Source organism: Chenopodium album, chromosome 5, assembly GCF_948465745.1.
Source record: "Chenopodium album chromosome 5, dcCheAlbu1.1, whole genome shotgun sequence".
Classification (NCBI taxonomy): Eukaryota; Viridiplantae; Streptophyta; class Magnoliopsida; order Caryophyllales; family Amaranthaceae; genus Chenopodium; species Chenopodium album.
In genome coordinates, this window is record NC_137838.1 from 79,191,916 (window position 1) to 79,332,846 (window position 140,931).

Consider the following 140,931-nt stretch of genomic DNA (forward strand, 5'->3'; position numbering starts at 1 on the left):
TAGGTGCAACAAGGTAAGTTGTGTGATGATAGAATGAAAGTATGTTATGAGTGTGTTTTATTTACGTTTATGTACTTAGCATTGATGATTGTTTGTTTGTATGTTTGTTTGGCCTTATCTTTACTTTGGTCCCATGATGACCCATTTCTAATGGAGAGTAGTGGAGACAAGTAGAGAGAAGCTTTTCAGGTGATGAAACATATTCATGATGGGCGTGAGAGAAGAGCGAATCATGCTTAGTTTTCATAAGTTTATGATGTGGTTATTGCTTTAATTATTCTATTATTATGCTGTGAGAATAACGCAAAGGTTTTATGTTTGTTTGGTTTTAATAAGGGCCTACAATGGTTCCAAGTTATAGGTTGACTTTGGTTTGACTTTACTTTCATTTTGTTGACTTTTTTTAATGACTTGTTTTGAATGTTTTTAATGATAGTCTTCTGCTGTGTGTTTTTGATATTTGCCTTAACCGTTTTCACGGTGGTTGTAATGTCTTAGATTTTCCTATTTTGAGTTTTAAAAAGAGTAAAACAAGTATTTTAAAGGAAAGAAATTTATAGGGTGTTACATCACTCATTACCCCATATGTCACATGTCACCTCCCTTAATATTAATGTTTAAGTCTTTATGCATTGTACAACTTGCAAATTCACTTGCAAATTCAAGTAAGAAAATGAAGTGTTTCATTTCCACCATAATAAAATAAAGTTCAATTAATTAGTACACATTACATTAAACATATGAATTATAATAAAAATTGTCTTTTCATCTCATAGACTTTAAATATAATATAAACTATTATGTCATTTCATATTTAACAATATATCTTCATGTACTAGTATGTTTCATGCCAACTCATGAATGAAAACTTGCCTAATGTTCTTGTTTTTTTTATAGTAGTATTTAATTTGGATGTCAACCTAATGTTCTGATTTTTTTTTTATATTTAATTTGGATGTCAACCAAATAAAAAAAGAAAACCAGATACCGTATGTATGAATTCTGTCGATCATAGGAAAAATTGCATAACTACATACAGCTTAAATTACTTCAATCACTTAATACTAATTTGTTCCTTATAATTAAAACAGAACAAGGACGTATATATCTTATGTGTTCCACCAACAAATTAGACAATATGTACTGTATAGCACCCAACTGCTAAGTGCTAACAATAAGCTCAACTAGTATAGATGATAGATCAGTTACTAGTTGCATATAGATAGTTATACATAGGAAGTCCTGAGCATTCTAATACAATTGACAGAAACCAGTATTATTTAAGTAGTACCATACCAGAATCAATTGATTGAAGGCTAGTACGTTACTCAGATCATCGCATATTTGTGGGTCCATTCCCTGGCAATCTTGTTATAACGCTTCCTGTGATTCCAGTAGAGATCACACACTGAATTGCAAGAGTCTTTTTTATGATTTGGGTCTGGAAGAAAAGAGCATATTGACAGCAACAATTTCTCGATTGTCAGAGCTGGCGTCCATCTATTACTCAGTATGTCTACATGGATTGTTCCATCACTTCCTACATTCGGGTGGAATACCTACACAATTTATATTAACCCCGCTTCATTCTTGATGATTCTTCTAGCTACATACTAAGCTCAGGTATACATAACAAGCAGTTAATTACGAGCCAAGCTGGGAGTACGTACATGAACTAAATTTCTACAAATGATAAATGATAAAGATGAAGTTTAAAGCAACTTATCCTAAAAAGAGAATAGCAAAAATAAAGACTACATTATTACCTTAGTTCGGAACTTAATTTTGGGAGGTTTGAAGGGATAATCATGTGGAATACGGATAGTGAGGAAGAAGATGCCGCCATCAAATGGAGTATCAGAAGGGCCAACGATGATAGCTTGGAGACGGAAAGGATCATGAATATCAACTGGACCATAGCAGCAATGACTCACATTCTCATCAGTAGATGATTTGCATAACTCATTAAGCATCCTTTGCTTAGCCATGGATACCTTACCGTACTTTGTCCTTGACACCAAGGACTTGGAAGATGAGAGAAGTTGAGTTAGAAATGTCATCCCACCAATTGATATTGATTTCATGTCATGCATGCAATGCAAAATGACAACAATAATAATAATGTCAATCAAATATATGTGAAGGTGAGTGAGTTTATAATGTTAGATTGCTTTCAGGTTTACAGCAGACAAAGTTGTGGAGTCAGGGAGGGACCGCACTAATTTCAAAACAACTTTGCACTTCTTTGGACGCAACTCCTAATTTAAAGTGGGAACACAAGCAACTCTCTTGCCACCTAAACTTACCTTCATTCCCTAGCTTCTGTTTAAAGCTCCTTATCGGTTTTACTTATGTTAGTAAGCTATTTTTCCCAGGAAAACAGAGATTCATCCTTAGAACAACAAACGGTTGGCCACTCAAATCAAATTGCAGATCATTCTTAAATTTTGAGTGTAATGTTTTACAATCGGTTTTAGGAGTTGATGATGAAATTTTCCACCAAAAGGAGTAGGGTATACCTGCTATACTACCTCGGATTACTTTTATATTCAACTTTGGAGTATTATTTTTGAGATATAAAATATTCCAAAGTTGCTTATAAAAGTAATCGAAGGTAATATATAATTTGTCATCTTCACTTGTCCTACTAAACAAGCTACGTAGTTTACCTAAAACTCTATATAGTCCATAATCCATAATACTTGTTTCATACAACCGACCCTTTCCGCTTCAAGTAAAACTTTAAGTTTTAGAGAATAATTAGCTCAATGAATGTCAGCATTCATCATTCGTTACAATAACTTTACTTTGATTTTCAATCAGTTAATACAATCTTTGTCCTGTATCGGCTGTATGTAGAACCAAAGGACAATAGGCTTGTAACAGGTTTGTGAAAAAAAAAAAAAAAAAAAAAAAAAAAAACACTCTTAACTTGGAAAATTCATGATTTTTTGACTGATTAGCATGTACTCCAATCTTCTAAGCATAAAATAAAGCAGCAAAGGAAAAATGTTAAACTGGACTACAGGCTAAGACGTGTAATCAGTTCCTATGTGTAACCTTTCACTGCAAACTGCCTTCTTGAGATGCTTAATAGCCTAAATAAGCAAGATCAGTCTCACATTGATGTGCATCCCAATATTTGAGCATAAAGAATTTACAAATATCAGCACAAAGGGGGGAACCCGGAAGTTGGCCTTAACTATGTCACAGCAGGAGCAATAATGGAATTCTCTTGTTCAGCATTAGGTGATGATTCTTTCTTCGTCTCCCTATGAAATTGACTACCAGCACTCAAGCTCCCTTCACTTTCTTCACAACCTGCTTTCTCCTCTGCCTTAACTACTTGAAACACCCCTGCTGTTGCTGTTTCTGTTTCAGAAGTACCTGCATTGCCTGATTCAACAGTAGTACCACCTACTACTGGAATAGTTTCTGCATCAGAATAATCCTCATCCTCCTTCTCCATGATCTTGTCGTTGTCATCATCATCATCACCTTCATTTTCATCTTCATCTTCTTCTTCTACTGATTCTTCCTCCTCTTCTTCTTCATCAGTCTCACTCTTGCTAGAATCACTTTCTTTATCAGGTGATCCTTGGGTATCTCTTTCTGTCCCATCTTTCACATCCACTTCTTCCATCACCAAACCCAAATCAGGAAACCGCTGCTGTATTGGTATTGCACCACTTATCACCTGGTTTGTTCTTAGTCTCTCTTTATAATCTTCCATTTCTGTCCTGTATCTCTCTTTGTCCTTAATTGCTTTTTCTTGATACACCTGAGACACAATAATTCACCTGGTAAGAATATGGTTAAAACTTTAAAAATAATCTTTCACATGATACTAATGAACCAAAAAAAAAAAAAAAATCATTCAAATTTGCAATTCTTACAGCCTTTTCACTGTCCTTTAATTTGTTCCAGAGTTCACCAATCATCCTACTAATCTCCCGGTCCTTGCCTGGGTGAAGTGGCTTCAATCTGGCATGTTGCTCAGCAAAGAAGAAGTTGTAACCACTTCTATTGGGCTTAGGGTGAGTAGGATCTCTCTTCCTTATCTCAGAATTCTTCCTCCTCCTCCTCCTCCTCCTACGAGGAACACCTGATGTTGCAGGAATGTTATCAGTTTTGCCAGTTGGGATACAAGATGTTTGTGGCGCTTGATTAACTTTAGCTGGTGGAGTCTGGTAGAGAACTCCTTTTAGTTTATCCTTCCCAATTGTGACAGTAACTAGATACCCACTTTCAAACTTTCCATCTATCACTCCAATGATAGGATACCCCCCAGATGGTGCTGCTGATGAAAGAAAAATGAATGTTTAAATACTGCAATACATCATACCAGAACAAAGTTGGAAAACCTTTAAAGTTTGCTAACAATAGGATGGGATTCTTGGCTAGTGAACATGTAACCTTCATATTTCTTTTACAAAGCACACACCTATCTGTATTAGTAAATGAGGTTTGAGTATCTATAATATCAGACAGTTGCCAAAACATTTCCAATGGGTATCATCATCAAGGTTATTTGCATATAAGTGAAAATGGCCCATCTGTTGTGAGCTTTGTAAAAGCAATTTAGTTTCTTTCTGTTGTGAGCTTTGCATGCTTAGCTTATGTAAATATATAACTACTACTGTATCATATAAGTGGTTATTTTAAACACACATTTAATGAATGGTTTACTAACATCCTGAAAAAGCTTAATTTGTAAGATATTCTTTTCTGTCATCTTCAATTATCTAGTACAGATTATGTTATAATTTGCCTTTGAACTAATTGCTTTTGGTGATGTTCCAAAATTCAAGTATCAAACATTTAGTTAGCCCTCTAGCACATTAGTATTTATTTCTTCTAACATATACTACAAAAATGGTTTGCTAGACCATTTTCCTAAACAAACAAATACAGACAAAACCGATGAAGGACACATAGCCTGTTCCTCTTAGCAAGGAAAAGATAAGACCCAGCCAGATATACTAAGTAGGCATTTGTTTGTGTGAACCATATAAGTGATGAAAAGCACAAGTCAAACAATTGTCACTCTACATAGAATTGAAGCATACCTTGAGACACAGACTCTGTAGTGTTTATCTGGTTCTGATGTACATTTGCAGGCTGAGCTGCTGCTGCGGACATTTCAGACAGTCCATGGACAGCAGAAGGTGCAGGATTCAGACTCTGCAAGACACCTGTAAAAATAAAATCAGCACAGTAAAAGCTACAGACTAAATACAAAAGCAGGCATGAATATATAGAGTGATGAGGGCGGTACCAGGAGAATAATCGCGTGCATTGAAGTAGTAGATTCGCTCATAGTGTTGAAGCAATGAATAGTAGTATTTTCGAAGCACAAAAGAAGCATTTGTGGCTGTGGAAGGGAAATTGAAAGTGGCTGTAACATCTTTCCATCTTTTTTCTGAGAGTATCTGCAGACATGAACAAAATACAGATGGAGCATGAATTGGAAGAAGCTAGCAGGAAGTTAGATAAGAGGGGGAAGTATGACAGTGAAGGTAAAGTAGTAAACCTTTTCAATACCACCACGAGAAGTAACCTCGACAAAAAGCTTGTGAAGATCAAGATCACGGCCGCCAATGACGGGAATCCTGTAATAAGGTAAGCTAATGGGTATAAGGCTGAAAGCAATGCAATAATAAGAGGAGTACAGTAGAAGATGATGATGGTGGTGGTGGGATTACATGAATTTAGTGGCCATAGCTGCGTGAAGGCTCTCGAGAGTGGTCATAAAAAGTTGACGATTGGAAACAACATCCTCATACTTGGCAAGAGGGGCTGGATACTGGTTTCCTCCTTGATCAACCATTCTTCCTCAGACCAACTATCTATCTATATACAATATACTGCGCACAATCATTTATTACTATTTCTATCTGCCTTTTTTAGTAACATTCACAATAATATATATTCCATTTTTCATAACAATATATAATACCATTCACTTTGCTCTCCAATAAATCAATTTTTATTTAAGCTCCAAATTAATCAATACAAACCGTCAAAGCATACAAATGTATAGCTAGATAAACAAAAAACAATAGATTTAAACGAATAATAATTATTATCACTCCGTAACAGATTTTGCTATCATTTATTAAACAAATGCATTGAATGATGCCAACAGTAGCATGCCCAGATGAACGAAAACCAGAAATAGCAATCACATTAAAATAATAAAATTAAGAATAATGAGTACGACTAATTAATACTTACCCAACCAACTGTAGTCTGTAGAACAACAGGAGATACATAAACCAAACCAATTCCCAATTCTCAATTCAAATGACAACTTTTTTTTTTTTTTACTAAACCTTTTTTTTTTTTCACATACTACGTATATGTTTACTCGTATTTATTAGCATGAACCCTAAATTTATAGAATCTAATCTATGTATATCTTCACTTGTATGTTTATGAATTGGTAAATATCAAAATATAAATTTAAAATATACACTTTCCGTCAAAAGAAAAAATATATATATATATACACTGAAATTAAAATGACTCTGTTTGCTCAAGGGCACCCGTGTAATTTGCTATACATTCTGTTTGAATTAATCAACGCTTCATAATAACCCAAATACTCGTACTATTAGATTGGTTTGTTAAGATTAGAATATGCTAGATTCATTCATGTACCCATTACCACACGTTCATTTTTATAAATATTTATTATTTATGTTATGCATGAGATATTTCTTTTTTTTTTTTTTTTTTTTTTTTTATAGGAGCATGAGATATTTCTAAATTTGTTTCATTTTATTTTTTTTCAGTTATTGAATTAATTATGGATCGGATGATTATAACATACTTTCGTTTTCATTTTTGAAAAAAAAAAAAAAAAACACATTTTGATATCATCTCTCAAACCCAGTAGTAACAATTGTTTTTTCTTTCACATATCTCTAACTAACTCTACTATCTTATTGTATAATTTTTCAATACCCCAACTACCTCACTTTACTTCTTACAAAGTACTAGTATTATTCAAAGTATTATGTCAAAGTATAACACTATAAAAAAACAGAGAAAATATTATAAGATTTAGAATAATAATTTAAACTTTCTTATGAGTATAAGCTCAATATACAAGTATAAGGATAAAATCACTATTAGTGTAATTAGTTTTATGACTTTTATCCAATTCACCAAAAGTATTACAATTTTAACATTTATTAAATAATATTTGAAGATAGACTTAGACAAGTTTTAAAACAACGTGCCCAAAAGAATTGGGAAATCTTATAGGACAAAGGAAGTATTGATAAACAAGCTACAAATCATTTATCAGTTATCATCTAAATTACGTGGCATGAGTAAAATCAATTTGGAATGAAAGGGGTAAAATTTTACAAGAAGAAACCTTGTAATAGGACCCTCTTTCAATTTGATTGTTACGGAGTATAAGATAAGATAAAGATCTTTCCTCTCAATACTTTTTAATTAAAAATCATTCTTAATAAATCCATCATATAGATTTGACATTAAAATTATTATAGTCATGTTTGGTAGTAAGCTTATTGGGGGTATATTAGCTTATTTGACTAAGGGTCTGTTCATATTTACTTATTTTCAGTTCAGATCAGTTCAGTTCAGTTCAGCTCCAATCAGTTCAGCTCTAATCAGTTCAGTTCAGTTCAGTTTTATGCATTTTAATTTTTCAGTTCAGTTCAGTTCAGCTCAGTTCAGTAAATATGAACAGGCCCTAACTTTAGCTGATTGACTAGTCAAACAAGCTAATACAAGTGTTTGGTAGTAAGCTTATTGAAAGAGCTTATTCTACTAAATAAGCTCTTTTTGAAAAAGCTCATTTTAGGAGCTTTTTCAATTAGCTTATTCATTAATTATTGTGAAATGACACTTATAACCTCATTTAATTTAAAATCCTATCTAAACTACCTACCCCAAAATTAGCTTCATTTCATATACTCAATCACCTTTAAGCTATCAGCTATTTACCAAACACTTTTATATAATCAGTTAATACAATAAGTTAGTCAAATCAGTTTATAAAATCAGCTAGTCAAAATCAGCTAACTCAATCAGGTTCAGCTTTCAGCTTTCTCCCAAACAGGGTCTATAACTACTTTATTTTTAACATGTCCTACCTATTTCAGCGACTTAGCTCCTAATACATCCACAGCTGGCTTATGGTAAATCAGCAAGTTACCCAATAAGAGTTTTATCTTCATAATTGTCACAAACATGTTCAAATTTTTAATCAATAACATAATTAATTATTCATTTGTATATATAAAAAAAAAAAATATGCTGAAAGTGGATGATTTGAAATTATTCACTGAATAAAACATTTTACTACATGAAAACCTTTTATATACAAGTAAATAAATAAATATGATAAAAGTATATGAATACTGAATAATGAAACTTAAAACCTATTGCAAATTTGCAATATATGGAGTCATATAAACACTCTGGCACTCTGCTTAATAACCAAGTGGGAGAGCCAGCATCGAGTTGCTTGTGTCATTTGCAGGAAAATTTCAGACACCAAAGAGTGGGAATCCTAAAAATTCAGGGCTTAAATGTCTGAAAACAGCCCATACTTCTTCCATTACCAAAGAAGCAAAAGGAAGTTTTGGAAGAAAACCCAGATATTTGGGGATTTCTACTAAAAACATATATACACACAAGTGGAATACTATACACGTACAGATTTGCGTGTCAAGTAAATTATACTAAATACATTTAAAAGTGGGAAACTTGCAAACCCTCAGTGTTTTATTCGGAGTTATTCATGGCCCTGGACATGGGAAGACAAGATTAATCTAGATTCTTTCTCACAAGTGTTCAGTGAAACCCTAGGGCTAGTCAAGTGCTTTCCTGCTTCTTGAAACCATTTCATGTCATACAGAGTTCATAACAGCAGAAGCAAATTTTCACACCTGAAGCCTGATGCACATTTGTAAGTATTTGGACAACAGCTAGCTCCACACAGGGAAAATCTGTAGTCTGTGTGACTGTGTCCCCTAACTTGATTGACTCTGACCAACTCCAACAGAAACACCCCGAGAGCGCCTTTTCTTAGACGTGACCTGTAAACAGTCAACACATGAGTAGTCGATATGACAATTTTCTGCAGTAATAAAGAAAGATCAGCTCACAAAAGAACCATCAGCCACAATTAGCCAAAGAAGTAAGCCATGGACAAATTGTCATCACAATACTCCAGCTCTTGAGAGGAAAACAAATGGCAAATATAGTTGTAAGGAAATCCACTTTAAGACTCTACAGGTTGTGCAGCATGAGCTACATGAAGGGAAATTTCAAAACTGTGATAGCCAAAAACACAAACTATCTTAAAAAATTTAACAGCAACACATAATTATAAAAAGATTTCTGATGAAAATTCAAAAAATCCTCAACAAGGGATGCGTGAATTGTGACCATGCACATCAAATGGAACTTTTAAGGATCCAATCAAAGTTTTAATCAAAATTGATTTTGGTATAAGTTCCAAAATTCAAACAAACAAATTTTTGGGTTGAAAGGAAGTTTATGGAACAAGATTATAACACGCGTTGGATATTTTTTGGACCCAGTCTAAGGCTCTAAGCCAGTGGTGGATCTAGGATTTGGGGAATGGGGGTACGAAATTAAGTTTGATAATAAAAAAATAACAAAATAAATGTGGAGTGCATGTGTTAATTTTTTCCTAACTAATATTTGGGGTAATAAACCATTTCAATTTGCAAGGCTTATAATTAAGTACTAAATGTGTTCGTGGGTAGAAAAAAAAAAAAAAAAAAACTCCCTTCGTCCTTTTATTACATGCCTATTTCTCATTTTGCACGGAGATTAAGAAAGTTAAAGATTCCTTAAAACTAATAATTGGGATTATAAATATCCATGTGGAGTTATAGAGAGAGAGAGAGAGAGAGAGAGAGAGAGAGAGAGAGAAAGATAAAGTGGTTGGAAATTAGGAGAGATAAAGTATTGGAAATTAATGTTGAAGTACAAAAAAAAAAGAAAAAAAAAGAGTAATATTTTTAAAAAGTACAACCTATAAATTTTTAAAAAGTACAACCTATAAATGGAAACAGACACTTAATTTTGATGACCCAAAAAAGGAATACAGACGTGTAATAAAATGACAGAGGGAATACCTAAGAGACCAATTATTTGTGAAAAACTGCTCTCTTTGATTGAAAAGTACTAACTTAGCGTAGAAAAATTAAAATATAACCTAACACACCAGTGGCGATCCCTTTCGAATTCAGCACAAAAAGGCGGGTTGATTTGTTGCTTTAGCCACTTACATAACAATACCTAAGAGACCTAATATTAGAGACAAGCAGTCTCTTTTGTTATTTGATTGTACCTCTATACCCCCTAGATCCGCCACTAGCATGAGCCTTGAAATTTACCATGTGGCAAAGGTCTAAGTGCGGCTTCCACGAAGCTCGAGACGTGGGCAAGCATAATAAAGAAAACAATTGCAATGCCAAATTAGTGGCATTAGAAACTTTGTAGGATGAAAATATTATAGCTTGATTGTTGTATAGATTTTCTAATTTATTTGAGGTAAGGAGTGTTCCGTGAATCAATAGCCTTGGGTCGGGAGCTAGGAGTAGGGAACTAAGAAGAAGTGGGGCAAGACGCCTGGGCACGTCCTTGCACAGAAATCGAGGATTTAAAGGTACTTGGCAAGACACGTTCAACACACATCCAACCCATCACGTTCGTGCCTAAAGGAGGCACGTCATGCCTAGTAGTTTTTAATGGACGTGAGGCACGTCCTCGCCTAAAGGAGGCACGTGCCTTAGCAATTTTGGTCGATTTTGGTTACTACATCTGTGGGCTTTATTTTCCTTAAATAAAGTCTATCTATTCTAGTCTATGGGTTATTATTTTTAATAACTCTAGGTTATTTCCTAGCCACTATGATCATTAATTGATTGATTATCTAGTCTTTTGTGTATTTCTCATCTAGTTTTGAGAAAGATGACATTAGAAATCCAAGAGAAAATCAATATGTTCTAGTCTTAAATATGTTCTAAATCTGTAATATGTTTTCCCCAAGATCAACAAAACTATTACTCTTGCCTACCCGTGGACGTTACAACACATTGTTGGTGAACCACATATATCTCTGTATGTTTTTCTTGTTAATTTTACATTATATGTTTTTCTTGTTAATTTTACATTTAATATTTTTTCTTTCTAGCATCTGTTATAACAAATTGGTATCAAGAGCTTTGGTTCGGGCCTAGGGTTTAATTCTGGTGAGATATATGGTTGCTTTGAATGTGAAAATCGACAAGTTCACGGGGAGGAATAGTTTTTAGACAGTGGCAAATCAAGATGCGGACATTGTGGACATCGTTGACAAAAAAAAGTCCGGATAGAGGAGAAAGCACACTCGACAATCACGTTGTTGTTTCCACTGAGGTCATGGAGGAGGAAACAACATCAGGTCTGTGGTTAAAGGTGGATAGACTATACATGACGAAGTCATTAATCAACAAGTGATCTCCGAAGGTACATCACGATCGATTGAATACTATTATGTTAAAATTGTGTAATAGTAATGTTATGGTTAGGATGGTGCCTTAATTTTGTTAGTGTCTTTGTTAGTGTCATATGAGAATTTTGTGATATTATCGGTAAAGAGACAATGTCTCATATCTGCTCTCCATATTTAAGAGTTGCGTCATAAAGCGTGTACTAAAGGTACAAATTTTGGATAGCCAATGGAGGTAATGGTCAAGGGATTGGGGAATTCGGGAATTCGAGGTAAAAATCCAAGAAAACCGTCTTCAAGGGGTCCAAAATCAAGTGATGTCTGTAATTACTATAAGGAGAAGAGACATTGGAAATCTGAATAAAATTATGAGTCCGCAGATATTGCAGTTGGTGACACCAATTCAACAGATGACTATACCCTAATTATTGAACATGTGCATCACCCTGATGTGTGGGTTCTTGATTCAAAGGCGCTTATCACAAGTGTTCACGCAAGGAGTGGTTACGAACTACAAGCAGGTTAATGGTTGTGTTACTATGGCAAACAACGAAGAACAAAACAATTGGTATTGGGTCCATCAGAGGGGATGGTAAATTTGTATGTCATAACAATGTCGGGCATGTTCCACTGAGGCACAGATCATAAGGAATCTTATTTTGTCAAGTTTTCTAACGTAAAAGGGTTTAATTTTAAAGGTGGAGGTGGAGGGGTGTATGTCTACAAGGGTTCAAAAGTAGTAATGAAGGGTGTTAAACGGGAGACATAGTGTTAGTCTATGTTACTCGGACTCTTCGTTTTACCTCAAGTACCAGTGTCGGACCCTCGACACTCGGACATGGGTATGGCACTTGGACACTTCATTTTAGTTCAAAATCATAGAATTTTTTCACAAAATAGCCGAGTCGGATACTTGGACACATACCCGTGTCGGACATGGGTACCCGAGTCCGAGTAACATATGTGTTAGTTGCAAGGGTGCAATGAGCAGGCATATTGTGGGCAAGTGGAATAGCGGAACGATAACAACACCAGAGCACCACAACAACCACCAACATAACACTACTAAAGCTGCAGCAGCTAGCTTGTCTTATTAGCTTGCTCTTGGTACTTTTGCGTATGAACACAAAGTAGTAGTAAATGTAGTAATTAAAGCTTACGCCACATAGACTCGTATTGTAGTAGTTTAAATAGAAGAAAGTTAAGAAGGAGAACTCATTTAGAAGTATTGTATTGGAACCTTGGAAATCTAATGTCCAAAAGTCATTACTTGTTACTCAAGCCTTTGTCTAACTATCTTAATCAATTGTCTTCGACTGTTTGGCTAAGATTATCGTGTTTTTCGTGTGAGCACCACTAGTACTTTACAAAGGGTCTACGTTATCTAGTTCTAAGTCTGCTGTTGTCACATCATTTATTTGTGGTAGTGTTAGAGAAAGATCAGCCTACACTCACAGTCTGAAAGCACCGCACCAAAGACACGGTTGGGAAAACAAGGTGGCTTTTGCACTATTTGTTGGAGAGGTGGATATATCTAAATTGTCAAAGAGAGGTGTGCTCGTGCTAGGAAGAAGCATTGGCAATGTGTGTGTTTGAACCTAGTTCCGCAAAGTAAGTCCCAAGCGCGCTTGGACTTACAATTTATTTGAAGTTGTTTATTGTTCTTTGGGGCAAATCTGGTGCCAAGCGGATGCAAATCAAAGCAAGAAGAGTGTTTCGAAAAAGTTTCTGTTATCTGGTACATCAATTTAATTTTATTGTGAACGGATCCAAGTCAAGGTGAAGATTTGTAAGGAATGTGCCTTAAATCAATAGCCTTGAGTCGGGAGCTACGAGTTGGGAACTAGGAAGAAGTGGGGAAAGACACGTCCACACCTTGCCTCAACAAAGGAGTGCTGAAGATTGACTAGGCACATCCGTGCCCATACGAGTGTCTGTTCCTCTTCGAGGCTTCAAAGGTATTTGGCAAGGTACATCTGTGCCTCAACGGACTTCCGACCAAGCAAGTCCGTGCCCAAAAGAAGTTTTCGATTTTTGTTGATTTCCTCGACGTTTGGCTGATTTTGGTTACTTCGTTTATGGGCTTTATTTTCCTTAAATAAAGTCTATCTTTTCAAGACTATGGGTTATTTTCCCTAGGTTATTTCCTAGTCGCTAAAATCTAAGAGCCTTTTGTGTATTTCTCATATGTGAATTATAAGAGTGATAACATTAGAAATTTGTGAGACAATCATTACGTTATCTATGATTGGTCTCAAATCTGTTATGAATTTGTAATTTGTTTTCCCTAAGATCAATAAAGTTATTACTCTTGCTTGCCTGTGGACGTAGCCAACGCATTGTTGGTGAGCCACGTAAATTTATGTGTTTTTCTTGTTAATTAAACATTCGAATATACCCGTTCACGTATTTTTTGGTAAACCACATTCAATATAATTCTTAATAACATTCAATACTAGCTAAAACTTTTGATATGTTTAAAATCCTAGGATTATTTGATTTAGGGATTAGATAAACATCCTAGATTCCTAGTTATAATTGGTTAATTGAACTTTAACTATATGAAGGTTAAACCTAGGGCAGGCAAACAAGTTGGATTCAGGTTAACCTGTTTACATAAACGGGTAAACAACTGAACCAACCTGATTTAACCTTTTTTTTTTCAAAAATATGAATTTGACTTTTTATTGTTATTTTTTATTTTTTATACTTAACCTATTCTTTTGCTTAACCTTTTTAACTTCTATATAATTTGATTAATGCAATAACCTAATAATATTTAAACATAATTACATTTCCAAATAAAAACAATAATCTTAGTACCGCTCGTGCTTTCTTTTAATAAAAAAATAATTCTTCTTTGAATAATCTCATACTTCCTCAATTTCTTTTTAGTTGCTACACTTTCCTATTTTGGAAATTTAATTAGTTGCTACACTTTCCATTTTTGACATTCTTTTCTCTCAATCTCTCTCCTACCCACATGGGTCAATCTTATTTTTTTCTCTCTATCTTTCTCCTCTTAAAAAACTGCTCAAGAAACCGTGAAAATAAAAGTGTAGCAACTAAAAAAACGGAGGAAGTATAAAGAAAATCGAAGAAAATGAAAGAAGGAATTAATAAACAAATTAAAATTATTCACGGAATCACCCTACCCTTTAGCAATTATAAAGAGAGTGGAATTTAAAGAGTGAAGTACTTGATTCAGTGAGCTAACGAAGATTAAAGACTTTGAATCTACTGGGAAATTGAGAATCAACAATTAAAAAAATAAATAAATAAATAAATAAAAAATTAAAAAAAAAAAGATGACAATGGAAGGATTGAGAAGGATATTAACAACTTCGGTTTGCACGAGTATGTAACATTGGACACAAGGGAATTGAATACGAGGATCATGGTTGGCAAGTACAACTATATAGAAGAAAGACTGTTTCACGTAGCCTCAATCCTTAGGAATTGGGATTAAAGCCTCATCCTTGCCATTCATATAATCAAATCATTAGCAATGACAAATGTTTTTTGAGATTTCAAAAAAGGCATATTGACAAGAATCCCGTACGCTAGTTCATATGAAGGTTGTTTTGTAAATTTTTACAGCTTTCAGGACAAAGTTGATTTTCATTTTAAACTGTCAATCTTAACTAATAGAAGCACCAACTTTGCACTAACCCAATCACGAAATACACCTTAGCACAGCAAATTATCAATATTGCTTCCGTGACAATTAGGGGTGAGCAAAAATTTCGGGTACCCAGAATTGTAATCGGTTCCGGTGAACCGGTAGGTCCGGAACTAGAATTGGACCCAATGGTTCCAATTACGGGTAAAAAATTAAGGACCCGGTTACAACCAGTTCCAATTCTCAAACTTTTTGGAACTGGAACCGGTTGGTTACCGATTACCCAATATATGCTAAACTAAACAAATTTTGAATAACAAAAATATGTTGAATATATCTAGATAGTGAGATAAAAAAAAAGGAATTATTAAGACCTAACATGAATACAAATAGCTTAATGCATATATAAATATAAGTAGTAAATGCTTAAGATAAAAATAGAAAATAACTATTATAATTTGTATTATACTTTACAAACACAAACAAAATGGGTACCCGGAACTGGAACTTGGTGGTTCAATTCCAGTTCCTAAATTTCAAGACCTGGTTGAATCAACTCCAATTTCTAAATTTTAGGATCCGTTGAACCAATTCCATTTTCGGATCCGTATCCTAAAATTTTGACCGAGTACTCGGTTTGCACACCCCTAGTGACAATAGCTATCAACAAAAGGCCAAATTCATTTTAACAAACAATATTCTCTTTTGTTCTTTACACTTCCCCCATAAGTCCATTGCCTTTGTTCCACACACTTCTACCTTTTTTTTTGGCACCATTTGTGGCCTCACTCTTTCCTCTTTGTGCCTAATTGTTGACTATATAGTACCATGCTATTAAAAAAAAAAAAGGTCTTGTATGCCATTATAGACCAAAAAGGCTAACAAAATTTAGGGCAAATCACTTAACAAAATTCTTTAAAGGTTCTCTAATTCTGTTTCGTCATTATCAAATTTCTCACTCCAAACCTTTTCTTAACAATAGATAAACCATCCAAAGATTCATTGCAGGCTCAATATCAAATCATACTCCCTAGGGAATATTATGTAGTTCCTGCTTTCCTATTTTGGGTTTTTGAAAATCCAAAATATTGTTCATGCTTCAATTTTTAGATACTATGTAAATACCACTATACTTTCATTTTTTTTAACTTTATTCATTGTACTTCCTAAGTTACCCTTGAATTTTGCACATGTCTTGTACTTTTTTCCACTTTCTCTAACTTTTGTCTATGACCGTACTTTTCACTTTTATTAATATACGCCATCCACTTTCTCCTATTTCTTAAATACCATGAAAAAAAAACAGAAACTATATTATGGGAAGGCGGGAGTATTATATTATATCCATCGACAAAAATTAAATTTTGCTATCCACAAAAAAACAAATTACTTATCTTTAATATATAAATATATAAATATTATTTATTTGTCAAAAAAACAAATTACTTATCTTTAATAATTATTTATTTGTCAACATATATAAATATTACTCACAATGTTATGGGATAGCCCCAATTTTTCATATTGAGAAACATTAACTGTATCTCAAAATGGCAATTGTGTAAATAAAAACAACTTTTTAAATATTTTATAGTTTTTTTTTGGTACTTTTTTTTGCATCTCAATTTTCGTCCTTATCACGGGCTCAAGACTTCACCCTTCTACACCAATTGAACTAGTGTGAATTGCCATTTTTTTCCTTCATCGTTTTGCCCGCAAACCACCATCACCTTCGTTCCCCCTATCTTCTTTACCCTCCTTTGCCTCTTCGCCGCTGAATCAAATATATATATATATATATATATATATATATATATAACCTAAAAAATTGGAGAAATTATGGCATGGTTACCCCTTAAGGACAAGGTTTGTCTTCCTCCTCCATTGAAACTGTTCATGTGTTCTGATTTCTCCATTGAAGGTTTTGATGTTCATTAATAAAGGTGAGAGAATGGAGGAAGAAGAACCCATGGTGTTATAATAAGGCCAAAATAAGATTAGTTTACAACATTAATCCCACTTATACACTCAAAATGACACAAATACCCCTTTGAGATACTTATGTTTTATCAACATGAGAAGCATGAATTTGCCCTAATGTTATTTTTTTCTTATCTCTTTTCTAACTATTAAAGTGAATAGAAGTTCATAGTGGATTCAAAAGAATCCTTGCTATTTTGAGGGGCAATTTGTAATATCATAGAGCAAACCAGAAGAAGAAATTTATATATCCTTCTAGTATTTTGAAATTGATATAAATGCAGGAAGCATTGTAAAACTTTATGTTTTATAACACGGGGAGTTGATTGAATTTGTATCCGTCACAGCACCATTTTGATCGTCACGTGCCTAATAAATATAATTTTTTTGGGGGGGGGGGGTTGTCCTTTCCTTTCCATGATATTGATGTGCAATAGGGAAAGTGGTGAGAGATTGTTCTGAGGTTTAAAAGAAACTGGAGATAGACACCTAATCACCCTTCTTAGGTATAATAATGGCAAAAACTTGGAGGAGGAAGACAAACCTTGCCCTTAAGGGGTAACCATGCCATAATTTAAGAGAAGAGTCCAAGGACAAAGTTTAAGGGATAACCATGCCATAATTTCTCCAATTTAAGAGAAGGTTATTTCAATGGAGGAAACACTCATAATTTAAGAGAAGAGGAGGACTACCCCTTAAACTTTCTCCTTGGACTACCCCTTAAACTTTCTTAAACTTTCTCCTTGGACTCTTCTCTTAAACTTTCTCCTTGGACTACCCCTTAAAATTTCTTAAACTTTCTCCTTGGACTCTTCTCTTAAACTTTCTCCTTGGACTACCCCTTAAGAGAAGAGTCCAAGGAGAAAGTTTAAGAATGTAAAAACAGCAGGCATAAACCATGGCCGGGGAGTCGGCTACAATTCGAATCCGTCCTTTTTTTATAGCCCCTTAGAAAAAAAATTCACTTTATTAAGGCTTCGGTAATATTGCAAATGGGTTAGTTTGCAAGTGGGGACCCTTAAAAAGGAAAGGCATACTATATATGGTATGGGGCAATCTCAAAGGGACACCCCAAGAGGAATAATGGACAATCAAAAAGGGACAGCGAGAATTAATATAGAATCCTGACTAAAACTATAGATGGCGGAAACTGGAGTGGAATTGTAAAGTAATAAAACATTAAAACCTACTACAAGTTTGAGCCGAAATCAAAACCCAGCTCAAACATCTCGATATGGAGGTAAAGATGAAAGTGAACATAAATGGAGAAGAAGCTTTCCTCTTATATTGGATTCTTTGGTACAAGGTCATCTAGAATAGCCCTGGAAAAACAAACATGTACAATAGCCTAACCCGAAATACCCAAACTCTACCCAAAATCATGTGACCAATCACCAGACCTGCCCCAACCCAAACCAATCCAATAATCAATGTGTAATCTAATAGTGATTATTCGTATTAAAATATACATGCTGACAATAGAACAAAAAATGGCCTGAACTGAACCCAAGATCTACCCAAATGAGTCTTACCCAAAGTGACAAACCCTAATTGACACCTCTTACCTAGGGTAGCTATGGATTGTGTCAAACCGGTGGAATATTTAAGGTACAATTAGAGGGATACGCAATTTCCCCTGGAAATCTATTTCACAAATGGCATATCTGGTAACTCCTTTAGCGAGGTTCGAGACAGAGAATAGCAAGTGAGTTCAATCAATTTTGGAAGGATGTTTGGATTAGAGAGAGGCCATTTATTGCTCATTTGAGTGCTCAATACCCCACTTAAGAGATTAAGGCTTTGATTGATTGATTGAGTGCTCCAGAGATCATGTTTTTGACATGAAAATGCAAGGGACTTCCAATTCAGGAGATCACCCCATAACTGAAAAGTAGACGGATTAGTATTTATTTGACCACTTACATTCAGTTAACTGTAGAATATTGCTGGTTCATTTTACCATAAACAGAACAGAACACTTTAGGCATAAAAACAGGAGTAGTCATCATACGTAATTTACCAATTTCCAAACAAACCTTTATGGTCTATCCAGCTTCAACAAACGGCATATAGCATCAATCAATAATAGTCAACAAATAATAACACCTAATTTGAATATCAAATGTGCACTTGCGCAGGTGACATGATCACCGGGAGCATACCTTAGATGATAGAGGTGGCAGGGAAGCTTGACGTGCAGCCTTCTCAGGCGCCGTTAAATGACGAATCTCTCGGAGCTGGACAGCTATATCCTCCAGAAGTTTTAGTTCAGTTTTTGCTCTCTCCTGGTGTTCAAAAGAGCCCTTAAGCTTCTCTTTCTCCTCCTGAACAGTCCTCAGTCTAGCTCGCAGCCAACATATCTCATCATCTATTTTGAGCCTCTCGTGATCAACTGCTGATATAGAATAGCAGCGTGATTCAGAGACAAAACTTCTATCGGGCGAGCTGCACACTGTTGGGAACCGATCAAAAATGTCTGAAGAGCTTCTTCTAATTTCTAAATCACATTGTCTCACAGTATCAGAAAAATTATTGTGTATGAGCAGTGGGCCACCTTCCTTCCCATCGGTAGTTTTGCTGATACTGTGTTTTGAATCGATGATGTGGACATCATGAACATGTGGCTCTACAACTTGCAGTGGCATTTGTTTTCCATCATCAACACCAAACATTGTTTTCTGTTGCAAATAAATGTTACTATTACCCTCCAGAGATCTTGGAATTGTATCCATGGATAACATCCCTTTTTCCTGAATATCTTGATTAGTTTCGTCGTCAATCAAATCTGGAACAACACTTGAACATTCGAGACTTTTCAGCTCATTTTTGTCCACCGGAAGAGCTGATGATTCTTTACACTCAGATACCGTAGAAGTTTTCTTCTGACCATACACAGAAGAATAATCAGGATAGTTGTTTATACTTTCAACATTTTCTCGATTATCAACTGACTGACCGAGTTGCTGTAGAATCAGCATAGGATCAACAGAAGGATCAAGAGCAGAGGCGTCGTTTTGTCGTTCTGTGTCGTTTGACTGACTATCCCATCCATTGTTTACTTGGAACACCTTCCTATAGACTTCAACTTCCTTCTCTAAAAAATGTTTTTCCCTCTCTCTCCTGACAATGATCTCTTTAAGTATATCCATTTCTTCAGCATCATAAACTGATTTTTCTTCTAATATCCTTTGATACTGTCGAGCCTCTATTTCAATGGATGCCTTCTCCTCCTGCAATCGTGAAATCATGGCCATAGCTTCATCTGCCGCAGAAGCGGCAGCAAGTCTCTCTTGCTCTAGCTCAGAGAATAATTCAGCTCGAGCTGCATGTTCTTCCTCAAGAGCTGATTCCAGAATTCTGACAACATTCTCATCTTCACCATCAGCCCCTGCATTGTTTTTAAGGTTCTCAAATAATGTTGCATAGTCATACACGGGTTTACTCTCATCAGCTGCATCATTGGATTCAGAATCTGGTTGTGTCTGACCTGAGACCCAAAGAAAAAGGATATTTGAGCATCTGATAATATAGCAAAGAAAATTTTAGAGCCATCAAAGGTAAAACCAGCGATCAAAAGTACATAATTAGCATAATGTAAGAAAACATATACCCAAAAGAGAGTTGCCAGCACCTTAAGCCATGAAGCAGGCAGTATATAACAAATAGAAAAATCAGTTGATCATTAATTGGAAATTTTGATAGGAGGCGGAGGAAGAGAAAATTACCACAAGAGTTCACAGTGGTTGGGTTCTCTACATTCTCTATCTTACTGGAGTCTGAAGGAGACTGACGAATGGCACGGGAGTCTGACTTTAAGTGATCATAAGATGAGGCAGAAGTAAACTTTCCATAATCAATACTAGCTCTGCGACGTCGCCTAATTCCACACCTTGGCCTTTGAGTTGTAACAGTCTTGCCCTTAATGTCAAATTTAGAAAGGGAGTCAGTACCGGAAAGGGTGTGGTGTGACCTCCGAGGATCAGAGAAAGAACTGTAGGACGCTTCACCTTCTAGATGCAGCACACCATCATCTGAGTAACCTTCCCTGAGTAGCTTCAAATTAAGTTGAGAGTGATCATTCCTGGACAGAATGGAATCAAATGGGAATTTGGATTTGACAGAAAAGTGGAGAGAGGAAATGGTTTCCGCGGGGCAATCAACTAAGAAGCGCTGGAAGCAGGGAGCACGAGTAGGGTAGCCAAAGAGGCCATTGCAAGGGCAGGGTAGGGTTAGCCCTAAGAGGGCGAGAAATTTAGATAGGAAAAAGGCAATAGCAGAGCAACAGAGGAGGAAGTAGGCAATAGCCAAATCAAGAAAGGCACCCACTAATCTAGAAAAGGTCCATGAGTGAACAATAACTTGGCATGCCATATCAAACTATGCTGTTTTACAGTTGAGACAACAAAGATGAGCTGAGTTCAGACTTGTGAGCAGTGATACAAAAATCAAACTAATCACAAAACTACAAATATCACATCGGAAAAGAAAAGGAAAGAAAAAGTTTAGGGGTAGCTAGCATATTGTGGATACAGAATCATTAATTATAAATGTGATTGGGTCGTTTAAGAGTTGTGCGAGACTAATGCAGAAACAAATCAAATTGAATTTCATTCCATTCTAGCGAGTGAGTATGAAATTGGAATCCCTGAGGCAGGGCAGGAGAGAAAGGTTCCATTAAAGGATTATAAATAAAAGCCTGCAACACATGAGCAACCAATTTGACTCAATTATTAAATTACATCACAATTTATTCTTCTCAATGTATATATTGAACAAACTAAAATTCTACCAATAAATTGCTCGTTATAAGCTTTCATAACTTCAACAATTATATACCAATAGTTCAATAATCCATCTTAGAATTAGATGAACCCAGAATTTTACTATTATCAAAATTGAATTGACAATAGGAAACCCTAGATTGCATATTTGATATTCTAATCTTCGCAAATTAAAATCTTACCTCATAAGCTGTTTCAACGGTGGAGAGAAACCTCAGAGGCCGCTTCAATGGAGATTTCGGAGTTCAATAGATGAGAAGGAACGAGAGGAGCGGTGCTACCTCTGCGTAAATACGAAAGGGGATAAAAATGAAACCATTTGAGGAAGATTATGACACGTATCAATGTCCACGTCGTATAAAATACGGAGTATCAATAATCAGAATTCATTTTATGTTTTTTTTTCTCCCGCAACGAGGCTTCATGCCTTCATAAGTAGAAAATATGTTGTGGCTAGTGCGCGAGTCATACGTATGTTCGGCAAAATAGCTGTGAAGGTAGCTGTAGATGTGGCGGCGATAGCTGTCAGCTGTCAACAATCTGTTAGCTTTGAAGATAAATAATTTAGATATGAGGATTCGGTAAAGTAACGATTGACTAGCTGTTACATATATAAATCAACATTTTATTTTTAAAACTATAGATTAAATTTTCAACAGTTACCTGAAAAGCTACCTCTAATTTCAAAAGCTAATCTTTCTAACTTTTCATAAAAGCTACTCTAACCACTATTTTGCCAAACATTCACATTTTTTGTCAAATAGTGATTTGACTTGGTCAAACCACTAAAAGCTACTTAAAAGCTACCGTCGAACACGCTCATAAGCTCATATTGTATGTCCGAAAAGAATATGTACTCCGTAATTAATAAATAGAAAAAGATAAAAATAAATAATCCTACCTTTGTGTGGTCTGATAATAACAATCCAACCTTTTAATTATTACGAGACAATCCAACCTTTGAATGTCATCTTCTTTTAACAGACCTTGACTTATCAGTGACCTGTTTTTGTAGGTTATATGCCACGTGTCAAAATTTAACTACTCTCTCCGTCCCCGAAAAAACGACCCATTTGGGTTGATTACGCGGGTATTTAAAAAGTTAAATAAAAAGAAGTAAAAGTATATTGAAAAGATAAACTTACATGGCATTTGTAAAAAAATAAAGAGAGAAAAGTAATAAAATTTGAATTTTATATGGGGAAGCTAATTTTGCACAAATATTATTGCAAATTGGTGGGTGTTTTAATGCAAATGAGTCATTCTTTTTAGGACTAAAATTAGGCCAAATGGGTCGTTCTTTCGGGGACGGAGGTAGTAGTTTATTTCATTTTTTTCAATAAAAAAAAAAAAACAAAAATACAGGTTACATGATAAAAATAAAAAAAATTAAAAAAAAAAAAAAAAAAAAAAAAAAAAAAAAAAACAGCAACCAACCCCCATTGTGAAACCCTAGGCCTTACCCTAGCCACCACCAAAATTCGGTCGGCCGCCCTCCTTAGCCTTCGAAAATGGACGGGCGACACCAGGGATGTGTTTAAGGGGGGTTTTCGAGGCTAGGGTGGGGATCATCAAGGTGGTTAGGGAGTTTGGTTAGGATTTTTTGGGGCTTGGATAATGGAGTTTACGGCGATTTTCAGCAGTAGGGTGGGGTTTTCGGTGGCTAGGTGGCGTTTCAGCAAATTTGCGGTGGCTAGGTGGGGTTTTCAGGGTGGTTAGGAGGTTGCGTGCGATTTTTCAGGGCTAGGACGGAGTTTTCAGCGGGTGTTCGATCGGCGGTTAGGTGGGGTAATGGCTTTGCCTATGGTGGTTATGCGTGGTTTCCCAGGTGGGTTTTGGGTCGGGGGATGATTTCGGGGGTGGGTTTTGGTCAGCGGGGTGGATTTTGGTATTAGGGGGTTTCAGCCAGCCGTTTTCAGGGTTATGCGTGGTTTCCCAGGTGGGTTTTGGGTCAGGGGGTGATTTCGGGGGTGGGTTTTGGTCAGCTGTAATACCCCGTATTTTTAATGTATTTTATAAATTATTTATTTAATTATAAAATATATTTTGGGTCAAACTATTTTAATTATTGAATTATAGATAAAGCAAGTATTTATATTTTGGTCAATAAGTATTTAATCCAAACGTAGCCCATCTTTATTATGAACCCAATCATCCTATTTTTACTTTTGGGTCACCTACTTCATCATTTAAGTCCATTATTTTTATGAAGCCCAAACCTACCCTAACCTACTCTACACTATAAATACTCTACTTATCCCCAAAATTTTACCACCCAAAAAGGTCAAATGGTCAAGGTAAGCTATTTTCTTTTTATTCTTTCTTTCTTCTTTTCCTTTTTCCTTTTCTTATTCTTTCTTTTTCTTCTTGCATTTACGTGGGTTTTGGGTGACATAAACCCACCCAAATTTCAGCCTTGTTGCTGCCACATCATCACACCGACCACCACCTGCCGGGCTCCGTCGACCACCGTCGGCGACGTGGCTGCCGCGCGCCCAGCCGGAGTTCCATCCTCCACTTCTTGCTTTCTCTCTCCTCTTCTATTTTAATGGTGGGTTATAATTATATATGTGGGTTTTTTATTTTAATAGTTCTAAATGTGTTTATCTAGTATAAAAAACATGTTATAATGATTTAAAACTATAATTTCAGATTTTTATTATTGACATTATTTTCAGATTTAATAAATTATAAAGTTAGGGTTTTTAATTCATTCAAGACTTGATTTTTAGGGTTTTTATGAACAATTGATTTAGGGCTTTTATAGTAATGATGTTTTGAAATTTTGGTGATTATAACTACTTATTAGTTTAAATTAATTCCAGATTATTTTGAACACGTAAATTCATGTTTTAATTATTAGATTTCCGTTCGTTAATATTAATCACGTTTTAATCCCGATCAGGTTCTAAACTCCTCCGATTTTGATAAAAAAAAAAAAAGTAGTGTTTTTCGAGTGGAAACAACGTTTTAAGAAAGACTCACTACCATTGGTAGTGAGCACCATCCTCTCGTGGCCAAATTCAGCCTCTAAATACGATTTTCGAGCAGTTTTTGATTTTTAACGAAGTTTTTTTTTATGCTTTAAATTTTATCTTTGAGTTTAAAAGGGGTAAGAGATAATTTAATGTTTCTATGGATAATTTAAGTATAAAGATGTATTTTGATGAAGTTTTAAAGGATTTTTGATTAGTTTAAAATGTTGGAATTTTATTTAAAGTAGTATAATTGTGATTTTTAATAAAAGGGTGTGATTATCCATTAAAAAGGAGTTTAATTAGGGGTTTTTAAATAATTTTCAGATTATTATAAGTTATTTAAAGTGAGTTTAAGTTGCTGGAAATTGTGTATACAAGGAGAATTAATATAGGTTTATTGTCCCTTTATGTAGGAGACTTGGTTCGGGAATTGTTGTAGTGTAATTGGCTACTTTACGGGCTTAATTGAGGTACGTTCGCGTACTTAGCATATTTGGATGACGTAGAATCATGCTAGGTTTGATTTCAATCAATTACAAGTAGTATCATGCTAAGGTTCATGTATGGAATTGTGAATTTATGGTGTTTGTTATTGAATTGTGAAGCATGAATTATTTGTGATGGTTATGGATTGGAAAATTATATTTTGGGCATGTTGTATTTGAACCACATTTTTATTTATGGCATGTTAGAAGGCATGATTAATTAAACTACATGTTTAATTACGTTTGGAATATTGAAAAGGAATTTTATTATGGTTCAAAAAAATTTTATTGATGCTTTAAGCATGAGGAAGAAGCTATATAAGTGTCTATATACACAAAGAATAAATTGTATGTTGGTGCCTTTGTGCACTTAAGGTGTTTTTAACACCGAGGGATAGGATTTTGGCGCTTTATGCATTTAAGGTGTCTTTAACACTGAGGTAGAATTAAAAAGGATTCAACAATAAATAATATGTGGTCACTAATTATTCAAGAATTAAATTGGTATGTTGGTTTGATTGTATAATTATTGTTGATTGACTTATTATGCTTTGAGAGTCATCACCAAGTCTAATAATCTGTAAATAACGTAAAGTGAAAGAGATTACGCACCAAAACTCTTGGAACGTATATACCTTGAGTATGAACAATGGGGGGAGTTATGGGGTTTTATATTTAACCATAACTTCCAATGGAGTACAGGACGCTGTATATTCCTTTTTTATTATTTATTATTATGCGCAGGAATTCCGCCACCTTTGTGTGGTTTTGTCGCTGGCACGGTTAGCTCCCGTGCCAGTTAACCTCAAATTTATTTGGGGGAGGTTAATAGGTGGAAACATGTTCGATGCGTAATCAATGCAAAATGAATTAATTAGTGTCTAGTCATTGTGTCTTGTTGATTGGTGTGTGTGCTTGTGAACAGGTGCAATGAGGTAAGTGTGTGTTGATAGGTGAAAGCATGTTAGTGTGTTTAATTACGCTTATGTACTCAGCTTTACTGATTGTGTGTGTTTTGGCCATGTCTTTATCTTGGCCCTATGATGACCCATTTTTAACACTACAAGAAAAATTTCTTTTCGTAGCAATTATTTCGTAGCGATTGTACATTCGCTACAATATGCAAGTATGTTTGTGAAATAATTAAGGATATCGTATCATTTTTACAATCGTCATGGTTTTCCCATATAAAATCGATACGGAAAACATAATAATACATATCAACACTATTTTTACACATTTATATAATTTTGAGAAATCGTAACATTTACAATCGCCACTAAATCCTAAAAATCGATACGAAAGTCCTTTTCAACACTAGATATATAAATATTGTTTGACAAAGAATACATAACATATGTCATAGCTTATTGGTGAAACATTTAATATAAGAGTTTGAGGTTGCATGTTCGAATCTTGTAAAGATCATACGCATTTTTTTTTTGTTGAAGAAAATGAGTTAAACATTTATAGCGATTGTAATCGCTACAATAATCACCACGATTGGATGTAGTTTTTCGTATCGATTATTGAGGCTAACCCCAGCGATATTGAAAACCACTACTAAAGGCTAAGGCAACGGGAGATATTGTATCGAATGACCATTCGTTGGGAAAGCTTTTTGTTGCAATTACAATCGATACTAAAGGTTAAAATAATCGCTACGAAAAGATTATTTTCTTGTAGTGTAATGGAGAGTAGTGGAGACAAGTAGAGATAAGTTTTTCAGGTATTGAGGCATATTCATGATGGGGCACGAGTGAAGAGCGAATCATGCTAGTTTATATTAGTTACAATGTGTTTCTACTTTAATTATTTATGCTAATATTTATATGTGAAGCTAACATCAAGTTTGGATTTGGTTTGGTTTTTAATAAGGGCCTTTAATGGTTCCAAGTTGTAGGTTGATTTTCATTTTACTTCGCTCATTTTGGTTTTAACTTTACTTTCGTTTGGTTAGCTTTTCAAGTTGGTTTGTTTTGGAAAGGTTTTTAAAATTAGTCTTCCGCTGTGTATCTTTGATATTTGCCTTAACCGTTTTCACGGTGGCGGTAATGTCTTAGATATTCCTATTCAAAGTTTTATACAGGGCAAAACAGGTGTTTTAAAATAAAGGAATTTCTAGGGTGTTACATCAGCGGGGTGGATTTTGGTATTAGGGGGTTTCAGCTAGCCGTTTTCAGGGGTTTTAGGCGGTGGCCGATCGGTTTTTGGTGGGGCTAGAGTAAGGGTTAGGGTTTCGCGGTGGCTGGTGGTGGTGGGTTTTTTCTTTTACATTTTTAATTTTTTACCTGTTTTTATTTTTATTTTATTTTTTGTAATTTTTTTTATTTTGACCAATTATTGAGCGACATGTGGCTTTAAAAAAAATAAAAATAAAACATTTTAACTTGTTTAATAGGTTGTAGGGGAAAAAAGTTTGTTCGGGTGTTAAAAGAAGATGACATACAAAGGTTGGATTTCCTCGTAATAACTAAAAGGTGGGATTGTTATTGTCCGACCACGCAATGGTGGGATTATTTATTTCCATTTATTCTAATAAATACAAAGTATCTTTTAAGGTATGTTAACACACTTTTTATAAGTGTTAAAAAACAATTAACTTCAATGAGGGCAATTAAATAAATAAATTTTAGAAGATAAAATTGTCTAAATATTACTATTATTAATAAAAGGGGCGTTTAATTCGAAGAATATAGGTATGAAGCACATAGTATGAGTTTTAGAATGACTAAAACTCACTCTATATGCTTGGTCTTGTCAAAAGCATGAATTTTAAACCATTACTTCAAACCCATGAGGTAATGGAGGGAAGGTGGGTTTGGCTCATTCCATTTGCTTAGGTATCAAATAAAATGAGAGAATAGTGAGATATTCCATTATTCCAAAATTGAACCAAACACATGGTATTAAATATTAAGTTCCTAGCTACCCGATACCACCCTAATTAACCTCATTCCTCATTCCTGATTCCAAACCCAAAATACTATGCTAACCAAACGCCTCCTAAGAGCTATCTCAAACGTTGTTAAAAATGTATGGATATGGAAATGACATAAATTTACACTACTCACAGTAATCAGTGGCGGATCCAGGATTCCCAATCAGGGGTAGTACAGTCGTCTGTATTTGTTTAAGATCGATCATTTAAAACTCAAATTTAAACCGAGCTTTATTTTAGGGATTTAAATTGAAAATTTTCCCAAAAACGATTAGCAAATTAATTATTCAAACGATTTTTTGATGCAATGCAATGCGTTAGTACATTGTCGTGCTCCAAAATAATAGACGGTTTGATTTTGGACATACATACATTTAACTGAGAATTTATTCAATTTAATAATAATAATAGTAGTAATAATAATTATTCTAATAAACTTTTTATGTTAATTAATACTAGTAATTGTACTCCAATTCATATCTAAATTATCACTATGGCTAATAAAATACTCCATACTCTGTAATAACTTGTAAAATCGGAAAAAAAATCCTTATTATTAAGAGTAAAGGAAAATTTTAAATTACTTTTCTTTATAATGTTTTTCTTATTCCTGTACATCATATATAGTTAAAGAAATAAATTATAGAGTAAATTTGATCGGGCTTGCCACAAAACCTAATTTAAGCTAACTCTCCTTTTACCACTGCGGCAATGGCTAATATGCATTACAATCATGCAGTTTTAAAAATTTTATCCAAATTGCTACCCCTTGTTACTATGTAGATCCGCCAATGACAGTAATGATTTAAAATAAGATCGTTAATGATTTAATCGGTTTATACCCCCAAAATATGTTTATTTAAAAATTAAACTCCCTCCGTTTTATAATAATCACAATGGTTGGGCGGGGGCAGTGGATGGTAATGGTGGTGGCGTCGGCGTTAAAAGTGAGAAAGAGGGGAAGAGAGAGAATTTGAGAAAGAACAAAATAGGATGGAGAAAGCATCTATTTATAACTAATATTAAAGTAATTATCGCTGACATTACATCTGTACATGTGTCACCTTCTTATAAAAAATTTTCCCTCCAAAACTATTTGTGACATCATTCATTCTCTCTCTCTCTCTCTTTTTTTTTTCCTTTTCAAAATAAATTAAAGCTAATATTTGAAAATTATTGATTAATTATATATTTTTCTAAAAGTTTTTTTTTTTTTTTTTTTTTTTTTTTTTTTTTTTTTTTTTTTTACTAAAATGACTAATTCACAATTTACTTGTGATAGTAGAGTTTGGATTATTTTTCCCTCTTGATTAATTCTTCAAATTTTCTATAATAAATAAAAAACAAAGGCTAACGTTTTTAAAAATTTATTAGAACTATGAAGTTAATTAGAATAATTTTTAGCTTAATTAATCTAACTAAAGGGATCGATCTCGATTTATTATGTTTTACTTAAAATAACTATATTATACACATACAAGTAAGTTTTTAATTATTTAAACCGTGCATCGCACGGGATTAATCTAGTAAGAAACATATTTGATGTTCTTAGGCCTCAAAATGATCCTTTAACATGGTATAAGAGTCAAATCCACAGTTTGGGACCTTTAATGGCTTGAGTAATGAGTGTACTGGGTTAGCTTATTCATGTGAGGGGGAGTGAACAAATGCGTTATAGTCCCATGAAATATCACATGTGATGTGACAAAATCAAAGGGACCTTAGGGCCTGTTCATATTTACTGAACTGAACTGAACTGAACTGATTGGAGCTGAATTGAACTAAACTGAACTAAACTGAACTGAACTAAACTGATTGGAACTGAACTGAGCTGAACTGAACTGAACTAAGCTGAAATGAATATTTTATGAGAGAGGGAAATTAAGAGCTGAACTGAACTGAACTGAACTGATTGGAGCTGAACTGAACTGATTGGAGCTGAACTGAACTGAACTGAAAATAAGTAAATATGAACATGCCCTTAGTACCTTACATATGAGAGGGAGTGTTGAAGTGTTACATATGAAGGGAAGTGTTGAAGTGTAAATTCGTTAAACAACACATGTAAATGTCCCATACTAATTTAAAAAAAAGGGCATTAAATACTTTATAAGACTACTACTCCTACCCGGCAAAAAAAAAAAAAAAGAAAAGAAAATATACTCCTTCTATTGTCATATAATTTTGGGATGAAACTTCACCTCTTTTATTTCTTTGAAGTGAACTCTCTCTTTTGGTGATGAGTGCAAACCAGACACGTATTTAATAAATCTAAATTTAAAATGATCTCTAATTCAAGATGTTGATCAAACTAATTGATAAATAAAATAAAATTGGATCAGTTGATTGCTAGTGACCTTTATTGACATCTGTATATCGTATTAATAATAATAATAATAATAATAATAATAATAATAATAATATATATAAAAAAATAGGTTTACCTGTTTTCTACCTTATCTTGTGGATAGGTGAACTAATCTAATTTCGTTCCCCAATTGATACTAATTTTTTTTTATATCCCTAAATTATTAATTGTGAATACTACTCGGCCACCTAATCTTGGGTGCAGTGGTTGTCAATCTTTTCACCTAAAATTATACTACTCTTATTCTTTAGACCCATTGATAAGATACACAATTATTATTATTCTATTAATAATTTCTTTATTATACAGTATTAAAAATGCTTAACCCCTTATGAATGTCATGATACCTTAAGTACGTATCTAGAAGCTTAGAATATTTATTTTGAAAGAATCTAGAAGTTAGATTAGAACTGCTGATGTTTTGTACAAGTAGATAGGTTTAAAAAATATTACGAGGCACTCTACATATTTCATCATCTTTTTATGCTCTAGAATAAGATCGAAGACTGGGTATTGGCGTATTGCTTTCAAAAAAAAAAAAAAAAAAAAAAAGGTATTGCAACTGCTTTGATATTTCTAATGTTTCTAGGATATCATGTCATCACTGATACATAAAGTGGAGTCTTCATTTAATAAAAAACATTTGACATTCAAGAGTGGTTAATATATACAATACTAGATTTATTTCAAAAAAAATATATATATATATATATACAATACTAGAGAATATATAAACAACTCAAAAGCGTATTGAAAAAAAAAGGGAAGAATAGATTCCCTTTTGTGTTAAAAAGTATTGAAAAAAAGGGAAGAATAGTTTAATGGTATGTGAGTATGTGTGAATGAGTGAATGATTAGATTGTCAAAGTTAGAGAAATATACATACACATAAGAAAATAAGATGATGGAAAATGGGTGTTAGTTGACGTCCCTGAAGAAGTAAAACACAGCCAATTCAACACTGAAACCTAACCCCATATACATAGTTAGATAGTACGTTGAATTAAAGCAGTCCCACTCCTTTATTTATTCAAAAAAATAAAGTTGTTGTTAAATGCTTGTCATATTGCGCGGAGATTGCCAACTGATTGGGAATTCCTTTTCTGACATAATACTACTGTATATTAGTTTGCTAATCTCTTTCTCTTTATTCTGCTCTTCAATTCATCTTTTAATTATCCTCTGTTCTCTCTGGATAGTTATGAAGCTGCCCCTTCTCTAGTCTATTGTCTATACATACTACTTTACGTATCAATCATCCAGTATTAATCACTAGATACCTTATACCGAGATATGTCTCTTAATCGACTATGCTACATCCTCCCTACGGAGACGGAGATGGAGACGGCGATGGTGGATAAGACACAGTCTGAGCAATCCAAAGGGCGTAGGAGCTGCCACGATCAAGTTGTTTCAATGGTGAGAAGATCAATAAGGCGTCTAGTGATGAGTGGATCAGGATTATGCGGTGTCAAATTTAATAAAAACACGCAGGAAGGGGCGTTATTTCACGACATAGGAGGAGTAGAATTCTCAGACATGGACAACAATAATATGAGCAACCCCAAGATGTTCAATTTTGCTGAGCTTTATATTGGAACCAACGGTTTTAGTCAAGACCAGGTCCTTGGAAGTGGTGGTTTTGGCAGGGTCTTCAAGGCCGTCTTACCCAGCGATGGCACTCTCGTTGCTGTCAAGTGCTTGCTCAATACTACAACTAATATTTCTACGTCAGATCATCATCATCCTCTTATAGACAAGACTTTCGCCGCCGAGTTGGTTGCCGTGGCTCACCTGCGCCATAGGAATCTGGTCAGGTTAAGAGGTTGGTGTGTTCATGACTACCAGCTCCTCCTTGTCTATGATTACATGCCCCACCGAAGTCTTGACAGGGTCCTCTTCAAGAATACCTCCAACTCCCTTGTTCTAGATTTCCAAAGGAGGAGCAACATAGTCCTTGGCTTGGCTGCTGCCTTGTTTTATCTCCATGAGCAGCTCGATACTCAAATCATCCATAGGGACGTCAAGACCAGCAACGTCATGCTCGATTCTCACTACAACGCCAGGCTTGGCGACTTTGGCCTCGCTCGCTGGCTTGAGCACGACCACCATCTCCCTGATTCCCGACTCCATACCACTAGTACTACTCCTCATAAACACAGTAAGAACACAACATCTCTCCTGTCTTCATCCAGGAGATCATCAGATCACCAATTTCGGCTGGCAGAGACCAGCAGGATTGGAGGAACAATAGGCTACCTGCCTCCTGAAAGCTTCCAAACGCGCTACGTTGCCACTGTCAAGTCTGACGTCTTTAGCTTTGGGATCGTGGTCTTGGAAGTTGCTTCTGGAAGGCGAGCCATTGATCTTACTCAGTCTGATGATAAGATCATATTACTGGATTGGGTTCGAAGATTGGCTGATGATGGCACCCTGCTGCTAGCTGCAGATGCTCGACTGGCTCAAGGATCTTACCAGGTGTATGACATGGAACATTTGATCCATCTGGGACTCCTGTGCACCCTCCACAGTCCCAAATCACGCCCTCACATGAAATGGGTTCTGGATGCCCTCTGTGGAAATCTTTCTGGCAAACTTCCATCTCTCCCTTCTTTCAAGACACATCCTATGTATATCTCCTTGTCTACCACCACCAGCAGCGCATCTGACACCGGTACCGCCAGACCCAACTCCACCACCACTACTGCCTCATCCATTTCAACAATCTATGTTACTGCTGCTGGAAAAACCATATTTCTAACAGCCCAAGGTATTGATGATGATGATGATCTGAATGACAAAGACAACAGATCATATACATATACTGATGATGTAGATAGCAAGCCTGACAAAAGCTCTTTTCACCTTCCGATGGTTGAGACACCAAGAGAGATATCTTACAAAGAGATCGTTTCTGCAACCCACAATTTCTCAGACAATCACAGGGTGGCCGAGCTGGACTTTGGAACTGCCTACCAAGGCTTCCTTGAAGACCGCCATCATGTCCTTGTCAAGCGCCTTGGTATGAAAACTTGCCCTGCCCTACGAGCCCGCTTCTCAACGGAGCTCCATAATTTAGGAAGGCTTCGCCACCGCAACCTAGTACAACTCCGTGGCTGGTGCACTGAGCAAGGAGAAATGCTGGTGGTCTATGATTACTTAGCCAGTCGGCTCCTCAGCAACATATTGTTCCATAACAACACCAAAGTCCTGCAATGGCATCACCGTTACAATATAATAACATCACTTGCCTCCGCAGTTGTGTATCTCCATGAGGAATGGGATGAACAAGTTATCCACAGAAATATTACCTCTTCATCCATAGTTGTTGATCCAGACATGAATCCTAGGCTCACCAGTTTCGCACTTGCTGAGTTCTTGACGAGAAACGAGCATGGGCATCATGTAGCTAGCACTGATAATTCAGTTCGGGGGATATTTGGGTACATGTCACCTGAATACATGGAGTCTGGAGAAGCAAACACTGCTGCTGATGTCTATAGCTTTGGAATTGTGGTGCTTGAGGTGATTACTGGACAGATGGCTGTTGACTTTCGTCATCCTGAGGTGCTATTAGTCAAGAGAATCCGTGAATTTAAGGATACAGACAGGCCTTTAGAGGAGTTGGCAGATCCGCAGTTGGATGGGGAGTATGAGCATCAGGAATTTGTTAGACTGCTGAAATTAGGACTGGCTTGTACGCATTCCAATTCACAATTACGACCAACTATGAAACAAATTGTCAGCATACTCAATGGTAACACTTCTTGCTTCATCCAAGTTAGTGTAGAAGGAATACAAGGATGGAAACGAGCAAATACCTATTCATTGTCATTGGTCAGACGAATCCAGGCCTTAGGGATTCAATAGCACCCTTCGGGATACTATATAATAGATACAGTCATAAAGATAGTGTCTAAAACTTCCTTTATACATGATGCAGATACAATTTGTGGTTAATTAGTCCTTTTTAATCATTTTTAAACAAAATTGATCAGCTTTTAGCTAGTAGTAATTGCTAGTTTTTTGTGCTTGTTTTTAAATTAGCTAAAATTTCCCCCTAATTTTTTGGGTTGTACCAAGCTTTTGTATAAAGTAATGTTATAAATATGTTTTTTTTCCTGTTGGTTATGCTTCACCTTGCTTCTCTTTGCTAAGTCTGGGTTTGGTTAAATTGGAGGCATTAATTTTACTCATTTTGTTGATTGTGGGCTTAGATCTTAGCCAGTTCCTCAATCTCATGTCATCTTCAGGTACCTTTTTTTTTCCAAGTGGATTTGCACCCCAGATGATTTTTATGACTTGGTTGGCCAAATTCGTTGTCAATATAGATGCAGATAATTAATGCTCCGCAGATAGATGACATATAAAAAATTCAGATGACATGTCTTGATCTGAATGAGATGTGATTTGATCACTGAGCTTCAACTGAACAAGCCTTGATAGGTTCTTCTATGACATCTAATCTACCTGTCAAGCCTTAGTGCTCCAGCATATAAGTATAACCAAATTCCCCAAGACTAGCACGTTTTTCAGAAGAAGAAAAAAAGGACAAGAAAAGACTTGCACTTGAAGGAGTAACAGCTCCTGCAAGTGCAAGTTGGGCATGGAAAAGTGTTAGTAGAACTAAGGATGATGACTTAGGGTTGCATTACAGGGTGACAATTGGCTGTTTGCACAATCATACAAAGTAGCGAATGTTTATGCTACGACCTTTAGCTCAACAGCAGAAGCAGCAATGGGCTAATTAAAATGATGTAGAATAGATTTTATTCCTAGCATAGATTTATTTTGTGGCTTGCCATTCTTGGAAGACTGCAAACAAAACACTCTTCCAACTTCGTATCAGTGAGACTGATCAGTATTCTAAATGTGATAGAGAAAAAGAAACTCGTCTGCATTTATCCTTTGAAGGCGAAGAGTAGGTTGTGCATTCAGATTATTAAGAGCTAACTGGGAATTAGAGCTATGACCAGTAATGCCTATCTCTTACCGAGGTGGATTTTTTAAAAAAGCAAAGGATTGTCCTTTTCTTGTCCTTATTGATGTAGCATAGTTAGTTTCCCAATAATTTATGATTCTTTGATGATTATGCAAGAATACTGCATTTCATGTATTCCTTCCTTAGTAAAAAGGTACTCCATTATTTCATAAGATTTGTAACCAAATACACACAGTATGAAGCATGGTTTCAGCCATTACAATTTACAAGCAACAAGGAAGAATCAACAGGAGCATTTCTGTAAGCAGGATAGTCAGTTTTTATATCTAGGACAGATAATCGATACACGCTTTTGTTGCTTTATATGCTGACCTGAATTCTGTATTATTTAGTTCAGATAATTATTGATAATACTCTTCAGAGACAGGGATTTCTTCATCAGAATCAATCCCGAGCCAACTAGTTAAACCGAAAAGGAACTCTCTGAAACTGACATTCCCGTCTTTGTCCTTGTCCATCTCCACTGCAAATATGTCCAAGTACAAATCTCAAGATTAAAAAGAAAACTCAGATACAAGAGATTGAGAATAAGAACTATTAAGTCAAGAAATAGATCGAATATACACGTACTAAATCTAGTCCTAGTGACATGTGAAGGTGATCTCTCTGTAGGAGCGTCAGTAAATGCAGCAACAATATCTTTATTGTTCAATTTTCCGTCACCATTTTTGTCCATATAGAAAAATACTTCAACGATTTTGTCAAAGATTGATTCCAAGTGAGGTGATCCCATCCTCAACACCTGAAGTGAAGCATCAAATGTTTAGCATGCATAAGTACATGCTTAATTAGGATACAAGTGGAAAGCTACATAATTACAGAATAGTGTTATGGTAAATACAGTGCCAGTGGAGCTGGAAGGTTTAGTTAAGAGGTAAATGAGACAGAGGAGAACAATGAACTCGTTAAATTGTATGTGGCCACTCCTATCAACATCACACGAATGGAAAAGATCATCAAACTCCTGCTCTGTAAGATTGACTTGCAATTCCGTCAAGCATTTCTTAAGCTCCTCACGATCGATACTTCCATTACAATCTTCATCTGTTAGAAAAAAGATGAAGATAAGTAGTCCTATATGAGATTATGAGTGCAAAGCTAAAGAGAAAAAAAGTGAAAGATTTAGCTCACAGTAATGTAAGGTTGGGTTGGTAGCTGGATACTTACCGTAATGCTCAAACACACCTCTAAGGTTCTTGACTTGCTCTTTCAACTGTGGAAACTTGATAATGATACTGTTAATTGATCTGAATTGTTTTTTATCGTGTACTGAACCGGAAGTTTGTTGTCTAAGCTCAATTATTTTCCTTGCAAGTTTGGCATCCAACCTCCTATATTTGTTAGTACTAGTATTGCAACTACAACGGCATAGCATGCTTCCAACTTTATTAGTGATGGACTTGAGAGCAGGGCAGGAATGAATTCTCCCTTGAAAATTGAATATGTCATAAGCAAAGAAGCAATTCAACTTGCAAAATGAAGCAAACATAGCTGAACAGAATTTTTTGTTATTTTTGGATGCATTATATACTTGGTAGAATACTTATATCTAGTTGCTGATGAGGAAAGTAATACCTAATACCTCAGGATTCATCTAGGCTTGGCTTGTCAAATAAAAATGGGGAGGGGGGAACGAAAGTATGCATTATACTTATTTTTGCACTCAAAGTTTTATATGAGATACTGATCGTCCTAATAGTGCCAATAAGGAATATGACCACCAGATCCTCAATAGCTGTTAGCTGTCTACAACACTCTACTAACCTTACATGCCAGATCCAGTAAGGATTGTACAGGCCAGCTAACCATGATTACAAAAATACTGGGAAACGAGATAGGATATTGGTGCCAATAAGTTGGCCCCTAACATACATTCGCAATCCAGGCTCTTCTTCAATGCAAACAATAGTTTTTCACCAGTAACAAACGGAATCGTAACCCATAATGCAATTTATCCAGCCAAAATAAGTTGGCTTAGGAGCTCTCTCGATTTGTAATTAACATAGCTCATACAACACTAGATGACTAGATACAGCCTAATTCTAAAAGTCCATTCTCTGAACAATTATTTTCTTGAAGACAACAGATAGAGTGTCGTTCACATTCATTCACAGGGTCTTCATAGTTATAAATTACCTTCTCCGGCAATGAAAGATAAAAGTGTTGTTCATGGAAACTACAATTGAAGTGCAATCAAATCATTGCCATAAAACATAAACTTCACTCAAACAATTCCAGGAGACTTGTAGTCTCAGGTTCTCAGCAATCAAAATCAGTACGATTATCATCAATCTACGTATAAATCCAACAATGATGAGTGATCCAAAATCTCACAAAACTTGCCAATTTTATACAAATCCAGAATAATTCCCTGGTGAAGGGTAAAGAGACCAAGCAAAAACTATAGTGACACAATAATCACTAACGGGTGAAGGACTTGGTGTTTATGAGCATAATGACTTCATTCCATTCACGATCTAAACATCTGGTTGCTTCTACACTGCATAATGTGGTTTCCTCACAACAAATGCTTAAGGATTAATATACACCTGTTAGTGACAATAACGAAGACCTTTATCCGTTTCATGAGAGAGATCATATACGACAGTTCAACACTATTTAGACTCCTACCTGCGTCTTCAAAGATTATGATTCTTCCAATATAGTACCTAAATAACTCAAGTTGACTGTGAACTTGCTCTTAACATAATGGCAATTAGTCAATCAAACAAACACCATACATTTAGTCATGTATTTTTAGTCTTCCCCAAGAAAAGGTCTGCATCCAAAACCTGCTAATTTTTGCACATCTCTATACGTAAAGGTCCTAAACCACTAAGACCATCTAGTTCAAAGATCACAGATAGAAGACATGATAGTGAAATGGAGCAAAAGCAAAAAATCCAATAAAAAGATCCACAAGCATTAATTTTAGTTTAGCAAGAAGAACAAAGTTAAGTTAATTATAAAATCCATATGCATAACAGATTTAAGGCATACCTAGCTTTAAGAAGCAAAAGGATGGTAAACACTTCAAGACTATTGTAGCCTCGGTCAACAAAATCTCCCTGACAAAGGATTTGAGATTTTAGGTCAATAGAGCCAAGCAAGAAGGGAACAAATGTTGACAATCACACAAGCATAGCAATATTAATATATATAACTAGTACCATAAATATGTAATTGGTCTCTGGAACATGACCTCCAGTCTGGAAAAGCTTCATTAAATCATGGAATTGGCCATGGATGTCACCACAGACAGTGACTGGACTATTGACTGGCTGAACGTTTGACTCCTCAATAAGTATCTCTTTTACCTGATACATTCCAAATATGGGTATACGCAAAGAAATGATCAGTAAGATCAGATAATAGACAATTTATGAGCTCTGACAGAAACCGAACCTGCTCAGATGATACATGGAAAAAACAGAAAACAAAAGGGTCAAATTTAGCCATAAAGAAGAAAGTGAATGATAGTGACGTAAATATCCTAAGAGCAGACTGCAACAATAGTTTGAGATGGAAAGTCTTCCTAATTCAAAATGCTTTTCTGAAAATCAAGTAGTACCCCACAGATCTATGTAAGGAAAAAAAAAAGCATAAATGTTGTCCAAACACTACATTAATCCTATCTTAAGCATGGTATCCCTTCGGAAACATGTCTTAAAGACATACATTTAAAATCCACACCAGAATTTCTCAGCATACTAGGCCTGATATCATCAACCCTTCAGGCTGACCATTATCACCCAACGTGTTACTTCTTCCTTACGAATAGCAGATATTGCACTAGACCAGTGTAATTGGAATACGGCATAATAAGCAAGAATTTTCTTAGAAATTCAATTATTGCCATGTTATCATACGAATCATTCTAAAAGTAAGGTCACTACATATATACATTATACAGTAATTTAACTACATGGACACTATCGGGGATTTTTTTTAATAAATAAATTATTGTCATGATTTTCCTTCCCCTTTTTTTTCCTACTCGAGGATTTCTCTTAATAAAGTATCCGATTAGGAGATCCCAAGCTTTAAAACTTAAAAACCCTGCCACTGCCAACATTCACTATTGCATTAAAGCACACTCTAGAAAATAACTGATTGCAAATAGATGCAGCTACAAAAAAGGTTTGACTGGCAGCTTGCTGCACAAATTCAGAAACCAACTATGTGTAACAACATTGCCATATGCCAATAAATGGCATTCCTTTGTCCGCTTCGTGAAAGGATTAGGGGAACTTCTGCATAAACTTGGCCTAAAATCATTAATATCAACTAATCTCAACATCCATCATCAGATTCATCACTCCAAAGTCCTAAGGAGCAAAAAAATTCACATAGATTGGCATTAGACCAGGCGGTCTCATAAACATAATTTGGGAGTATTGAAATTATACATAGCTTGTACTGTTGCCGCAAAGAGTACACTCCTCAGTCCTCAATCGAAAAACATAATGTCATCGATAATCCTAATTATACCCATTTCCATTCCTCAGAATTTCGCTTGGAAGCAGCAAACCACAACCCGGCCATCTCCAACATTTCTTATTGCATAAATAAATGCAAACTCATGACTTATTGCAAAACCCCAATTCGAAACAAATACATCTATACATCTAAGTATTATCAATACAACAAACTTCCTGTCAATGGAGGTAGAGTGAGACTAGTCTATCAATCATTTCTTCATAAATCCAAAATTACAAAGACAAGTTAAACGCATAAATAGTCAATCAGAAAATCAACAAAAGAGTAAGGAAAGAGAGAGAGAGAGAGGAGGAGAAAATACGTATTCGCAGAGAAGCTGAAGCTCATCTTCGGCTAAATGCTGGCCTTCTTTAACCTTGGCGATCCATTGGTCCAAATCCATTGGTAATAATTGTTGGATTGTTGAATAATCTCAGAAATTTCTACTTTCACAGTCAATCTCTCTCTTAGTATTAGGGTTTTCGTCGTTGAAGCAAATCTGGAGGAAAGAGAAAAAGGGTGTTTCAAAAGAAAAGGCAAAAGAAGAAGAAGATGAAGAGCAGCAGCGCTTGGAAGATCTTTGGAAAACTTTGAAAATAAATTGGGGGTTTTGCCGGCACTCGCACGCCGTAAATAGCCTCACAAACCACCACACCCCCCCTGCTGCACCCTAGATTTAGTACTTGTATTTTGGGTACTCGTCTTATGTTATTATCGTGGCATCCATTCAACAATCAATCAACGGTTGGTTATTGGTTATCAATGACTCGACGTTGATGTGATCCGTTGTAGAAATAATATACGGGTTTAATGATTTATTAATGGTTAGTTATTAATCTGTATAACTAGACAAGTGTTTTGACTTGGCTTGAACCCAGGTTTAATTTCAATTAATTTTAGATTTATTATGTATAGTTAAAATACAATAATGAATGTGTTGCAAATAAATTGTTAGATGTCATTTCACTTAAATTTATAAATTTCATCTTCATATATACAATATTGTTATTTATTTATATTTACATGCATCATATTATATTGAATTGGGAGATTTCTTAAGAATTGATAAAAGCTAGAGTGTACTTGTACTAATGCACGGAATATATTTAGGAAAAATAAGTTCATATAATGGTTTATAAGTTTAGATAATCAAGACTAACATTTTATGCACGCGATACAAGCTACGTATGAAAATCTAATTCGAGAAGAATTAAAGGTTGACTGACTGATTAGCTACTGGAGTCGATCTCTTAACCAATTGTCGCAAAATGCAAGTAAGGAACCAACTTAGCCAAATCAATATACTTATATCTCACTACAATCTAAATTACATATATTTTATTTAGGATCATGGGCCGGACCATTGCCTGGGTGGGCCACCCCTTAGATCCGTCTATGGTTGTTGGGGTTACTTTGTTATTTAAGGGTTATTCAATAAGTATAATAAGAGTTATTTTATCAGTGTTATAGGGATACTTCGTTTTTTTACAAGCGGTCACATGGTGTGACCAGCCGCACAAAAGACGCGTTAAAAAAATCCAAATTTGAGACAAAAAATTTCAATATAATAATGTGAAAAGTTAAATGTTGATTGATTGGTATAGTTATGTAAATGATTTTTTGCTTTCTTATTAGTGGAATAGTTATTCAAAATTTTGAAAACTCACATTATTATGCAAGATTTTTTTTATTTATATTTTTTTTGTTTAGCTTTTAAGACAATTTAAGTAGTTCAAATGTTGGACACCAACTTTTTACTCCCCTCGCCCTTGGCTTATGTAATAGAGATAAATTTACGACTATAATAAATTTTAATAAGGTTGAATAAATTCAAAAAAAAATTTATAATTCAAATAAATGAAAATCAGGTGAATAAAAAACATTCTAAAAAAAGTTTCGTAAATTTCATAATTTTTGTTACAAGTCGATTACTTGATCCAAAGTATCCGAACCGAGGTTTGAACTGGACTTGAAACAATGAGCCGAAACTTGACCTGACTCAGAGTGAAGTTGACCTGTTTTTGACTCAATACCTGATTCAAAAAGTTATCCAATACTTGAAGTGACTTGACTCTTTTTTTTATCAGAGATAAGTCAAGTTAAACCATAATTAGCCAACCAATTCACCACATAAATAGCTTCATTGTTCGTGCAAAGCCATAAAAAAGGTGTCTTGTTTCATTGAAAAAAAGCTTAAGGTAATGTTTATTTCATCTTATTTTTACTTATTTTAGATAAAGCCAGAAAAAAAAAAGTTCATATCAAAGCAAAAAAAAAAGTTTTGACATAATTTATCGTTTTATGTGTGGTTTTTTTATCACAAAATATCTTTAATTTCGTAATGAAAAAAGTTATGAAAATTACGTAATCAATAAAATACACATTATTATGAATCTAACAAGACCTCATTTTCTAATAGATTAGCGTACACATATAAAGGTAATGTTGAGTCAAATCAGACAATCAGATCAGATCAGAAAATATAAATTTAATAAGCAAAAATAAAATAACAAGCACTGATTCGATGGTGCACGGTGGTGATAATGGGTAAAAATATTGAGGAAATCCAAGTTAATAAGACTGAAATAATTGATATATCAGGAGTATAGCGGTCAAATTAGACTTATAAGTTAGGGGTGATTTTATAATTTCATCATTTTTCCCCCTCAATTAAAGTTGCAAATTGCGACATGATATACAAAATTTGTATATAAGACTTTTTGACGAGGGCAACCTCAAATATATTGGAGTCGTGATGGACCCATACCAGGTATGGACGCGTCTGTCCAATACCAGGGGCAAATTCGTAATTTCGCGTTGAAAAGTGGATAGTAACTACCGCGGTAAGTTTGTGTGTTACTGTTGTTACTGCCACTGTAAAAATCATTTGTTTTCTCTCTCTAGAATTTACAGCCAGTCCTTTTCTCTCTTCCTCGCCGGGAAACTTCATCGGAATTCCAAACCCTAAATTAGCCATAAACAAAGCGAATATTCATCAGAAAACGTCCCTAAATTCGTCGAAATTAGGGTGGTTTTGTTGCGGTTAGGATTAGGGGTGTGATTTTGGTGTGTGTGGGAAGAGATCTGGGCTAAGTTTCTCGGTAGCTACACGTCGCAACAGTGGTTTGAGCATGGCAGGTAAATCGAAAGAATCTAGTTATTTGTAAAGGATTATGTTATGTTAGATAGAGGGTTTAATGTTAGCAAATGTATGGGTAATTGTTGCAGGTGGCGGCAGACGGGGCCGTGGTGGAATCGGTGGTCGAAGCGGCGGTCGATCAGCTGGACGTTCTCGCGGTAGAGTTGAAAAGGTAAGTGATTTGAAGAAATGTTAACAATTTAAGTAGTTAGGGAATTAGATTTAAATTATATGAATTGTATTTTTACAATGGTGTCGGAATAATTAGGGATTAAGTAGTTAACTATGAAAAATCGAAATTGGTAGTTAATGTTCATTTGTCTCAAATTAAGTATGTATCGATAGATTGGAATTTTTTGGAATAATGATGATGGTGTGTTTAGAAGAATAAAGTGTGATTTGGTTGAAGTGGATAGAGTGTGTAAATTGGTGTGATGGTGGTTGTGATGTGGACATGAGTACTTGATTTTTATGTGATGTGTAATTGGGTTGGGGAAATAGAATTGAAATTTAGTTGGTAATTAGTTGTGTGATGTATGAAAATATTTGCTTTTGTGAAAATATTTGCTTTTGTAATGAAGGGGGTCTTTATAAGTAAATTTGGCTACAGATTTGGTTGGTGAAGTGTGAGTTTCATTACATAGCCTTAAATTACTAATTTGGTTCACAAGCAAATAATCTAACTAGTGGGATGTATTAGCGCTTCATTAATAAATATATAGATTAGATGCTAATCATGATACTATATAATATATATTTTAGTTTTAATTAATTTGGTCCACCCTACCTAATTAGGAAATAAATTATAATTAAATAAAATGATTAAAGGTTGATGCTTAGATCATATATGCACTTATATTGCTATATCAAAGTTTTGACATCTAGCTAGCTACTATCATAATGAATGTAGAACACATGAAATTTTCTTACATAAGTATTTAGTTTATCGTTACTAATCTTGCTTTATAAATAATTTTATTTAAGCATATGGTATGAAAAGGGTCAATAAATCAAAATAAGGTGGTTGGAACATAGTTGTTATCGTTTTATTAGAATGATAATGACATATTATTATATTTTCAGATATTCTTTTATGATCGTTCTTGTGAAACATCCAAATATAGATTCCAATAATGGTTGATTTAGTAACTAGGAGTATTAGTTAGTAGCTCCTTTTCAACTTAATTAATGCGGAGTAGTTTGTTTTAGTATTATAGCTTGTGGTGGCTTTAAAATTTTGGATTCACATACACAATAGCAAGAACCCTAGATTGTCTATTTGTTTCTACAAGTTCAACTTTGAGCATGTAGATGAGAAAATAGGGGACAAATGAGTTTCGGCCGGTTGGGCGGAAAATAGTTTGACACTTGGAAGAAAATTAGTTGTGTGAAATTTAGTTGGTAATTAGTTGTGTGATTGTCTTTACTTAAATTTGTTACTTAAATTAGTTCCTTATCTGCCAGCCATTGGCTTATTGAGTAAGTGTTGTATTAGTGTTGATTTGAAGGATGTGGTGGCAGAAGAAATAATCAGTGATGATGAATTAGAGTCTGTTGGTACGAAGCAAAAGGTAATAATTAGATATAATGAGACATTGAGTGATTAAAAAGTTTGTATGGTGGTTAGTGAAATGGTTTGATTTTGGTGCTCTTTTTGCATCAGGTTTGCAAGAAAATTGACGATGCTGTGTACCGGGTGAGCTTGCTATTGTAGTCCACACATGTCATGATATTGTTTTAGACAAAAAGGTAGGGGTAGGGGTGGTAATTTTGTGTTGTTGTTTTATGTAGGATAATAAACTTAGTGAAGGAGGGAAGATGAAAGAAGAGGGTAAAGTGATTCAAAGAAAGAAGGATGAGCTGAAAAGGGTAAGTGTGTGTGTTAAAGTAATTAGCTTTGGTTTATGTGTGTGGTTATATGTGTATTGAAAAGGATAAGTGTCTGTTTTTGGTTGCAGCCGGAAAACATAAATTGTCGGGTGGAGGATTTTGGGTTGATTCTAAATGAGTTTTGTGAGAAGAAGAGGAAGATCGTTCAGGAGATGGGTTTTTCAGGCCTGTTTGGTTTAGTGGACAGACAGCTTCCTAGGGAGTTGTGTTATTGGCTTGCTACGAGGGTTGATGTACCGTCGTACAATTTGGTAACTCCTGATGGGCTAGAGTTTACATTGGACCCCATCCAAGTCCATTGGGTTTTAGGGATTCCAAAGGGTCATTTACCAGTGCCAAAGAAAGCTGTTGATGAAGAGTCGAAGCATTTTCTTGCTGGTGTACTTGCTCGATTCAGTACAACCAATGTGAAAGGCGGGTTATCGAGGAAAAACCTGGTGCAGGCAGTAGAAGCTCCACTTCAAGATGTGTTTGAGTTTAGGGTTGCTTTCTTGCTGCTAGCCCTTGTGGATATTCTGTGTCCTACTACCTCGTACCGGCTCTGTCCTAAGTTACTCCCAGCAGCAATTGCAATAGTGGACCCTGAGTCTTATGACTGGTGTTCCTTAGTGCTTGAAAAACTGATGTATTCAGTTTCAAGCTTTGCAAGGAGGTTCTATCCCTCGGGGTTCTCAAAGGGTTGTGGAGGATGCACAATTTTTCTTGCGGTTAGTTTTATATTTGTTTTATTGAACTATATAAACCTTTGTAAAATAAAATGTATATTATATTTGTTTGTTTTTGTGGTGTAGATAATGTATGTAGATCGGTTGAAAAGGCCACCTGTGAAATGGGGGGTTTTTCCTCGGTTGAAGGCCTGGACAGAAGTCGAAATTAACAAGGCAAAGAAGGCTGATCGCATAACTGGTGGTGACTTTGGGAAATTGGGTGTAAGTAAAATAAAGTTCCCCTAAACTTTTGATGTAATTGTGTAATTATGTGGTGTTTATTTTGTATTTTGTTGTAATTTGTGTAGTGTGTGAATGCGTCTTATGGAAGGCCACATGTAAGGGCTGCTTTGGACCGTATGCCTTTGAAAAGAAGTTCTATGGCTGCTGAGGTGAGCGTAGTCTAAATGGTATTGTGTAGGGTGTTGATTGTTGAGTCTAAATGCAATAATCTAATTTGAGAAATGTATTTTGTAAACAGATTGCTGAAGTGTTAATGCAAGCTGTTGATGTAGAAGAGGAGGATGTAGATGGAGGTCTTATATCCACTCAAGGAGTGAAAAAGCGTCCAAAGGAAGGACGCGGTTATTTTGGATGGAATAACAAGGCTTCAGGTATGCATACACAAGTTATATGATATATTGATAGTAGTTTGCAGATGTTATGTGATATATATATCATGTGCAAATGTCATACTAAATCTTTTTTTCATATATATATATATCGTATAAGTTGTAAAGTATGCAAACTGACTGTAAATGTATGTTGATTTGCTATGGCTTCCAAAAGGTTCTTGTTCTGGTTCTGGTGTGCAAGACGTGCATGACGTGAATGGGAATGACATTTCTGTCAGTGACTATATAGGGTTAATTTCATCACCTATTATTTTGAACAATGATTGGGAGGACTCTCAAAGGAGGGAGAGGGAGGAGATTGAGAGACAGGAGAGGGAGAGACAGGAGAAGGAGAGACAGGAGAAGAAGAGAGAGAGACAGGAGAGAGAGCAGAAGGACAGATAGGAGAGAGAGCAGAAGGAGAGACAGGAGAAGGAGGTTAGAGAGAGACAGGAGAGAGAGCAGAAGGAGAGACAATTGGCAGAGGAGAAGGACAGAGAGGATCAAGAGAGAAAGGAGAGACAGGAGAAGGAGCTGCAGAAGGTGAGAGAGGAAAAAGAGGAGAAGGAGAGACAAGAGAGAGAGGAGAGACAACAGAGGTATGAGAAGGAGAGACAGGATAGGGAGGACAAGGAGAGGGTCCTATTACAGGAAGTAGAGAGGGTTGCCAGGGAGAAAAGGGAGAGGGTGGAGGAGGAACAGAGGCTGGAGCGGGAGGAGACAGAGAGGTTAGAACGGGAGGAAAGGGAAAGGGAAAGGGTGGAGGATGAGCAGAGGATAGAAAGGGAAAGGGAAAGGGTGAGGTTGGAGAAAGAGCAAGAGGCATTGGATAGGCTTGAGAAAGAGAAAGAAGAATATGAAAGACTGAACAAGGAGAGGGCGGAGAACAGAGTACTGCGAGGACCACAAAGCCCGGAAAGAATCGATCAAGAGGTAAGTTTTAGTTCAGAGGAAGAAATGAGTGATGACTGTGGGGGGGAAGCATTGGTTGAACATGGTGAGCGTAGTCGTCGAAAAAGGAAAACAACGGCAACACCAAGCCGATTAGTACAAGGGTATGTACTGACCTGGCGGCCTAGGAAGAATCGGCGATACCGGCATGCAATTTTCGATTTCGTTAGACAGAACACCAATTTTTCACCAAGGAGTCAGAACATAATTGACATGTATGCACATTATTCACATGTATACTCTATGATTTGATGTAGTGAACAGGTACTGGTTTGTGGTAACAAAAAGTCATCTGTTTTGCAGTAATTATTTGGAGTTAGGTTTATTTCGGTTTGGTTTCATTGGCTGAATTAGTAGTATATAGGCCATATTTTGTGGAAGTAATGTATAGCTAAGTTCAGTAGTACATAGATTATGATAAATTATGCAGGGATAATCACATTAAAAGTTTGATATGATAAATTTGATAATAGTATATAAATTAAGATTATAGTATATAAATTATGATAAATTTGATAATAGTATATAAATTATGATAAATTATGATAATACATAAATTATGAAAAATTTGATATTTTAGTAGATAGATAATAATAACACTACAAAGATAAATTAACTTACAAAGATAAACAACATTAAACTACTTTACTTGGCTCCTCATTACTTAAGGTTTCAAAACCTTTACTTGGCTCCCCATTACTTAAGGTTTCAAAACCCAAACAACAAACACACATAATAATAACATTTCAAGGCCGCCCAAAATATTAAACTAGTTTGATATAATTAATTACTTAATTACCACCAATCCATTGAACTCATTTGTTGAAGTGATAACATTCCTAATTGAGGATTGAGTGTTGAAAGTAAGTACTGCAATTCCTCCACAAACTCCTTGTGGCTCAGCTAGATATAAGGAGAACGGCTTCAATTCCATCAACACCCATCGGGCTATCACATTAGAGACCCTTGACTCCGCAATAACAAAGATGTCCGGGTGTATTAGATCAATTAATTGTGAAGCTCGGCTTGGGAAATCCTTGTGAGATAATCCTTTACAATTCCATATTACTATATTATAGGGTCCAAAAGCTACATTATTATTCGTCATCCCTTGTATCCCTGAAGCTGTTCCCACTTCCTCCAACTTAACACCTAAAACACGTCCATCCCTTCTATCTGAAGTGGCATTGCTTGACTTTAAAGCTAGTTGGACGGTTTTCTGATGTCGATCAGTGACCACCAACTTCAGTTCATCTGAAGAACTGTGAATTGAAGTTGAATACTGACGGCCTTTAACGATGCTTCTTTTAATCAATCTAGGCATAGGACTTGTTAAAGAAAGCACTTCATCAAATGTTGTAAACAAGTTTCCCAGTGTTGCATTCTTAATTAGCCACTCAAAGTACACCTTTATTGGCTTTGGTAGCAAAGATAGATCACATAAATCAGGTATGTGGAAAGGTGATATTCGACCGTTGTTGGAAACTTGAACAATGTTGGTGGAAGTGTGTTCTGGGGTGTCCGGCTTAAGGATAAAATCCAATAACTCCCTTTTCCGAAGGAATTTAAGTTTGACTATTTTGTTGGAAGAGCCTGGACACAATAAGGTGGCTATTGACTTAGGTTTCTTGTTTGGGGATTCAAAGGTTGCAGGGAGTGGCTTTCTCCTTTTGATTTTGTGTGTTTCCATCATCACCGACCGCAAGATGATTTCCTTCATGGTTAACAAAGTGGGATGTTGTTGGTATGTTGATTTTGTGTACTTATGTGTGTAGCTTTGGTGTCCTTCATCATATGTTGTATGGCGCGCATAGGTTAAAATTTAAGCGGGAAGATGATAAAAATTTAAGCGGGGAGAGATGATAGAAAGCGGGGAAATAAGCTGTAAAATTGTTTTTTTAGAAATATAACCGATTTTATTTATATAATAACAGTATCCATGTATACAATAAATTTGATAACAATATAATTCTATGATAAAAAAAAAGGGAAAATGAACTGTATATTTGAATAAAATAATTGTTTATTTAGAAATATAACCGATTTTAGTAGATTAATAACAGTTTCCACGTATAAATTAAATTTGATTACAATATAATTCTATGCGGGTGTATACAATAAATTTGATTACAATATAATTCTTAACTGTTTAATTAGGAATATAACGGAATTTGTATAACTCTTAACTCAGTCCTCCATCTATCCATCTATCAATTAGTCCCGTGTATACATGCGGCTTTTACAATAACAGATTAGATTTAACACATAACAGTATATAAGTGAAAATTAACAGTATATAAGTGAAAATTAACATATTATATATATGTAATATTATATGTAATAGTTTTATGACAGTTATTAGTACAACTTTTAAGCATCTTTAGTTTTGAGTTGACAGCTCATTGTATGCAAGTGCTTAAAATAGCAGTACTTAAGCTATCCCGAACTATATGTTAACAACTTAGTTTCGTATATGTACAGTTTGAAGTACCTTTTAGTTTAAAGTACCTTTTAGTTTGAGTTGACAACTGAAGATCAGCTGATGGATATTCAAAACCTTAGTTGACTTGATAATCAACTGAATATGTGTTTTTTAAAAACGTAAATTTTTTTTGTTTTTTTTTTTTTTGTGATTTTTGATATTAATTTACGTTTTTATTGTGTTTTTTTTATTGTTGTTTTATTGTTTTTTTTTTTTTAAAAACGTAATTTTTTTTTAATTGTGTAAATTTTAAAAACGTTAAAACAGAATTATATTTTGTCCATTAACAATGTCATAAAATTCATTATAATTATCATAATTAAAATCATAAATAAAATCATAAGTTACATCATAACTAAAATCATAAATAAAAGCATAAGTCATCATAATTAACATCATAATTAACATCATAATTCATCATAATTAACTACATAACCATAGTTAACATCATAATTCATTAATTAGAAAAAACTTAACAAAGTTCAGTACCATAATTAATTAAAAATACATAATTCATCATAATTAACTACACTACACTACATCTTAAGTTCATAATTAACTACCATCAACTTTGTTCACATCATTAGCTGGAATTAAAACCTATACTACCACTCATCATCATCTTCGCTTGAATCACCACCAACCTCGTACTCGGAACCGGATGAACCCCTTGGCAAAGTGTCTGCAATCTTCTCGGCATAGGTCAGAATAGCATTGTCAATATTATCCTTGTACACAGATGGATAGCCCTCTTCACTATATGTTGGACGGTTGATTAATTCTGGATGGTCTGCGATATTAACCCCATTCATAGCACACATGGTGGCCATGAACTCGTTACATTCAGTTTGGTTTCCTTGGTAAACAACATCAAAGTCGACCGGGCCAAATTTAATCCATTCGAATGAAACAATCTCGTCCCTAGTCCCAGTAACTAAACCTGTAGTGAACTCCCTTCCAACAACCAACAATGCCCAAGAATCTGCCCCATTGGTGTTAATTAATTCTTCCACATTGTGAAGTAATGTACCAACACTTGAGAACATATAGAAGAATCTAATTAAGTACCGGTACCTGAACTCGGAATTTATACATAGCCACAAATGGCGGCGCAAATCCCCTAGGTTAACCGAAAAACAAATCTTATACAAATCCAGGCAGTAGTACATGAAGCAGTAGGCTTCTCTGCGGAATTCCACGGGCTTTGTCAACTTGAAAGGGGATAGATAAGGAAAATAGGGATGAAATTTCATACCTTTGAGGGCAAAATAGCCACGGCCAAGCGTCGCAAGTTGATGCGAAAACATCAAAGAACGGTTGCGTCGTTTTAGAGTGACAAACGCCAACGCACTGCATATTAGTGGAGGTCCGTTTTGAATGACCGCCTTCAAGGTATCATTGTCATCCTGCGCCTCTTGTTGGTCGCGGCGTCGTAAAAATGGTGGTGACAAAAATTCGTAGCTTGTGAGGTCAAAGGGCTGGATGATTGAGAATAACATCAACACAGTAGAAGTGGAGGAAGAGGATGTTGCCATTTTTTTGAAATGCAAGAAAGATCAGGAAGAAAGGAAATAAGCGGATGCAAAGGGGCATTTTATAAATACATCAACGTTCTCATTATTGATTATCATACAGTTGTTTTTTATTTTAGGATAACAGTATTTATATATATATAACTAATTATTAAAAACACACTTATGTTAATAGCGGTAAATACAGTCACTGGTGGTAACTAGCAGTAAAATTTGATCTAGCATTATCAAAATTATAGTAGGATATATTTGCAAAATAACAGTATTTAACTAACCATGAACTGTATAGGTGTGAAAATTAAAAGAAACAATTCGTTAAAGTACCTTATATTATTTTGGATTTACCTTTATTTAGAACAAAGACACAATAAAATTTAATCTGCCTCTAATCCCTTATTTGTTATGCGGAATACGCATCTACGACCTTGTAACTGTGTGTCAGTGCTCCTGACTACCATCCACTCTCGATGCCACGATTTGCTCACGGTATGATATTGTAGTGAAATGAACATTTTGTTTGGAATCAAACTTTCCCATGCTACTCCCAAGGATGCCTTAACTTCTCGTCCGGAAGTGTATGTCTTCATTGTGTTCAATGACCTAGTTGACGTGTCAACCACATCGGTAACTTCATTGACGACAATGAAAGCAATGCTGTAATTTCTAGCAATTCCTTTCATTTTCTTTGCTGATGTCGTTATTGATCGTTTACGTTCCATGAAGGCCTGTGAAGTGTAGTCATGATCATGTCTTAATAAACTGGCTATTGAATCAAGAACCACAACTCTCGTATGTCTACATCCTTCATGAGAATGTATCACCATTTGCTCCACCTGGTTAAGCATCAACATTAATTGGCCGGGATCATCTACCTTTTTGACGTGCACTAGGTTTAGTGGGGGCACATCAACCACCTTGTTTTCAACCAAATGTGTGCTTAATTGATGAAGTCTATTCACCGAAAACACAGGACATGCTTGAATATATATGGAAGACCCAAACAACCCACCATCAGTTGGATCCAACAAGCACGTTAGTAGTAGTTGCAGACATATTTGTGTCTTTCCAACTCCACTTTCCCCGTACAGCTCAGTTACTTCCCCAACACGTATGCCTCCATTCAATGTGAAATCTATTCGTTCACATTTGGTGATACATTTTTGATTCATAATTTGGTTTTAAATTATGTGTTTCTGTTGGACACATATGTAGTTTAGATTTGTAGAGTTTTAAGGATAAACTGTTATTATGTGTAATATATTCAGTTATACTGTACATATGTACCAGTATCATTTTATCATTTTAATTGAAACAAAACAACTACTTTTGAACTGGCATCTTTATAAGGCTGTCACTAAAGCACCAGACTTCAAGTACAGTTGTGTTCACGTACAGTTAAAAATCTTAAATATACAGTTATAAATCTGAAATATACAGTTATATTAGATTTCAATACGACACCATTGGTTAGTTATTATTTGGATACGACATGACTATAAATACTGTATATGGTCAGTTATATGTTTTGTCAGTGAAATAATGTTATCATACTATAAATACTGTTAAAGATATTTTTACTACTGTTTATATTAATTCATAAACCATCTTAATATATATGTAATAATAACTGTGCAACGTGATATTAACATACATATGTACAGCTTTATCTAGTTTTTATGCTACCATATACTGTTGTATATTGTTATATTATTATTGAAAAGGCAATTTGTACATAATGTCCATGTGTGTATATAAAAGGCATGGTTTTGGGTAGTAGAGGTGCTAAGGTGGAAGCAAAAAATGGCAGATCATCATCACCAAAACCAATTGCCCTCTGTAAAATAATATAATTGTGTTTTAATATTTTATTTCTTTTACTACTTATATATTTACCTACTTATATATTTACCCCTGGTTATTTTGTGTTTGTGTTACCAGGAACGAAAGGAGGAGTTTCCAAAAATACAACACGAGAAGTTAATGTTGCAAATGATGGCCGGGAAGAAGGTTGGAGAGTTGATGGAAAATGTGAAAATCAACAAGCAAGAAAACCTTGAAGTTAACAAAAGTCCGCATGTTTAAGAGAAATCTTTGGGGGCCATGATGTTTAATGTGATTTCGTCTAATGTATTGTGTGTGGCATGTTTTGACTAAAGGTTCCATAATAAAGTATTGTAATCACATAATAATACTTATGTGTTAATTAGATGTGTTAATTAGATAATAATAGTTATGAGGAAATAAAGTATTATTTATGCATGCATAGAAACATTTTACAACGGCAAAAATTAAATTACTTAAACTGAAGCAATACAAAAGCCATAAAACTGAAATTGAACCAATACATATAACATAAGCATCTCTCACAATAGTACACTATATCAATCGTCAGTCAGACTTATACACGGGCCACCAAGGTCTTCAAACTCAAAGTCTTGCTCCTCCACGGCCGGGTCCGGCGGCAGTGGCTGTACACAAATATATGTAATTAAGTTAATAAATGCCCTTGTTTAAGAGAAAAGTATGAAGTAATTGAGACATTTTAAAACTACCATCAGTGTCCCGTCAATTCGAATGGGATATGTTGTTGTACAGACTGATATGTTGCCGGGGGTTGCCCTAGTTTTGTCCCAAAGGACAAAAGAACCTCCATTTAAACCGACAGTGGAATCAAGTTCCCAATCCATATGTGCACCCGCAAAATCTCTGAGGTTTGCCATACCTTTAAGAGATATCCTACATTCCGTTAAAATAAAAAGAATTGGGTTGTGAATTGCTATTAGCTTCCCAAAGTTCTCTTCAAACGAGGGTCGAGTGACACCCCGACAATTCCATATAATTATGGAAGAGGCCAATGGGAAAGTCGGGGCCCCACGATGTGAATCTGGTAGAAGCCCTATTTTTTGGTACCGCCGAAGTGGATCCTCTTTCAAGCTTGACCTCCTTATTATAAAAAAGATGGAGGAAAACATGACATTCGTATAAAATATCTGGAGGCCATCAGTGAAACACCCCATTACGGTGTCCACATGTTGCAGATTCAGTGGATATACTGGACCTTCGAACAACAACTCTGGCGTAGGGTTAATTATATCTTCAAGAAACAAAGGAATAATTTCAGATTCACAATCGTCTCTAAAATGAAGGCAGCACCGAGTTAACCTCCAAACTACGTCTTGCAAATTCATTTTACTAATAACGTCAACATAGTTCGGAAGGTAAATAGGTTTTGGTCCACCATATTCACCTACCATAACCATGGACAAAAACTTGTTGTCCCATGCATTGCTAGGTCGGACAAAAAGTTCCCTCACTACCTCATCCTTAACTTGTACCAAAACACCATCGTCTTTTTGCATGAAGTAGTTGTATGAATTGAAATCAATTTCCGGTATGGAGCCGGAAGGAGGTTCCCAAAACTCATAGTGCTGTTGTGGAGGGACGGCAAAGTAACCATGGGGAATTAGGTTGGTTAAGTTGCTAGCCATTGTTGGATGACTGCTTGATTGGTTATATGTTATGGTTGAGGACTTGGACTTTGGTTTTACAACTATGACTATATACTACTACGTGCAAATGATGATTCAATAAGGACAAAATAGCAAATATATTTTATTATAATTCTTGTCTTTAATTCATACGTTTTGTTGTCTTTATATATTGCAATAACTTGGCAAACTGTATGTCAGAAAACAACTATATAAAATTTTTTCAGTTCTTTTATTATCCTATACAGTTATAATAATTATATTTATCGTATCATTTCATTTCAATACAGTTATTATAATTATATTCACCACGTTCTTTTATTATCCTATCAAATCATTTCAGTACATTTATAATAATTATATTTATCGTTATACTGGTATATATACTGTTAAAATGAAATAAAACTTCACGTAACAACATAAGTACATGGACATGTGTAGATAAGTACGTGGGATAAGTAGTATAAGGTTGTGTTGGTCAAACTGATTTTGGAAACTAAATTGCTGTATGTAATATTAACATAACAGTATTTTTTATTTATTGTACATGTCCGTAAAAAATTTTACAAATAGGAATACAATATCTCATTAGTTAGTAGTGTTTAATAAATGTAGCAGTAGTAACTTGTCAATCAAGTTAATTTTGTGATAATATTAACAACATCATCCTATGTACTTTTACGTCAAATCAAGTTAATTTTGTGATAATTTTGTTCTGTGAATTTATTGAAAAGGTAAACCACTTACTAGTTTTTAGTTGGCAAAGAATAAATGCTATTCACTTTGAATTTAGTTGCACCTTACCATAACATACCTTACCATAACACACTTAAACAATCATTTCTATCAAAAAAAGAAAATATCAAAGCTCTAGATCACGTCAAAGCTCATAATGTCTTCATCTTCCGGCACCGACAAAACCAATGACAGCGTTGTATTGGTTGGGAAATCACTACTCACAATGTGTGACATGCTTATCAAAGGTGGTGGGGTTGATGATGTAGGCGTGACGTACCAAGTTCCCGTTGATCAAACCTTCAACTCCGTTTTTCTACACTACGCTAAGACAGCTAATATCCTCCCAAGAGAGCTTCGGTTCTACAACAGGGGTCAGCTTATTACATCGACCGAGACACCGTATGAAAGGGATTTCTGGAAGGATGAAATCGTACTCGCATATAATAAAGTAAGCAATTACTTTAGACTCAAGACACCCCCATATACTCGCATATAATCGTACTCGAATATACTTGTGTGCGCATGATATACATAATAAAATTATATTTTTCTTTGCAGGAAGGGGAACCCGTGGCGGTCAACCCAGTCGGTGTTACTACGAAGGAAAGGAAGGTTTTCCATATTTCTGACTTATTTGAACGTCGCAACACCCTCCAATTCAGATCAAGGAACGAGACTCCCATGGAAACGGTCTACGCACGTTGGGCTACGGACAACGGTGTTGATCGTCAACGCGTACGGATATGGCTTAATGGTAAGGACTTGGATGACAAAGTAACCGTCGAAGAAGCAGGAATAAAGGATGGAGCGTACCTGTATGCACATATAGAGCAAGAGGGATTCGAGAGGCGACGTTACCATCACTTCCTTTGCATCAATTAGAAAAAATGAAGGTATAGATAACTTGTTACAAGGAATACAAACAAATATGGGAATGAAGTGTGAAAATATATAAAGTGAGAAAAATATGTTAACCAAAATATATATAAAATGAGGACCTAACTTTAATATAAAATTAGGAACTTAGGAATTCCTCATATATATATACAATTAAAATTTTAAAGTCAATTATTAAGGTCAATTTTAAAGTCAATTATTAAGGTCAATTATTTGTTATGTAAGTCAACATATAATATTAAAGTCAATTATTTGTTATGTAAGTCAATTAAAATACTCTTTTTGTAGACGGATCAAGTAACTTTGCCGGTTTGGAATTTTGTTGTTTAATCTTGTGGTACATTGTACTGAAGTATTTATATTCAAATGTTCATTCCTCTTTCCGGTTTCCCTATACATTTAAATTAATGTTCCTTTACCCGCACTTCACTTTATATCAAATGTTAATTTGCCCGATTTTCCATGTACAACTCACTTTAATCAATAGTTGATTACCTTAAATAATTTAAATAAAACGCTTTGCATTAGTACCACATTTACCTATAAAACTAATTTTGAAAAACGATTATTAATAAATTACCTGTTCATTTCATACAGATAACTAATATTGGTAAACGAATAACTGTATTCAAAACTATATAATTTTGGCACAATTTTTAATGCGCGGAAATCACGAAATTATTTCGACAGTCAAAAATCAATTCAATTGCTGTAGGCTCTACACCCCTACTGATTTGACCAACCATAATAAGTACTACTTAAGACCTTCATTGTAAAACTCATCAAAATCCTACATTAATTTTTAACAAATTGATTAAATCCAGCACTCCAATCCACTACATAAATTTACTAATCATCATCACATATATATATTCATAAAGTTTTTTGACAGTTCAAAATAGTTTTCCATACTACTGTCATCTTACTGCCAATACAAAAGGAACTGAATTATCTTACTGCCAAATTGCCAATACACATAATTATCTTACACAAAAAATAACAACCGAAGTAACCTTTACTTTCTACAGCTGCTGAACACGTAGGACGCTCCACTCATACTCATACTCGCACCACTAGTGAAAGGCAAAACATCCCGTGCAACCCACTCAGGACACGGCTGAATTGACCTGGTAAAGTACCCAAGCTCACCAGAATCTAGACCATAACCAATCCCTCCAACCCACATCGTAGGGACTGGAGTTCCAGGTTCCACATGCATATGTCCCTGCAATGTAATCAGCAACACAATACTATCACAACAATGATAAGTATTTATTTATCCGCAAGTTTAAATTTTATAATAATAATGACATACAGGCATAGCAGTTGCAGGCCCTTGCTGCTGTTTGGCCTTTCTTGGCCTTCCTCTTTTTTTCGTAGGGTTCTGTTCAGGGACACTCACACCACAATTTACCTAATACAATCATAACACCCTCCCAATCAAATAAATGAATTTTGGAACTTATAAAAAAAAATTGCTGCTGTTGATGTTGCTATCATACTGCTATCATACCTTCTGTTGCAGGCCCTTGGTGTTGCTGTTTTTGTTACTACGAGAAGACGCTCCTGTTTTGGCACATTTCTCAGCAAATGAAAGGTATCGCTTAGCCTTAGGTCTATGCGGTTTTTTCCGAGATACTGGATCACCTACGGACAAGGGCTTATTCACTGACATGTCCCCTGAAATGTTCTCATTCACATAACTACCCCCCTCCATTGGCAAAACCTCCATGGGAGTTGGAGTGTTTTCCACTTGGTTAATGGATATATCATCAAGGCCCAAACCAGAGCTCTCATTATCAACGCCCAAATCAAACCTCCCATTAACACAAGAATCACCTAAATCAGAATGCATGATCAACAAAGGGTCCTCCGCCACAGAATCCTTATTCACTGACGGACAAGAATCCATGACAGTGTTCTCAGATTCAGTATTAGGAGTTCCCTTTTGGACATCATCAGTTTTCAAACTTTCCTTTTCAATAGCATCATCCAAGGATTTCTCAAGCTTGCTTATTGCATCAAATGCAAGCTTAACATACTCTGGACGACTAGCTGCCTTGAGACAGACATTTTCAAACATCACCATTATTCTATCATACCTGTAACAAAGTATAGTTAGGTCTCATTTGATTTAATTTTATTCCAATAACAAATACAGCACCTCAGGTTGAAGAGGCAGATATAATAATATCAAATCACCTACATTTACTTAAGCAGGGCTAATTCAATTACAACTCCAACGGTGACAAAGGTACAACATTCAATTAATACAACATTAAATTAAGCAGGGCTAAAGGTACAAGATTCAGAAAGCTTAGGTATACTTTCAAAACATCAGTTGCACAGAAACATAAAAATAAAAGGTACAAGTCACAAAATAACACTTATAGGTGTCTTAATATAACAATAATAGGCTTATTCAAGGATACTTTATATAATACCTCTTCACTTCTTCAGTTTTGGTTGGATCATGGTATGCAACCTTAACCCGTGTGTGACGCCTCTGCACATCTTTACGCCACCGCCGCAATATATATTTAGAAGGCACTTCTTTTACCCCATTATCATCAAACACTTTAAACTGATGCCTACACATGATTCCATGACATTCGAAAAGCTTGCACTCACACAATGCATCATTTGTTTCGGAGTTGAAAGTCACAGTGTACACTATCTTCCTTTCCATAGGAATTTCCTTTTTCAAAACCTTATCAAAGAACCAGACCCTATCTTTTACCAAATGTTCAACAACCTTCTCAGACACCTCCCTTTTCCCAACAACGCTCAAGTACATAAGCCTCGTACATTGTTCCTGTATCTCAACGAACTTCGCATCAGTGTACACTTTCTGGAAGGTTTTCTCATATGGAAAAACAGTGATGGCATGCCTCACTCTAATTGCGCTATTTGCATCAGCTTCTTTCTCCGCGTTCGCCCTGTTTTCCATGGCATCACAATACCTCTCCGCAAACTGGTACAAACGAGTATCACTCTTCACGTACTTGTCAAAGAAGCTATTAATGCTCTCTGACCGCTGTGTAGTCTTCATACCGGCCCAAAAGAGGTGTTTCATGTATGCTGGGATCCACATATGCCTCTCCTCATAGAGACCTATATCAGAACACATCAAAAATAAATCACAACACATCACTGCCTATTAAAAATTAAATCACAACACATCACTGCCTATTCAAAGGGATGAAGAACATGACTGGATGCAAATAGCCAAAACTGATGGATGCAAATACCCAAAATTTACAACTACCTTGAATGAAAGCATGATTGAGGCAGCAAAATTGACTACCAACACGAACTTGCAAATTAATAGGAGAGCATGAACTAATACAGTATATTGAATACACTTAAGCATTCATTCCATATAACACATCACAAATAAAATTACTCACCGCCATCAAAATAAAATCACTCACCATGACAGTACTATTCTACTAAAGGGGAGAAAAAAATATCACTGCTACCCATTAAATGTATACTACATCACCACTGCTAGCCATCAAAATAAAATTAAATGTATACTACATCACTAGCCATTAATCATTAATCATTAATCATAAGTTAAGTTTATAAGGGGAGAAGAAAATATCACCTGAAAGCCACTCATCCAATCCAAGCCCATAAGCCTCCATTGCTAATGTCCAATTTAGCTCAAACTCATCCTCACTTAAACTATCGTAAATAACATTCAGCAAAACATCATGAAATTTCTGGTACTTTGCATAGCTTCCAAGCTTGGTACCAAATTTATTCACAATATGCCATAAACACCACCTATGCCTTGATTTCGGCATAACATTATGACAGGGTAAAGTCGTATCCCCTAATCAAAAATAATTACCTAATTCACTAACTAAAGTAGATAGGGAAGTAGGGTCGATCTCCACAGGGAAACAAGTCTTTTTACTCCTAACTAAATATTATAATCTAAATTATTTAAGTAACCAATATTAAAAGTTGAATATGAAACTAAACTAAAAAGAGTAGGAAAAGGGAGAAAATAATATATAAAAGGATCTAGGGCATAGGTTCACCAATAAATAATACTCCGGGGCAAAATAGGGTAATCAATCATTGACATTGCATAAATAACATGATTAACAGGCTCTCGCAATTTATTAACCAACATAGATCTAACAGGCTCTCGCAATTTACTAGATCTAAGTTCTTATTGAAAATAGCCTTTAATATCAAATTAACATCTGCTCGATTCATCAATTTAATATTGCTATACTTTTACAAGCCGCAATTGTAAAACATTAAAACAATCCAATAAGAAATCATCATGCAATACCAACAATCAATAATAGTCAATCATCAATGCATCAATTAATCAGATTGTAAAGGGCTCTCGCTACTTATTACAATCACACAATTAATTTATCGGTATTAAATCTCATCTCTCGAATCTTGACTTAACCATTTATAAATTAACTTGCCTATTGAAACTAGACCTAAACATTAATTCTCATCTCTCGATTCTTGAATCAATATTGTCAAACTCATGCATAAAAGATAGGCCTAATCTAGTCACAGAGCATTAAATCAATCAATAGGAAATTAATCTAGCATTGATAATCAACAATAATAATTTACCCCTTCATATTATTTATTAGATCCCCATAAACCCTAGAAATTAAACTACTCACACATAATTAAATATAAACTAAGCAAAGCAATAAAATAAATCATGATCAAAGGAATAAAATAAATAACTAAGATTAAGGGAAGAGAAATCGTCACCAAAATAAATCTGGAATTAATCAAAGAAATAAGAACAAAGGTTTTGGGAGAGAGTTTAGAGAGAGAAAACTAAGTAGAGAGAGAAAGTCTAAGAGAAAAGATTAAGAGAAGAAGAAGTGGTAGAAGAAGAGAGAAGAAGATCTCCCCCCAAAAGAAGAGACGATCTAAAAACGTATTACGGAGGAGTATTTATACTCCGTACAAAAATCCTAAACTAAAACAAATTAAAACGACGTTAATCGTCTCCTAAATAAACACGCGCCCGATCGGGCGAGGCACCGCCCGATCGGGCGCGCCTTTTTTTTTATCTCTAATAGCAATCTCGCGCCCGGCCGGGCGCGTCACCGAGCGCTCCTCCCGCCCGGCCGGGCGCGCCTCCGGGCGCCAGCCTTTTTGGCCGGGCGGATCATTTGGGCCAATATTTGGACTTCGATTGGGCTCCAATTCTTCGGGCCAATCTGGGTTTCCTCTTTGGGTCTTGAATACTCGGTCCAAACGCCCCGGTATCACCTCTACCGAGCCCTTAATCACCGGTTCGATGGCTCCAACCGGCCCTGGGCTATAAAATCTGGTCGTGCTTCTCCAGTGCTTGTGATTGCTCCTAAATATCTCGGGAAAATACTCCAAAAGCATAAATCCCTGCAAAAGTCAACCAAATCTACGAAAACACCAATTAGTAATAAAAGTGGCTCTAAAGAGCCAAAAACACTACTAATTATGACCAAGGGACGGGGGTAAAATACTATATAAAATGGATACATCACATTACTCAAAGCTTTCCTCATTGCAGCACATTGTTCGGTCAAGAAACCTACAGGTTCTTTCCCACCCATGCAATCAAGCCAATTTCTAAACAACCACTCAAAGGTTTATGTGGTCTCATGGGAAACTAGAGCACAACCTAAAAGAATAGTCTGCCCGTGGTGGTTTACACCCACAAAGTTTGCAAACGGCAGTGCATATTCATTGGTAACATATGTCGAGTCAAAGCACACGACATCCCCAAACTCTTCATAAGCTACCCTATTACGCGCATCCACCCACATCACATCAGTTAGCCGCCCGTCGTCATCTAATCTGTACTTGTGAAAAAAATTCTGATTATCAGAACACATCTTGTCAAAATAGGCAAGCATGGCATTAGCATCACCCCCCAACATCTTCAGCTTCTTCTCCCGAGCCAATACATTCCTCAAGTCCCTCTCCGTAAGGGCCATATTCTCAACCCCACCCCGCTCCTTCGCTAAACTACGATGCACCTGTGTCACCTTAGTACCAGCACTACAATCATTAAACAGCCTCCTCCTAACCGCATTTGTAATCTCATCCTGCCGGTACATTGCAATATATCGGGACTTTCTGGGAGTTGGATTATGATTTTCATGTTCTGTGATTTCCTTCTTCACTTCCCAACAACCATCAGGTTTACAAACAGCCCTCATTTCCACAAGACACCCACACTTCTTTGTCTTCCTCCTATTCAAATCCAAAGATAAACCACCACCATACACCCTTTTCCCATTTACTCTTCTACGCAAATCTGGCTTACCAGCACATTCACAGCGCCAAATGTAGCTCCTCCTCTTACTCTTGTCTGTTTTCCCATTCTCTGTCTTGAAATTACCAGCAGCTCTGTATACTCCAAATCCCCTTTGTTTGCCATATTTCCTAAAAAATTTATCAGCATCCTCCCAATTACCAAACACCATACCCACTTCAGGATGTTCCAACAACTCTTCATAAACCCCTTCATCACTCTCAACAACACACCGAACCGGTGTTGCTTCATTTGGACCATCCACAAAAACAGCAGAACCCAACACATTATTCAATGGGGTGTCCATCACCTGTAACAATCATATATCACAGTTACAACTATGGTGTGTAGAAAGTGTAGCAAGTATAGTTATGTACAGCCTAAACTTATATGATATATAAGATAAATCAATTATGAAAATTTTGATATTTAGTAGATAGATTATGATACTAGTATATAAATTATGACACATAAATTATGAAAAATTTGATATTTATTAGATAGATTATGATAAATTTATAATTCCAACTCATAGAAACTTATAGCCCTGCAAATCAGCCTAAACTTAGGTACCAACTTTACAAATTTACCATAACCAAATTTAGCTATGTAATTTATTAAAATAACTAATCTAGAACTACTACTAACAAGATAATAATACATGAATTAAAAACACCCATCAAAAACTAAATCAGTAGTTTAATTAACTGAAAGATTCAAACAATTATAACAGTGCTTAACACTCCAAAACAAATAACATGATTTACATGCTTTGACCATTAATTCATTACATCATTAGTTCATTAACTACGTAATACAATTAATTAATACCTCGTCAAGTTCCAGATCCAACGCATTACTTTCATGGTCACCAACTTCCTCGCAAATTCCACCGTTTCCTTCATTCACTTCCATTTACAATTCTTCCTGTATACAACAAAAAAACAAAAAAAAAAACCATTACAATTATTTCGCAAACCATTACAATTTTAAGAAAATTGCAAAAGACACAGCTTAAACCGAGACCTGCCTTTTTTAGGGGCAATTCTTCCACCTTTCGACAAATTGGACCCTAATTCACAGCAAATATCGCAGCAGCAGCAATCTCTCTCTTCCCGCCGGCGCCGGACTCCATGATTTCGCGCTAAAATGAAGCAAATAAGGGGGGTAAGTAACTTCTCTCTCCTCACCACTCTGTTTTTACCCAACTTCTTTTTCATTTACCCTACCTTTTTTATTTTCATTTATTTTCTCAAAAAATATTATTAGTTTATTTGGGTATTGGGCATTCCTGTCCTATACCTGGTAGTGGCCTATACTTTCTCAATATATTGGGAGTAAATTCGTTAATTGAAATTGAATTTTTTTTTGACGAGAAATTGAAAAACTTTAATTAGTCTCAAATGAATCTTGAATATTGAGCATAAAGGCCGTCGGTCGCACCACCCAAATACTCGTAAATAATTTTCCAAAGCTACGACACCTGAAGACCGATTGAGGCTAGCATCGAAGAGAGAGATTAGAGAATGGAGGGATCTTCAACTTCTGCTCTTAATTCCTCTAATATCGGATTTCAGGTGGTCTTCTTCCTCTTTAATTTTTCTTCAATTTTACAATTTTATATGTTTATTAATTTTTAATCCCTAACTCTTCAAATTGTAAATTATTCTCAGTTGTTGAAGAAGCATGGTTGGAAGGAAGGAACTGGTCTTGGTGCTTCTCAACAGGTTCTTCTTTTTCTCTCATACTTCCAGTTTTTTCATTTTTTTTTTTAAAAAAAATAAATAATTTTAGGGCTTTTTTGGAACTCTATCAAATATGAATTTCGAGTTTAAAAGAAAACTAGATGAATTACTAAATGAGAGAATAGATTTAAGAGTTGCATTATTTGAAGTTTCACCTTGAAAACTATGTACGAATTATAGTGTATATTTTTGTTTACTGTGATTTTTGTTTGCACAAAACCTTAGGTTTACTGTGGAAAGACTTAATTTTACTACTTAGATTGCCAAGTTGTGAATTACTCCTTCGCTTTGAAATTAAATTGGCATGTTGGAAGAGAGAGGAGCGTTTTTTTAATGCTATGCAGTATGCACACATAAATACGCAATGAGCGGTTGCTAGATACAAAGCATTACGGAGTAGATAATACGGAGTACTCCGTATGGATGTTTGATTTTGTCAATTTTTATTGATATTTTCAACTCAAAAATTTAACTACGAAGTATATTAATAGTGCGTATTAGATAATACAGATGTGGATAAGAAAAGGGATTAAGGGTAATGTTGTCTATTTTATCACTAGGTATTGATCGGTTATAGTATAGTGGAGTTTGAGGGGATGTTCTCTTTAGTGTGGGGATGCATTCATTGTCTGTTGCTAATTTTCGACTTGTTTTCTTTTCCTCGACATAGTTGATTTTCTTTCTCTTTGTATTGTTGTATACTTGTATATTATTTATGTGTTATTTGTTTGCACGATGTTGAATATTTTGTTGAGCTTGTTCTTTTTCTTTCCTATCTGAATCTTCATACCCAAATATTTATGTGTGTGTGTGTGTGTGTGTGTGTGTGTGTGTGTGTGTGTGTGTGTGTGTGTGTGTGTTTAGTTGTGTTGGAGCCAAGTTCTAATTGAGGAATGGATCAATATAAAACAAGAGATTTGAAATATTTGTTAAATTCATGGATTATTTTGCTTTATGAGCTTTTGAAGCCTTCTGTGTTTTTCCCTTTGAATTGACTCACTCTATGAATATAGTGGTTATTGAACATGATTTTGTATCATACAAAGTATTTGGTTGCATTTTGGGTGCCATATTGTACCGAACCCCATTCAGGACCTTAGCATACTTTTTCTTGTTTATGCCATAACGAAATATGGTAAAAGACTGCAACCGGCATCTCTCATAAAATTTATGGGTAGAGGCTTATTTGTATTGGTTTGAATTGTAAATACCTGTTTATCTATCTGTTTCATGATGTGCATGTATCTGCTTGTAGTTTTGAAAATCAAAATATAATGCTGTCTTAATTGGTGATCTATGGCGTTAACAGGGTAGGTTGGAGCCTGTAAAAACATATGTTAAAAAGAACAAAAGAGGTTTAGGGGCAGAAAAGTGGAAAAAGAAGGCTTTGCAATCATCCACTACAACCACCTCTGGAGAGAAGGAGAAAACTGTAAGTTTCACCTGCTTCTTTTACAGAACTCAATCCTGTGTTGTTGCTGTCAACTAAATTTTTAGCTTATTACTTTTATTTTTTCGAATATGGAGAATTCCGGGATGGAATTGTGTGATTGTCGAAATCATAAACAAAGAGGATATAGTTTCCTTTTTTCTTTTTTTGAAGAGTAGGAGATTATTGCTTAGTTTCCTTTATATATATGACGTACAAGTAGCAGTGAATATGATTACCTTTGTGTTTTAATATTTTTTTTGAAATTTTGTTGTTCTTGTAGTGTATTTACTTTTTATTGCTTGATGATTTCTCATTGTTCAGCTCTTCATTTGGGGCTGTCGATGAAGTTATCGCTTTTTAAGAAAACCAATTATTATCTTTACTATTGTGATTACTGCTTTAGGATTGAAATTTTAAAATAAAGAGGATTTCGTTGACTTTTCCGATTTTCCCTCTAGCAGATGATGTGATGCATGAACTTTGTTTACTATTTGGTTAGAACAAGCTCAACTATATTATATGTGCGAAGTTATGGTTTTGTTGTGCACTTTTGTTCAAGCTCCACCTGCAATTTTCTTGCAATATTATTTACCTGCATTTCTACAACCTTTCTTTGCCACCAAGATTGTTATCTATCCCAAGTCTACCGATTATGTGAACATGTGAGGTCCTGAGTAGTGTGGTCAGTATCTGTGTTTCTTGAGCTGGTGGACAAGGATTGGTTGTGGAGGTGGATTCTGTATTACCATGCCATATTCTGGTGTGTATATTTTTTAGTCAGATTTAAATTGCCTTCGAGTAGTATTCTCAAGGTCCTATTATTTTTGGTCAGATTGAATCATTAAGGTTGTGTGGTGAAGTAAACTCCTCAACCCTCATTATTGAATCATATATTTTAAGTAGCTGAATAAGCTATGCCCTCTTTGTAGTTGCACAAAATGCGACTCCATGACACTTCTACTTTTGCGCTGCCTGTTTTGTTATGGGAGACAATCCTCATTGTTCAGAGTAGGAATTTTCTATTGAGTATTTGCATTGGGTTTTGCTCTTTTTTTTTTTTTTTTTCAATTATGCTGTTTGGAAATGCATGTAATCTATGGAATACAGTACTATGAAAATGTCGCCTTGAGTGGGGACGCAGAAGGGGGGGAGGGGAAACTGCTGGTGGTGCTGTGTAACTACTGAGTATCGCTTAATATTGATTAATTAATTTATTAATTGGTTGTGGGCCTTAGTCCAATCCTTAGATCATCGAGTCCTCTCTCTTGCTAATTTTGTTGCTATTTGTGACAGGAGAAAATGTCAAAAAAGGAGAAAGCACTCTCTAAAAGGGTGCGGAAAATGCTGGATGAAGAAAAGCGCCGGCGAGAGAATGAAGTTCGTCAAGCATTCTTCAGAGAGTTTTGGCCAGAGAATGTCTGACATTGGGTCATTAGGACAACTAATTGCATGCCCTTAATTGTTGGCGATACCATGTACAGGTCTTCTTTCTTGCAACAGCGCTTGGAAGATCTCTGGGAAACTTTGAAAATAATTGGGGATCTTGCCTGCACTTGCACGCCGTAAATAGCCTCACAACCCACACACCCACCTGCTGCACCCTAAATTTATGCACATTATACACAAAAAAATATGCACATTGAATTTTAGTCAATTTTTTTGCACATTTAGTTAAAAAAAAAATATGCACATTCAGTATAAAATATATGCACATAAAATCCTTCTCATCTTTCTCATTTTTAGGAACTTTTCATTTGGCCCTAAAAATCTATATACTTCCTCCGTTTTTGTTAGTTGCATCATTTTGGTTTTTATGGACTCCTAGGCAATTTTTGGAGTAGAGAGATGTGGAGAGAATTGATAAATAAGACCCATATGATTGGAGAGAGATAGATAGAATTTTTAAACTAGGAAGGAAAGTGATGCATCTAAATTGAAACTTTCTTAATTAGAAAGTGATGCAAATAAACGGAGGAAGTATATTATAATATTTTGGATTGGGAGATTTCTTAAGCATTGATAAAAAATAAAAAAAATAAAAAAAATTCCAATATAATCAATAGTGTCTACTATTTAAAGGGAAATTCATTTACTCCATGTGTCATACTTCCCCCGGTTTTTTTTTAAGTGTATCATTTTGACTGTCACAACGTTTTATCTAGGCGAGTTGGATAGAGTAAAATATTGTAGAAGTAGAGTTTATTGAGAAATTAAAAATTAAAGAAAAGAGATACTGGGACAATAGTTTATTACTAAAAAGTAAGGAATGTGAGAGGAGAGAAATAAGAAATCAAGTATTGATGGAGAAAGAAGAAAGTACCAACTATCCGACAAATTTTGGAAATACTCATTCAGCAGAAATATCCTAATAAAACTGGCCAAAATGTAGTGCCTATTTTACAATCTGCCTATGAACAACTTTGTAAACAAGTTCATATTAGAAAGTTGGATCTTATTTTATTGCTCGCGATATTAATGTTAAAATATTATGCGTGTTTTTGAAGGATCATGTATACTTTGAAATTCGTCTACTCTTATTACCTTTTTTATTCTAGGGATCTGCAAACCTTAATTTATTGCTCCTACATGCAAGCCGGCCAAACAACTACTTTGAACCAGATTATAGATATTTTTTTTATATAATAAATAGATTCAAATCTACTCCGCATGTAAATAGAGAACATAATGATAGCAATTTCTAAATCGATCTGATTATGTTTAATAATTTCATTTTTACCTATATATGGCTATATGATGCTCTTAAAGTAAGCTTGCCCCAAGCCGGCCAAACAGTTGCTTTGAATCAGATTATAGGTAGATTTTTTATATAAATAGGTTTCAGTTGTATGTAAATAGTGTATATAACGATGACATTTTTCAATCAATAACTAAAGTCCATTTTATTAAATTGGAAGTGGAGCCAAACTGCCAAAGCTTAATTTAGTGTAGCAAGCCGAAACTAATTACCAATAATGAGCCAAATCCCAAAGTTCCCTGATACTATTAAACAACATAGACCCATAACCATTAGAGTACTTAATGCACGCCCAGTGACACAAATGATATATAAATAAACTTAACTAAATAACATTAGCCTAAAGAAACTCTGATCTTGCTCATATAAAAAGCTCAAGGCAGAACAAAAGCCAAAAAGCACAACTAACGCCCTTTCACAGTCCAGCAGCATTAACACTATGTGCACAAAATGCAGGTGACAGGAGCTACTGATCATCAAGAACTACCCTGTAACATGTTAAAAATCATCTAGTTAGCTTCAACTACCATCAAATGTCTCAACCCTGTTGCACCACAACGCCGAGGAAACATAACAATGACAATCAACAAGAAACCAGAATGTTTGAACAACTAAATAAAATAAATGCTGAGCAATGCAACTATGCCTAGGGGTTGACTTTTTGTTGAACAATTTATCAACCATATGCCTCTACATTTCGAACAGCCATAATCTTTGACTAGAAATTATATGGAATGAATACACGTATACAGCCTGCTCGTTTATCTGAGGCCGTGTATTCCCTTCAACCTCCCTTCTCTATAATAATCGTCTCCACTCCAGATACAGCGGAAGTAAGAGAATCCAACAGCTGACATGAGTTTCGAGTTCACCACAAATATCCAATAGGTAACAGAACTAAGTAATGTATAGGTAGATAGGTTATTCAATTAGATATTTCTTCCCCAATATAACCCCCACTCTTGATACAACTAAAGTAAAAGGGTGCTATAGCTGACACATAACTTTCAAATTGCACCACGAGGATTCAATAGGTAATAGAGCTTCTAAAACAGATTGTAAAAACAGATGAAGCTCTAATCGAAGCTAGTAGCTAGCTAACCATAATTAGATGAAAATAGTCATTCAGAATGACTGTCCTCATCTAAACTTGTCTAAGTTGACATAGATCAATGCAATAATTGCAAGTTACATACAATTTTTTATCATGCATCAATTGCACATAGAAGAGCTTTGTTTAGAGAAGATGGGACAATAAGGGGAAAAAATAAGGGAGGCAGGAAGGATTATCTAAGAATAAAGGAGAAAAAAGAAATTGAAGATTAATGGAGGTATAATCCATGGATAGGTATAAAGATGGAAGTTTTTTGAATTTCTATGAAAATTAAAGGCGATACATAAAAATCAAACAAATCTTCAAATTAAATTATAGAGCATGTACAATCACGTTTTAGCAACAATGAACATGAATTTGCAACAGCACAAGCTCAACAAGCCAAAGAGAATATGAAAAGAAACAATCAATTTATGCATATAAGAGAGAGTTGAGAAGAGGGATGAGGGTACTCACTAAAGCGGGAGGAAGTCAAGCACTTGGTAAGTGGATAAAATTTCATATGAGCGGGTATAAAGGGGAGTGAGGGTTATGGTGGAACCACAACGCTCCGCTTTAAACTTGAAGAAGAGAAGAGTGGTGTTGGTAGGTAAGCTACGATCACATCGATCACCACCTGGAACAATCGGCACTACAGGCGAGTAAACGGCCAAGCACAAGATTTTGTTGGTGTCGTCTAGACAAAACAGCGAATCAAACCTGAAGGTACAATCATCTACAGAGAAATCTTTTTCAATAACCCGAGTGGACCACTGCACGTCAAACCACTTTGCGGTGGCAACCTCATATGCATGAACAAGATTGCGAAGTTTATGGGCATGAAGATAGAGGACACCATCAAGAAGTGCAGCATCCTGTACTCTGTCCCAATCAGAGACATTGGAGTCTAGACATTTCCATGTACCAGCACAAGTACCATGAGTGGGAGGATAAAAGGCATAGAGGGAAGACGAGGAAAGCTGACCGTCATTCAAGTGAATTAGAATGCGATTGTTGGTAGGGTCCGGAATCACTGGCATAGATGGACTACAATCCACCAGTTTGGAAGGCAAAGGGCCAAGCGACTTCCAGGGGCCATGGGGCACACCATTGGTGGTATCGACATGAAGAACCTTTGGAGCAAGGACATTTCCAATACAGTAGACATCCCCATTAAGGCAGGTGTAGTTGTATTCATTAGGATCATTGATCGGAGCTGGGCCCCACGTCCCACCAACACCAACACCAAAATGTAAGTGAGACGCGCCCACGTAATAATTCAATTGAGAATCGGGTAGGGGTGATGATATTTCATTCTCACCACCAAAGATGAAGATGGACTGACCCAAAGCCACCATTTCACCAACCTCCGCAGCCCTTCGCAGTGATGGTAAACAATTATGATATATTTTGTCCAGCTTCAGATCCACTATGTGGAATTCTTCTCGTCTAAAGATTTCTTCAACCATATTACCATCTTCGTTTTGGTATTGTACCTTATCTTCAATATTGTTCAATGACCGCACCAGAATCTTTCTTTCCATACCTGAGAAAGAGAGATAGAGAAACAGAGACAGAGAAGGAAATTGGGGACTTTTGATTAAACGGTGAGATGAATGAAACCCTAAGACTTTTTATTATTTTATTTACTTGTATTTTTCTACCCTTTATATTGCGGAGCATTAGCAAATGAATAGTGTCCGGACGGAATTGCCCTTCATGTGCCACATCAGCTTCCTCTACTTTTTTTTTTTTTTTTTGAAGAAACCGTTAGTCGGACAATTTTATTAAATTATATCAATTTCCGCCAAAGTAAGAAAGCTTTGGGGGAAATCGTTAAACCATATATACGGAGATTCACTTGTACTATGTCTAGCAATCAAGTGTGCTAAGGTATTACCCGATCTACGGACATGACTACATTTAAAGAAATAAAAAAACTTCTTTCAATCTCCTAATATCCTCATAGAAAAGCATTAAGGTTGAGTACCCCATATCATTTTTGTTGATGATGTTCACTACATTAGCTGTGTCACATTCAAGCTCGATCCTCAAGTGTCCCAACTGCTTTGCAATCTGCATCCCCCACCTGGCAGCAGCTACTTCAGCCTGTTCAACACTCCATCGTGCCTTCATACGTTTAACAGCTGCTGCAATAATGCTCCCCGCCTCATCCCGCAACACCACACCCAAACCAATTATATTATTTGCAGCGAGATGGGCATCGAAATTCACCTTAATGTTGCCTGCAGCAGGAAGACGCCGCGTCCCAAGGGGAGCAACATCACATGACCTAGCTGGCCTAAACACCCTTTCCGCATACTCCTTATAATCATTAAGCATCTTGGTGAAATTTGCAGCAACACCACTCGGATCAGCCACAAGTTCATTATGCACTCTTGCATTTCTACAAAACCAAGCAGCCCAACACAACATACAGAAGAGACTCAGTTCGTTTTTGCTCAGTCTATTTGCCACCCACAAAAAACGATCACAAAATGAGGAATTAGGGGCATAAGCTAACAGGTCCTAGAAAGCAGTATACGACCAAATAATTGTTACATCAAGACAGTCAAAAAGAGCATGATTGATGGTCTCTGTAGCAGCCCCACACCCTTGGCAAATGCTGTCATTAACAATGTGACGAACCCACAGCCTCTCCTTGACCCCAAGACTCCCTTTACACCCTCTCCACACAAAATGTTGCAATTTAAGAGGACCCTTGACTCCCCATACTCTCTCCCATAGTTCCTCTTCAAGGACCCCATGAGACAAAGACCATGCACGTTGCTTCCCAATCCTTGCAAGTAGGTAGCCTGATTTGACAGTGTAGCACCCATTCTTCGTAGGCCACCAATATCTCTGATCAGCAGACCAAAATTCTGATAGGGGTAAATCCAAAATTAGCTCACATTCATCCTCCAAAAAAATACTCCTGATGAGTTCCTCATTCCATCTCACATTGTCAAAATCAATTAAGTCTGAGACACGAAGATTAGGGTCCGCATTTATGTTCGGAGTTGGCACAATTGATGTACTATCACCTGGCAGCCACGCCTCTTCCCATACCCGGATGCTCTGCCCATTGCCCACCCTCCATTTTAAACCCTCTAGTAACAGAGGTTTAGCACCCCAGATACTACTCCAAGTATAGCTCGGGTCGTAACCTATTTTTGATTCCAAAAAATCATCATTTTTATAGTACCTGGCCTTCAACACCGAGTGCAGTAGAGAATTTGTATCATTATGCAATCTCCATGCCTGTTTTGCCAGCAAAGCTTGATTGAAAGACTTGAGATCACGGAACCCCAGCCCTCCCATCGATTTAGGCATACACATAGAATCCCAACTGTGCCAATGCATCTTACGAGTAGCATTTGTGGACCCCCACCAAAATCGGGCAATAAGAGCATGAATATCATCAAGCAAACCATCCGGCATACGGAACACACTCATCATATAAGTCGGAATGGCTTGTGCGATGGCTTTAATCAGAATTTCCTTTCCGGCCCGTGACATCAACTTTTCTTTCCACCCATTCAATTTCTTCCATAACCTCTCTTTGAGTCCAGCAAAAATGATCTTTTTAGACTTTTCGATGATCGTTGGCAATCCAAGCTAGATACTTCTCATGTTTAACCACCTCCCTAACACCCAACGTTTCCACTATATCTTTCCTCCGATCAACATTTACACATTTGCTAAAGGTCACTTCAGTTTTGCTTAGATTAACCTTTTGTCCGGATGCTATCTCATAAATACTGATTATATCAGCGATCTTAGAGCATTCATGCAAATTTGCTCTAGCAAATAGAATGCTATCATCAGCAAAGAAAAGATGAGAAACCCGAGGTTCCCCTCTACAAACTCCAGCACCATGAATCAACCCATGTCTTTCTGCATTTGCAATCAGAGTAGAAAATACGTTAGCACATAGCAGCAAAAGATACGGGGATATCAGATCACCTTGACGAAGGCCTCTAGTCGGAATAACAGACCCCGAAATCTTCCCATTTATCTTAAACGAGAAAGAAACACTTGAAAGGCAACCCATGATTTTTTGAACCCATCCGACACTAAATCCCATCTTCAACATCATTCTCTCCAAAAAAGTCCACTCCACCCGATCATATGCTGTACTCATATCCAATTTCAGAGCTACATTGCCATTTTTCCCTTCCCCCCTCCGTTTCATAGCATGGAAGATCTCAAAAGCCACCAAAGCATTATCCGAGATCAATCTCCCAGGAACAAAAACACTCTGATTAATAGAGATGATAGAGTCAAGGAGGGGTTTTAATTTATTTGCCAAGGTCTTCGAAATAATTTTGTAGAGTACATTGCAAAGACTAATCGACCTAAATTCACCCATAAATTTAGGATCATTACATTTTGGAATCAACACAATGCACGTCCTATTTATATTCTCAATATCCACATTCCCTCTCCACCATTCCTTCAAAAAATGCACAACACCGTTAACTATAATATGCCAAATTTCTGAAAGAAAAGAGCGTGCATACCATCAACTCCGGGAGCTTTATTAGGGTGCATCTAGAAAAGTGCTTGTTTCACCTCCTCACCTGTCGGTTCACGATCAAGTTTCACCTCCTCTACCTTTGTGTTTTTATTTTCCTTTTTTTTTTCTTTCGTGCTGAGTTATGGACGGCTTGACCATGATTTCAGCTGAATATTTATTAATTTTAAGTTAATATTAAATAAAAATATATCTAGGAAATTAAATAATATAATTTTGGTTTTTAAGTTGATATAATTAGAATAATGTTTAGAAAAATTCAATTTTTGGTAGTTAATAGTTAATAATGTTGGATTTTATGTTTATTATATTTACAATGTTGGTTATTACTATGTTTAATATTAATGAATATCTACAATAATGACTATGCGTCATGTTGGCGGTGATGGAGATGGTGCAAATCACAAACTTGGAAAAAGGGCTCAAATCATACCTCGAGGAGAGGGTAGCCGAAAGAGGTTGTGATGGGTGGTGGTGGTTGTGTTAGGAGAGGGAGGAAGACAAAGGATATAATTAGAAGTTCACTAAATATTGTGACCGATTGTGATAAATTTGTGGGCGCCGTTTACGATTCACTAATGTTTTGTTACAGTACGTTCAATTAAGAGCTCTTAATTTGACTTGATTTTAATCAAGCTCGACCCGACTTAATTTGCCCTATTAGAATAAAATGACCCGTTATTATCCGACCCATTACGGATCAACCCAAACTTTATATGATTACCCAATTTGACACCACTATTTATAGCCAATATGGATGTCAAAATAATCCTTATTTACCTTGTTTGAAATAAGAATATCCTCCCGTCAAAAAAAAAAAAAAAAAAAAAAAACAAGAATGATCCTTGACCGTTGATAATGTTTAGATCTTACGATTCACATTATATGCGTATCAAATACTCTTCCTCCTGCCTTTTCACTTTTCTTCCCTGTTCCACTTTTATGCTGAGCCTCTTTCTTTCTCCTCCATTGAAGCTACTATAAAACCTCCATTAAAGCGGTTTCTGAGCTTTCTCTCCTCCTAAATTCTCCGTTAAAGTGGCTCCTGAGATTTTTGCCCATCAACGAGGCAGCTCCTTAGGTGAGGGTTTTTTTTTTGTTTTTTTTGGGTGTGTAATATTAATTTCACAATTTAGGGTATATATGTATATTTTAAATGTCAGTATACTCAATTTAGGGTTCTTCTAAAGTGGATTATTGAAATATTTACTGAAATTATGAAAGTTTATAACGAGTGATTTTGTTGCTAGAGTTTTGCTGTGTGCACCTTTTACGTTGATGATATTAAGCCAGAAGAAGTTTGGAGCTTTTCACTGTTACACTGCGCCTCTTTCTCTCCATTGAATGGTACTCTGAATTCTCCATTGAAGCGGCTTCTGAGCGCTCGCTCGTCCCTTGTAGCAGCATCTGAGGTAAGATTTTTATTTTTAATAATCGAATATCAATATCACAATGTAGGGTTTATTGTTATTTTAATTGTCAGGATATTCAATTTAGGGTTCTTTTAAAGTGGATTATTGAACTATTCGGTTTTAATAACTCAAGTTATGAAATATTATAACTAGCAATGTCATTGCTAGAATTCAACTATTGTACAACTTTACTTAGATATTCATTTTTTTTGTTGTTGATAAAAACGGCCCAAATTTACGCAGATATTCTTAAGCGAGACACATTTTTATGTTACATTTGAAGTTTAATTTGATAATCTAAGTTGCACAGAATCAGGAAATGGAAACGGATGCGGAAACAGAATCAGAAACGAGAGAATGAGGAAACCAGGAAAAGTAAATTTTCAAATAGTTTGGGATCATGGAAATGAAATATTGATATAATTTAGGTGATGTTTGGTTGGCATAAGAAAATATGGGAATTGGAAAATCGTAGGGATTGTAACTAGGGATAGTTGTTTGGTTAACCAAAAAAAAATGGTGGAATGGGGAAAGTAGAAAATCCTAGGAATTTTTACTTCCCACAAAATGTAGGAATTTAATTACCTAGTTTCCCCTAGGTAAATAGGAATTTATATGGGAAGTTACTTCCCAACATTGCAAATCAAACAACTTTAGAAAAATCCCAAATTCATGTGAATTTCTAGACTTTATATTCTTGAAAAAATTGATAGTTTTAAGGTGGCGAAGTTAAAAAAAATTGAAGAAGATAAAATTTATACACCAATTTGTCAAATATGTTCTCTTCTCTGTACAATTTAATTAATTTTGTCTCTGCAGATCAAACATGGGGGATTCACTGAGGATGAGTATTGTTCTACCGATTATTGAATCACTGAAAAATGCTAAATCGTATCATGATGCAATTGATCTGATTAATAAAGAAGTTCGCAAGATGGAAAATGTAGATAACGTTTGTTCTTTACTTGAGCTACTTGCTCATTGTTACTGTGGTACATTCGATGACACAGATTATGATAGTAAGTTACGCTTTTTTTTTTTTTTTTTTTTGTTATTTCTTAAATTTGTTAGATATATTTAATCCCATTAAATTTATTGTTGTAGAGGCGTTTGAAGCTCTTTGTAGATGCAGATCGTTGCAAGGAGATGATTATGAATTCCAAAATGCAGAATCCTATTATATATTTGGGCATATTTCAATATTTTCAACTTTTCAATTCCATGAGTAATGATTTTTTTTTAATTAAATAAAGAAAATAATGTTAACTTATTTGTTTATGTAGGGCTGGAAAGTTCAAGAGAGGGATGTTGGATGATGCCCTTGTTGCTTGTACTATAGGTTTGAACAAGCCACAAATTGAACCAGAATTGAAACATGCCCTTGAGTGTTCTATCACCAAGATAACAAAAGAAATAGAAGCTGAAAAATTGGCAAGAGGTATGATGAATAAAATATTTAAATTTTCACTAATAAAAAAAGTTACATAATATTTACCTTTTAACGATCAATTTAAATTTTTTCTAGATGAAGCAAAAAAGCTAATTGAGGCTGAGGAGAGGGAGAAAAAGAAAGCTGAAGATACTCAAAATAAAATGAGGCAAAAAAAAGAAAAGATGAAGAATGTAGAAAATGTCACAAAGGTTATGGAAGAAAACCTCAAGGAAGCTTTAAAATCTATTAGGTTAGTTATAATACTTTACATTATTTTAATGTTCTTTTATAAAAATTTAAAATAAACTTTTTTCCTTCTTTGTGAAATAGTGACATGGAAATCAGAGAGGATGGTGGAACTAGTACTATCTTACCTGAGTGGCAACCTCGAGAGGTAAGTTTTTCATAGTTTTAGTAGTTTGCTTTATATGTGTACTTCGGATAAATTAAAATACCTATATGGGGTTATTATTGGTAAAAGACTAAAAAACCTAGTTCTTAAAACACGAGTTGATCACAAATGGTCCCCCAAAAAAGGCAGAAATCTGTTTTAAGGAATTAGTTTGCAATGATAACTTAAAATGAAAGTAAGTCATGGTAGTTACATGAGCAAGAAAGAGTAAACGAACCTAATTTGTTGGCACTAAGCTGCAATACAAAGGGACATAATATCATAAAATTTGTTCCAAAATTCTAATATAGACACGTGGTTCAAAGGAGCTACATATGACTATGTAACTATGTTAATATCTACCATATTGTTCAATTCAAATCCATGAAATTGAGTTTTTTAAGATTTAATTTATCAAAGCCTTATTGGTCACATACCTAGCAGGTAGTAGGTAAACACCCTCAAAAACCAAATTTTCGCAAACAACAGTAGCTTAAAAATCTCAAAGTCCAATTGATCACAACATCCCAATAAAAAACAACCTGTTAATTTGCCCAATTCACCATCAATTCTTAAATTTTTAGGGTTTTATGGTAGACACAAATAAGAGCATGAAATTGAAGATGAATATCGTGTTTGAGCATATTGAGATGATCGACGGAAGAATTGTAGACATGCTCGAAGGTGTCAAGGTTAGTGAATTGAGCAAAGAGTGAAGGGAAGCAAGAGATTGGAAAAAAAGAAGTGTGAACGAAGGGAAAAAATAATATGGTGAGGAGGAAAAAGGAAAAAAAAGTGAGGTGGGAAGGGTTGCACTCAAGTCAACAAAAGTATAATGTTCATTGAACATTTAACTTGGGGATAGCCACATGTATAGATAGTGTTGATGAGAAGTGAAGAGAGAGTTGGAAAAGGGACACGTGTATAGGTCTTTGTTTTATTTGGTGTGTACTATATATATGTGCAACAGTTGAACATGCATCTCTCTTAGATACTTTTATGATGTACCTACAGAATTCTTGCATATTATTAGAAAGGAAAAGAAGATGAAGCTTTTTGGACCTTTAATGGTCATATGAGCTTAAATAAGATTTGAATTGTTTATTTCACGGGAGTGTACTTATTCAAGTTTAAATTTCGTAATTGATTTTCGTGTGTGATTTAGTTATTTGCATGATTTGATTGTAGAAATACTTCCTTGTGAATTTTAGAAAGAAAAATGAAAAGATAAAAAAGTTTTGGGCCTTTAGGCCATTTTATCAGATCGAAGGAAGGAAATTAAGATCTATTGTTTCATAGCTTTGATGATTAAAAAACTGAGCTTGTTTTTGACTCCTGATTACGAGTCAAGAGTATCAATTGTGTGAGAAATTGTGTATTGAGTATTATATTGATATTTTTGTAATAGGTAAAATTGTGTCTTACTTGAACCAAGTTTAATCGTTTGTGTCTGAAAATTTATGATGAATCTATGAGAACATCTAATATGACAAAACAAAGATCAAATAATTATTAATATTTACATGAAGTTAAGGCTCATGTTATTCAAGTTTTCGTATTTAGCTACCAATGAGCTTTTTATTGTTTGAATAGAACATGGCTTTCGCTTTGGCTTTGGCATTGTCTTGTTTTCTTTTATATCTGATAATGATAATGTATTTCGGTTTATAAATGTTGTAGTTCAATGTTCCCTTCAATGGCATATTAGAGAAAAAAAGTGGGCGGAATTGCTTCATAGGAAGTATTCAAAGTGAATTGTGCAAGCTGCCGAAGTCTTTTGTGGAGGCTTCATCATATCACTTTGACAAATGTGATGAGCTAGTGACATTGTGCAGCAACTACGAATGCTTACTCAATGTGGAGCATTTAATATTAAACCCCATTGACATGTCTGAGAAGCTTCTTGTCACAGAAATAGTTTATTCTATCGAGGAGTTTTTTTCTCTCAAGTATCAGAAACTCAAGAGTTCTAACATATTTGCCGATGAGACTTCGTTGGGGGAAATGTGGTGGGATCATATTTCTGGGATGTTCCGGAGAATCTTTAGGTAAACAATTCCTTTCTTCATTTATATATGAGAAATTATACGCATTACTCTTACTTAAATCAATGTACCAATCCTTACATATTTTCTTGTGCTAGAGTTTAATTTTTCTTTTGAAAAAAACAAGTATAAAAGTTATATCTTCTTTGAATTCAAGCATTGTAAGTTAAATTGTTTGCTTATATAACTCTCATTATGTAAACTAAATGAATTTGTAAAGTGGTTCTTATTAGATTGGGTTTATTACCGAGCAAATGTTCATAATGCATAGCTAAAAAGAAGCATATACTATATTTGTAAGACTAAAAATTGACAAATTATGATGCCATGCAAATAATATTATCAGTAAGGGTTACACATAGAATTTTCAAAGCAGTAAAGTACCATGCAGAATTTTCATTTGTTTTTTCATTATAGGAATTGAATGTTTCTAACACATACATTATATGTTTATTAATTATGTTTTTGGTCATTGTAATTGCAGGGATGTGGCTAGAGGGTTGATGTTTTTGCATGAGAAAACTAATTATGCTTGTGGGGATTTATCTTTCAACACTTTCGTTACATTTGGTGGTAGGGGGCAGATCCTACCCTCCTTGGACAAGTCCAAGAAAGGTGAATAAGATGTGACTCAATTTGTTCAGCTACTGAACAATATTGTATATTTTCCTTTCGTAGGAAAATCTACTCCTGTCATTGTTCTTCCGAGTGACTTGAGTAGACTCTTGGATTTCATTCCCCGCATGCAGTAAGTTTCATCATTATCGTCATCATCATGAAAAACTCATAACCATTATTGCATGAATTTTTTTATCCTTAATTGATTTTCTGGATGATGGATTTTTAATTTTCATTTGCACCTATTCTTGATGGTGAGAGTCAATTGAAGTTTTGTTCTTGGTTCCTTGGGTGTTCCTGTTAGATTCCACCACCCATTTAATTGCATATAGTTTGACATTTATAACCGATTTAAACACTAGAAAGTTCATAAAAGACTTACTTGCTGAATTTCTGATTTGTAAGTTTGCTCTTCAATTTCTGATTTTAGGACTTTTGAGAATCGTAAGTTCTCCTTTTGAAGTTTTGAGTTTCTTTACTACTCTAGTTGTTATCTTATGATGGTTTTCTTATTATCCATTTCTGCAAATTGATGAGATAAGAATTTAAAGCGGGTACGGTTAAGGAAAGCATTAAACTTGCATAGGGATGAGAGGAGGTTTTGCTTCGAGTATGATGAGTGGATAGAATGATATCGAACTTGACTTTTATGTTGTCTAGCGTAGAGATATTGCGATGTTACAAATTTTATATTGTGTTGTCCATGCATGTGTTAAGATAACTATTATCCTTATTATCAGCATTCATGATCAAGGTGGTGTTGTGTTAAACCATGGTTGGTTGCGTCTGTTTCAAAATGTTAGAGAATGGTGTTCTTGATCGTTTTAGTTTGTTTTCAAGTTGCACATGTATATAAATACATATGTTGTTAGTTTGTAATGTTTCACTTTTATTTTAAAGCTTAGGTTGTGTGTGTTAGCTGATGCTTACATATTAGGTTTATGTTTACTAAGGCTATAAACTTGAATGAATTTCTGTTTCTGATGTGTTTTGTTTTACTTTAGGAGAGTACCGACATATTTTCTTGTTAATCATCCATTTTTTTGGACGGTTCAAGAGAAAATTGATTTTGCCTTGAAGCTTAAGAAGTTTATCAAAAAGACGAAACATACAGAGGCAGTGGTTCAAAAACAGATGAAACGATTAGGTGCTTTCAAGAATTGGTGGGATGGACTCGCAGGTGTTTATTTCAAAATATGGAATACTGCTCAACTTAAAAAGACTATTACTTCTTACAAAAGAGAAGTGGATATTGTACGATTTTTTAATGCGGCTTATTCCCATGTTAATGACGAGGACTACAAAATAGATCGCAAGTGGAAGGTTTGTTTATATTTGTGTGAATGTAACATGCTTGATTTATGTTATTATATATTGTAATAGTGTATTTTCTTATGTTTTCTTCATTCTGGCAGAAATTGACTGATGTAGAGATTGAGAGAGATCTGGAGGCATATTTTCCTGATTATTGAGTTACTATATTTGGATGTCTTTGTGTTTGTATGAATAATAGGTAAGTGTACCTAATTTGACTTGTCAATTCTTTAACTATCTCTAAAAAGAAACAAAAACTAAAAGAACTAGTACATCTTTGTTTTTATTAGATCGTTACGTGAGAATGAGTTGAAGGATGTCAACCATTTACTTCCGAGTTGATCATTGATGAGGTATGTTTGCTTTTGAGGCCTACGTTCTAGAATCTGTTCAGCAATAAATCTACCAAATCCATGGTCATAGTTCATAGTTGTGTTGCATGCTCAGCATTTAATTCTGTTATTTATTAGAATACACTACAAAAACCTGATCCTTTTACGACAGTCCATTAATGACGGGGTTTAAATCATGTCACTAATATAACACTTTTAATGACAATCTTTTAGCCCGTCATAAAACATATCCAACTTCTACTAAAAGCCCAACCCAATTCTTATTATGACAACTAAAACCTCAATTAAACAAAAACAAAAGAAAGGCCTTTATTTTTTGTTATTCTCTCCACCATAATATAGTACCAAAACACCATTTTCGTTGCTCCAAGAAGATCAACAACTGATTTTTCCTCCATCAAAATACACCAATTTTTTCCAGAAAAATTAGTTGCAAATTTTGATTCAGTTCAGTTGATTTTTTGCTTTGATTTAGGTTAATTACTCAATTTTAGCTTTAATTTCTTTTTCAAACAAAACAAAAAAGTGTTGTATCGATTGTTCGTGGGATTCGGCTTCAAAAGGACTACTAAATCGTTGATTTGAGTTGGGAATTGCAAAAAATCTTTGATTTGAAGGTTTGTTTCTCTCTCTTCTTTTCTTTCATTTCATATCAAAAAGCAGCCTCCACTAGGCAGACCTCTAATTAAAGGCTTTCAAAATTTACTGCGGTTATAGATTTTGCCCGCACCTAACAGTCCCTTTGCTGTGTTTCAACTCAACCTGTAACATCTGTTGGTTTGCTATGTGGCAAAATACCGGTCTAGGTAAACTGTTATTTAGAACAATAGCCATACCTCAATCTATCAGGAACATTCTGTGCCAAATATGAATTATTTGTCTATGTAATTTGCACTCTCAAAACCAATGTTAGGATCTCAACTATCTCTTGAAATGTAGAGACCTAATATTAAAGAGTATAGTAATAGCCTACCAACAGAATTGCATCTTAGCTTGTTTTACCAGAAAATAACAATGGAACACTCATATAGTCAGATGTTCTGGTTTCCCACAGCAACCTGCAATCACTGTTGGTTTATGCATTGTTACTCGGAAAAGGTTTATAGCATCATTTTATGCATGAAGTAGAAAAGGTTTATAGCTGGTTAATCTGTGAATAGAATCATCTTGGTGGTGTTCAACAAGTATCAGGAGTAATAATATCTTCTGTTTTTATCAGTGGCAGGCTTCTCTTTTGCTGCAGATTTCCTGATGACACTGCTTAATTCTCTGATGTCAATCATGTCAAAGGCTGGTTCTTGTGGACGCGAATTTGTCAATATAGGGCGCAGCTCAAGCTCTGAAATTTCATCAAATTTGTTAAACTTCTAAAACTTTCAATTGTACATTGCACAAATACTCTATTTTGTTTAGTCTTAAAATTGTACACATCTCTTATCAATTTTGTTTCTTCTCCATTTCTAGATATACAATATGTGGTTGGTTTTATATGGAACTTTTGTTTCACTTTGTATGACCTTGTTACTATTCATGTTAATATTTGAACTATTACATTAGTGAACCAAAGAATCTATTGATATCAATTATATTAGCAGGTTTGTAAATGATAAAATTGTGACAGGGTTATCTGATCATAAATGGTTTTTCGCGACCGGATTTTTGCCTGTCGCAATTGGCTTCTGCGACGGGATTTTTGCCCAACGTAATTGGCTTTTGTGACGGGAAGATGATACATTCTTAGATCCTCCGTATCTTCTTTTGCAGCTAACTCCAAAACAAGACTTTCGCTTGCTTTCTCATAAATTTCATGGAAAAGGGCATGGGAAAATGAAACAGGAAAAGCAGATGAAACAGTATCTCAATGAACTGAAGCAGAAGCAGATGACTTCCACAGTCTGTGGATAGAATGAGAGAGGCTCAAGCTCAATTGAAAACACCCTATCTTGTTCTTAGTGGGTTAGTACTTTGCTTTTTTACTTGTGTATGAGTATTTCTCAGGACATGAGTTTAGTTTTGAGAACGGACCTCGATGACCTAAAAATAAAAGTGATGCACTTTTTGGAAACATTTGCAATTAATAACAAGATTTACAATTGTAAAGAAGATACTCCTTTGCTTTTTCTGTATTTGCTACGTTATATCATCTTAGGCGGTTACATTTTTGCTTATTATCTTTCATCTATTTGATGCCCTCATGTTTTCCCTGGAATATAAGTTAAAATGTATTAATTAAATCAAGGCTCTGATTCGACTGACTCTGTCCTGTTGATACTTATAATCAGGCAAACTAGTGATCCTAGGAGTTGCTTTGCAACTGTTGAGAAGGATGTCCCTGGAAGCTTGACACCTATGCTTGGCGATAAAAAGGTAAGCTCTCATTTTGCTCGTTGCTTTTTTTTTTTTTTATTATTATTATTATTATTTTTATATATATACATAAAATATATATCATATCATGCATTTCCCAGTTCTCACTCAATGAGCAAAGATAAGGCTGGTAAGAGACTTGTAGGGCTGTAACTAGACTTGTAAAAATGGGTCGTTAGATCAGGTTCAAGTCGGATGATTTTGTGGTTGGGTCAATTTGTTATGGGATACTTGTGACTAGGGGTGTACATAAACTGTCCGGACCTGAAACCGGACCAGACCCGGACCAGAATGCTCAGGTCTGATTCCGGGCCTATAAAATGGTCCCATCCGGTTTTCGGTCCGGCCCGGGTTTTAACCGGTTTCCCCCGGTTCAGACCGTAGAACTTTTTTTTTTTTTTTTTGTATAATCAGGAAACAATTACTCAGTTACTCTCATTCACAATTCAACAACGTTCAATTGGGACTCTCTCAAAACCTAAACAACCCTAAGTTCGACTCTCTCTCTCACCGGCGGGCGGCGGCGACTCTCTCACCGGCGGGCGGCGGCGACTCTCTCACCGGCGGCGACTCTCTCTTTGCGGCGGCGATTCTCTCTCTGCAAGTCAGCGACTCCACATTCATGGTTAGTGTATTTTTTTCTCAATTATTGATGGTTATTTATTTGGTGGATATTTGCATGTTGATTTTTTTGAATTGTTGATGATTATTTACATATTTTGATTGCATTTGTATGGATTTTAGGGTTTCTTTGAATCTGTGGGTTTATGATTTTTCAATAGCTTTGATTTGGGTTTTTGTTTTTTCAATGCCCACCACCTGTTCGATAAAATTATCCCACCTCCCAAACATCTTGGTATCCGTTGCTTTGCTCCTGTAAGTTATGTTTTCTTCTTTTTTTCTGCATTTTTTCAAATGGGTTTTTTGCTTACTGCCTTCATTCCTGTAATTTCCAGTGAATTTTTTTTTTTTTTTTTTGGGTATTTTAATTTGAATGATGCAATGAACAGATTCAAAGACTATTTTCTAGTAATCGTTGCTAATTGTCGAAAAAGTTGGCTAGGGAACTAGTCAATTAGCTGCAATTAATTTTATTTTTTAGTCGAAAAAGATGTGGATTGTCTATAGCCAATGTCTAATTGTCTGGTATGAGAAGTAGATACTTGAGGTGGAAACAATAGTAGAAGTAATGTAGCTGGTACATATATTCTGATTAGTTTTTCAGAGTTTTAAAGGCAAATGACATGGTACTTCACTAAATATTTATTAGTGTCTGTGTGTTTTAAAGCCTATAGCTCAAATGCTATTTGTAAAGTTTTATCAACAATGGAATTAATAGAATGACTGGAATCTGTGAATGCTCTGTCAAGATTTATGATGGATTTGCTGTCAGTAGTATGTATATTACTTGTGACAGTGTTGATCAAATTGGTGAAATTGGGTATGGTCTCTCCGGTACCTCATACAGATTCTTGTTTGGAGATCTCAAAGTTATTACTTTTGCTACTGCTTGATTATAGTTGTCTGCTTTTGCTACTGCCAGAATACATGAATGGCCTATTATAGTTCTGTCTTGTTCTCAATTTGCATTGTATGGAAGGATATTAATTGTTTCATCTCTTTTAAATGTAGGCGGAGAGCTCCCAATCCAAACGAATGCCCGCTTTTTCTCAAGACACGGCACAATCACTTAGTGAAGTGGATGTAGAAGAATTGTATGCTAGTTTGCCTCCGGGTAAAAAGTTATCAGGTCTGGACCGGACCTGGACCGGCTGAAACAGGTCCATTCCAGGTCTTTAAAACAGGTCCAATCCGGTCCTGGTCCGGTCCGGTTCGGTTCTGGACCGGTGTTCACCCCTATTCATGACTACCAGCTCCTTCTTGTCTATGATTACATGCCCAACCGAAGTCTTGACAGGGTCCTCTTCAAGAATACCTCCAACTCCCTTCTTCTAGATTTCCAAAAGAGGAGCAACATAGTCCTTGGCTTGGCTGCTGCCTTGTTTTATCTCCATGAGCAGCTCGATACTCAGATCATCCATAGGGACGTCAAAACCAGCAACGTCATGCTTGATTCTCATTACAACGCCAGGCTTGGTGACTTTGGCCTCGCTCGCTGGCTTGAGCACGACCACCATCTCCCTGATTCCCGACTCCATACCACTAGTACTACTCCTCATAAACACAGTAAGAACACAACATCTCTCCTGTCTTCATCCAGGAGATCATCAGATCACCAATTTCGGCTGGCAGAGACCAGCAGGATTGGAGGAACAATAGGCTACCTGCCTCCTGAAAGCTTCCAAAAGCGCTACGTTGCCACTGCTAAGTCCGACGTCTTTAGCTTTGGGATCGTGGTCTTGGAAGTTGCTTCTGGAAGGCGAGCCATTGATCTTACTCAGTCTGATGATAAGATCATATTACTGGATTGGGTTCGAAGATTGGCTGATGATGGCACCCTGCTGCTAGCTGCAGATGCTCGACTGGCTCAAGGATCTTACCAGGTGTATGACATGGAACGTTTGATCCATCTGGGACTCCTGTGCACCCTCCACAGTCCCAAATCACGCCCTCACATGAAATGGGTTCTGGATGCCCTCTGTGGAAATCTTTCTGGAAAACTTCCATCTCTCCCTTCTTTCAAGACACATCCTATGTATATCTCCTTGTCTACCACCACCAGCAGCGCATCTGACACCGGTACCGCCAGACCCAACTCCACCACCACTACTGCCTCATCCATTTCAACAATCTATGTTACTGCTGCTGGAAAAACCATATTTCTAACAGCCCAAGGTATTGATGATGATGATGATCTGAATGACAAAGAGAACAGATCATATACATGTACTGATGATGTAGATAGCAAGCCTGACAAAAGCTCTTTTCACCTTCCGATGGTTGAGACACCAAGAGAGATATCTTACAAAGAGATCGTTTCTGCAACCCACAATTTCTCAGACAATCACAGGGTGGCCGAGCTGGACTTTGGAACTGCCTACCAAGGCTTCCTTGAAGACCGCCATCATGTCCTTGTCAAGCGCCTTGGTATGAAAACTTGCCCTGCCCTACGAGCCCGCTTCTCAACGGAGCTCCATAATTTAGGAAGGCTTCGCCACCGCAACCTAGTACAACTCCGTGGCTGGTGCACTGAGCAAGGAGAAATGCTGGTGGTCTATGATTACTTAGCCAGTCGGCTCCTCAGCAACATATTGTTCCATAACAACACCAAAGTCCTGCAATGGCATCACCGTTACAATATAATAACATCACTTGCCTCCGCAGTTGTGTATCTCCATGAGGAATGGGATGAACAAGTTATCCACAGAAATATTACCTCTTCATCCATAGTTGTTGATCCAGACATGAATCCTAGGCTCACCAGTTTCGCACTTGCTGAGTTCTTGACGAGAAACGAGCATGGGCATCATGTAGCTAGCACTGATAATTCAGTTCGGGGGATATTTGGGTACATGTCACCTGAATACATGGAGTCTGGAGAAGCAAACACTGCTGCTGATGTCTATAGCTTTGGAATTGTGGTGCTTGAGGTGATTACTGGACAGATGGCTGTTGACTTTCGTCATCCTGAGGTGCTATTAGTCAAGAGAATCCGTGAATTTAAGGATACAGACAGGCCTTTAGAGGAGTTGGCAGATCCGCAGTTGGATGGGGAGTATGAGCATCAGGAATTTGTTAGACTGCTGAAATTAGGACTGGCTTGTACGCATTCCAATTCACGATTACGACCAACTATGAAACAAATTGTCAGCATACTCAATGGTAACACTTCTTGCTTCATCCAAGTTAGTGTAGAAGGAATACAAGGATGGAAACGAGCAAATACCTATTCATTGTCATTGGTCAGACGAATCCAGGCCTTAGGGATTCAATAGCACCCTTCGGGATACTATATAATAGATACAGTCATACAGATAGTGTCTAAAACTTCCTTTATACATGATGCAGATACAATTTGTGGTTAATTAGTCCTTTTTAATCATTTTTAAACAAAATTGATCAGCTTTTAGCTAGTAGTAATTGCTAGTTTTTTGTGCTTGTTTTTAAATTAGCTAAAATTTCCCCCTAATTTTTTGGGTTGTACCAAGCTTTTGTATAAAGTAATGTTATAAATATGTTTTTTTTCCTGTTGGTTATGCTTCACCTTGCTTCTCTTTGCTAAGTCTGGGTTTGGTTAAATTGGAGGCATTAATTTTACTCGTTTTGTTGATTGTGGGCTTAGATCTTAGCCAGTTCCTCAATCTCATGTCATCTTCAGGTACCTTTTTTTTTCCAAGTGGATTTGCACCCCAGATGATTTTTATGACTTGGTTGGCCAAATTCGTTGTCAATATAGATGCAGATAATTAATGCTCCGCAGATAGATGACATATAAAAAATTCAGATGACATGTCTTGATCTGAATGAGATGTGATTTGATCACTGAGCTTCAACTGAACAAGCCTTGATAGGTTCTTCTATGACATCTAATCTACCTGTCAAGCCTTAGTGCTCCAGCATATAAGTATAACCAAATTCCCCAAGACTAGCACGTTTTTCAGAAGAAGAAAAAAAGGACAAGAAAAGACTTGCACTTGAAGGAGTAACAGCTCCTGCAAGTGCAAGTTGGGCATGGAAAAGTGTTAGTAGAACTAAGGATGATGACTTAGGGTTGCATTACAGGGTGACAATTGGTTTGCACAATCATACAAAGTAGCGAATGTTTATGCTACGACCTTTAGCTCAACAGCAGAAGCAGCAATGGGCTAATTAAAATGATGTAGAATAGATTTTATTCCTAGCATAGATTTATTTTGTGGCTTGCCATTCTTGGAAGACTGCAAACAAAACACTCTTCCAACTTCGTATCAGTGAGACTGATCAGTATTCTAAATGTGATAGAGAAAAAGAAACTCGTCTGCATTTATCCTTTGAAGGCGAAGAGTAGGTTGTGCATTCAGATTATTAAGAGCTAACTGGGAATTAGAGCTATGACCAGTAATGCCTATCTCTTACCGAGGTGGATTTTTTAAAAAAGCAAAGGATTGTCCTTTTCTTGTCCTTATTGATGTAGCATAGTTAGTTTCCCAATAATTTATGATTCTTTGATGATTATGCAAGAATACTGCATTTCATGTATTCCTTCCTTAGTAAAAAGGTACTCCATTATTTCATAAGATTTGTAACCAAATACACACAGTATGAAGCATGGTTTCAGCCATTACAATTTACAAGCAACAAGGAAGAATCAACAGGAGCATTTCTGTAAGCAGGATAGTCAGTTTTTATATCTAGGACAGATAATCGATACACGCTTTTGTTGCTTTATATGCTGACCTGAATTCTGTATTATTTAGTTCAGATAATTATTGATAATACTCTTCAGAGACAGGGATTTCTTCATCAGAATCAATCCCGAGCCAACTAGTTAAACCGAAAAGGAACTCTCTGAAACTGACATTCCCGTCTTTGTCCTTGTCCATCTCCACTGCAAATATGTCCAAGTACAAATCTCAAGATTAAAAAGAAAACTCAGATACAAGAGATTGAGAATAAGAACTATTAAGTCAAGAAATAGATCGAATATACACGTACTAAATCTAGTCCTAGTGACATGTGAAGGTGATCTCTCTGTAGGAGCGTCAGTAAATGCAGCAACAATATCTTTATTGTTCAATTTTCCGTCACCATTTTTGTCCATATAGAAAAATACTTCAACGATTTTGTCAAAGATTGATTCCAAGTGAGGTGATCCCATCCTCAACACCTGAAGTGAAGCATCAAATGTTTAGCATGCATAAGTACATGCTTAATTAGGATACAAGTGGAAAGCTACATAATTACAGAATAGTGTTATGGTAAATACAGTGCCAGTGGAGCTGGAAGGTTTAGTTAAGAGGTAAATGAGACAGAGGAGAACAATGAACTCGTTAAATTGTATGTGGCCACTCCTATCAACATCACACGAATGGAAAAGATCATCAAACTCCTGCTCTGTAAGATTGACTTGCAATTCCGTCAAGCATTTCTTAAGCTCCTCATGATCGATACTTCCATTACAATCTTCATCTGTTAGAAAAAAGATGAAGATAAGTAGTCCTATATGAGATTATGAGTGCAAAGCTAAAGAGAAAAAAAGTGAAAGATTTAGCTCACAGTAATGTAAGGTTGGGTTGGTAGCTGGATACTTACCGTAATGCTCAAACACACCTCTAAGGTTCTTGACTTGCTCTTTCAACTGTGGAAACTTGATAATGATACTGTTAATTGATCTGAATTGTTTTTTATCGTGTACTGAACCGGAAGTTTGTTGTCTAAGCTCAATTATTTTCCTTGCAAGTTTGGCATCCAACCTCCTATATTTGTTAGTACTAGTATTGCAACTACAACGGCATAGCATGCTTCCAACTTTATTAGTGATGGACTTGAGAGCAGGGCAGGAATGAATTCTCCCTTGAAAATTGAATATGTCATAAGCAAAGAAGCAATTCAACTTGCAAAATGAAGCAAACATAGCTGAACAGAATTTTTTGTTATTTTTGGATGCATTATATACTTGGTAGAATACTTATATCTAGTTGCTGATGAGGAAAGTAATACCTAATACCTCAGGATTCATCTAGGCTTGGCTTGTCAAATAAAAATGGGGAGGGGGGAACGAAAGTATGTAGTTTAGTAGTTACTCCGTATACAGCAAAGATCCATTTCATTAAAAAGTGACAAAATAGTTTGAGAAAACTATGAACAGATTAGACAATTAGGAGAGACAAAGAAGAGGATTATGCCTTAAATTTGCTAATGATGGGAGCATTGCTAGAAGTAACAACATACAGTAAATACTAATTAGCCTGAATATAACTACATAGGAAAGAATTCAATGCAAAAGCAAAAAAAGAAAGACATGAATTACCAGTGGGTGAAGTTGAATTGTCCATGTCTTGAAAAGAGCGAGTTGGTGTTTGCAAGCAAGTTATAGAGAATTTCCTCAAAAATAAAAAAAAGTTATAGAGAAAACCAGAATCAGAGAGAGACAGAAAGAAAGAAAAGAAGGAAAGAAAGGGAAGTGGTAGGAACTTACAAGACACTTTTACCTCCACCAACAAACAAGCAAGGGAGGGAACAATAGGTGTGGGTCTTCGTTCCCACCCATTATTCCAATCCATTTTGGAGATAAAAAGACAATCACAATCAGCTTTTGCTTCTTAATTAAAAAATGCGGCAGGGTACGTTTTATTCTCCTGATTTTTACTAATCTGAACTTATCTTAATTTATTTAAACTTATTTTAGTTATAAATTGAACTTATCTTACTCCGTATTAACTCTAATCTGAACTTATTTTCCTTGAAATAAGTGAAAATAAAGTGAACAGAGCAGGGCCTAAATAACCTCTCCTCCATCCAGAATTATACTCCCTAAGTCCCTTTGCACCTATTTTTTTTTTACCCCGTAGCCAATATTCAATTATATATAACTTGTATTATTATTATATTCAATTAAATTTAACTTTGTTACGTAACATCAAACAAAATTTAAACTTTGTTAATCAATTAGGAAAAATTGATAAGAATAATCCCACCTTTTGAGCATTGGAGATTAATAATCTCACCTTTGGGATTCTTTTTAATAATCCGACCTTTGATATCAAATTGGCAAAGCAAAGTGAGTTGAAGGTGCGAAAGTGAATACGGTTGTTGAAGCTTTGACGTCCATAGCTATGTATCGGTCTGTTCGTGGTGTGTATCGTATTCTCCCTTGTTCTCCCGAACTCAAATGGAGAATATCAGCCGCCTATTTCTCCTCTCACGTCGACGTCAATCAGCCATTGCTGGTAATTTTAATTTGAATAAATTCATTCATTCATTGATTCATTTTGTCTGTTTTGGTTTTATAAGCTGGATAATCTGGGTTTGATTAACATTAACAGGTGCGTGATTTCATACACGCGGCGCTTTACGACCCTGAGCATGGTTACTTCTCCAAAAGATCAGCTTCAGTTGGAGTTTTGGATTCTAGTATCAACTTCAATCAACTTCAAGGTTATTCTCCATTCCAATTTCTGTCTATGCCCTATTCCAACTTCAACTATTAATTTTTTTGTTTCCAGGCAGAAAAGCTTATTTGCAACATCTTAATAAGGTTTACAAACAAAGTGAAGTTTCATGGTTTACTCCTGTCGAGCTCTTTAAGGTTTACATTTTTCTTTTTTTTTTTTTTTTTTTTGATCTAAAATTTTAAATTAGGTATTTAGATTTTACAAACAATCATCTCTTGCAGCCTTGGTATGCCCATGGAATTGCCGAAGCCATTTTGCGAACCGCTAATCTTTCAGTTCCGTTAAAAGTGAGTCCCTTATTCAGTTTTATGCTCAATTCTCTGTCTGCCTGCTTTTTCTTACTAAGATGTTATTTGAATTCAGATCTATGAAATAGGCGGCGGATCAGGAACTTGTGCAAAGGGTATAATGGATTATCTGATGTTGAATGCACCTTCACGAGTTTACAACAACATGACCTACATGTAGGTACATAGTCCAGGATAGCTTTACCTTTGTTACCTTTTAGGTGCTGGATACTGGATGTTCTCCTTATTTATTTTTATACTTTTGTCTGTTATTATAACAATGATTATTATAACAATGATTATTAGTACTGTTATTCTTTCATTGAATTGCATTTCTTCAGATTTCCTCTAATATTTAAATTGGGTTATTGTATTCACTTTATCTAAATCTTTATTTAATTTTGGAACCTAAGTCTATGAGGTGCTTTGGCATAGGAATACTATGTGTAATCTTATCTTGAAGTTATTTTTCCTCTCCGTTAAACTTCATGTGAGTTATAGGACTATTTTGGGTTTAGGAGAAATCTTGGGAGAAGACCTCTTTTCCGGAAAGTTATCAAGTGGAAATCCTGCTTCTTAAACCAAGTATTAGCCTCCATGAACACTCTCGAAGCCATCTCGGCTTGTCCCAACATGCCCATTCAAATCATCTCCAATATATAATTACCATCTCATATAAATCCTCCTACAATTGTCGTTTCTCTTCTGTATCTAAAACAACTTGGGGCATAAGCACTAATAACATTTACAAATTCCAATCTCCTTGCCACATATCAACTTTACCTGTATCAACCTATCATCCTTCCGAGAGACCTCGATTACCTCTTTCGACAACCTCCCATCAAGAATCACACGAATTATATTCCTAGCTCCACCATTCCTAGTCATGTGGCTCGTTTTATACCCCAAAACCAAGCCTCGATATCCTTCTTAAAGGCGCATGATGTTTACGCCTTTTCTCTTCCTCACTTTTACCACTTCTGCCAATTTCCTTCTATGTGACCCCACATTCCATGAACCAATCTGCAAACTAGAGTCCTTCATACCACGCTCCCTCGTGCCACGCTCCCTCGTGCCTCCAATTGCAAGCCCTTAATCATTTGACACCACACTTTGGGCAATGTGGTGCGTCACTTTCGGGCGACGACCTAGCAACCCTTGCATACTTATCCTTGCACCCGGGTCTAACACACCCCTGCTCATTAGACACCACACTCGGGCAATGTGGTGCATCACTTTTGGCAACCCTTGCATATATACCCTGATCTAGGAAATGCAGCGTGTCGCTGAGTAGGAAACACCACCACAAAAATATCATTTTGCTCATGTCATGGGATGTGACAAAGTTTTACACCGGCTGACTGGCCTACCGAAACCCTCCTCTTTTATCCAGGCTTGGATTGGGTAGTGGGAAACCCAAAGAATTCTAGGATTTGGAGTACATACACATTGTCCAACTTAAAAAAAGAAATTATACAATGGGTAAATCAGGGAATACCGTAATACCCTCGGTATGGTGTCTTTTTTATTATTATTATTATTATTTTTTTTTTTATTATTATTTTTTTTTCCCTCCTTTCTATTTGCAGTGCTATTAGCAAGTTTACTTTACCCTCTCTATAAGATAGTTTTTGATACCCAACATGTAAGTGCTTGACCCTTGGATCCTATACAGATTTGATAATTAGATTAGTGTTATTTATAACTAAGGGCTTATTTTAGAAGGTGAAGTACTTTGTTGAATGAATTGTTTGTGAAGCCTGAAAGTAGATAAGGAATTCATTTGAGTAGACTAGTGGGACCTTGGCTGAAACACAGTCTTTTCTGCTGATCAGTGCTCAGCTCACATGGGACATAATAGTGTTTGTCCTATAGTTCATTTGACTTCATGGACGTATGAGTGTATGATTTCGGTATTTTTGGTCATTTACTGATGGAGCTAATTCAGGCTGAGTTTTTGAGCAGTATTACATAAAGTGGTAACGGTTGGGTTGACATTAGGCAGGATGGAGATAATATTTTTATGTGAGATTTATGGGGTGGAATTGCTTTCTATGGGATACAGGGTGACTTTTCATTGAAATTTGGGATGATTTAGTCATCTTATTGAAATTTGGATAGCACATTATAGTGATCAAGTGATGCATCTGCCCTCATGAAAAATTTTAAATTCATCTTTTTAATTATTGCAGATCTGTGGAGATTAGTCCTTCTCTAGCTGAAAAACAAAAGGAAACTGTTGGCCAAGTTCAGAGTCACAAATCAAGATTTACAGTTGAATGTCGTGATGCTGCAGATCGAAATGGATGGGGTGTGTTCTTTTTTACTTTTTCTGCTGTAAGTCTTAACTAATTAAACTTTTGGTCGTTATTGTAGAAAATCTTAATTATACTTGATTTCACAGAGAGCAAATTTAGTTATATTCTCTAAAAAGGGATGGGCTGTGTTCTTTTTTCCTTTTTTCTGTTGTAACTCAAAACTAATAGAACTTTTGATCATTATTGTAGAAAATCCTTAATCAAACTTGATTTTTCGGGAACACATGTAATTGAATCCTCTAAATAGATTTGTATAATTCTTCAGTATCTGTTTGAGTAGTTGTGTTGTGTAAGCTGTCCATATCTTTGCAGAAATACTGATTCTAAGCATTTAAAAAAAAAAATAAAAAAATAAAATAAAATAAAATAAAAAAAGAGCAAGGTGCACTGTATTTAACTTAGGACTTTCCAACTTAAGCAGTGTTTGGCCAAGATGTTGGATTAGTTTTTTAAGTTAAGGAATAGAGAATTCCTAGAAGTAGAATTCCCTAGAAGGCATTACTGTTTCTGGCACTTAGATGCAGAAGATCCAATACTGGCCTAACACTATTAGATTATCATACCTGTCCATAATACACTGTTGATGCCTCCAAATGAAGATATATATTATTTTTTTGTCTTTGTTAAGATGATTATGTGTGTATGGTTAACTAAGGTATTTTATTTTTTGTGCAATAAATATGATTTGCATGGAATCATTCCCATCAATGATTTGCTTCAATATAGAAATATATACAACTTTTCTTCTGCACTTATATGAATTCATTCCCATTTACTATCTAATGTAAATGGATGTGATTTTTCTTGTTTTGAGTAGGTAATGTACAAGAGGAGCCATGCTGGGTCATAATGCTAGAGGTATATCAAACTCAATTATTAGTGTCTTGTAAATTGTAATAAACTTACATTGGTTGTTTGATTATAATATTTGCTCTGATTCTGTTTGCTAGTTGCAAAGTGGGGTGGGTAATTAGGGAGTTACTCAGTTGGAAAGAGAGGTAGTTGGAAAGAGAGGTATTGCTGGAAAGGAGCCAATTTGATGAGAAGAGAGAGAATTATAAAGGAGTCCTTGTGATGAAGAGAGATAGAAATAGTTATAAAAAGGGTACTAACCGCAACCTTGACTAAAGCAATCCCTCTTCCTTCTTAATATACTACCTCTTATTTGCAACAAAGGGGGGTAACACGGACTCCTAGGCAAAAGTTTTCAAACATAATTATTTATAAGGGTAGTACTTAAGTATTAATCAAATTAAATTTAAAAAAAACGAAAAACAGAACCACTAAACCACCAATCCTAGAACCGAAAACCACCACCACTGAACCCACTAAAACCACCACCACCGAACCCACTAAAACCACCACCATCGAAAATCCAAAACCCACTGAAAACCACCAACTACGTTGCACGGGGACGCCATTTGGCCAATGTCCCCGTCCCCGGGACGTTACGGGTACGGATACGCCTCGGGGACGGCTAAGGGACGTCCCCGGGATGCGTTGACTTTTGGGGGACGTGTTGACTTTTTGGGGACGTTTCTAGGGACACGCGTGAGGCTTAACGCCGTCCCCAAGGGCAATTTTGGGCATTTGAAATGTTTAAAACTGTCGACCCTTTTCCATTTTTCCCCAATTCACACTTCCAAAATCAGAAGTTAGGGTTTCCCAATTCTCACTCCCTCTCGGCGGCTCACTCTCTCTTGGCGGTGAGGCTAGCGGCGGCGGCGGTGGAGAGGCTAACGGCTCACCTTCTGTTTCTCACTCTCTTCCATAGAATAAAAACTCGGCCGTTACGTCGCGAATCGGCCGAGTTGTAACGGATTTTGAAGGCACCGTTACGAGATTTCCTGTTTTGTAACGGGCTTTTATAAATCGCCGCAATCTCAGCCGTTTCCGCCGCAATCTCGGCCGTATCGGACGATACACGTCTATAACGCCTGTAAAATAGCTTGAATTGGCGAGTTTGTGGATTTTTCATCTAAAACACCATTGTTGTAGCTAGTTGAACCAATACTGGATCTGAATAAAACTGAGCTGTATTTCTAAATCAGTAAATTGGGTCATATTAAATACACTTAGCCGGCCAGCGTTGAAGGCTTTACTTTTAACATTAAAGGTCGCATGTTCGTGCCCATCTTCCTTTTTTATTCTTTTCCTTTTGACTTTTACATGGCCCAATCCCAAAACCCCCATATCATTTATCCATTTCCCAAACTAACCAAAGCAGCAAACACAAGCATTCACCATTTCTCCTACGCGCTTCATTGAAGTGATTTTTTTTAGTTTAAAATCAAGCAAGTAGTGATTAATCATTATTTAGTTAAAGTAACCTAACTTGAAAAATGAACAATAGAATCATGTTATATTAAATTTCCTATTTATGATGATAGGATAAAAGTAGATCGCTTTTTACATGAAGACTCGTCGAGTTTCATTATAATTTTTAAGATTTTAAGGATGAATGGATGATGATGTAATAGATTGCTTTTTATAACATGAAAACCCGTCAAGTTTCATTATAAATTTTTTAACACGTGCGCGCCTAAATTTTTATTTATAATTTCTATTTTGGATAGTGCTACTTGAATTTACTTTATATGTTTAAGGATTCCGAACCCCATAAGGAAAATTTTCTGGATCCGCATTGCTTCTTTTGCGCTGTTTAGCTGAGCTCATCATCACCCCTACACAAAATAATGGATAAAGACACACTGTGGGGCCTAAGAACTTTATAATATTGACGAGCTTTTGACCTATGGAGACAGATTGTCAGAGTCTTATGTCTCTATGAGTCTATTAAAACACCTTTGTTTTGAATTCTCTTACTGTACTTGAGGATAGGTATTTAACTTTTATTCCATGGGAGCCCTCTTAGTTTTTAGAAGCATACTTGAGGATAGGTATTTAACTTTTATCTTTAAATTTTACGATTAGGGCCATTTATCTCAAATCCTGTTTTTCATACTAGATCCTTGGTTTTATTTGGAGCCACCTTAGCAATGCTACATAACAAGTGCTCTCTCTATTTTTTTTTTTCAGGTGCTTGATAATCTTCCTCACGATCTTATCTATGCTAAAAATCAAGCTTCTCCTTGGGAAGAAGTATGGGTTGAGAAGCAGCTTGACAGGTAGGCATAAAATTGCGAGTTAGATTGTCTTTGTTTATGAATTGACAGTCGAATGCACGCCTGCTCAAGAACAACAATAATTATTACCCATAACCGACGTAAAGAAGCAGAGAAGCTCCATATTTACATAATTATACCGAAAGTTCACTCAAGGGGGGGGGGGGGGGGTATAACTGCGTTTTCCACTAATTTTTTTTATTATTGTTTTTTAAAAAAAGGCTACAAATTCACTCAGGTAGACATCTTTGCATTCTTATGATTTGTGTGATTCCATGAGAGGACAAGTTAGCAGGTGGTTTCACATCTCATGTTTATGCAACTATACATTTAGTTTAACATATATTACCAACGTAGGTCAAGCTTGTATTTACTTCTCATGGTCTCTTGCTTGAATTGATTAATCGTAAATAAATTGGGAGATTCCTTAATCTTTGCTGCTTTGAATTGGATATGGGTGCTATTTTGCCTAAAAAAGTGACATATAAAACATACTATTTAAATCTGGGCTTTTATCATTCAAAGAAAATTATAAACTCCAAATGACAACCAATGATAGATGGACTGGACACTGCTTATAGAATTTGGTGATTTTTTATTTTATTTTATTTTTTAATTTTTATATTCTAATTTGATTTTCATATTCTGTGTTTTGGACCTGTTACTCTGTTCAGCAGTTGAGCTATGAGCCATAAATCTTAAATCCAACAGTAACTTGAAGTTAATTGAAATTGACAGGGCAACTCCTTCTGAGTCATACAGACCTTTAAAAGATCGATTAATTACACTTTGCATTGAGATATTCTCCGAAGATATTAATGGCCCAGTAAATGGTGTAGCATCAGCTGCAAGAAACATTTTTTCTAAACTTTTCCCTAAGCCTCAACGTTGTTGGCTACCAACCAGCTGTCTGGTAAGCAGAATTTGATTTTACACATCTTTATCTGTTGCTTAAATTCATTGCTTGAATATGAGATGGCTACTACTGTTCTGTCAGAAACTCATGGAGGCATTACATAGTGCCCTACCAAAGATGTCGTTGATTGCATCAGATTTTAGTTACCTACCTGATGTGAGGATACCTGGTGTAAGGGCTCCGCTGGTCTCAGCAAAGGTAATTGGTTTATATGTAACAATGCATGGTTTTTTTTATTCTGCCTTTTCTATTTATCTTCTTGTGCTATGATTTCTTGAAACTGGCAACCTTCCTCAGAAATTATGTCGAGGTTCCTATATGCTTCTATCTCTGATTACAAGTATTTTTTATTGGTTCTGTGCAGATTGATGGCTGTAGCATAGATTATGATAGCTACCTGGATGCAAAGGTTTGCCTTGTTTTATTTATTTATTCCACCCCCCCCCCCCCCCCTCCTTTAAGTCCATGTTCATTGCAAGCTGTGTACAATTTTATCTAATACTATACTAAAATATCATTAAGATATCATATTCCGCCCCACATCTCGGAGTTTCAAGGTAGGAAGCTGGAGGTGCACTATTGTGCCTGATGACCCTGTTCAGAATTCTCTCTGATATTTTCTGTTAGGAATGACATGCCATCCCATCATTGCCACAAATGTTGTGATCATATATAAAAACTGGCCACTGCAACTTATGGGCGTTATTGCATAAAATAACTATGTTAAATAATACAAAAACGTTATTTTTATACTATTGGTTCATCCGCTGGATTTACTATGTCGTTAAATGGATCCCATACTCCTTTGCTACCGGCGAAAAGTGGCTATAAAAAATGGTACGTCTGATGTAAGTTCTGATGATCTGAACTTTGTTACTAATGGCAACCGGGATTAGTGTATTTAGCTTAGGCAATGTGTTTCGTAATGGAGTTTCCAAGTGTTTTCCTTTGTGAGAATCTATCATAAAAATTGATAGATCTATATACATTAAATATTGTAATAAGCTACCTAATAAAGCATAAAATGTTGGCGTTGACTTTTCCTTTTTGCTTATTGTTTTTTTCCTTCCTTTTTTCCTCCACTTTCACCTAAAATTCAATCTTCTCCTTCCTCGAAGCCCTCATGTTCATCTTACTTAACCTGTTGTTGAAGAAGACCAACCCATAAAAAAATGCTTGTCCAATACTTCACCATGTTAATTAGATAGTGGATTTTGTTTCAAAATCATTATTTTCTAAACCCTTTTGAGAAATTTACTTATTTGTTAGAGGTGAGATAGGAATTGTAACTTGCTTTAAGGTTTTTGTTGTTGGTGTCCGCCATTGATGTCAAAAAACTTTTTTGCCATTTTCATCCTCAAGAGTCAAAGATGCTAAGAGCTCACTTTTGAGGGATTATGATGAGGAATTTGCCATTATTTGAAGGGCGAGAGTGAGAATAGAATTTGGTGACTTAGCGGCTACAATGTGAAATCGTGAATTAACTCCTAGAATTCGGTGTCATAAAAATTGTGAGAATGCCTTTGAGGCTATAATTGGAAGGAAAAAGGCAAAAATATATGATGCCAACATTGGAAAAAAAAGCGTAGTCTAAGTTCTAATAAATTGTACATAACCGCATCCACCTTTTCCTTTTCCATCTTTTATTCATCTTTTCTAGCATTTAGGGCCACTGGTTTTTGATGCTAAACTCAGGTGATAATTTGGTATACCACTTTCAATCAAAGACATAGCAAACCTTGCATACTTATGACAACCCTCATGGCCCTATGTCTATGAAGTGTATCATACTGTGGAGTAGGGAATGCCCCTATAATATATCCACCCGAAGGAGATGAGGATATGTGAGAAAATACCTCAGATTTACTAATTAGCAAGGTCGATCATGTATGTCAATCAATTAAGCCTTAATCCCATAGGTGGGATGGATCGGCTACATAAACCAAGAGTGATTATTGTGTATAGTCATCCACAAAAATCTTCCTCTTCCATCCTTTACGATCAAGTACCTCATTCTCATGCAACTCCATAAGCTAACCAATGACAATATTTTTCTTTGGTTTACGATCTTCCTAACTTCTAACCAAGTCATTTTTGGTCTTGCTTTACCTCGTTTAACCTCTCCATGATCCCACTCTTCGTACCGGTGTACCCTAGGGTCTCTGTCATACATGCCTGAACCAATGACAAATTTTTCTTTAGTTTGTCTGCAATACCTAGAACACCCACTTTAATGTGTATAATTCATTTATGATTCTATCCGAGTGTTCCTGCACATCCATCGTAGCATGTGCATTTCCATAACCTCCATCTTTTTAACGTGCTCCTTCTAAAAAGCAACACCGGTCTTATAGAAGTACTATAGAATTTCCTCTTCAACTGTAAAGGAATGCTTCAGTCACATAACACTCCCATGGCCGCTCTCCATCCAAGTCCCGTGGGCCACATCTTGATTAATGTCACCATTTTTTGGATGATTAACCCAAGATAATTAAAACACTCACTCATGGTCAAATCCTTTCCGTTCAAACTCACTAACTCACTACATCACCTGCTTTGTGAATCAAAGCGGCATACTAGATATTCGGTCTTACTCCTACTTAGCGTAAACCCTCTAGATTCCAACTTTTGCCTCCATTGAACCAGTTTGGCATTAACCCCATCTTTAGTTTCATCTACCAAAACGATATCATCCACAAACAACATGCAACATGATAAGTAAAATGTGAGGGGTTCTACTCTTGGAGATTAAGTAAGCCGAATAAATTGTTGCCATGGTTGGCCCTATAGCCATTTATTTTCTTTCTTTTTCTCTCTCCTCTCTTTAGTGGCATTTTTTCTTTTCATTTTTTTTATTCTTCCTTATTTCCAGTCCTCTAAGAGATAAATTAGACATGAAGTTATTCGCAAGAAAGTGGGTGTTGCAGGCATTGCAAACAAACTAAGGGAAAATTGTCTGCGTTGGTTCGGGCATAAGAGTGGAAGAGTGGGATCATGGAGAGCTTTAACGATGTAAACTGGAAATGGATTTGTATGAGGATGAAGTATTTGACCGTATGGTGTGGAAAAGGAAGGTTTTTGTGGATGACTATGTGGAATAATCACTTTTGGTTCATGTAGCCGACCCCACTTATGGGATTAAGACTTTGATTGATTGATTGATTTTTTCTGTCCCCTTTCATGTGGTCTCAACTCTCAAGTCCCACAACATGTTTTTTGTTTTATCGAGTCATCTTCTTGGGTTTTATATTTGTGATTGGGTCACAGTATTTCACGTGGCTCAAGTCCCACAACATTTTTTTTTTTTTTTAAATCTAGTTATTTGCTAGGGTTGTGTATTAGTGATTGGGTTTTAGACCCACAGAAGTTACTTGGACCTGGCAGTTTATTCTAGAGCTTAGTAGTATAACTCTCTTTGTTAAACTTATAAAATAATTCTAATCTATATTCTATACTCTCTTTGTTCCTGTGTCCTAAATTTTCATATTTAACTCATTTTTGTACTCGTATGCGATGCAGTTCAAGTATCATTGCATAGTCTAAATAGGTTTGAGCTATGAAAAGCATACTTCTAATGATCAGGATAATACTTTATAATTAATTTCTTTCTTATGTTCCTGTTGCAGGGTGATGCTGATATCTTTTTCCCAACAGACTTCTGGCTTTTGGAACGCTTTGATCATTATTGCTCTGGTTGGCTGGAAACAAGCCAAAAAAATCCATTGAAGGAAAAGAAGAGGAGGCGGACGATTACAGTAAGTAGCATGTCTGACTTAATAGTTCTTTCAATTAATTAAATACTATGTGGGTTGGCCAACTGTTAGCTTACCTTAATGTCCATGCAGAGTGAGTGATTCATGTGGATAATATGAAGTTTGGGAGAATTCATGTTTAATCCGTCTTTTGATATCGTTTGCCATCTCATTCTCTTCCCATAATAAATTTAGCTTAAGAGAATTTCAGGGTTATAATTTAAGTTTTAATAGGTTAAAATAACTTCAAGTGTAATTTTATTCCCTTCTACTAGCATGACCTAGCAGCTTAGCCTATGGAATTGGATTGACTGATTATGGTCCAACAACTTGTGCCTGTCATCATGACTGTGTGTAACATTGATTTTAGCTTCCTGATGTGGCAACGACTTTTGAGCTTTTATCCTTGCCGAAGGTAGTCTTTTTCCGAGGGAAGTAGTAATTTTCTCTTTAAATTTTGTTCTTAAGAAGGTAATTTAATACCTTTTTTATTCCAGATTACTTGACACGTTTCTTTTCGGCACACATATTAAGGTGAAGTGAGAGGAAAAAGAAAAAAAATACCCTTACCCTACCATTATCCACCTATTCTTACCTTGGCCCTTCTCGTTGGCAAGTTGACTGAACAACCAGCTGCCACCATTCCCACCTTTGTCACCACCTTTTTCCTCACCATAAAACCTTCTCCCCTCTCCTTTTCCAGACCTACAGTCCACCACTCCCTCGGTTGTTTAGGGTTGTGGTTTCTACTTTATAAAGAAGCCGAAGGAGATAGAGATTGCAGGAAGAGGGTGGTGACTCAAGTTAGGTTTCCAGAGTGGATATGGATCATGTCCCACAAAACATTGCCGACATTGATCATTTTGTGCTTCTGACGTTGACACTTGTTAGAAGCTTCGTTGGCGAGGAAGCTGATGAACTCCAACATGCTAGCCTGCATGATTTCCATGTGTCTTTCGAGATTTTAGCCATCCATTGGAAAAGGCTGCTTGTTTATGGAGGAGTGAGTGCAAGAAAGGGTGGGGGGGTTAACTGCAATTCTGCAAGAGATTTGTTGGAGTGGGGTCATTTGTCAAATATCTAGTGGTGGAGTGAGGAAGGTGAGATGATGGAATGAGAGATTAGAGGATTTGTTATGATGAAAGGAGGAGAGAGAAGAGGACTAAGATAAATTAGTGACGGTAAAATTTACATTGTAACATATAAAATTTACCGAATATGGAAATGTTTGAACTGACAAGAAACTGTCCAAAGAAGAATACCTAATCAGGGCTGTCACCTAATTTGGAACGAAGGAAGTATGTCATCATTCTCCTTGATCATATCTTGGTTGACTTATTATGGCATTGATTTTCTGTGTTTTCATTTAATAATAGTTTCCATCAGTTTCAATTGGCCTTTTGTAACCTCCCCAATTTTTGTTTGCAGCTTGATACATCTGCTTTCATGGAACAATTCGGGCTGCCGTCAAAAACAAGAACCAAAGATGGTTACAATCCGCTGTTAGATGACTTCAAGAATACCAAGTTCTATCTCAGTGTGCCAACTTATAATATCAAATAGGTGATGGAGAACTTCCCTTGGCTAGAAATTCAGAGACCCTAGACAAAACACTTGCCTTGTAAGATGCCCCAGGTTTTCACTTGTAATTTTCCATACCTAGCAGTAGGTAAAAGATTAGAAAAACCTGATAATAGATATAGAAGTATAAGTTAACCAAAATGGCATAGTGATTCAAGCGACATTCCTTTTAATTATTGAACACTTTTATTGTTTAGGCAATGTAAAGATGGTGGGCATTGGCTCAAGTCCAAAAAAAAAATAAAAAAAAATAATGAGACATAAAATCACATGGTAATGGATATAATCCAATAAACTTCTATGGCCCCGTTCTTTAGAGCTGTTTTGCTCTGCTCTGTAGAAATTTGCTCTAATCTGCTTTGCTAATTTCTGCTCTACTCTGTCCAGAAGCTCAAAAGAATAGGGCCATAGTCTGTCATTTGTTACTTTCCAATATTTGAATTTGGCCACATAAAGTACTTTTTAGTTTTTACATAATATACGTGGTGCTCGGAAGCTCAAAAGAACAGGGTCATAGTATGTCATTTGTTACTGTCCAATATATTTGAATTTGGTAACATAAGTACTTTTTAGTTTTACATAATATTTGTGGTGCAAATATATACTACACTTGAATTTACCTAATTCCATTTCCCTAAAAAAAATATTGACAAGGTGGAACCCCTTGATCTATTGTGAATTGTGATGATTGTGTGTGATGCAACGGTTGGGTGTTACACCCTAATACCGACGGGATGTTAAATTTCAATCATGTAATCTGACAAGTCAACGCTCCCCTTTGGCCATGCATGTCGTCATATGTATATATGGGGTCTGTTGACTTTCTAACTAAACTCTAGCTTGTACGATTGATCTTAACTCTTGCTTTCAATATTTGACGTTTTATTATCCGCAGCCCTACATGATTTGTATCTCTTCAAACCTCAATTCTCAATGCATTTTTATTTGGTCATACTCATGATATATCCTCCCTTCTCTTTCTTGTATAATCGTATTTGTAATTAATAGCTGCCCATTTCAATTTTGTCCAATGTACATGATGGATGGGTTGTGTTTATAAGGATTTGACATTTCTTTTTGGATTTGCTCCAATTCCAATTTTTTTTGAGTCACACATTGTCAATGGCTCTATTCGCTAGCTATGTGCTTAGTTGCTTACTTTAAAAACATCAAAATAACAATAACGAAATATTAGTAGCATATAATACGACTTTGTTATAAGAGTCATATTATACACATTTATAGAGTGACCTTACTGATTGTACATGTCTGTAACTTTTTGTTCCAAGGTATTATAAAATTTTAAATTAACGTACAACATAATAAGTTAATAACTTTTTATCTGAGGAAATAACCTTAAATGATATTGGTATTGGCATGAATAAAAGTAAAAATTTGCTGGACAGAAGCAGCAATATCCTCTGCAGTGAACCGTGCTTCATTAGCAACCTACAAAAATCGGTATTAAGTAGTATTATTTTGCTGGATTACATGTACTCTATATAGTCTACAATGGAGTATCTGAATCAGGCAGTTATTATATTAGAATGGATCGAGCGAGTAAGGCAAGCAATTTACCTTAACATTGAAAGAATAAAGAACAGTCTGCTCAATGGTCGTGATGTTGGTGTGGAGAATAGTGAAGTGCAGATCCTCAAGGGCAGCAATGGCCTTGATGAGTTGGCCATGCCGTCTGCGAGAGAGTATCTTAATTAAAGCATCAAAACCTAAGACCTTCACTTCTACGTCTGCAAAGCAAGACTTGCTCTCAGCAGTCTCTTCGCGGAGCAATCCTGCAGGCGTAGGCATAGCCATAGGGTCCAACTGATGATCCAAAAGCCTGAGTTGATCATCATCCTGATGATGGTACTGAGTACCCATTGGTGGAGGAAAAGCCAGAGGTGGTTGTACTTGTGGCGTTTGCTGAACTAGTCCTAGTGCTGTTGATGATGATGAGGTAGAAGAGTCTCCCATGGCCCGCGGTTGATCTCCATACAGTCTCCTCCTCTTCTGGGACTCCAGACACTGTAGTAGTTGCTCCAGTTCTCTCACAAACTCTATTGCTCCTCCTATTATCGATGCTTGGTCTCCCTACATTACCATCTTCATAAGTACCAATTTACATGCTACAATGTAAAAAAATTAATCAATCAATTTTATCCTAATAAAAAAGAAAGGTATAGTTACATACCCTTTGGACATAGGAGCTCGGCATAAGAGATCTCAAAACGCGAAGGTGCTCGTTCATTTGCTTTCTCCGGTTTCTTTCAACGGCAATATGAGTCATCCTTTGACTTTCCACTTCCTCATTTGTCTTGATACTACGAGGCCTTTTCCTCTTGCTGCTGCTGCTGCTGCTTTTATTATTATGCCCCATTGTTCCTGCTGCTGCTCCTCCTTCGGCTCCAATTCTCTCACCAGTACTTAACCCCATAAGATTATTATCATCATTAGTAGCATTACCGAGAAACTCAAGCTGCACCGGGTTACTGAGATTGTTAGTAGATGTTGACAAAACACCAGCAGTAGCAGCAGCAGCATCTTCGCCATATTCTCTATCTCTGAAATCCTCTAAAGGATCACCAAAACCTCCATCTCTATCATTAATACTGTTATTGGTTGGAGTATTGCTATCATCGTGAATACTGCTTGTATTATTATGACCTGGGACCATATGTGAGTTACTAAGTACAGGAAACTTGAGGAAATAAACAGGGTCTATCCCAGTGATGGTGTGGTCGTCCTCTTGATCCGCGTTGCTATTCTCCTGAATATCATGATGCTGCCTAGGATGGTTAAGTGCCAACTTTGGCCCAAAATCTGCAAACTGCATAACATCTGCAAAGCTCAGTGCCCTATCCATGTTAATGTTGGGCTGATCCAGCAGAAGTGGTTGTTGCTGTTGATGTTGCTGCTGCTGTTGTTCCGAATGATAAGCTGTTCTTGATGGAATCCCGTTGTTAATAAGGTTGGGAGGAGGATTGCTTAGCATGTAATCCACCATAACTGATCCGCTCCCGTGAGGTTGATGATAAGGCAGCAATGAATTATTATTTGTAGCAGAAGAGTCATCTACATTGGCAGAAAATCTCCCTCCTGCTTCAGTGGCCGCCTGCACAAGTAGTGGAGACACAGAGTACCCCGTAAATAACATGATAACAAAAAGGGTAGCTACTAGCTAGAGTAGAGAGAGAGGTAAAAAAGGGTTTTGTCAACAAAAATAAGTGTACATGTAAATTTTAAATAAACTATGAATGATCATGATCGTACCTCGTAGTTGATCTCTTCTCTCTGCATCAGACTTTATACACGTCGTAAGTAGGACCTAGCAGTTAAAATTTGTTGGGTACGTGGGACAAGATCGATGATGTAACATTAAACAGGGAAAGTGGCCTTAGTTGAACTCTGTCACAAGAGGACAATATATGTTTGTATATGAAATTGTATTCATAGGTGGTGTATAGTACGTGGGCTTCCTGCGCGGTTGTGGGAACTGGGAAACTACCAAATGTTAGCAGCGACTACTAATCTTACAAGGGATATGAGAGTGATATTCATGGTTTTTCCTTATATTAGCAACAATTTAGTAACTCGCATACGTGCAATATTGGATGTGAATTATGGTGAAGAAATGACATACAAGCTAAGTTACAAGGAGGACTTTAGAGCAGTATGTCTCGTTAAATTTATGAATGAAAACAATTTAGTATTGTAGATGAATACATACATGTAAATTTGGAGAGATATATATAGTCACATGCAAAAACAAGTCAAGAAAGAAAAGAGGGGTGGGGGTTTGACTTAATCAGGAGCCTTTGCAGAGTAAATATCCAGCAGCAGAGGCAGCAACACCAACAGCACCACCATCAATTAAATATGGGATTGGATGACTTGATTTGGCTTTTCATGATTCTAATTAATGTCATTCACAGGCCAACCAACGCTCTTTTTTTTCTTTTTTTTTTTTGGCTTTCTCATGATTTTAATTAATCTTCTTCCATTCAACTCCATCACTCGTAATATCAAAACTTACTTAGCTTTTCAAATTTCAAAATTTCCTTTATTGAATTCTCCATCCATCCTAAATCATGATTTCCGTGATATATCTTATACTTTTAGACATCCAATCAGTTTTCTAAACCTCTTCGCAATCCATTACCAATATTTGTATAAAGACCTCTTGGCAGATGCATGAAAATGCTTGTCGACCCAAACGGGATGTCAGTGGCCTGCCCCAGTGGGGGCGGGGATGGGTTTCGGTGTGACGGGTGCTGGGGCAGGGATGGGGAGTAAAATGCATTTTTGGGGATTCACCTTTTGTACTTTTCTTCGTTTGGGGACTCACCTTTCACTTTTCATCGTTTGGGGATTACCGATCACTAGAATTCAAAAATCCGGTCACTGGATAAAAAAAATAAATAAATAAATCTCCCTAAATTTGTTGATTACAACTGTCAAAGAGATAAAATTCTTAATATAAAATTAATCAATAGTCCTTGACTCTAAAAAAATACATTGGCAGAAAACCCTTGTAGAGTCCAAAGTGTTAAAAATTATAACTGGATTACCCCAAAATGTTAAATTTTTCTGCAATAAATAAATAAATAAATAAAAATAATAAATAAATAAATAAATGATAATAATAACTGGGTTAGTAATGAGAATTTTTTAACACAATAATATTTTGATTAACATAAAAAATCCCATAGCATATATTGTAGTATTGTACAGAGCCTCAAGTTTGATTTATTATGTAACATCTCATATCATTGATTGAGATTATGGTTGTAAGGTCCAATATTTTTGTTAGCCATATCCTTGCATTAAGAGAACAAATTATCAAATTAGCATATAGTCTATATATTACTTGAACTTTATACCGAATTGACACGAGTTGGAGCAAAAAAAAAAAAAAAAAAAAAAAAAAGTGAAAATAATACCCTTAGTGCTTGAGTTGTTATGTAATTTCTGCCATTCAGAGAAATAAAGCCACGGTTTGATGATGAAATGCTACCTTGAGTTGATTAAGATTAACTGATTGTTGGGTATGTGTCATTATTTTTATTTAGCTGTACAAAAAAAATAAATTAATAATTACTTTATTGGAAAATTTTTAATATCTATCGGCAATCCCCAAACGATGAAAAGTGAAAGGTGAGTCCCCAAACGATGAAAAGTACGGAAAGTGAATCCCCTAAAATGCATTTTACTCCAGGGATGGGATAAAAACCATACCCGATTACCCGTCATAGGTGAAGGGGCGGGGGTGGATTTTAAGTTGTACTCACTCCATCCCCGCCCCGCTCCACCCGCCCCATACCCTCATATATATATGTGTTTAAAACAAAATTATACTTCCTCCGTTCTATTAATATTGCAACAATGGACTTTTTGCACTATTCATCACTCTTGTTTGACTATATAATATGATTTATACATTAAGCAAAATATAGTTATGTGGGATCTTGTTGGATTCATCTCATAAAATACTTTTACGATATCAACTTTTTATAATTGTTAATCTTACACAACTATAGATATTTACGAGTAGCATATAGAATGTGCTTTGGGATGCGTAATTTCCTCCTTGTTGCAGTATTAATAGAATGGAGGAAGTATACTTTTATAATCTGTATCATTTTATAAAATAATTATATGAAATAAAATATTAATTCTAATATTTTGTATTACACTTATTATAAAAAAAACGTGTAATATTAAGAATGTTTTTTTTTAAATTGTAATCCTATTAATTATGATTGTGTATTTGAGAGGATTAGGGGGGTCTTGGGTGGGGATTAGGTGGGGGTGAATATCCAAGTGGGGGGGGGGGGGGGGGGGGGGGGGGATGGTTTTAGAGTTGTACCCATCTTTTGACAGCATTGTAAGCACAAAAGCAATATCGACAGTGGGAAAACACTGCCAATCCAAAACAACCCAGTTCGTGAACTTCTGCACCAAACTCAAGGCACAATATACATTGTCAATCACCATCAGAATAACAAGGTACAATGCCACATGAACCATGTCACACTTGAACAGAGAAATTATGATGTGTACTCAAAAGGCTGTGGGGGTTGAGGTTCCTCATCAACAGCCATGGCAACCACAGTTCCCTGTTGCACTGGTGCAGTGGACCCAGCAGCAGCATTTGTTGCTGCAGAAGCAGGTGCATCTGTAAGAGACAATACCTCTGGCTCCTCAGGACGCAAATCTTTCAGAAGGACAAAACCAGAGGCAGCCAACTTCACAGGCATATATCTGCTTCCCTCTAAGAACTTGATGAATTTCTCTTGAGCAGGAACTACCCTAGCAGGATTAGTTAAGGTTTCAAAAGAAGGTTCTGGCTCAACCTTTTTTTCTGGCAGATTATCAACCTGCCAATTGCAAGGAAACAAACCACGTCAGATGATCCAGTTACCCATATAAACACTAATGAAGTGTGGAGCATGAATGACATACCAGCATAGAGTCTCCCTCCTCTGTAGACGACTTTCCTTTTCCAGTGGCAGATGTAGAAGCTGAGGGCTCTGAACCAACAGACTTCTCTTTAAGATCTGTCTCCTTTTTCGCTCTAGCTTTGGCTTTTGCTGACGTTGATAATACAGCAGTGGGAAGTTTCACTGCCGATGTAGTGGTGGGTACAGATGTTGGCTTTGGATACTCAAACAAGGAGGGTTTTGCGTGAGACAAAAAATCAAACTTTGGAACTTTCAAGTCATTGTTCAACCCAACAAAAGCTGTAGGGGAGAATGACAAGCTTATGAAATAAATGAGAGGATACCAGTACCAAAACTGGCTAAAAACAGCCAGACCAACCACCGCAGTAATTTTGTCATGTTTTGACTTAGACAGCAGCCTAATTGTCACATTCCTTCCACCCGCATCAAGAATCCCAGATGCCAAAATAGCTCCCATCTTGCTCATGGTATCTTCATGCTTGTCAAGAATTATCTTCTCTAATTGTCGCCTAAAAAAAATACTATATGATAACGGACATGAAACTATGAAAGGACAAAAAAGGAGATGATAGATACAATTATTACCTAAATGTTCCAACACGAGAATCCATAGCCTCAGTAATCTGAACCATAACCATGGCCATAGCAATCAGGGCACCTTGCCGGACAAAATCAACGACATCTGATGTCAAGGGCTCTAATAAAGATATGGCCTCGCTAAGACCAGTGCCGGCACAAGAAATGCCAACTGCCAAGGCTGCACCATATCGAACATGTGGATTGTAGGACTCAGACAGCAGGGACACAATACGAGGTGTCTGTCAAGATAAAACCACTCAAGTGTGAATTTTAACAGAGAATAACAGCTACCAGTACAGACCATAAATCATCAAATTGCTTAATGCTGCAGGTTTATATAATACTACACTTCAATCCCCAAGATATTCAAGACTACCTTATTACCTATTCATTAATATGAACCACCAAAAATATTGAAGCAAAATTTTTTTTTTTTTTTTTTTTACACTAGGTCAAGCATGTACAGCATTTGATTATTAAGGATCTAGAATAGATAAAAAAGAACAGAGTTTTAGATTTATCAAAAAAAATAAAAAATAAAAATGGGTACAGCAGACTCTATAAGATTAAGGTATTAATAATACTACTAATCCTGGAGTTTTTAGCTTTGCAAATTGATTATGTTATTCTCGGGATTAGTAAGAAAAGGAAGGACCAACTTGTTAAGTTATTCTTTATATTTTGCATATAGAACACTTAGACATAAGAGTACAGAGGGCTAGGATATGTATAAATAGTCCACCTTACTGCCCTTTGGTGCTATCCTATAGGGATGTTACCCAATATCAGCATGACTGACTTGATATATGTCTTTACAATGCTCTTCTCAGTAGTATTTATCCTCTATTGTCATACCTTTTTTAAGCAGAATTTTTCGTATCTAAAACAAAGAATCAAGAGAAAAGGTAAAAACCAACCTGTTCTGGTTCAGAATACAAGACAAAACCAAGAGCCAAAACTGCAGTTCGCCTAACATCATCACTCACATCCGACACTGCAAAGTGTAGCAGCTGCCGGATGGCCTTGTTATTTGATGTTCCACTGTAAGCCAAAGCCAATGCATACATACCACCATAACGTAGTATAGGATCTTGGTCCCGAGTCATTTGCTCAATAAGTGTGTCAGCTTCCTCCTCTCTTCCATAAACAGTAAGAGCTATACCTAATGCCAATCCCCTGGAAATGCCACATAATCATATGAGAAAAAAGGGATGGATCACCAAATAATACAACAGATAACACATCTAGCTTTACCTAATTATCTTCTCATGCTGGGTTTCATGTGCATAAACAAGCATCTCACCAGCCTTCTCACTAGCTGTACCAACCATAAGCAATCCCATGCTGATGCCAGCAGCTTCACCAGCAACAGCGCTATCTGTATAGAGCACATTTTTTATGTCCTCAAATATATCTTCATCTGCTGTTCCAAGAGCTGCTAATCCTAACCCTAAGCAGGCACCATGTTGTATGACCTGTAATGACAAGATTTAAACACAAATGTAGTGTATTTAATCAAACTATACTAAACGGAAAGACAATTACACTTTTATCGAATAAAACACCACACCTCAACATTAGTACTGCGTAGGCTATCACGAAGGAATTGTTTGATACCCTCCCCATGGTTCGCATGGATCAAACCAAGAGCATACAGTGCTCCACCTTCAGAGTATGGACTGCCACCGCCTCCAGCCCCACCCTGTGGCAAGTAAGGTGCCATTAGTGACCGGCCCTGTTGCAAGTGGCCTCTGTGAATAACACCCAATCCAGCAGTTGCACTGAACTTGGCCCAGTTTGTGGCCCTGCTTAGCCAGTCCTGAAAAAAAAAGTCAAAAAACGTTAAGAGTACAACACTTTCCCATTTTTGCTCCTAATTGCCATTGCCTACTGGGTAAAGATGAAAATATTACCAAATTCTCCCTAAGAAAGGTATCCACTGTAGTACCAGCATGCATAATTGCATTCGCATATATGGTTGCACTATGACAAACACTATTTCTCATCTCAACGGTCTGCTTTATGGTCTTGAGAATCAGGAGGTCCGACCTAAATCCCAAAAAAAAAAAAAAAAAAAAAAAAAGAGAGAGAGAGAGAGAGAGAGATTTAAAGCAGAACTTGAGTAAGAAAATACATAAATTTGTTGAACAGTATAGAAATTGCAATGTCGCACTTGTTGTGACTATATAGAAACTGCAGAGTCAGCTGGATGGAAGTCTCTCCAGACAGTATCCCTTTAATTTTGGTCAATCTTTCAGCATATCTAGCTTCAGTAGGATCCATTTCACCCACAACTGTTTCTGAGACGCGAGTCCCTTCATCCATTTGCACATCCTCAGAAGCAATTGTATTTTCAGTCTGAGAGGGCTCTGGTTCCCTGGATATGGGCACCTCTGGAGAAGAAACTTTTGGCCTTGAAAGACGATCCCTCACGTTTAAAAGAAACGCCTGATGCTCATTTTCGACAAGATCAAAAGCTATTTGAAATGAAAGCAAAGTATCTTCCAAATTCTCTGCACGGAGAAGTTTTTCCAGAATGCCGGCAACAACTTCTGGTTGATCCAAAAACATAAGACACTGACAAATGCTCAAATAATCTGGCGATGGCAACTTCTGATACACTCTAACAAGCAGACGAAGCACCTGAAAAGGCAAAACAGGTTAATATAAACAAGTATAAGACAAATGTGGTCCCCCCCCCCCCCCACACACACTTTTTTCCCCCAACCTGCGGTATTTCCTGATATCAATATCAGCAAGCAATATTTTCTAGTGTCTGGAAGAGGATGCTAATCATGAAATTTAACAAAGACAAAATAGGTATCCAATCGTATGCCAACCTCGAAAACATTGCTAGTAAATTTAAATTTAAAAATGGGTATTAAATCGCATGCCAACCGTGAAAATATTAAAGATGCAGGATGCCACAGAAAAATTTAGCACACAATACCCATTAGACTAACTTTAATATAGAAGAGACGTATGCAAAAACAGGTAACCTAAGGAAATAAGATACTAATCAACAACATGGAATAACACTGCAGATGTTTAGATTCTATTTTAAAAAAACAACCCTAGCAAAGGAAGCTATATCTGAAGAATGTAATTCCACGACTAACATTGTAACTCTGTTGTAAATGCAAAACCATGCAGGCTCAAATTTCACAATATAATAGTAAAAGGAAAAAATGCATAATATATTTAATAATCACGAAGCATGAGAATTCTAATTCGAAAAACTGTGGTTCATTTGTGTCTCCGTTCATGAAAAATCTTCCAATTAGGCTTTGGCATGCATATTAAGGAATTTAGTAGGGTGGGTTGAATAGGAAAATTTTCTATTATAAGTAACAAGAAGATTGTATGTGGACAAAGAGAGTATTTTTTAGATTCTAACTCTAGTCATCATACATACATTTAATAATACAATTAATAAATGCTTTTAATAGTCCTACTTATATTCTAATATCAGTTTGCCTATGTATGCCCATTGACACATGTCAAGTTACAAAAAGTACTCCCTCCGTTTCATAATGTTAGTCCCATTTTGACTTTGCACGATACTCCCTTCGTTTCGAAATAATCGCAACACTTTCCTTTTACATCCGTTTCATAATAATTGCAACACTACCTTAATTGGTAAGGGTCCATTACTATTTTATTATTTCTCTCTCCTACCAACTCCACTTATACTCTCTCCCACTAACAATTAAATATATCCCCACTAACAATACTTTATAATATAAAATTCACTTTTGGTCCACACACTATAATTTTCCTTAAACTTTGTGCAACACCTAGCGTTGTGATTAATACGAAACGGAGGGAGTATTCAACAATAATTATAAAAAATTTGAGATTATGAAACTACACATTGAGACAAATCTAATAATACATCACATGACTATATTTTTTGTATATATTAATGTAAATTTTTGGTCAAAGTTTTACAAGTTTGAATATAAAAAATTAATATGGGACTATCAAATTGAAACGGAGAGAGAAAATATTTTCTGCAATTATTTTTATCATTATACAAACCTGGTGAATAACAATAAGACCGATATGCTAGAACAAGAAACATACTTGCCACATTAGGTATGCATGCAATGGTAACATTTCTGCTTTTTGTGTGGATTTTAAAGCACGGAAAATGACAGATTTCTTCATCCCCTGGATTTTTTTGGGTTAAAAGATCTGACAGATGGTAATTTTTAAAGGCAATGCAAAAGAGAAGGTGATTCAAAGTTGTCATTTTCTTTGGTGGTGTTTTGTACTGAAAACTTGGAAAGCTCTTATATTGGATTAATTAAGATAAACCTATTCAAGTGATGTGTGTGTGGTGCGGGGGGTCGAAATGGACAGCAGAATGGCAGGGGAAGGAGCTAGGGAGAATGAACACTTCAAAAGTGAAAACAAAAGCATGACCATAACCTTAGGCACAAGAGCATGGGCTGAGAACTAAATTGACATGCTCAATAAAAAATTAATAATGTACAATTATCTATTCTACAAGAAACAATTATACTAAAATAAAATGAGCGTTCACTTCCCCACCCCAGCTCATTCCCAAAAGGAACAGGGGCAGTGGTGATCAAGAATGTGTTTATATGTGGCAGTGTCGCACTGTATTACAGAAAAACACACGCACATTCAAACTATATGTCTACCTAATACGTTTAAAGACGAAAAATTGTGATTAAAAAGAAATGCACTCTGCAATACGTCATTCATCTAAAGCTATTTCCCAATGTAATGATTATGACCCATGGCAACAATTCTAATTATTTATAATCCAGACAACATAAGATTAAACAGCCCTTTACAGATGGAAATCACTACAGTTTGCAGCTACAGTTTGCGCCATGATTCTGTAAAACTAGTTGTTTCTCTAGTCTTCTCAATAGCCAGAATTTCCAAACAATTAAACAGGCAGGCAAGGTGCAACAGACTATGGAAGTATGGAGCAAGAAAGATGTATTAACTGGCCCCATTATGACAATCCCAATCACCATTTCATGCAGAGCATATAATGAAAAACAATAACAAGTTCATAAAGCACAATCTAATATGCTAAAGTCCAAGTTTTGGTATGACAAGCATGAAAAATTTCTCACCTCCTGCCGATATCCTCTACGACTAACATAGAAATGGGAAACATTAATGCAGTATGACAGACTTCCAGGAGCATTATCACTCCTCATTATTGCCTCCTCAAGTTTATCTAATCTTCGGCACTCAATTGCCATTCCCATAGCTTGCTGATACCTTCCATCTAAAATGCACCTAATATAAAAATGTGCATTTAATTAGAAAAAGTAAAATTCATACTTCTCCAACATTCTCTCCACGATTGCCTCTAGCCTGGGATCAATGTTGACAGCTTCTTCCTTTGACTCTGCTGCTTTATTTCTAAGACTAGCATACTCATCAATGGCTTTGTCTGAAAGAATGAATTAGCTTTAATCAAGGGCTAGTCAAGTTCCAGCAATATCCAACAACATTTTATGATTTACTGATGATAGCCATTAGTCACCAAGAATCATTACTACATACTCCCTCCGTCCCTTTTTGATAGTCTCTTATGGGCATTTTTCACGGGAATTAATAAACACAAATAAGAATAGTTTAAGTACATTGAAAAAGTAAATTGAATATGCACAAAAGTAGAGAGAGAAAATAATAAAAGTACATGGGAAAACAAAATTTACATGGGAAATTTAAATTTGCACAAATATTGTTGCAAATTGGAAGGAATTTTAGTAAAAAATTAACATTAATGGTTGTTGGAAAAACCAAATAGGGTGAACGTTGTGGGACTAAAATTTGCCTATAAGGGACTATCAAAAGGGAACGGAGGGAGTATAAGAGAAGCATAATTACCGAGAAGGGTCCTAACATAATCAGAATCCTCAGAAACATCAAATAATGGCCCAGCTCCCAGTGCATATGCCAAAGAATCATTCAGTTCACCCAAAAAATAGAAAACCTGCAAAGAGAGCAAACATTTAAAAAGTTTTATTTAAAAATAATACTTGTTGTTTGTAAAATCTAAATTTCACCGGAACACAACCAGAAAATAGACAGCATAAACATATCATTGTGTTTCGGATTGAATGAAATAGACATATGATTGTGCTTCTACCAATTTGGGGATTGAATAAAATAGAGAAGCATAAATGGATCTATACCCTACTAACAAAATCAGAAGATGCATAATAAACTATGTTAAGATTGAAGATTTACCTTAGAGACAACTAATCCGGCCAGAGGTCGCTGAGAGAATTCTTCATCTTCATACAAACTTTCTCTGAAATAATACGTAAAAATTAGAATTTCAAGTAGAATAGTTAAGCAAACGGAAACGAAAAGAATGAACCCTAATAAACTGAAAGAAAAAAAAGGAGTAAGAGAAATACATGAGAGGAATGCTAGTGGAGATCTCTGGCCACAAGAATTGGGCGTAAACGTTGAGATTGGAGAGAGCATGAAGCTTCAGAGCAATTGAATTCTCGCTCAGCATAGCCAGCATTGCTCCTGCCGAACTCACCAAGGTCGCCATTGAAATTCAATTCAGAAACCCCAACCCCCAAATTCACCAAACAAACAGCAGAAAATCAAGAAACCAACTATACTCTACAAGCCGACTATATTCCAAACTTCACTAATCCAAGGTTATCAAGGTGAATTTTGATGCGCATTTGGCTAGCAGAGCTATGTGAGTCTTGGTGCTGCGCGTGATCAGCAGGGGAGCCTCTTGTGGGCTGCTGTTCGAAGGTTGGGTGTTGATAGAGTGTGGCTGCAAGGTGATGCGGCAATTAGCGGCATCGGTTATCAAGCTAATTACTGACAACAAGGCTCACGGTTTCTCACATAAGTGGCTTGTTTATGATGATATCAAGAATTTTTCGAATTGGTTCGATGTCTTTATTGTTTTTCATGTGAAAAAGGGTAGGTAATATGGTAGTTCATTTAACAGTTTGGTTAGTGGTTTAATCCCCACTAGAGGTACTATGAGGATGGGGATTTCTTACCCTACCCTCCTCACTCTCAAAATGTCTAGCTCGCAAATACCGTACCAAAAAAACCTTGAAGGTTGAGGTTCAGTCGGGTGCTTCTCCTTACATTAAAACAAATTTTTTAAAAAAATAACACGGAACTTGTTTGTATTAACCAAAGTTATTAGAATCGGGATTGAGGTTAAAATCGGTTAACGGTTAAGAATCGGTATCGATTTTACTGATTCTAACCGTTACATTGGGATATAGCTTTAGATTGGTATTAACTCTTTCTCCCAAAGTATCATAGCTTTGGCAAAATCCGATTATAATACTACGTAAAAAAAGTAAAAATTTTACCATAATGTTTGCATGACAATCAAGTTCATAATTGACATATTTTTTACAAGTAATTAATTATATTACTTTATTTAAAGCTTACCTAATCTTCCTTTAAAAAAATATAATAAAGTATGCTACGTAATAGAAACTTATGAATTCGAACACCAAAAAAAATGACAAATGTTTTAGGAAAAAATTGTCAGGAACTACTCGCTTAACAGGTTAATTTGTGAATATCTACTCGCTAAAAATTTTATAAAAAAAACTACCCTAAATTTTAAAAGTTTGCGTATCACTATCCTTTGTCATTTTCCGAAAACTAAATCCAACGAATAGGGCCCATTTGTTATTTTTCCTCCAAAAAAAACATCATCACCCTTGTTTATATTAACTAACCTTCCTCTTCTTTGCAGAAACTCAATCCAAAAAACAAATTTTTTGTGAAAATCGCCGATTAAAGAAGGAAATATGATTTGGTTTTCACAAAAAATTGGGCAAACAATATTCACGGCAAAAAAAATGACACAAATTGATATTTTTCTTGACACACAAAATAAGGAGTTTTTTTTTCTTATAATATGTCAATTTCGAGCTCAATTTGGATAGATCAAGGGTCAAAATGACCCCAAAACTTTATCCGAGTAATTTTCACGGATAGTTCATAACTACACGCAAATCAAAATATTTCATGACATGCAATACGAGGCTGTTACGATATTTTTTTTTTTGCCGATATTTGAGCTCAGTTTGGGTCCATAAGGACTAAAATGACCCTCAAATATATAAAAAAAATATTTTCCAGCACGCGAATCAAGAAAAAGTGTTACCGAATCTTTTTTTTTTGGACCAATAGCTTGTCAACGCATGGAATTGTGTACGCCTGTTCACGGATCGAATATCCGATCCGAAATGGGTTTTCGGATAAATTTGATATCCGAATCCTATCCGTAAATTTCGGATATCCGATAGCCGATATGCAAAATCATTCGGATCGGATATTTCGGATATCCATTATCCAATATTATTGAAGACTCAAAATTGATTATGCATTTATGCCTATCTTCGAATACCCAAGCCACACTCATCCACCTAGTTGCTGCCATTCACCAGTCGCAACACCAACAAAACCAAGCTTCTGCCCTGCTCCTCCACCATACACAACAACCCCTGCCTAATTTCACCTTCAACTAACCACCACAATAAACACCCCTGACTCCACCAGTCAACCTCCGTCTCCGTCCAGCTCACCCACACAATCCGCGAAGCCACACCAGCCTCATCACAGCAGCCACGGTACCCCGCAACACCAACAACACCTCTCGCAACTCCAATCTTCTGCAATCATTTCTTCAGCCACCCAATCCGAGCACCAACTAACACCAATTGCAGCCTGAATAGAGCGCCACCGCATAGTCACCTGACGCACCCTATGTACCGATTCCCCTGCCTCAAACCGCCATTGTCGCCCACTACTAGCAGTCGTGGAGCAGCGGCGACACTGCCAATCACCAAACCGCCAAAGCCGTATAGCAAGAAACAGCCACAAAATCACAAAATCACAGCAAATCGAATTTAGGGGAGGAAGTAGTGGTTGATATCCATTATCTGGCCGGTGGCTATGAAAGGTGGGGTGGCGGCCTGAGAGAGTGAGCGTAGAGAGAAGGGGAGGAATTTAGGGTTTTTACTTTAGTGAGAGATTGAGTAGGGTGTTTGTGTGATTATTGATTTGTTTTAGGAATATTCATTCGTTTTAAAAAAAATATATATCTAATTTAAATATTTACCCATTAAATTATTGAATATCGGTTCGGATATCCGATATTTTTCGGATATCAGATATCCGAAAATTTAAAAACCAATATTCGAAATTGTATCCGATATTCGATTTTTCGGATTGGAAATCCGTTCCGAAATGAAAACTCGGATTGGATGTTCTAAAATTCGGATCGGTTACGGATCGAATTTTAGGATTCTCATATAGTTTTGTACAGGCCTAGAATTGTAAGCCCACTTACATTCTTTGATGAAATTTGTTAAGTGCTGGTCAAATCCATTATTTGGGTTTTTTTTAATAATGTTAGAATAAAAGGTTTTTTTTTTTTATTTTTATTTTTTTTTGGAAGATGACTATGTTGAGTGATGTTTCTAGCCCTCCCAATCCCTTTGCTAACTTTGCTTGTGGTTTCAGGTCTCAAATTGGAATGAAGATAAATCATGTGAGAATTTATAGTAAGGTTGTGTTCACCTGATTTCCCTATTAGAACTTATTTTTCCTGAATATCTGACCTTTTTATACCTGAAATGATTGAAAATAAGGTGAGCATAACAGACCTTAAAAGTGACGACTTTTTTACCAAGACATGCATGAACATGTTTTTTTTTTTTGTCGAATAAAAATTACAATAAATATGATAAGAGATTGAAGCTTGATTGTAAACAAATACAATATACAATAGTCTTCTTCAATCTTATTCAGACTCCACACTGAGGCAGTCAACATAATATATATATTGGACAAAAACTATCAAATTAAAGAGGTAATTTCATCAAAATCCCCAATGCAGGGCGAATTAAATCTTCCAACGCGTACTGCGTTTTCTTTGAGACTGAAACAGAAAATAAAGCTAAAACCAACTGGTGTACTGAAAATTCACATTACAACAGCAATGTCCCAGCTATGCATGCCCCTATTCACAGTCACAACTCCTTTCATGTAAGCAACTCCTCCTCACGGGCATCACAAGCTAATAGTATTATTTTTATGCAATTACGCCAGAAACTGCTCATCTTTACAGGAAATTAAACATACACCTCCAGACACAGGCCTGCTGAAAATCACATCAGTTGATTATATTTAACCACCGTGACTGAACATCATAGTCATTAAGCAATAAAAGCAAAATATGGTACCTTTAACATCCTCAAGCATGGCAAATATACAATTAATAGCCAACTTCAGTCAAGTTTCACATTAGAATACAGGAGTGTGTCTCTTGTAAGTGGCATATTGATGAGAAGATACACCTGAATGAAAGTATAAACAATATGAATCTCAAGAAAATAAGAATAACAACACACTCAGACGAGTCCACATATCTCATCCTCAAATTTTCTGTATATCTCTGCATCACTTTAATCACCACAAAATAACAGACCATATATGACTTTGTGGCCATACCAGCTTTGATCATTATTATTGATACACAGTAATCAGTGCTATCCTAATATAAGAGTAAAACAAACAATCTATAGTATATTTTGTTGAATCTAACACCAGACTATTGACCCTGAAAGTCAAATGTGCCATCAGCTTTGCTATTAACTAGCATGGATAAAAATTTAATGTATCAACATAATTGTAGTCTCACCCCAATTAAGGTTGCAATGAGGAGAACAACTCCAGTGATCCATGCAAGTGTAAGTCTAACCAGTGCGACTTCTGCAGCAGCAGTTATATTGGACGAAGTTTTCACTTCCTCCAGCAGTCGTAGGGAAGGTCTTGAACCATACGTAACATCGACCATCTTTTGTGGTAGAGAAGACTGTGTCTTGCTAAAAAGGATGACCGCAACAATTTCACCTGCTCATAGCCACATTTACACAACAGTAAAAAATAAGGCCAGAATAAACTTGTAATCTTGAATTTCCTAGTCAGACAGCTGTTGAAGGTTTCCTCTTACAATTGAGCTTTTGGAAGCAGTCAAGCAGGGTAATCATGCCTTTTAGAAGTAGGTCAATATATTTGGAGTCATACTGACCCCTCCACCATCCCCCCCCCCCCCCCCCCCCCCTCCTTAGTAAGACAAGCAGTTGTGTGAAACTAAGGACTGCTTTTTTTGACGCAAAACCACTACTTGCCAGGCATATAATATTTCTTTTCAGAAATTACCAAAAGAATAATACCTTCATGTCTATCTTGTAAACTGTCAATAGCTCTGGACACTGTTGAGAGCAGCAAATCCATGCCTTGCTGTGTAAGGTCTTTGGACCCATACTCTTCTTGCAGAGCCTGTAACAGAAATATAATCAGAGGATACAAATCAATGGCCAAATGCTTTAGCAACTATGAGATAAAGTTCATGCACAGCACAAAAAAACCTCAAAGAACAACAGGATGAAGAAAAAAAGGACAGAGCAGTCAGATTCACCACTTAATTATCAAACCACCCATCTTCAGCGCCAAGAAAAGAAAAGAGAGATGATATACACATAAAAAATATTCCAATAATGTTACAAAATGAAAGAAAAAGAAGCATGTTCTATACATATCTACTTTCTCTATTCCAAATTAGTTGACACGTTTTTTTTAATCACGTTTGCCAAAACATAAATTCAGCAAATATCTCTAATTATCAATAAGTAAACTATAAACGGTTAAAACCTAGAAAAAAGTTGATAATAGAATACACATTGAGAGGAATCTAACAGCCACCAGACTATGTTTTTTCTTATCTAATAAATCACAAAAGCTAGTCAAAGTAGAGTTTGTACATAGTACCAAAAGTCAAAACGTGTCAACTAATTTGAAACGAAGGAAACATGATGCAATCTTTCGGATCAATAACAAAAACAATTAATTTGGGGGGGGGGGAGGAGTGTTGGTGGATATCCCTCATAAAGGGCCTTAATGGCTAACACATTTCTAAATATTTACAATGCATAAAGTTTAATACATATCAGGTCAAAAATTAAAGGCAAAATGCAAAAGAGGAAACAAAAGGCGCATTACCTTAATGCCCTCAAAATATCCTCCCACTAGTTCAGCATAATTCAAAGTACTTTGAGACAAATCTTTTGTCATTGATGTAACCCTCTTAATGTTGTCAATTAGGTAGATCAAACCAAAGGCAAATTTCCTATCAGCTAGCTGCAAAATAAATTAAAATTCTCAATCACTTAACACTTTTGAATAATTGAACATATGATTCATCACACGTTCTATTAGAATAATGGACAAAAGAATTCAAAGTAGCTACTAGATTAGAGATCATGGGAGATGACCTTTGACATTTGAAGACTCATTTTAAACCCACTAGGCAAGTTTAGGATCAATTCTCCATTTAGGGGTTCCAATTTATCTGACACATAGGAGCCACCAAAACTAAATGCCTGAAATCACAGACAATAATATGCACGAATAATTATTAAATAAGTGGAAAGACTCCCCACTGACTGAAAGCATGTATTATACAAGTCAATACTAACAAAATCACTTAGTTCTTTGTCAGTTATAGCTGCGTAAGAATCATAATCTGGTCCATCCAATGAGAAAAAAGCAACTCCTCTATCTGCAAAAAGTTGTAGAGAAAAATAAAAAAGTTCCAAAGAGCTCATTAAATGCAGAATAGAAATTAAGATGTTGTAAGTGTGCATAAAAGAAGCAAGTTGCAGACAGCAATACCTGGAAGTTCAACTTCAACACTAGCAACATTCCTAACCACCTGGGTCCTGATGGCACTGCTAAACAGAGCATTGTTCGGATAAACCACTTCTTGAGAGTCTATGTAAATATAAATTAACAAAGTTAGTTATGCCATAAGAAAGAAAGTGAATCATGAAGGCAAAGAAAGGGTGTAAGAACCTTGAGCAAGCCCAATTTCAAGCATAAAAACATGACGTGGCCTATCAAAGGGATTAGGCAACAGGAGGCCATTCAACTGCAAAATAACAAGCATAGTCAGAATTCAGAAAGTAATTAACCCAATGAAATACGGATCTGAATCAAAAGCATCGGACTGCAAACCTTAGATGAACTAGCAGTTGAAAGCATAGGTGGTGGTGCCAGACCAAGCAAGACTGACACTGCAGCACCAACTTCCGTGGCTGACATTGGATTAGTCTGAGAAGGCGCAACATAGTCTTAAAATCAGAAACAAATGATAAAAACCTTATACCAAAACAGGAAGATTTATGATGGGAAAGAAGAAGGCAATCCAACAAAAAGAAAGTCAATTATACCCAAAATCTCAAACCCTAAATATACTGTGATCCCAAGTTCAGGTTAAGTAAATCACGATTGTTAGCTTAAACGATTACTAATATCAACTTTGTAGGGTGATAACTAAAATTCATGGACTTTGGGTGTGTCATCGATTGGTAATGGTATGTATAAATTAGGGGCGAACAGAATATTACGCGAAATCCCATTATTTTATAACGAGTTGATGATCAAATAAAAGAAATCATATAGACTAATAATGATGAATATACCTTTGAAAAAAAGAGAGAGAGAATGAATATACCTGAGCAGTATGATGAGAATGAAGATAACGATGCGAAGGGCTATCGATAAAAAGCAGAGAGGAAGCATCATCAGCCTGCACAATAACACAAGCAATCAAAATCTGAATTGCAAAAAAAACATAATGAAATTGAGAAGAAGAGATAAAGGATGAAACCATGGATTGAAGACAGAGTATAGAAAAGATTAAGAGCAGCAGGCAAGGGCAACGGGGATCCATGATTTGGGAATAAGGATGATGCGATCGATCTGGGGTTCAACTTCACCTCTAAACTCTTTGGTATCTTCTTTCTTTGTCTTTTGAGACTCTGACCCTATCAATTTATGCCAACACCCACAACTCTACAAGGAGGAATGCCGATTTCCTTTTTTTTTTTTTTTTTTTATTTTATTTACTACTCCCTCCGTTTCATAATGTTAGTCCCATATACTATTTTGGGCGTTTTAAAAAGATATACCCATATTGAATATATTTCATTTATAACTTGATTTATTTTTTTTTTGAATTAATAAGGGCTTGTTCATATTTACTTAATTTCAGTTCAGTTCAGTTCAGTTCAGTTCAGCTCCAATCAGTTCAGTTCAGCTCTGCTCTTAATTTCTCTCTCTCATAAAATATTCATTTCAGCTCAATTCAGTTCATTTCAGTTCAGCTCCAATCAGTTCAGTTCAGTTTAGTTCAGCTCCAATCAGTTCAGTTTAGTTCAGTTCAGCTTAGTTTAGTAAATGTGAACAGGCCCTAAGTTGTGGATTGATGACACGACTCTAAGTAAGGAAATCTTTACCTTAAATTATGCAATTTTGACTTGTGATTTCCTAATAAAAAATTTAAAAAGTTAAATAAGGTAAACTAATTATGAATTATGTTGTACTTTAATGTTAGATTCCAAATATATATATTTTTTTTTTATTTTATGTAATTGATTCCATATGGGACTAACATGATGAAACGGAGGGAGTATCATAAATACTAATCCCTCCGTGTTTTTTTAAATGACACACTTTCCATTTCCAACCGTGTTTTTATAAGTGACACACTTCCTCTTTTAGAAATTCCTTACATTTTAATAATATATCTTCACCCCACTATCTCTTACTTTATCATTTCTCACTCCTTTCATGATCCACACTTCCTCTCACATTCTTTTACTTTATCATTTCTCGCTCCTCCAACCTAACCCACTAACATCTTATTTAATTAAAGTCAATAAAATCTCCTAAAACTCTGTGTCGGTCAAACTGTGTCACTTAAAAAAACACGGAGGGAGTACATAAATAAAGTAAAAGTTTATTTTATTCTTACTTTTAAAAATTGTGCATCGCACGAACCAATCTAATTTATTTTTTTATAGTGTGAAACGAGAAAATACAAGTCAATCAACTTGATATACAAATTTGATTTCTATGGGTCATTTCATAGAAATAGTGTTGTATACTTGGGTTTACGGTACACCCAGGAGTGCACAGTACACCCAGGGCTCAATCGTCATTTTGTCGGCCTAGCTTTAATATTTCTGTCAAATTTCTTCCTCCTTTGGAATATTATTTACGTATGCCACACTTTTCCATTTCTAACAATTTCTAAATTTTTCGTTTTTTTTTTTCGATTTTTTGTTTTAAAATTAAGATTTTTATTGTAATTTTGTTAAAATCTGGGTTATATATGTTTTTTTTAAATGTTATTCAAGAATTTGTTGAATGTAATTTATTCATTTATTTTTTGTCAAAAATTTTAATGTCCTTATTGATTGTGCTCAGTTTCTATACAATTCTACACAATACATAAAAAAAACTTTCGTTTAATTATGTTTGCTCATTCGAAAAATTACTTTTGTCTTATTTATTGTTACTTTACAATTGCTCATTTATTAAATGGTTAAATTTTATTTACTCGTTTTTTTTAAAAAAAAAAAAAAAAAACTTATAATTGCTCGATTTTCAAATAATTGGTTTATACTTGCTCATTTCAGAGTTGGTTAGATTATAATTGCTTACTTTTCAAATAACTGGTTTATAGTTGCTCATGTTGGAGTGATTAGATTTTATTTGCTCATTTTGAAATGGTTAGAATTTTGTTTACTCATTTATCAAATGGTTAAATTATAATTGCTCTTTTTTTTTTTTATATAGTAAATTTGCGATTTCAGTTTTTTCAATGCAATTTGAAAAATTCATATTTATGAATTATTAAATTATTCAATAGTTAAAATAATATCTGGATTAGATTGTTGTATGGCTTTTTGAAGAGGATCATTTGTACTAGAACCAATACCTCCATTAATAAGCAACATAAGTTTTTGATTAATTTTTTTTGTTCAATTTTTGTAATTCAAAGCTTTAACAATTGTAAAATCTAAATTATTGCCGAGTTAAATCTTCAATTTGAATGAAAATTTGGAAGATTTGCCAAAAATTTAGGCTTAAATTTTTTAGAAGAAGAGCGAGAATGAAGAGAAATCGAAAGCAAAAGAAAGGAGAAAAGTAAGCATGCGTGAGTCACATGTTAAATACTTAATGTAATTACAAAAATGCATCTGGGTGTACCTATAGGAAGGTACACCCAAGTGTATTGAACAAGAGTTGTCATTAAACTTTTTTAATTGGGGGGGGGGGGGGGGAGGGGGAGGGGGGAGCTTTGTATTTTCATCTCTTTCTTCCTCCCCATCTGCAACCCTCCATTATAACCAACTCCACCCTTCTTCCACAAGACCATAACTGCAAACCATTGCCACCATCGCGGCACCACCTATGATGGTTAAAAATGTCTACAAGAAGTATAAGCTTTCCTTAAGGAGTTGATATGACCCTAATAAGTTACACTCTTTACAACTATGATGTCTTTTTCAAATCGCCACGAAGCGGCATTGGGGTCATTTTTTAAGATGGGAAGAAGAAGACTGAGATGGTGGTGGTGGTGGTGGCGAGGACTTTGTGGTTAGATCAGAAGGAAGAGTGATGGTTGTGTTGCTGTGAGCCTATGACGGTTGTGAGCCTCTGACGGTGGTGGTGGCCTGGTGAGGACTTTGTTTCGGGGCTTTTTTTGGTATCCCTTGGGAAACAGACCGTCAATGCAACTCGCTCAGGCTTCCAACACTTGCAAAATAACGAATATTGCGTTACCGAATTATTCACCTTCAATGATTAAGTTAGTATTCGCCCTCAATGATTAAGTTAGTAAACGGGAACAAAGTATTTAGAGAGAGAGAAGAGAGAAGGTGGAGCAAATAGCAATAAAGTGTTTTAAATGTTGATGTCTCAATCCACCCCTCCCATCAACAATGATTAGGGTATTTTTAGGGCCGGGAATGTGTGCCTTTCTTCGATTACTAACGGAATATGTGGGGCCCACTAACGAAATATGTGAACGACGGGATAACGACAAAGTTACTGTATACTCACTACATGTATCCATTGGTTACAGTGTGAAGAGTGCTATAGCACAACGTAGAAAAATGAAATGAGGAGGGACATTGGGTAGAAAACCCTATAATTATATTTGTAACCAAACAAAAAGGAAAACTAAACCGTATGCAATTGTGGTTTTTCTTAAAAATATGTATTCAACCAAAATGTTTTAAATCAAACCAAATAAAGGCTTAGGAATGATCATTTTTTCATTGCTTTGAAAATTTATATTTTCTTCGTTGCGAAAAAAGTGCAACATCTTAACTAAAAAATGTAAATTTTTTAAGCATAGTGTTATTTGTAATGAAACAGAAGTAATTTATAAAGAGGCAATACTCTGCCCAGTCTTTCCTTCTAAGGAAGGACAAAGAGTTGTACTTGTGTTTTGGGCCTCAACCAAAGGAGGCCCCCCGAAAATTGCAAGACTCCAAGCTGTTATAGCTGTCTAGTACTCCCTCCGTACCTTTATTACATGCCTATTTCTCATTTTGCACGGGAATTAAGAAAGTTAAAGATTCCTTAAAACTAAAAATTGGGAGTACAAATATGCATGTGGGGTTAGAGAGAGATAGAGAGAAAGAAAAAGGTGGTTGAGAATTAGGAGAGAGAAAGTATTGGGAATTAATGTAAAATATAAAAAAAGAAAAAGAAAAATGATGACAAATCATCAAAACAAGAATAATATTGGCAAAAAGTACAACCTATAAATAGAAGGGTAATGCTATACATAGCCCTTAGGGCTATATATAAGCATTGAATTTACTCTTGGAAAATGTATAAAGTTAGGAATTCATGACAAAAACACGCGCAAATCGGTGTAATTAGTGTGTTTTTGTCATGATTTTCTAAATTTAAACAATTTTCAAGAGTAAATTAAATGCTTATATGTAGCCCTTAGGGCTATGTATAGCATTTTCCTAAATAGAAACAGACATTTAATTTTGATCACCCCAAAAAGGAATACAGGCATGTAATAAAGGGACGGAAGGAGTAAATGTTAAGGTTGTTTTTAGCTGTTGTAAAAAAAAAAAAAAAGAAAAGTCCAGGCTTAATGCGTACAACAGTACAAATATTCAAACTGTAACTTCCATTGCAAAACGGGCATATTTAAAACACAAGTTGATTTGGATTGAATCATTTGGAGTGAAATGCATCCAATTATGCAATATATGATCCAGATACTGAGGAATCAAAATGACAACAGCATCCAACAAATGAAATTGAACTCCATCATCATAAGAATTCACGAATACGCATAGGCCTCTTTACTGCATTTGTAAAGCCCTGCAAAATGGAACATCAAGCATGAAGAAGTATCAGTATAAGGTCGGCTAGTCCTGGCCAGAATATAGCAACATATCAGTAAAGCTAGAAGCATTCCGAGGTATTCTATTGTATAAGTTCAGGATGAGATGGACCACACGACAAAATTAAGGTACTCCACATAGACGGTTGCAAAACCTCCATTACGCAAAGACTTAATGTAGAATCAAACGAGGTTCAGACCATTTACATGAAGACTTATCATAGGATGAAAAATGAAAAGTAATCTAACACTACATATTTCAAATAGCTACAGCGTACCTGTCACTTCATAATTATCACATAGAATCCCAATATTTACATAAGAGACGGCTTACAAGTTACAAGTGCCAATAGTTGTCACTTCAATATTATCACAGAATGCTGATTTGTGTTACGTGACGGCTTACAAGTTACAAGTTACAAATTGTGGATGGACTAGGGTTTGTACTGGAGAATGGGTTTTGTTAGAATGTCTGAATGAGATAATGGGTTTTGTTAAATCTATATGCCCCCCTATGAATGACCCAACACGTTGGGCAGAAATTTCCTGTATTGCATTGGCCTAATTTTCAAGGCGTATATTCTGTTTCTGTTATGGGAGAATTATATAAACTTTGTAGGTTTTGACCTTAGCTTATCGCGTAATCTTTAAATCCTTGAGATCAATAAAACTTCGTCTAGCCCGCTCATGGACATAGTTATTAACACTTACCATAAAATAGTTTCAGTAAATGGCAAGACAAGATGCGAGCCAAAGCGCCGCTGATGAAGAAGCCACAAATGGTCATTATAGAGAAGGCACACTAGATGATATCATTACCAAGTTTATGCCGGTTTGTGCATCCATGTTAAGTTGACTTACACCTCAATTATAGACTTATTGTTGGTAAGAAGGTTCTTTTCTATGAGCATTTGAGAGGGCCAATTGGCCCCCATGTCTCCACCATATTTCTTTCATACGAAGTATTAATTAATACTAATTTTTACTTCATAGTGCAAACTATTTTAATTTTTGCAATCATTATAATTCTAGTGCTACTTGATACAAGATCACCAAAACATCACTATCAAATTCAACATAGACAAATCACTACATACCTCGTTGTACTTGAATAAAAGATGACGCCCATCTCTCTCAGCGTTTGCTAGCCTCTCTTCTAAACTGTCCACGTTGTGGCAATTCTTGTGGCTAATTTTTTTAAACCTGGTACAGTCAGCTTGAGAAATGTCAGAAAGCAACAATGACACATTCTCCCACAGATTGTGTAACACCCAGTAATTTTGTCAATTAATTTTGTATTTAAAATTACAATATATAGTAAAACAGCAGAAGTATAGGGGGTGTTATGCCATACTCAAGAGTATAAGACAAGTACATATCATCCAAATAGAATTTAATCAAATTAAGTTTAAAATCTTAATAGGATACAATGACAAATTATAAAAAATAAAAAAAATAGTTAGATAAATCACAACAATTGACAAAATCCCAAAAATAGTTCCAAGTTCTAACTATAGTGTTATTACCAATTCACCATTGCATCATCATTCATATAAGTCTCATAATTACTTGTGGAAGACATGAAAACAAATTGTGAGCCATATCTCATTGAATGATTATTCTAGCACGTAAAGTATAACTATTTAAAATGGTTTATTTTGAAATAGTTGTCCAAAATGAAAGAAAATATATCACGATCAAAACACCACTACACCTATCAGACCAATTTCTCTTGAGGTCGATCACTATTTGGCATTGGAGAAACACAAGTCACATTTGATGCACCTATGGTTGACTCGACCCTTATACTCAAAATGTGGATAGTGGCAGATAGCATATATTCCTTAATCCAGTTCTTTCAAGTCCACGACTTGAAAAATGTTTGGTCTACATTTAGACTTAAAATTTAAAAAAAAAATAAAAAAATTAAAAATGAATTGTATATGTAAATCATAGCATGCCCCTCAATTTTAACTATGGAAATTTTATATTAGTTGGATATCTTAGAAGAAAAAGTTTAAGAGGATCACTACTTGCTTTTCCATATGGCATCTATGAGATGATGTTTTTTTTTTTTCATTTCCACATTTCTAAGGTAAGAAGAAGCAGTCCTACGGGACCAAAACCTCACACATGCCACATTTGCGGCCAAGGCCTACTAGTAGTCGGTGGGGTAGGGCTAGAAAAGGGAATCTCTACTCCCAAACTGCCTCTAGCGGGGATTGATTCTACAATCTCAAGGTTATAAGATACATCCCTTAACATTAGACTAATTAGAGGGTGTTTGGTGGAAAGCTTATTGGGGCGGTTGATTGACTACCATAATAAGCTAATTGGGAGGGTTTGTGGTAAGCCGATTCAAAGAGTTGATTTTACGGAATAAGCTCATTTTAAGTTTGCTGCTTGGAGGAGCTTTTTCATCAACTTATTCAAGTATTCTAAGGTGAAATGACAATTATACCCTTATTTAATCTAAAACCCTACCACAATAAGATATGTCAGTGTCCTTATTACTCATTTTGCATGCCCAAACAACTATAAAAAATCAGTTACTTACCAAACTGAAACACTTAAACAATTAACTTATACAACATGTTCTTTACACCAAAGTCCAAACACAAACACAGCGTAAGCTTTTTTCTAGCAATTATTTATCTTATTATTAAAATAATGTATAGGCTGTAAGAAAAAAAAAAAAAAAAGAATATATATTTTTTCAAAGGAGGAACATTTTAGAAACTTGGATTAAAATACTAGAGCCCAATCCAATTCATTCGAGTCACACCCATATATATAAGCTAGAGATGGACACGAACAAACTTAACCAAAAAAGACCATAATACTAAAGCCCCTCACTTCACCTCATTTTTGCCTAACTAAAATTATTTTTACTGAATTGAAATAATTTTTAAATTAACTTGAATTTTTTTGCTAAACTTACAATATTTTGATTGAACTAAAATTATTTTTACTGATTTACTGTTATATTTCTTCTTTAAAGTTACTAATTTTTAGTTAACTGGAATTATTTTTATTCAACTAAACTTATTTTTTCTGAAGCTGACAAAATAATTTTGATTCAACTAAACTGACAAAATAATTTTTTGATTCAACTAAACTGACAAAATAATTTTTTAAAGGTGAAGTGAATAGGGCCTAAGATCATAAGAGTGGTCCTTTTTGGTTGCTAAAAACACTGGCAAGTTCAAGCAATACATAATCTTGCTCAAATGCTTAGCTTTAAAGTTGATTGGTTTTGAAGCTGCATAAACAAAAGGAGTATGTCCTTAGTAAATGAAGATAGGATATTATCTTGTATTTACATTTTGTTTCATAGAAAACCACCAAAAATCTCTGCTAGTTCACAGTGCGAAGCAACCCTCGTTTCCTCTCATTAGTCAATTTACATGACATCACTTTGTAATTGAAAAGTGAAGAAAGTAGCATGCTTTACTTGAAGGTAAAAAGTGACCCACAAATTTTTGATAAAAATTAACAAGGTACCATACTACCATAACTAACAAAAATGTATTGTTTCTAGTAAATGATGGACAATGCTAGAAGAGTTCAATAGATGGAGATCTAAAGTCTAGTCCTGATGGCGGAAGAGTTCAAAGAGCACCTTGTCTTATTTACATACTAGGATTTGCAAACTGGAGAAAATTAAGAGAGAGGTTCTGTTTGGGAAATGAGACTGAAAAGAGAGCATGACAAAAAAAGATGTGTAAGGGATTACTTCAAGTAATGAAAACCTAATGAATTTCCTTGTAGAAAGCATAAAAGAATAAGCCTCCAAAACCAAAAAACACAATAAATCCCCAAACACCCACATGGCCACATTCTCAATCAGAGTTTCATCAAAAGAAAAAATCTTTCAGGAGTCCATTATCCGTTATAAAGGAACTCACACACTAGAGCATTAGGTTGAAGAAAGGAAGGTGCTCAAGATGTAGGGGAAAATACAAACGGAAAAACCTTGCTAGTAGAAACCACATGAAAACATTTATCTATAGTAATATATAAAGTGAAAGGGGTTTTTGGGTGATAAATTTTTCTTTCCCAAAATACACCTTTCATCTTTTATTTCCTTATTATAAAAAAAAAAAAAAAAAAAAAAAAAAAAAAAAATTACCTTCATTTTTCTAAAAAATAACTACCATCAATAATAAAAAAAAAAAAAAACTACCATCCTTTAGAAAAAATCTTTTTTTTTTTTAATTTGTTTTTGTTTTTTTTTAGGGAAGTCATATCCTTCTAATGCCTCCATCATTTCACCAATTTTTAAACTCGCTAATATTTTTTTAATTAGAATTTTTTTTTCAAATATTTTTTATTTAGAATATGGTGGATGATATTTCATAAAAAAAGGGCAAATTGAGCAATATAGATTTCTTATAATGCACACAGAATGTGCGTGTGTCTCATAGCTTGTATAAGATAAAGTAAGAGAGAGTTATAAGTTGATTTTTATAAGAAAAAGTTTGTAAAAAGTGTAACCTAAAGTGGGGATTGTGTAAGAAAATCATGCTTAGGTTTTATAAAATTCCCTTTTAAAACATAAAATCTTGATTTACTCCTATTTCAAACATCAATGTCTACAACTCTCTTCGAGAAAGGTATACCACTGATGGTCGCTCTGAATGCTTGTCCAAGGACTGAATCATAATTGGGTGCTTTGCTTTTTTTTTTTTTTTTCCCATCTAATTGTCAAACGATTTAAAAAACCTCAATAAAAACCATTTAAAACTACATCATGGCTCAAGATTATCCAAGGAATATCCTCTTATAATCAAATTTGCACAAGGATGCAAAATGTATAGTCTTACTCTGATGAAATTAGGTGACATTCCAATCATACTGTAGAAGCCAGATCTATAGCAAAGTAAAGGAGGACATTGGCATTCAAAACAAAATTTACGATTTCACAAGATTAAATAAGATCGGATATTACCTGTCAAAGAAGTTAAAGGAACCAAAGGAAGGCTTTTTCACATCTCCAGGGAATTTTAGCTTCTTCACATCAGCTGCACTTCCACCAAAACCCAGGGGTGATGTACTTCTATGAATAATAGGTTTGCAGAAGTCTTTCTGTGACTTATTCATTGTTATCCCTTCATGGCTATAATCACACGGAGCCTCATGCATTTTGGAAGATTTTGGTCTACCATTTTCTCCATCCCTTGCAGCATTGTTATCCAGTTTGGAGCTATCAGTTGAATGCATGGATTTGGCTATGCTTTCTTGGACTATCTTATGTTTTTCAACCTAAATCATATGACTACATGGTAAGATACAGAACATGCCAAGTTATAAGATATCAAGCATACTTGAAGAAGAAACTAGAAAACTGAAAATTAAGATCTTCAAAAATAGATAAAGCATTCAAATGCGTTCTGGCGCATTGATATTTATATTAATGTTTATTAATGTTTTACCATGTTTAAATTTTATTCAAATTTTGGCGCACCTCACCAATATCTCCTCAACTAGACCAAATCACCAAAAAGGCACATGACCAATGTTATGCGTATTTCAAGTCATCTTAAAATGATTTGAAGAATCTATACTAATATATTAAAAGGTGTTCTTAAGAACGTCTATGTGCCACGTAGACCCCTCATTACGCCAGGTCACATATTCAATTTCTCAATACGCCACGTAACCCACTCAATTCTTCAATATGCCACGTCACCCACACAACCAACAATACTCCATGTTGTTTCAACTAAATTAAGGAAAAAAAAAAAATATATATATATATATATATATATATATATATATATATATATATATATATATATAAGAACGAGGAGGTTCAAACACTCAACCTCTTAGAAGAAATATCATTGTTTTACCATCCAGACTAAAAGTCACTTATGCTATAACCTTGCACACAATTAAACTAATACTATACAACAAAAGTATTGAAAATACATGCAAAGTATTAAATGCCTATAAAAAATTAGCAATTAACAATTACAAAAGTAGCAGCCTTATTCACTAGTTACTTTATGATTGCAAGGTGACTAGTATTTAATACAACAATAGAAAGAACTATTTTAGAGCCTTACAAAAGGTTTGAGAAGAGATAATCTCAAACAGTGTTATTATTCTGAACTTTATAACCATGAACTTAACTTAAAAATTACAAAAAAACACCACAACATACCCACTTTATACATCCAACAACACAAAATTTCTCTTTTCTCCCCACAAAAAGGCATACTTTTGTATATAATTTTACAATTTAAAATTGTAACTTTTTAGAAGGGTGACTCATGTTGTAATGTTACTATTAGCTCAAAATAATAAAAAAAAAATTGACACTAAATGCTCATAGGCAGATAAAAGACTTGTTCATAACATACATGAGTAAGCATCCCTATGTTTTATTTTATTTTATTCATTTTTTTTTTTAACGAGAAGCATCCTTATGTTCAGTCATTATTGAACCTAAGAAAAAAAAAGATCTTCAAACAAGCTTCGATTTGCACCAAGAGTCTAAACCATTTACCCCCATGCATGGAGCAATAAACTAATGGTTGATAACTAAATCCAAAAGCAACACAAAATAGTCTAAAAGAAGATTAAGATTTCAAATATAGAGATGATAATTGGGCACTCAACTTTGTATGCACAAAAAACATTCAAACATAGCTATATCATGCCAGCTTACCTCATATGTGAGTAATTGCTTCACAGCTGACGCTAATTCATAATGCCCAGGCTTGTAACCCTGACCAAACAAACTCAAAAATTACAGAAGAGAAGTTAAATAAAAAGATCAGCAATTATCCAAACAACAACTCATACCTTGAAATTCACAAAACCCGATATGGGTGGATCCATAGAAAATGACACGGCATCCAGTAATCCATCATGCACTGATTTATTTGCTGATGAATCTGATTTTGTGTTCTTATATGTTAGAGAATATAACACCATAATGCCAATTAATTGAGCCAGATCAGTTTTCTCTTTATCTGATAGTAACTGCACTGCAACCTGTGAAAAAACAGTATAATCTCATCCATCAGAATTTAACCATTCATCACGATTTCATTAAAATTACAAAATAGCAAGGAAAATATCTGACTTTGACCTGTCACTATTTATAATCATTTATCAAGATTTTACCATCCATCTCATACTTGACTTTGCAAATATAAATATCCAAAACATAACTATAATATAATTTAATCACAAAGATTTGCTAGACTTTTGATATAAATTTGTCCCAGATTAACTCCTGTATTTTTTCACAAATCACAATTAGATATCTTGGCTTTAACAGGGGTAAAGCAGCCAAACCAGACAAAAACTTCTAGCAATAGGTAAGTCTGAAAGAATGATGAGACTCAGGGAAAGAGAAAAAAATGGTTAAGCTTTGCGTGAAACGGGAACAACCAATAGATTATCCAACAATTTTGATGTTGGCAGGGTGTCCCTGTAGCCTGAAGTGGTAGTGCAAGGCATCATGGCAACAACAGCAAAGGGTATCCAAAGCATACATTTGCTTGTTTCTTACTATTGGGTAAAGAGAATTCTATAACTACACACACAAACTACTAAATTTAAGCCATTACATTTACAAGTGTCAAGATCCCTTCTCACCTTTTTCTCAATAAGGACCCTTCTCATTAGATCCTACTCCTATACATCATATATCTACCTATCTTAAGCTTTTATTATTAACTGAGGTTGAGAGTATTTTAAACAGCCAGAACTCAGTACTTTTAAAGCCAATGACTAATTTTTTTAAAAAAATTACAGCAAGGCACAGAGAAACACATACAAACATCATCGATACAATAATGACAGGTTTTACACAATTCATTCATTAAGGTAACGTAGAAAAGAATCAGGTAAGGTAATTACTGGTCTAACATCAGCTGGAGAGAGAATATGCAGTAATGGAGATATAGTATCTTCGACAAAAGAATTCACTGATAGATGCCTTGAAATACATGGTGCAATTTTAGATTGCCAAGATCTTAACCTTTCCAACTTTTCCATCAGCAATGAGCGATACCTGAGAGTTTGCTCCAAGTTATGAACAAAAGGCAATATTTTTCAGTTTTGGGCATTAATATCAGAGGTTTTGCCATGATCGTAGATACCTCTGAAATGATTTAGGCCATTCAATAGAAGGTGTTTCTACACGAGCCAGCAGCTGATGTATTGTGATAGTGAGTGAAGGATAATACACTGCCAAAGAATGAGTTGTAAGGTATGTGAAGTGAATCTTCTCTAATTAAATATACATATATACATAATTGCATCTTACCAGAAAGAGACATATTATGTGAACGGAGAACATATTGATGGAGTAAGTCAGAAACACCAAGAGTATCAAGGCAATGTACCTTCAAAAACCCATGAAATTCAGATGTCAGTACAGGTTTAACTATTGATTCAAGAATATTAATCCTTGTTAAAGTAGGAACTAAAGATTCACAGCATATGCACAAGGTCTACCGTCTTCTGGAGCATCGGGTCGTGATAACGAAGCTGCAAAAAGTTCTCATGAATTCCATCAAAAATTAATTCATTATCACTCCTGCATCATTGTGGCCCAAATTATCATCAAATGCGCTACGTGCGTAGAAAGTATCTTTTAGCCACAAACACACTACATACCGATAAGAAACCAAAGAGTACAAAAATTCATTTGCATCATATGACTTTCTTGAATTGATATTACATTCTCGGCTTTGCTTTGGTTTCCTCTTTTGGAATACCTAGAAAGGTTTGAGTGATCAGACATGAAAATCTTTATACTAGATTTGGCCAATCAAGATCAATAGAATCAGCCACTACTTCACCTCACCTCTTTCCATACATCAAAAATACTTCTTGTCATGTCCTTTCGACCAATCACTTGGGAGCTTAATGCCACCTAGATAGATTCAAATACAGGTCAAAGGCATACAATATCATCCTACCCTCCCTGTAAATAACTTATAAATTTCAAAGGCATACAATGTATAAATTTCTCTTCTTTAACTTCACCCACTTATTACAAAGAAACAAACAAATGAAAAATAAACTAAAAAAAAAATTGAATTAATATTCCCCGACAATACAGTTGAAATGGATAGGTACAAGTTCAAAAGAAAAGATGGTACTTATTGAATTTTCCCTTGGACTAATAGTTTACTCCTACTACATTGTGTATATATACGATGGTGTGTAAATTTTCCCAGACAATGTGCACAAATAAGCTCGAAAACATGAGGAGGGCCATGTTTAATATTTTCTTCGTAGACAGAAGATTAAACTGTAGAATACATTCCCTTGTTAACTAATTTGATGATTCTATTTTGAGCCACGAACTAAAATGTGCGAATTGGTTAGTGGTACATAATACAGCAGTATAATTTTAGGCCAATTTAACAAAACTAGGTAACATATTGCATTCCCATACCCATTATGTATATCAAAGCATATCTTTACTTGGGTAAAATTGTTTGAAATCAACAATTAGCAGTATGGTCATCCAAAGCAATTTCCAAACCTAATTTCTAGACCACATACTCCCTCCATTTGATTTTGATATACCCATTTACTATTGACTCTTGTTTCTAGGAGAGTTGAGTGGGTGTAAAAACAATGGACATAAAGAGGTAAGACAGTATAGTTAGCTAACCCAAAACAAAATAAATGCAACGGACTAGCGTGACTCAACACCAATTTAGGCCGAAGGTTGTATGTTTGATTGAATAAGCTCAAAGCTTGCGAATGATAAATATGGCTTTAGGCCATAACTCTCCAAGTGTTTGCTTACAAATTTCTGAATGCCTAATGCCTTAGGGACAACTACTATTTATACGACCACTACATTACAAGAGTTGGCAACAAGCCTTAATTACTAACTTTACTATTACTTGTCTTCTACTGAGTTACCATGGTAAACTAGCTAATACTCCAAAGCTGTCCTGCTGCACCTCTGTAATAGACCGTTGCTGCCTGTTCATGTAGTGGGGGGAGGGCTCTTGTTATGGTTCTGCTCCTGCTGTCCTTGCTGTCTAGCCCTTCTCTTGTATGTTATGGTTCTGCTCCTGCTGTCCTTGCTGTCTAGACCTCGTTCATAGTGCCCTTCATGGGTTCGAAAGGCGGTTTTATGAGTGTCTTCCGGCCGAACCAAAATTTAGTGATAGCCGGCTTTGAGGTCCAATTTGGAGAACACTTGTGCTCCGCTCAACTCATCAAGTAGCTCGTCAATTACCAGTATCGGGTATTTTTCGGGTACAGTTTCCTTATTCAAGGCCCGATAATCGGAACACAAAACCGCCACGATCCGTCCTTTTTGACCAAAAGACTGGGGCTTGAGAAGAGACTAGTGGACGGTTTAATCCTCCCGGCCTCAAGCATTTCGCGAATGAGCTTCTCGATTTCATCCTTTTGAAATCGCGGTTACCGATAGGGCCTAACACTAACAGGGTTACTCCCTTCCTTAAGGATGATTGAGGTCTTCGGTGGCAATCCTTTTGGGCCGGCGAAGACCTCTTGATAATCACCTATCACTTCCGTCAAGAAGGCAGGAACCTCAACGACTTCCTGTTCTTTCTTCTCCCCTTCCAAACTACTCAATTCCACCAACAAGCCCCTATTCTCCTTCCTCAATTGATCATGGTGATTCCTTTTCGCGCCAAACTCAGATCCGCATGGAGGACCACCTCATCATTTCCCACCATAAAACTCATCCTTTGCAACTTCCAATTAGTCAGAATTTCCCCCAATTTTTCGAGCCATTGGACTCCCAACATCAAATCCGAATTTCCTAGTTGCAATGGCAGAAATTCCTCCTGACTTCAACTTCACTTGGACTCCACAGCAAGTGCCACGCCCTTTTACGGTTTCACCATTGCCTAACGAGACCCCAAAGGAGTTAGTTCCGGTGATCAGAATTCCAAGCTTTTCCACGGTCTCCGTGGATATAAAATTGTGGGTGGCGCCGGGGTCGATCATCACCACCACTGGCGTCCGTCGTATGGATCCTTTCAGCTTCATTGTCTTCGGGATAGTCAACCCAACTAGAGAATTCATTGAACAAGCCGTCGGTTTTACCACCTCCTCCTCTTCCACCTCGTTCTCAATGATTTGCAACTCCCCTTGTTCCTCCGTCTCTTCTTCTTCAACGAGTAACACACTCAAGCCCTTGGTCGTGCAGACGTGGGTGGGTCCCGTC

At 35.7% G+C, this 140,931-nt stretch overlaps 14 protein-coding genes, 1 long non-coding RNA gene and 2 pseudogenes across 24 annotated transcripts in view; 6 read left to right on the forward strand and 11 right to left on the reverse strand.

The window, feature by feature from the left end:
- Positions 1–3,087: 3,087 nt before the first annotated feature.
- Positions 3,088–6,523, reverse strand: LOC145631247 (high mobility group B protein 15-like). Of its 3 annotated transcripts, none has more exons than XM_081683338.1 (7): positions 6,238–6,523; positions 5,706–5,853; positions 5,534–5,612; positions 5,279–5,432; positions 5,070–5,195; positions 3,897–4,300; positions 3,088–3,781 (listed from the first exon to the last, which is right to left on the reverse strand). In XM_081683338.1, the coding sequence occupies exons 2-7, from the start codon at positions 5,828–5,830 to the stop codon at positions 3,203–3,205; spliced, it is 1,467 nt and encodes a 488-aa protein (XP_081539464.1). In that variant the 5' UTR covers positions 5,831–5,853; positions 6,238–6,523; the 3' UTR covers positions 3,088–3,202. The 3 variants fall into 3 exon arrangements, with proteins under 3 accessions (XP_081539464.1, XP_081539465.1, XP_081539463.1); XM_081683339.1 differs by having other exon boundaries at positions 3,897–4,297; positions 5,706–5,867; XM_081683337.1 differs by having other exon boundaries at positions 5,706–5,867.
- Positions 6,524–8,446: 1,923 nt separating this feature from the next.
- On the reverse strand, positions 8,447–22,233 carry LOC145632459 (uncharacterized). 2 transcript variants are annotated; one of them, XM_081684838.1, is made up of 4 exons: positions 22,075–22,233; positions 20,837–21,493; positions 19,274–20,598; positions 8,447–9,080 (listed from the first exon to the last, which is right to left on the reverse strand). In XM_081684838.1, exons 2-4 carry the CDS (start codon positions 21,480–21,482, stop codon positions 9,015–9,017), a joined length of 2,037 nt encoding a protein of 678 aa, XP_081540964.1. In that variant the 5' UTR covers positions 21,483–21,493; positions 22,075–22,233; the 3' UTR covers positions 8,447–9,014. The 2 variants fall into 2 exon arrangements, with proteins under 2 accessions (XP_081540964.1, XP_081540963.1); XM_081684837.1 differs by having other exon boundaries at positions 20,837–21,807; positions 22,075–22,222.
- Positions 22,234–31,874: 9,641 nt separating this feature from the next.
- LOC145631248 (receptor like protein kinase S.2 pseudogene) lies at positions 31,875–34,802 on the forward strand (annotated as a pseudogene).
- Positions 34,803–35,753: 951 nt separating this feature from the next.
- LOC145632460 (putative calcium-binding protein CML22) lies at positions 35,754–40,825 on the reverse strand. Of its 2 annotated transcripts, XM_081684839.1 has the most exons (7): positions 40,468–40,825; positions 38,837–38,983; positions 38,667–38,734; positions 36,834–37,094; positions 36,508–36,710; positions 36,237–36,408; positions 35,754–36,129 (listed from the first exon to the last, which is right to left on the reverse strand). In XM_081684839.1, exons 2-7 carry the CDS (start codon positions 38,863–38,865, stop codon positions 36,008–36,010), a joined length of 855 nt encoding a protein of 284 aa, XP_081540965.1. In that variant the 5' UTR covers positions 38,866–38,983; positions 40,468–40,825; the 3' UTR covers positions 35,754–36,007. The 2 variants fall into 2 exon arrangements, with proteins under 2 accessions (XP_081540965.1, XP_081540966.1); XM_081684840.1 differs by lacking the exon at positions 36,834–37,094.
- A 3,938-nt stretch (positions 40,826–44,763) lies between these two features.
- Positions 44,764–45,262, forward strand: LOC145631249 (uncharacterized). The gene is made up of 3 exons (XR_014112380.1): positions 44,764–44,855; positions 44,948–45,153; positions 45,243–45,262. It is a non-coding gene; the product is annotated as an uncharacterized LOC145631249 (long non-coding RNA).
- Positions 45,263–51,834: 6,572 nt separating this feature from the next.
- Positions 51,835–52,629, reverse strand: LOC145633254 (DNA repair protein XRCC3 homolog). Its single transcript, XM_081685518.1, has one exon. The coding sequence runs from the start codon at positions 52,627–52,629 to the stop codon at positions 51,835–51,837; it is 795 nt and encodes a 264-aa protein (XP_081541644.1).
- A 4,902-nt stretch (positions 52,630–57,531) lies between these two features.
- On the reverse strand, positions 57,532–63,796 carry LOC145633255 (protein FAR1-RELATED SEQUENCE 4-like; annotated as a pseudogene).
- Positions 63,797–64,212: 416 nt separating this feature from the next.
- On the forward strand, positions 64,213–67,660 carry LOC145631250 (uncharacterized). The gene is made up of 4 exons (XM_081683340.1): positions 64,213–64,458; positions 64,555–64,608; positions 65,936–66,058; positions 67,352–67,660. Exons 1-4 carry the CDS (start codon positions 64,408–64,410, stop codon positions 67,478–67,480), a joined length of 357 nt encoding a protein of 118 aa, XP_081539466.1. The 5' UTR covers positions 64,213–64,407; the 3' UTR covers positions 67,481–67,660.
- Positions 67,661–68,931: 1,271 nt separating this feature from the next.
- LOC145632461 (uncharacterized) lies at positions 68,932–71,471 on the reverse strand. Its single transcript, XM_081684841.1, has 2 exons — positions 70,384–71,471; positions 68,932–69,301 (listed from the first exon to the last, which is right to left on the reverse strand). Coding segments are annotated over exons 1-2 (1,068 nt in total). The 5' UTR covers positions 71,451–71,471; the 3' UTR covers positions 68,932–69,300.
- Positions 71,472–75,345: 3,874 nt separating this feature from the next.
- LOC145632463 (uncharacterized) lies at positions 75,346–83,498 on the forward strand. 2 transcript variants are annotated; one of them, XM_081684844.1, is made up of 13 exons: positions 75,346–75,524; positions 75,694–75,855; positions 76,675–76,874; positions 76,960–77,293; positions 77,381–77,537; positions 77,618–77,681; positions 79,359–79,726; positions 80,208–80,471; positions 81,346–81,664; positions 81,757–81,854; positions 81,946–82,008; positions 82,535–82,625; positions 83,228–83,498. In XM_081684844.1, the coding sequence occupies exons 4-8, from the start codon at positions 77,161–77,163 to the stop codon at positions 80,344–80,346; spliced, it is 861 nt and encodes a 286-aa protein (XP_081540970.1). In that variant the 5' UTR covers positions 75,346–75,524; positions 75,694–75,855; positions 76,675–76,874; positions 76,960–77,160; the 3' UTR covers positions 80,347–80,471; positions 81,346–81,664; positions 81,757–81,854; positions 81,946–82,008; positions 82,535–82,625; positions 83,228–83,498. The 2 variants fall into 2 exon arrangements, with proteins under 2 accessions (XP_081540970.1, XP_081540969.1); XM_081684843.1 differs by lacking the exon at positions 82,535–82,625.
- Positions 83,499–84,844: 1,346 nt separating this feature from the next.
- LOC145632462 (receptor like protein kinase S.2-like) lies at positions 84,845–88,539 on the forward strand. Its single transcript, XM_081684842.1, has 2 exons — positions 84,845–85,000; positions 86,008–88,539. Exon 2 carries the CDS (start codon positions 86,271–86,273, stop codon positions 88,269–88,271), a length of 2,001 nt encoding a protein of 666 aa, XP_081540968.1. The 5' UTR covers positions 84,845–85,000; positions 86,008–86,270; the 3' UTR covers positions 88,272–88,539.
- A 948-nt stretch (positions 88,540–89,487) lies between these two features.
- LOC145631251 (putative calcium-binding protein CML22) lies at positions 89,488–91,588 on the reverse strand. 2 transcript variants are annotated; one of them, XM_081683341.1, is made up of 6 exons: positions 91,454–91,588; positions 91,286–91,312; positions 90,568–90,828; positions 90,242–90,444; positions 89,971–90,142; positions 89,488–89,863 (listed from the first exon to the last, which is right to left on the reverse strand). In XM_081683341.1, exons 1-6 carry the CDS (start codon positions 91,536–91,538, stop codon positions 89,742–89,744), a joined length of 870 nt encoding a protein of 289 aa, XP_081539467.1. In that variant the 5' UTR covers positions 91,539–91,588; the 3' UTR covers positions 89,488–89,741. The 2 variants fall into 2 exon arrangements, with proteins under 2 accessions (XP_081539467.1, XP_081539468.1); XM_081683342.1 differs by having other exon boundaries at positions 91,286–91,359; positions 91,454–91,538.
- A 419-nt stretch (positions 91,589–92,007) lies between these two features.
- LOC145632464 (protein arginine methyltransferase NDUFAF7 homolog, mitochondrial-like) lies at positions 92,008–104,674 on the forward strand. Its single transcript, XM_081684845.1, has 13 exons — positions 92,008–92,204; positions 92,301–92,412; positions 92,481–92,563; positions 92,651–92,716; positions 92,793–92,893; positions 94,909–95,027; positions 95,852–95,892; positions 98,074–98,162; positions 98,898–99,072; positions 99,157–99,273; positions 99,440–99,484; positions 102,702–102,830; positions 104,256–104,674. Exons 1-13 carry the CDS (start codon positions 92,091–92,093, stop codon positions 104,388–104,390), a joined length of 1,326 nt encoding a protein of 441 aa, XP_081540971.1. The 5' UTR covers positions 92,008–92,090; the 3' UTR covers positions 104,391–104,674.
- Positions 104,675–105,608: 934 nt separating this feature from the next.
- LOC145631252 (transcription factor FAMA-like) lies at positions 105,609–108,226 on the reverse strand. Of its 2 annotated transcripts, XM_081683344.1 has the most exons (4): positions 107,679–108,226; positions 106,600–107,520; positions 105,987–106,499; positions 105,610–105,857 (listed from the first exon to the last, which is right to left on the reverse strand). In XM_081683344.1, exons 1-4 carry the CDS (start codon positions 107,703–107,705, stop codon positions 105,765–105,767), a joined length of 1,554 nt encoding a protein of 517 aa, XP_081539470.1. In that variant the 5' UTR covers positions 107,706–108,226; the 3' UTR covers positions 105,610–105,764. The 2 variants fall into 2 exon arrangements, with proteins under 2 accessions (XP_081539469.1, XP_081539470.1); XM_081683343.1 differs by lacking the exon at positions 107,679–108,226 and having other exon boundaries at positions 105,609–105,857; positions 106,600–107,562.
- Positions 108,227–110,247: 2,021 nt separating this feature from the next.
- LOC145632465 (26S proteasome non-ATPase regulatory subunit 1 homolog A-like) lies at positions 110,248–118,316 on the reverse strand. Its single transcript, XM_081684846.1, has 13 exons — positions 117,868–118,316; positions 117,695–117,758; positions 117,332–117,437; positions 116,780–116,891; positions 116,566–116,734; positions 113,622–114,091; positions 113,362–113,497; positions 113,019–113,267; positions 112,703–112,923; positions 112,366–112,624; positions 111,455–111,687; positions 110,871–111,378; positions 110,248–110,785 (listed from the first exon to the last, which is right to left on the reverse strand). Exons 1-13 carry the CDS (start codon positions 118,008–118,010, stop codon positions 110,456–110,458), a joined length of 3,000 nt encoding a protein of 999 aa, XP_081540972.1. The 5' UTR covers positions 118,011–118,316; the 3' UTR covers positions 110,248–110,455.
- Positions 118,317–121,191: 2,875 nt separating this feature from the next.
- On the reverse strand, positions 121,192–125,325 carry LOC145632466 (uncharacterized). Of its 2 annotated transcripts, none has more exons than XM_081684848.1 (12): positions 125,187–125,325; positions 125,031–125,105; positions 124,532–124,627; positions 124,370–124,445; positions 124,190–124,288; positions 123,994–124,076; positions 123,790–123,897; positions 123,518–123,655; positions 122,692–122,797; positions 122,157–122,368; positions 121,699–121,812; positions 121,192–121,613 (listed from the first exon to the last, which is right to left on the reverse strand). In XM_081684848.1, exons 1-11 carry the CDS (start codon positions 125,247–125,249, stop codon positions 121,744–121,746), a joined length of 1,125 nt encoding a protein of 374 aa, XP_081540974.1. In that variant the 5' UTR covers positions 125,250–125,325; the 3' UTR covers positions 121,192–121,613; positions 121,699–121,743. The 2 variants fall into 2 exon arrangements, with proteins under 2 accessions (XP_081540974.1, XP_081540973.1); XM_081684847.1 differs by having other exon boundaries at positions 121,192–121,616.
- A 4,179-nt stretch (positions 125,326–129,504) lies between these two features.
- The window catches only part of LOC145632467 (uncharacterized), a 31,259-nt gene continuing 19,832 nt past the window's right edge, over positions 129,505–140,931 (reverse strand). For both annotated transcript variants that reach the window (XM_081684850.1, XM_081684849.1), the window contains exons 13-23: positions 138,571–138,639; positions 138,381–138,481; positions 138,219–138,300; positions 138,028–138,106; positions 137,861–137,948; positions 137,619–137,772; positions 136,554–136,745; positions 136,417–136,476; positions 134,692–135,005; positions 130,838–130,943; positions 129,505–129,718 (exon numbers count right to left, since the gene is read on the reverse strand). In XM_081684850.1, the coding sequence (XP_081540976.1) occupies positions 129,668–129,718; positions 130,838–130,943; positions 134,692–135,005; positions 136,417–136,476; positions 136,554–136,745; positions 137,619–137,772; positions 137,861–137,948; positions 138,028–138,106; positions 138,219–138,300; positions 138,381–138,481; positions 138,571–138,639 (1,296 nt within the window). In that variant the 3' untranslated portion in view covers positions 129,505–129,667. The remainder of the gene's footprint in view (positions 129,719–130,837; positions 130,944–134,691; positions 135,006–136,416; positions 136,477–136,553; positions 136,746–137,618; positions 137,773–137,860; positions 137,949–138,027; positions 138,107–138,218; positions 138,301–138,380; positions 138,482–138,570; positions 138,640–140,931) is intronic.

What these genes read in the sequence shown, in the direction of transcription:
- LOC145633254 (XM_081685518.1), bottom strand. Translation starts at nt 52,629, where the DNA reads ATGAATCAAAAATGTATCACCAAATGTGAACGAATAGATTTCACATTG.
- LOC145632464 (XM_081684845.1), top strand. Translation starts at nt 92,091, where the DNA reads ATGTATCGGTCTGTTCGTGGTGTGTATCGTATTCTCCCTTGTTCTCCC. An exon ending in TGCAGATCGAAATGGATGGG is followed by an intron (nt 95,028 to 95,851) that starts GTGTGTTCTTTT and finishes TGTTTTGAGTAG; the next exon opens with GTAATGTACAAGAGGAGCCA. An exon ending in GTTGAGAAGCAGCTTGACAG is followed by an intron (nt 98,163 to 98,897) that starts GTAGGCATAAAA and finishes TGAAATTGACAG; the next exon opens with GGCAACTCCTTCTGAGTCAT.
- LOC145632461 (XM_081684841.1), bottom strand. Translation starts at nt 71,450, where the DNA reads ATGGAAAGAAAGATTCTGGTGCGGTCATTGAACAATATTGAAGATAAG.
- LOC145631247 (XM_081683338.1), bottom strand. Translation starts at nt 5,830, where the DNA reads ATGGTTGATCAAGGAGGAAACCAGTATCCAGCCCCTCTTGCCAAGTAT. An exon ending in GCTATGGCCACTAAATTCAT is followed by an intron (nt 5,613 to 5,705) that starts GTAATCCCACCA and finishes ACCTTATTACAG; the next exon opens with GATTCCCGTCATTGGCGGCC. An exon ending in TAAAGGACAGTGAAAAGGCT is followed by an intron (nt 3,782 to 3,896) that starts GTAAGAATTGCA and finishes ATTGTGTCTCAG; the next exon opens with GTGTATCAAGAAAAAGCAAT.
- LOC145632462 (XM_081684842.1), top strand. Translation starts at nt 86,271, where the DNA reads ATGCCCAACCGAAGTCTTGACAGGGTCCTCTTCAAGAATACCTCCAAC.
- LOC145632465 (XM_081684846.1), bottom strand. Translation starts at nt 118,010, where the DNA reads ATGGCGACCTTGGTGAGTTCGGCAGGAGCAATGCTGGCTATGCTGAGC. An exon ending in TCCACTAGCATTCCTCTCAT is followed by an intron (nt 117,759 to 117,867) that starts GTATTTCTCTTA and finishes GTATTATTTCAG; the next exon opens with AGAAAGTTTGTATGAAGATG. An exon ending in CAGCATGAGAAGATAATTAG is followed by an intron (nt 112,625 to 112,702) that starts GTAAAGCTAGAT and finishes TGGCATTTCCAG; the next exon opens with GGGATTGGCATTAGGTATAG.
- LOC145632460 (XM_081684839.1), bottom strand. Translation starts at nt 38,865, where the DNA reads ATGTTCCAGAGACCAATTACATATTTATG. An exon ending in CTTCCAGCTCCACTGGCACT is followed by an intron (nt 36,409 to 36,507) that starts GTATTTACCATA and finishes GCTTCACTTCAG; the next exon opens with GTGTTGAGGATGGGATCACC. An exon ending in TGTCACTAGGACTAGATTTA is followed by an intron (nt 36,130 to 36,236) that starts GTACGTGTATAT and finishes ACATATTTGCAG; the next exon opens with TGGAGATGGACAAGGACAAA.
- LOC145632463 (XM_081684844.1), top strand. Translation starts at nt 77,161, where the DNA reads ATGTTGGATGATGCCCTTGTTGCTTGTACTATAGGTTTGAACAAGCCA. An exon ending in CTGAGTGGCAACCTCGAGAG is followed by an intron (nt 77,682 to 79,358) that starts GTAAGTTTTTCA and finishes TAAATGTTGTAG; the next exon opens with TTCAATGTTCCCTTCAATGG. An exon ending in ATGTTCCGGAGAATCTTTAG is followed by an intron (nt 79,727 to 80,207) that starts GTAAACAATTCC and finishes TTGTAATTGCAG; the next exon opens with GGATGTGGCTAGAGGGTTGA.
- LOC145631252 (XM_081683343.1), bottom strand. Translation starts at nt 107,562, where the DNA reads ATGTTATTTACGGGGTACTCTGTGTCTCCACTACTTGTGCAGGCGGCC. An exon ending in CGAGCTCCTATGTCCAAAGG is followed by an intron (nt 106,500 to 106,599) that starts GTATGTAACTAT and finishes ATGGTAATGTAG; the next exon opens with GGAGACCAAGCATCGATAAT. An exon ending in TTTATTCTTTCAATGTTAAG is followed by an intron (nt 105,858 to 105,986) that starts GTAAATTGCTTG and finishes CGATTTTTGTAG; the next exon opens with GTTGCTAATGAAGCACGGTT.
- LOC145631251 (XM_081683341.1), bottom strand. Translation starts at nt 91,538, where the DNA reads ATGGATTGGAATAATGGGTGGGAACGAAGACCCACACCTATTGTTCCC. An exon ending in AGGTGTGTTTGAGCATTACG is followed by an intron (nt 90,445 to 90,567) that starts GTAAGTATCCAG and finishes TTTTTCTAACAG; the next exon opens with ATGAAGATTGTAATGGAAGT. An exon ending in CTTCCAGCTCCACTGGCACT is followed by an intron (nt 90,143 to 90,241) that starts GTATTTACCATA and finishes GCTTCACTTCAG; the next exon opens with GTGTTGAGGATGGGATCACC.
- LOC145631250 (XM_081683340.1), top strand. Translation starts at nt 64,408, where the DNA reads ATGGAGGGATCTTCAACTTCTGCTCTTAATTCCTCTAATATCGGATTT. An exon ending in CCTCTAATATCGGATTTCAG is followed by an intron (nt 64,459 to 64,554) that starts GTGGTCTTCTTC and finishes AATTATTCTCAG; the next exon opens with TTGTTGAAGAAGCATGGTTG. An exon ending in GTCTTGGTGCTTCTCAACAG is followed by an intron (nt 64,609 to 65,935) that starts GTTCTTCTTTTT and finishes TGGCGTTAACAG; the next exon opens with GGTAGGTTGGAGCCTGTAAA.
- LOC145632466 (XM_081684848.1), bottom strand. Translation starts at nt 125,249, where the DNA reads ATGGATCCCCGTTGCCCTTGCCTGCTGCTCTTAATCTTTTCTATACTC. An exon ending in TACTCTGTCTTCAATCCATG is followed by an intron (nt 125,106 to 125,186) that starts GTTTCATCCTTT and finishes GTTATTGTGCAG; the next exon opens with GCTGATGATGCTTCCTCTCT. An exon ending in TGTTGAAGTTGAACTTCCAG is followed by an intron (nt 124,077 to 124,189) that starts GTATTGCTGTCT and finishes AACTTTTTGCAG; the next exon opens with ATAGAGGAGTTGCTTTTTTC.
- LOC145632459 (XM_081684838.1), bottom strand. Translation starts at nt 21,482, where the DNA reads ATGGCATGCCAAGTTATTGTTCACTCATGGACCTTTTCTAGATTAGTG. An exon ending in AACCACTGTGAACTCTTGTG is followed by an intron (nt 20,599 to 20,836) that starts GTAATTTTCTCT and finishes TTTGGGTCTCAG; the next exon opens with GTCAGACACAACCAGATTCT. An exon ending in TGCCACCTCTATCATCTAAG is followed by an intron (nt 9,081 to 19,273) that starts GTATGCTCCCGG and finishes GACTGTTTACAG; the next exon opens with GTCACGTCTAAGAAAAGGCG.